Below are 118348 nucleotides of genomic sequence, written 5' to 3' on the forward strand. Positions count from 1 at the left end.
CTTTTATGTCTCACTGCACATCACTGGCTTTTTCTCTCTCTGTCAATTTTTATGTGAATACCTTCACCATCCTGTATTCATTCTTCCTGTTTCTTGCCCTCTTTTTGCAATATATTTGGGGATAATTATGTTTTTTTATTCACTTTCATTGGCTGCACTATTTGCTCTGTGAAGTTGACACAGGTGAAAGTAATTGAGGATCAAATTAAGGAATTTCTCCCTCCCGTCCTCTCTCTTTCTCCGTCTCTCTCTCTCTCTCTCTCTCTCTCTCTCTTTCTCTCTCTCTTTCTCTCTCTCTCTCTCTCTCTCTCTCTCTCTCTCTCTCTCTCTCTCTCTCTCTCTCTCTCTGAACCTGAATATTGACTGGTTTTCATCAGGCTGTCCGCTCAAGAGGAAGCATCTCACTGTAACCAGTGCCTGTAAACTGGTTCAGATTATTAATCAACCTACCAAGGTGTTTACAAACACTACAGGAACAAGATCATCCACATCTATTGATCACATTTTTACTTTTTACATTTTTACTAATACTATAGAAATTTGTTCTAAAGCTGTATCCGTACCCAATTCTGCTGTGACTCTTATGTGGATGATGTTAAAAATATTTGTTGGTCTAGTGTGATTAATAAGTAACATCCAGATGCTGCACTTGATGAATTTATGAAATTGCTGAAATTATTGATAAACATGCACCTGTTAAGAAACTGACTGTTAGACCTGTTGGAGGAATTAAAAAACTGTATTGTTGAAAGAGATGGGGCAAAAGGAGTGGCAATAAATTTGGCTGCGCATCTGACTGGCTGACCTACTGCAAATTGAGAAATGATGTGATTAAAGTCAACAAAGAGAAGAAGAAACTGTATTATGAAGCCAAGATCAATGATATAAAGAATGATCCCAAAACTATTTGATGTTGCCAATTATTTGAATGATTACTTATTTGGCAAAGTTACATTTTTCATTTTTCATTTTATTTAACCTTTATTTAAAGTGGGCAAATTTAGGTAGGAAATGCATTGTTAAAAAAAACAAATTATGAAAGAAAAGCATTTGAAAGTTGTAAAGTTAGTGTGGGAGAGGTGGAAAAATTATTGTTATCGATCAATAATGACAAACCTCCTGGCATTGACAACTAAGATGGAAAGCTACTAAGGATGGTAGCTGACCTTATAGCCAATCCTATCTGTCATCTTTAATCTGAGCCTAGAGGAAAGCCTTTGTCCTCAGGCCTGGAGGGAAGCCAAAGTCATTTCCGCTACCCAAGAGTGGTAAAGCAGCCTTTACTGGTTCAAACAGCCAACCTATCAGCTTGCTGTCAGCTCTTAGCAAACTGTTGGGGAAAAAATGGTGTTTGACCAAATACAATGCTATTTCTCTGTGAATAAATGAACAATAGACTTTCAGCATGCTTATAGAGAAAGGCACCCAACATGTACTGCACTGACACAAATGTCTGATGATTGATTGAAAGAAATTGATCACAATAATTGTTACTGTTAGATTTCAGTGCAGCCATTGACATTGTTGACCATAACCTGTTGTTGACAAAACTTGTGTTTTATGGCTTTTCAACCTCTGCCATATCGTGGACTCAGAGTTATCTATATAATAAAACTCAGAGGGTTTTCTTTAATGGAAGCTTCTCTAATATCAAACATGTAAAGTGTGGCATACCGCATGGCAGCTCTCTAGGCCCTCTACTCTTTTCTGTTTTTACCAATGACCTGCCACTGCCATTAAACAGAGCATGTGTGTCCATGTATGCTGCTGATTCAACCATGTACGCATCAGCAACCAAAGCTAATGAAGTCATTGAAACCATTAACAAAGAGTTGCAGTCTGTTTTGGAATGGGTGGCCAGTTATAAACTGGTCCTGAACATCTCTAAAACTAATAGCATTGTATTTGGTACAAATCATTCCCTATGTTCTAGACCTCTGGTAATACATGGTGTGGCTGTTGAACAGGTTGAAGAGACTAAATTACTTGTTGTTACCTTAGATTGTAAACTGTCATGGTGAAAACATATGGATTCAATGGTTGTAAAGATGGAGAGAAGTCTGTCCATAATAAATAAATGACACTAAACTCCACAAAGCAAGTCCTGCAGGCTCTAGTTTGGCCTTATCTTGATTATTGTCCAGTTGTGTGGTTGAGTGCTGCAAGGAAAGACCTAGTTAACACCTCACGGAAACAAGGTCTCTCTCCTATTTGACCTAGATAGTTTGCTTGTATGTATTGATATGTACATGTAGGCTATGTGTGCAATTTTTAAATTGGTGTAGTTACAGTTGAAGTCGGAAGTTTACATACACCTTAACCAAATACATCTAAACTCAGTTTATCACAATTCCTGACATTTAATCCAAGTAAGAATTCCCTGTTTTAGGTCAGTTAGGATCACCACTGTCACGCCCTGACCATAGAGAGCCCTTGTTTCTCTATGGTGTAGTAGGTCAGGGCGTGACTGGGGGTGTTCTAGTTTATTATTTCTATGTGGTGTTCTAGTTTATTTTTCTATGATGGTGATTTGTATGAATCCCAATTAGAGGCAGCTGGTAATCATTGTCTCAAATTGGGGATCATATTTAGGTAGCATTTTTCCCACCTGTGTTTGTGGGATATTATTTTGTGTTTTGTGCATGTGCACCACGTTGTCACGTTTCGATGTTAGTTTATTGATTTATTGTTTTGTTCTTGCTAAGTTTAGCTTTCTAATAAATATGTGGAACTCAACATCCGCTGCGCCTTGGTCCGTCTCGCCTCACGTACGTGACAACCACTTTATTTTAAGAATGTGAAATGTCAGAATAATAGTAGAGAGAATGATTTATTTCAGCTTTTATTTATTTCATCACATTCCCAGTGGGTCACAAGTGTACATAGAGTCAATTAGTATTTGGTAGCATTGCCTTAAAAATGTTTAACTTGTGTCTGTCACGCCCTGACCTTCGAGAGCCTTTTTATGTCTCTATTTGGTTTGGTCAGCTTGAGATTTGGGTGGGCATTCTATGTTCTTTATTTCTATGTTTTGTGTTTCTATGTTTTGGCCGGGTATGGTTCTCAATCAGGGACAGCTGTCTATCGTTGTCTCTGATTGGGAATCATACTTAGGCATCATGTTTTGCCACCTTAGGTTGTGGGATGTTGTTTTATGTTTGCTCTGTGTAGCCTTCAGAACGTGACGTTCGTTGTTATTTTGTTTGGTGTTCGGGTTAAATAAAGAATCACGTACCAATTTGCACCTCTTGGCCCACTTCTTCTGACGAGCGTTGCAGTGTCAAACATTTCGGGTAGCCTTCCACAAGCTTCCCACAATAAGTTGGGTGAATTTTGTCCCATTCCTCCTGACAGAGCTGATGTAACTGAGTCAGGTTTGTAGGCCTCCTTGCTCGAACATGCTTTTTCAGTTCTGCCCACAAACTTTGTGATGGCCACTCCAATACCTTGACGTTGTTGTCCTTAAGCTATTTTTCCACAACTTTGGAAGTCTGTTTGGGGTCATTGTTCATTTGGAAGACCCATTTGCAACCAAGCTTTAACTTCCTGACTGATGTCTTGAGATGTTGCTTCAATAAATCCACATAATTTTCCTTCCGCATGATGCCATCTATTTTGTGAAGTGCACCAGTCCCTCCTGCAGCAAAGCACCCCAACAACATGATGCTTCCACCCCCGTGCTTCACGGTTGGGATGGTGTTCTTTGGCTTGCAAGCCTCCCCCTTTTTCCTCCAAACATAACAATGGTCATCATGGCCAAACAGCTCTATTATTGTTTCATCAGACTAGAGGACATTTCTCCAAAAAGTATGATCTTTGTCACCATGTGACAATGTGCAGTTGCAAACCATAGCCTGGCTTTTAATAACGGTTTCGGAGCAGTGGCTTCTTCCTTGCTGAGCGGCCTTTCAGGTTATGTCGATATAGGACTCCTTTTACTGTGGATATAGATACTTTTGTACCTGTTTCCAAAAGCAACTTCGCAAGGTCCTTTGCTGTTGTTCTGGGATTGTTTTGCACTTTTCGCACCAAAGTACGTTCATCTCTAGGAGACAGAACACGTCTCCTTCCTGAGCAGTAGGACGGCTGCGTGGTCCCATGGTGTTTATACTTGCGTACTATTGTTTGTACAGATGAACGTGGTACCTTCAGGCATTTGGAAATTGCTCCCAAGGATGAACCAGACTTGTGGAGGTCTACAATTATTTTTCTGAGGTCTTGGTTAATTTTTGGGATTTTACCATGATGTCAAGCAAGGAGACACTGAGTTTGAAGGTAGGCCTTGAAATACATCCACAGGTACACCTCCAATTTATTCAAATTATGTCAATTAGCCTATCAGAAGCTTCTAAGGCCATAACATCATTTTCTGGCATTTTCCAAGCTGTTTAAAGGCACAGTCAACTTAGTGTATATAAACTTCTGACCCACTGGAATTGTGATACAGTGAATTATAAGTGAAATAATGAAAAATTGTTGGAAAAATGACTTGTGTCATGCACGAAGTAGATGTCCTAACCGACTTGCCAAAACTATAGTTTGTTAACAAGAAATTTGTGGAGTGATGGAAAAACGAGTTTTAATGACTCCAAACTATGTGTATGTAAACTTCCGATTTCTACTGTATGTCCTTGAGCTGTTCTCTGTATGTCCTTGAATATGTTTCATGTTTTGTGTGGACCCCAGGAAGAGTAGCTGCCGCTTTGGCAACAGCTAATGGGGATCCTAATAAAATACCAAAGAAATACCATACCTCTCGTAGGATAATGTTTCTGTAGCCCCTCATCACGCCTTTGAATAAAATGACCCAGATGAGACACACACACGCACACAGACACACACACACTTTTCCTGATGAGTCTGTCATATTAGCTCTTCTCACATTGGCTGGTAATGTGTGCTGATTAGGTAATTATAGAGGTCCAAACATTGGGCCAAGACACACCCGGCAGGTCACTGCAGTATGGAGGGAAATGAAACTGCAATATTATTAAATGTAATTCCTCCTTTTTCTCACTGTAAGCACTCACACACACACACACTCACACACACACTCACACACACACACACACACACACACACACACACACACACACACACACACTCACAATCTTCCTGATCAGAGACAAAGATACAAACACACGTAGTCACACACAAACCCTCTCACTGTAGTGTGTGGATGGCTGGCTGGCTGGCTGGCTGGCTGGCTGGCTGGCTGGCAGGCAGGCAGGCAGGCAGGCAGGCAGACAGACAGACAGACAGACAGACAGACAGACAGACAGACAGACAGACAGACAGACAGACAGACAGACAGACAGACAGACATGGAGCTGGAAGCACACTGGATCGATGCACATTTGTAGGATTCCTTTACCTAATTCCAGCCCAGTCAGCAGTCTCTCTGTATGTGTGTTGGCTACATGCACACACAAAGACAGTGGAGTGTGGTAGCCATACAGTGATTCTGAACCGCAGAATCCCCTGTCTAGGAACCCTCCCCCTCTCCCATTTAGGTTGCTTGATCAAAGAGTAATGGTTAGTGTTAGCGACACTACATAACTATACATGAAACTATCACCCTCCTTTCCCACTACAACACCACAATTCCCAACACAGATAGTCTATCTTGTCAAAGACCCCAGACACACCAGTCATAGAATGTTCTCTCTACTACCGCATGGCAAAAGGCTTCTCAACAGGCATTCCAACAGCTTTTACCCCCAAGCCATAAGACTCCTGAACAGGTAATCAAATGGCTACCTGGACTATTTGCATTGACCCACACCCCTCTTTTACGCTGCTGCTACTCTCTGTTTATCATATATGCATAGTCACTTTAACTATACATTCATGTACATACTACCTAAATTAGCCCGACTAATCTGTGCCCCCGCACATTGGCTACCCGGACTATCTGCATTGTGTCCTGCCACCCACCACCCGCCAACCCCTCTTTTACGCTACTGCTACTCTATGTTTATCATATATGCATAGTCACTTTAACCATACCTACATGCACATACTACCTCAATTAGCCTGACTAACCGGTGCCTGTATGTAGCCTCGCTACTATATATAGCCTCGCTACTGTTATTTTTCACTGTCTTTTTACTGTTGTTTTTGTTCCTTTACTTATCTATTGTTCACCTAATACCTATTTTTTTCTTTAAAAATGCACTGTTGGTTAGGGCCTGTAAGTAAGCATTTCACTGTTATATTTGGCGTATGGGACAAATACAATTTGATTTGATTTGATTTATCAGCTGTCATTGTGGGACACACGTCTATTCTCCTCTATCACACCAGCCCCCAGGATGCAGGTTGGTTTTAGGGGGAGGGGCAGCTGGGACACTAATTAATTATTAATCAGGCTTGACAGTGGGTGCATCTCAAATGGCAACCTAGTCCCTTTATAGTGCACTACTTTTGACCAGGGCCCATAGGGTACCATTTGGAATAGCATCAGTGGGGATGTTCCCCTCTTTATACTGCAGGCACCTGTCCTCTGCTAACCCTATACCTATTGGTTTTAATTGAATAAGACAACATACAATCTACCTGCAGTGAAGCCGCTCAACATCTACATTACATTCAGTCATCTAACAGACTCCCATCCATAGAGACCCACATGAGCAACAAGGGTCAACGCCCTGCTCAAGGGCACGTCGACAGATCTCCCACAATGTCAAAAACGGGGACCAGAACCAGCGGCCTATCAGCCACCGGCCCAAGCTCCCAAATGCCAGGCCACCAGCCCTCCAAGATCTCCCCCACAGGCCCCCCGAGGGTTGCCCCTCAACCATCTGAGACGCCACCCCCCACAGTCCCCCTCCCCCGATATTTGTTTTATCATAATAAAATAAAATAATTCCCCACCCCCAAGACCCCCCAAGCCCCTGTACCCAAACAACCAACAAAATGAACAAAATAGAAAAAAGAGAAAGACAAAGGAAAACAGAAAACAACTATGCAAAAAACAAAAGACATCAAGGCCAACTGAATATGTTTGAGTGCATGCATGGCACTATTTACATGTGTGTATGTGTGTGTGTGTCCGTGTATGTGCATGTGTGTGCGTTTGAATGAGAGTGTGTGTATATGCATGTGTACATGCGTACAAACACCTGCATGGCAACAGCCTCAGGCAAACAGGCATTAGATGTAACAACGTTGCCCCTCAGTGTCATAAAATGTGCTTTTTGTTTTGTTTTATTTTGACTTTATTTTGCTACATTTATCTTTGACCGTCATTCTGTCCACCGCCTAGCAATTCCACTCCCACTTGCCTCCAAATTCACATCCCAACCCTTAGCTTCCCTCAGCCCATCCCACCTATCTCTGCTGGCCACCCTCTTCGGATTTCTGTACAATAATTTTAGCTGAAAAGCACAAAGTCTTGAATCTTGCATCGTTTTATACATCAACTCATACACCCTGTACCATGGAATCGGTACATCAAAAATCTCTTCCCAACTATTTTGCAATCTGTATGGCACAGCTGTCAACATCCTGCTCCTCAAATGAAACTGGTATACGTTCCTATTTATGCTATTTTTGATTTATTTTAGTTTTGATCCTTCATATTGGGCAGACAGACCATTTCCCTACCTCCTCCCGCTGCCACCTGCCTCTATTTTGGGGGTAATGCTGTAATCAATTGGTTGTAATCTTGGATTGAGCAGACCTTCCCATACAATTCTGTTAATTCCATGAAAGACATAACTCTACCATTCCATTTTACAATATAATTTAAAAACAAAATACCCTTTTCCATAGATACAGGTTGTTTATCAACCAGCACATTTGAGTTCAGCCGTAATATTTGTTCTACATTTCAGGGGGATGATATTGAAATTGTAGCCAGCTCTGCAATGCTTGTTTGAAAAATAGAGATATTGAATTCATCGAAAATTATGCAAGGCAATCTGCATAAAGGCAAAACATTTAAACAGTGGATGAGCTTTTCTTAGTAATCTACTTGAGAACCATTTAGGGTTCAAGTAAAACTTTTGTATAAGCGAAGTTTATACTGTGAAGTTTAGTACTTGTACATGTAATAATCTCAACCCACCCAGTTCATATTCATTATATAGATGGGCATGCTTTGTCTTGTCAGGTTCAGCATCCCAGATATAGCTAAATATTTTTTCCTCATATGATCTGAGAAGCTCATCAGCAGGAGTAGGCAACACCATAAGTAAGTGAGTAAACTGAGATGTTAATCAGTGTAATTATTCCATAAGTAGAAAGGTATTTACCTCTCCATGGTTGCAGGATCTAGTCTATTTGTACCCGTTTTCTATTCAAATTCATTGTGGAGAGCTCGTCTATATATATATATGAATACCAAGTATTCTTCACCCTATTCAATTCTGTCTCTACCCATCAGTTTTCCTCTCTGATGGATCTCTTATTCAATCCCTCTCTATGAGACATTTCATTTTTTAATTGAGCAGACGAGACTTACATACTTAATATAGTTATGAGTGCATACATTTTTCACACTGGTCCCACAAGGGAATCAAACACACAACCCTGGCATTGCAAGTGGCATTCTCTACCAACTGAACCAAACGGGACACCATCGTGTTTTATTGATTACTCTGTTCCTCCTTGGCCGAGGTGTCTGATGGCTATGAGATTAAACTGTAGAGGTTGGCAGCATCACTGAGGGGGTGTACGTCCAGGATCAATACACAGGTTGGAACCGTTTACAAAGGGAAACAGACTAAAGCAGAATCTAATGTGTGGTTGCAGAATGCTGCAAAGTACAGCTGCTCTTGAACATGGCCTTGAGAAGTGCCCATAGAACTAAAGTGAGACACTTTAAAGGGTGTTGCAAGGACAATGCTAATTCTTCAGGTGAACGTCACACAACTTTGAACGTCACACAACTTTGCCTTTCTGAACGAAGCCTCATTCTGCTTTTTGGCTGGGCGTCACTGATGCAGGTGTTTGGAAGAGAGGGAGTTGGAGAGAGAGAATGAGGGATGGCATAGAGGGAGGGATGGGATGTCTACTCCTATGGCAAAGACATTATTGGTTCCGGCTACCTATATATTAGCCAATACTCAACCTCGTGTTGTCAGCCAGTGAAGTCAGCCAAGCCTTCTAAGTCATCCTTTCTAGTGTAATATAGATTGACGATGCTTTCGTCTTCCAGTAATTGTGTTAAATAATAATATAATGTCAGTTAGATGATGCTTTTCTCCCAAGTGACTTACAGTACAGTGAGAGCAGAAATGTTACATATACAGTACACATATAATCCCTACGGGAATTGACTCAATGACCTTGGTGTTGCTGGTGCCACAATCTTACTAACTGAACCACACATTACCTGTGCTGTTCTTCTCCTACAAGCTTATTCCCTTGCAGGAAAGCGAAAACAACATCCTATTCATGCAGACTAGTATCTTCCCACAACCTTAGCTAATTTGGTTCTGGGTGCCAAGATGATGTAAGTACCAGCTACCTAAAGCATGGATAAAAGCACCTCAACTTTCCTCAGTGAAACTGTGACCAAAGTGTTCCTTCCCATGAACTTTGAACCCTCCTGTCTGTCACAGGTATTACGCAACACATCCATCTGAGAACAAACATTTAATGACATCCCATGACACCACACGAGGGGTCAAAAGTTGTTTTAACTCAATTCTCCTCAGTCTTGTCAATTTATGCTGCAGGTAGGCCTCGGTCTGAGTCAATGGGAGATACCAGTAATGCTTTTGAGATAAAATATACTTCCTGTAACATGGTATTTGATAGTGAAATATCTTGTTGTTATACTAAAAGAGAAACCCTCATCATTTTTCCCCCCTTTGGTTACACAACAGCTGCCTGCAACATATCTATTTTACAGAAACCATATCAAATATCCATGTAGCCTATACTGATTTACATAATCTGCCAGCGCATGTGTCATCTCTGTTGATATGCTGACACTGGGATAAATATATGTATTTTACCAGGTAAGTTGACTGTGAACACATTCTTTACAGCAACGACCTGGGGAATAGTTCAAGGAGAGAGTAAGGGGGATGAATTAGCCAATTGGAAGCTCGGGATGATTAGGTGGCCATGATGGTATGAGGGCCAGATTGGGAATTTAGCCAGGACACCAGGGTTAGCACCCCTACGATAAGTGCAATGGTATCTTTAGTGACCACAAAGAGTCAGGACACCTGTTTCATGTCCCATCTGGAAAACAGCAACCTACACAGGGCAATGTCCCCAATTACTACCATGGGGCATTGGGATATTGTTTTGTAGACCAGAGGAAAGAGTGCTTCCTACTGGCCCTCCAACACCACTTCAAGCAGCATCTGGTCTCCCATCCAGGGACCAGTCTTGCTAAGCCTCAGGGGCAAGCCAGCAGTGTGATGCAGGATGGTATGCTGCTGGCACTGGTATAAGGCACTGGGATAAAGGCACTGGGATGAAGACACTGGCATAAACACTGGAATAAATGTACTGGGATAAAGGCCCTTTCCTCAGGTAAGCTATAGCCAAATTACTGAAAAATAGTATTTGTATGTAAGCCAAACCTTCTCTTCATCCTGAGTTAGTGGTAAATCGAATCATCATGGATACCAACAGGACCGAGAGACAGACAGTCCCACTCTGCCCGCGAGCCTCAGAACACTTATTGGATAGAGATGCTCCTCGCGTGCAGCAGTAGTGGAGGAGAGGGACGTGACAGCCCATCCGCTTAGATCGCTCACACACACACACACACAGACAGACACACACACACGCCCCCATCCACGCGCAATCGGTCTACTTGTTTCCCGCCGGCTGGACCTCCCGCATGCCTGAGCCAGTGCGTGGAGGCGAGACTAGCCTACTGTACCGCCAGCACTCGTGCGGCGAGGAGTTGCTTGCAGCGCAGACTAGACAGGGTACCAGTCGGGAAGGACGCCGCACGACGTGGACAAAACAGACCATCGGTCGATATATGTTCTCCCGCGTGGATGGATGGGCAGAGAGAGAAAACAACCCGAACCTGTGGTGCAGAACAGACTTTTCAGGTTACCTTCGATTCAACGCATTTTATTGGTGAGTGCAATATTGAATGACTGATATTGTTGTGGGTTTAATATTATTATAGCTAGGCTATAGATAGATAGATTTTGCATGCGCAAATCATTTAATTCAATAAATAACCAAATCCTATATAGCATAGCTATCCGATTAATACATCTGGAATCCGATTGAATGGGATCATTGAAAGGCTTTCTCTTCAAAATCCCTGTCCTTGTACCAGGACACAAATGCATAAAGGAGAGTAGAAGGGGATGTTTCCTACTGCCCTTGTAACGGTGGGGGTCTCGGGCGCTCTCTGTTTGTCCATAATATCCTATGCAGTGTGTGGGCCACGGGGTTTTGTGGTGGTGATGGTGGTGGTGGTGATGGTGGTGGTGGTGGGAGGGGGACAAGGGGAGAAATAAAGCTTTTCCGCTTTTAGGAGGACAAGTGAGTTGATCATCAAAAGCGACCAAGGTCTATTTTGGAGAGGAAAATAAAAGTACCGGCCTCATTTAACTGCGAGCAGTCTCTCAACCATCCTGTTGTCATGGTTACTGCTGAAGGAGGTTGGGAGAATATCACTACATCTAGGCTGTGCTCCTGTTCTGTGTGTGTGAATGAGATAGTTCAAGTATGTGTAGCCTATGTGAGTAGTCTGTGCTGTGTTTCGGTATTTTTATGCTATTCGAGGGCACACATTTCGTGAGTGTGGCTTTGAGGTTTGCACTGTGCTTTCAGTCCCGCAAGAGATGGATGGTTTGAAACAGGTGCCTGATAACAGTCCTCTCACCCCTGAACCATGAGCCATTGTTATCTTAATTATAGGCTTTACTCGTCTAGTCTAAATCCATTTAATAACGCTTATTGGGACGTCAATTATCATGTCCTGAAAACGTGGGCTCATTTAAATAAACGTTTGTTTTAGAGAAATATTGTTAAACGTCTCTCTCGAAGCAAGTGCTTCTTTTCTCGCAAATGATTTCAGCCTAAGAATCGAGGCGTCAGGCATCCAGACACCCCTGCACCAGCCAGCCCACAGACATAAGACGCCGCCGAACATGCGTTATTTCTTTCTTTCTCTCTCTCTCTCTCTCCCTCCCTCTCCCCACTCTCGTCTCATCCTCCTTTTTCCGTATATTTTTTTGAAAAAAAGTGAATAAGCAACAAATAAAAAAAATAGCATTGGTGTTATAACTAAGATTGATGCCAGGGAATGAATTTGATGAAGTCATTGCAAAGCGATATAATGACACAGTGCAACAAGACGTCTGACATTGATGCACTAGAAGTGACTTATCGGGGTGATTTGCGAGATGCTGATTTGCACGGTTCACTGGGCCATAGTGGATAGTAGGACGGTTAGTATTCGTCTGCGTTAAGAACCAGTGACATGTCGGTGCTGGGGAAGAAAGGCTGTCACCCAGCCAGCATAGCATAGTCTACTGCATTGTGTGTGTGTGTGTGTGTGTGTGTGTGTGTGTGTGTGTGTGTGTGTGTGTGTGTGTGTGTGTGTGTGTGTGTGTGTGTCTGTGTCTGTGTGTGTCTGTGTGTGTGTGTGTGTGTGTGTGTGTGTGTGTGTTGGCTGCAGTGCAGTGGCGTGCATATAAAGGGTTAGTAGGTCATTTGGTAGACCCAGAATGACTGCAGTATGTGATGTGGTTTTCTTACTGTGAGAGGGGAGAGATAGAGGGGGACAAGAAAGACAAAAACACACACTCATCTTAGTAGTAGTCAAAGACAAAGATTAAAGAAGGGGAAAAGAAAAGCAATAACAGATGATGAGACAGACTGACTGACAGACTGACTGACATACAGACACACTAACAGGAGTAGTTCTCAGTGGCAGTTCTCAGTGGCAGTTCTCAGTGGCAGTTGTCAGTGGCAGTTCTCAGTGGTAGTTCTCAGTGGTAGTTCTCAGTGGCAGTTCTCAGTGGCAGTTGTCAGTGGCAGTTCTCAGTGGTAGTTCTCAGTGGTAGTTCTCAGTGGTAGTTCTCAGTGGTAGTTTTCAGTGGCAGTTATCAGTGGTAGTTCTCAGTGGTAATTCTCAGTGGTAGATTTGAGTGGCAGTTCTCAGTGGTAGTTCTCAGTGGCAGTTCTCAGTGGTAGTTTTCAGTGGTAGTTCTCAGTGGCAGTTCTCAGTGGTAGTTTTCAGTGGCAGTCCTCAGTGGTAGTTCTCAGTGGCAGTTCTCAGTGGTAGTTTTCAGTGGCAGTCCTCAGTGGTAGTTCTCAGTGGTAGTTCTCAGTGGTAGTTCTCAGTGGCAGTTCTCAGCGGTAGTTCTCAGTGGCAGTTCTCAGTGGTAGTTCTCAGTGGCAGTTCTCAGTGGTAGTTCTCAGTGGCAGTTCTCAGTGGTAGTTCTCAGTGGCAGTTCTCAGTGGCAGTTCTCAGTGGTAGTTCTCAGTAATAGTTCTCAGTGGCAGTTCTCAGTGGTAGTTCTCAGTAATAGTTCTCAGTGGCAGTTCTCAGTGGTAGTTCTCAGTAATAGTTCTCAGTGGCAGTTCTCAGCGGTAGTTCTCAGTGGCAGTTCTCAGTGGTAGTTCTCAGTGGCAGTTCTCAGTGGTAGTTCTCAGTGGCAGTTCTCAGTGGTAGTTCTCAGTGGCAGTTCTCAGTGGCAGTTCTCAGTGGCAGTTCTCAGTGGTAGTTCTCAGTAATAGTTCTCAGTGGCAGTTCTCAGCAGTAGTTCTCAGTAGTGGATCTCAGTAGTAGATCTCAGTGGCAGTTCTAAGTGGTAGTTCTCAGTAAAAGTTCTCAGTGGGAGTTATCAGTAGTAGATTTCAGTAGCAGTTCTCAGTAGTAATTCTCAGTAGTAGTTCTCAGTAGCATTTCTCAGTAGTGGTTCTCAGTACTAGTTCTCAGTAGCAGTTCACAGTAGTAGTTCTCAGTAGCATTCCTCAGTACTAGTTCTTAGTACTAGTTCTCAGTAGTAGTTCTCAGTAGTAGTTCTCAGTGGTAGTTTTCAGTAGTAGTTCAAAGTAACAGTTCTCAGTAGTAGTTCTCAGTAGTAGTTCTCAGTAGTAGTTCTCAGTAGTAGTTCTCAGTAATTGTTCTCAGTAGCTGTTCTCAGTAACAGTTTTCAGTAGTAGTTCTCAGTAGCAGTTATCAGTTGTAGATCTCAGTAGTAGGTCTCAGTAGTAGATTGCAGTAGTAGTTCTTAGTAGCAGTTCTCAGTAGTAGTTCTCAGTTGTAGATCTCAGTAGTAGTTATCAGTAGTAGATTGCAGTAGTAGTTCTCAGTAGCAGCTCTCCGTAGTAGTTCTCAGTAGTAGTTCTCAGTTGTAGATCTCAGTAGTAGTTATCAGTAGTAGATTGCTGTAGTAGTTCTCTGTAGCAGTTCTCAGTAGTAGTTCTCAGTGGTAGAATTCTGTAGTTGTTATCAGTAGAAGTTCTCAGTAGCAGTTCTGAGTAGTAGTTCTCAGTAGCAGTTCTCAGTAGTAGTTCTCAGCAACAGTTCCCAGTAGCAGTTCTCAGTAGTTGTTCTCAGTAGCAGTTCTCAGTAGTAAATTTCAGTAGTAGTTCAAATTGGCAGTTCTCAGTAGCAGTTCTCAGTAGTAGATTTCAGTAGTAGTTCTCAGTAGCAGTTCTCAGTAGTAGTTCTCAGTAGCAGTTCTCAGTAGTAGTTCTCAGCAACAGTTCCCAGTAGCAGTTCTCAGTAGTTGTTCTCAGTAGCACTTCTCAGTAGTAAATTTCAGTAGCAGATCTCAGTAGCAGATCTCAGTAGCAATTCTCAGTATTAGTTCTCAGTAGCAGTTCTCAGTAGTAGTCCTCAGTACTAGTTCTTAGTACTAGTTCTCAGTAGTAGTTCTCAGTAGTAGTTCTCAGTGGTAGTTTTCAGTAGTAGTTCAAAGTAACAGTTCTCAGTAGTAGTTCTCAGTAGTAGTTCTCAGTAGTAGTTCTCAGTAGTAGTTCTCAGTAATTGTTCTCAGTAGCTGTTCTCAGTAACAGTTTTCAGTAGTAGTTCTCAGTAGCAGTTATCAGTTGTAGATCTCAGTAGTAGGTCTCAGTAGTAGATTGCAGTAGTAGTTCTTAGTAGCAGTTCTCAGTAGTAGTTCTCAGTTGTAGATCTCAGTAGTAGTTATCAGTAGTAGATTGCAGTAGTAGTTCTCAGTAGCAGCTCTCCGTAGTAGTTCTCAGTAGTAGTTCTCAGTTGTAGATCTCAGTAGTAGTTATCAGTAGTAGATTGCTGTAGTAGTTCTCTGTAGCAGTTCTCAGTAGTAGTTCTCAGTGGTAGAATTCTGTAGTTGTTATCAGTAGAAGTTCTCAGTAGCAGTTCTGAGTAGTAGTTCTCAGTAGCAGTTCTCAGTAGTAGTTCTCAGCAACAGTTCCCAGTAGCAGTTCTCAGTAGTTGTTCTCAGTAGCAGTTCTCAGTAGTAAATTTCAGTAGTAGTTCAAATTGGCAGTTCTCAGTAGCAGTTCTCAGTAGTAGATTTCAGTAGTAGTTCTCAGTAGCAGTTCTCAGTAGTAGTTCTCAGTAGCAGTTCTCAGTAGTAGTTCTCAGCAACAGTTCCCAGTAGCAGTTCTCAGTAGTTGTTCTCAGTAGCACTTCTCAGTAGTAAATTTCAGTAGCAGATCTCAGTAGCAGATCTCAGTAGCAATTCTCAGTATTAGTTCTCAGTAGCAGTTCTCAGTAGTAGTTCTCAGTAGTTGTTCTCAGAAGCCGATCTCAGTAGCAGTTCTCAGTAGCAGTTCTCAGTAGTAGTTCAAAGTAACAGTTCTCAGTAGTAGATTTCAGTTTTTGTTCTCAGTGGCAGTTCTCAGTAGCAATTCTCAGTAGTAGTTCTCGGTAGCATTTCTCAGTAGTGGTTCTCAGTACTAGTTCTCAGTAGCAGTTCACAGTAGTAGTTCTCAGTAGCATTCCTCAGTACTAGTTCTCAGTACTAGTTCTCAGTAGTAGTTCTCAGTAGCAGTTCTCAGTAACAGTTCTAATAAGCAGTTCTCAGTAGCAGTTCTCAGTAGTAGATTTCAGTAGTAGTTCTCAGTAGTACTTCTCAGTAGTAGTTCTCAGTGGCAGTTCTCAGTAACAGTTCTAATGAGCAGTTCTCAGTAGCAGTTCTCAGTAGTAGATTTCCGTAGTTGTTCTCAGTAGTAGTTCTCAGTAATAGTTCTCAGTAATTGTTCTCAGTAGCTGTTCTCAGTAGCAGTTCTCAGTGGCAGTTCTCAGTAGCAGTTCTCAGTAATTGTTCTCAGTAGCTGTTCTCAATAGCAGTTCTCAGTAGTACATTTCAGTAGTATTCAAATGGGCAGTTCTCAGTAGTAGTTCTCAGTAGCAGTTCTCAGTAGTAGTTCTCAGTAGCAGCTCTCAGTAGTAGTTCTCAGTAGCAGCTCTCAGTAGTAGTTCTCAGTAGCAGCTCTCAGTAGTAGTTCTCAGTAGTAGTTCTCAGTAGCAGCTCTCAGTAGTAGTTCTCAGTAATTGTTCTCAGTAGCAGCTCTCAGTAGCAGTTCTCAGTAGTAGTTCTCAGTAGCAGCTCTCAGTAGTAGTTCTCAGTAGCAGCTCTCAGTAGTAGTTCTCAGTAGTAGTTCTCAGTAGCAGCTCTCAGTAGTAGTTCTCAGTAGCAGCTCTCAGTAGTAGTTCTCAGTAGCAGCTCTCAGTAGTAGTTCTCAGTAGTAGTTCTCAGTAGCAGTTCTCAGTTGTAGATCTCAGTAGTAGTTCTCAGTAGTAGATTGCAGTAGTAGTTCTCAGTGGCAGATCTCAGTAGTAGTTATCAGTTGTAGATCTCAGTAGTTGTTCTCAGTAGCAGTTCTCAGTAGCAGCTCTCAGTAGTAGTTCTCAGTAGCAGCTCTCAGTAGTAGATTGCAGTAGTAGTTCTCAGTGGCAGATCTCAGTAGTTGTTCTCAGAAGCCGATCTCAGTAGCAGTTCTCAGTAGCAGTTCTCAGTATTAGTTCAAAGTAACAGTTCTCAGTACTAGTTCTCAGTAGTAGTTCTCAGTAGTTGTTCTCAGTAGCAGTTCTCAGTAGCAGTTCTCAGTAGTAAATTTCAGTAGTAGTTCTCAGTAGTAGTTCTCAGTAGTTGTTCTCAGTAGTAAATTTCAGTAGTAGTTCTCAGTAGTAAATTTCAGTAGTAGTTCAAATTGGAAGTTCTCAGTATTAGTTCTCAGTAGCAGTTCTCAGAAGCCGATCTCAGTAGCAGTTCTCAGTAGTAGTTCTCAGTAGTTGTTCTCAGAAGCCGATCTCAGTAGCAGTTCTCAGTAGCAGTTCTTAGTAGCAGTTCCCAGTAGTAGTTCAAAGTAACAGTTCTCAGTAGTAGATTTCAGTATTTGTTCTCAGTGGCAGTTCTCAGTAGTAGTTCTCAGTAGTAGTTCTCAGTAGTGGATCTCAGTAGTAGATTTCAGTAGTAGTTCTCAGTAGTAGATTTCAGTAGTAGTTCTCCATGGTGGTTCTCAGTGGTAGTTCTCAATAGCAGTTCTCAGTAGTAGTTCTCAGTAGTAGATTTCAGTAGTAGTTCTCCATGGTGGTTCTCAGTGGTAGTTCTCAATAGCAGTTCTCAGTAGTAGTTCTCAGTAGTAGATTTCAGTAGTAGCTTGCTATCTCAGTAGTACATTTGAGTAGTAGTTCTCAGTAGTAGATCTCAGCAATCTTTCTCAGTAGTAGATTTCAGTAGTAGTTCTCCATGGCGGTTCTCAGTAGCAGTTCTCATTAGTAGCTCTCAGTAGTAGTTCTCAGTGGTAGTTCTCAGTAGCAGTTCTCAGTAGTAGATTTCAGTAGTAGTTCTCCATGGTGGTTCTCAGTGGTGGTTCTCAGTGGTAGTTCTCAACAGCAGTTCTCAGTAGTAGATTTCAGTAGTAGATCTCAGTGGCAGTTCTCAGTGGTAGTTATTAAATAGCAATCGAGTTTGCTCTGTGTTTTTTGTCAAATTCTTTCCAATGTGTCAAGTAATTATCATTTTTTCTGTATGATTTGGTTGGGTCTAATTGTGTTTCTGTCCTGGCGCTCTGTTGGGTCTGTTTGTGTTTGTGAACAGAGCCTCAGGACCAGCTTGCTTCGGGGTCTCTTCTCCAGGTTCAGTTCTCTGTAGGTGATGTCTTTGTTGTGGAAGGTGTGGAAAATTGCTTGCTTTTAGGTGGTTGTAGAATTTAACGTTTTTTTTTCTGGATTTTGAAAATTTGAGGGTATCGGCCAATCAAGCTACAGCACACACACACACACACACACACACACACACACACACACACACACACACACACACACACACACACACACACACACACACACACACACACACACACACACACACACACAGTAGTAGTTCTCGGTAGTTGTCTCAGTAGTAATTATTTGTGCTATAGTGTTTCCTATAGTATTCTTTCTGCTGCATTAAACAAACCAATCATTCTTATCACTGTTGTCTCACAGATGAATGGAGCCTCGTCTTAAAGAGATCAATAAATAACCAACCAAACTTCTGTGTGTGTTTGTACTGTATGTGTTTGTGTGTGTGAGTGTGTGTGTGTGTGTGTGTGTGTACTGGATGTGTGTGTGTGTGTGTGGGTGTGTGTTCTCTGTGTGTGTGTGCGTTTGTGTGTGTGTGTTCTCTGCGTATGTGTGTGTACATGTGTGCATGTGCATCTTTGGAGTCAGTAAGTGAATTCTGATTTTGTCATCAGAACAATAGACTCTTATGCCTTATAAATGTCCCTTAATTACTATGACAGCAATACCATTTTTTAAATACAATTTAAGGGCTTTATTGGCATGGAAAACGTGTTAAGATTGTTAAAGCAAGTGAAATAGATAATAAACAAATGTGAAATAAACAATTATTAACAAAATGAACAGTAGACATTACACTCATAAAGTTCTAAAATAATAAAGACATTTCAAATGTCATATTATGTCTATTTACAGTGTTGCAATGATGTACAAATAGTCAAAGTACAAAAGGTAAAATAAATCATCATAAATATAGGTTGTGTTTACAATGGTGTTTGTTCTTCACTGGTTGCCCTTTTCTTGTGGCAACAGGTCACAAATCTTGCTGGTGTGATTGTGCACTGTGGTATTTCACCCAATAGATATGGGAGTTTATCAAAATTGGATTTGTTTTCAAAGACTTTGTGGGTCTGTGTAATCTGAGGGCAATATGTGTCTCTAATATGGTCATACATTTGGCAGGAGGTTAGGAAGTGCAGCTCAGTTTCCACCTCATTTTGTGGGCAGTGTGCATATAGCCTGTCTTCTCTGGAGAGCCAGATCTGCCTTCGGTGGCCTTTCTCAATAGCCAGGCTATGCTCACTGAGTCTGTACATAGTCAAAGAGTTCCTTCATTTTGGGTCAGTCACAGTCAGTGGTCAGGTATTCTGCCACTGTGTACTCTCTGTTTAGGACCAAATAGCATTTGAGTTTGCGCAGTTTTTTTGTAAATTCTTTCCAATGTGTCAAGTAATTATATATTTTTTAAATCATAATTTGGTTGGGTCTAATTGTGTTTCTGTCCTGGGGCTCTGTGGGGTCTGTTTGTGTTTGTGAACAGCCCCAGGACCAGCTTGCTTAGGGAGCTCTTCTCCAGGTTCAGTTCTCTGTAGGTGATGGCTTTGTTGTGGAAGGTGTGGAAAATCACTTGCTTTTAGGTGGTTGTAGAATTTAACGTCTCCTTTCTGGATTTTGATAATTAGCGGGTATCGGCCAATCAAGCTACAGCACACACACACACACACACGCACACACGCCCACACACACACCCAGTGCATAACAATGTGGTGTGGGGTATGGGCATTGGGTACAGGTGCACATCTGCCAGCTCCTCAGCAGTGGGACTCTTAGTGCTGCTCTACATAGCTGTTTTCCTGTTTGGACTCTTCGTGCTGCTATACATAGCTGTTTTCCTGTTTGGACTCTTAGTGCTGCTCTACATAGCTGTTTTCCTGTGTGTGTGTGTGTGTGTGTGTTTGTGTGCGCGTGTGTGCGCGTGCGTGCGCGTGTGTGTGTGTGTGAGAAAGAGATTACATAAGTGTTTCATTGTATGTTGATGTCTATCCATCCATGTGTTTGGATCTTTTAGTTGTCTGCATTTGAGTGTGGTGATGTGTGTGATAACATAATACTATCTACATAAATGTGTGTGACTAGGCATGTCACTCGTGTGTATGTCCTTCATGTGGCAATCATGATGTCCTTTAATTTTAGTCTCCTCTTTACTTCAGCCTGGTCGATAGGGTTGGGAGGTTCAGCCTGGTCCATAGGGTTGGGAGGTTCAGCCTGGTGCATAGGGTTGGGGAGTTCAGCCTGGTCCATAGGGTTGGGGGGTTCAGCCTGGTCCATAGGGTTGGGAGGTTCAGCCTGGTGCATAGGGTTGGGGGGTTCAGCCTGGTCCATAGGGTTGGGGGGTTCAGCCTGGTCCATAGGGTTGGGGGGTTCAGCCTGGTCCATAGGGTTGGGAGGTTCAGCCTGGTCCATAGGGTTGGAAGGTTCAGCCTGGTCCATAGGGTTGGGGGGTTCAGCCTGGTCCATAGGGTTGGGGGGTTCAGCCTGGTCCATAGGGTTGGGGGGTTCAGCCTGGTCCATAGGGTTGGGAGGTTCAGCCTGGTCCATAGGGTTGGGAGGTTCAGCCTGGTCCATAGGGTTGGGAGGTTCAGCCTGGTCCATAGGGTTGGGGGGTTCAGCCTGGTCCATAGGGTTGGGAGGTTCAGCCTGGTCCATAGGGTTGGGAGGTTCAGCCTGGTCCATAGAGTTGGGAGGTTCAGCCTGGTCCATAGGGTTGGGGGGTTCAGCCTGGTCCATAGGGTTGGGGGGTTCAGCCTGGTCCATAGGGTTGGGAGGTTCAGCCTGGTCCATAGGGTTGGGAGGTTCAGCCTGGTCCATAGGGTTGGGAGGTTCAGCCTGGTCCATAGGGTTGGGAGGTTCAGCCTGGTCCATAGAGTTGGGAGGTTCAGCCTGGTCCATAGGGTTGGGAGGTTGGAGACATAAATGTAATAAAATCATCAAATCACAACCGGCTCCAACACGTACCTCAAATCTGCTTACACCTACTAATGTAAGCCGTAGGTGATCCGCCGGTCTATTAATTAAGGCTAGGGGTCCCGCTAGCGGGACAACTTCCAGTGAAACTGGAGGGCGCCCAATTAAAATAAATAATCATAAAAATGATGGATATTAAACATTTAGGTCCATACAAGTGTCTTATATTGGTTAAAAGCTTAAATTATTGTTAATCTAACTGCACTGTCCGATTTACAGTAGGTTTTACAGCGAAAGCATGCCATGCGATTGTTTGAGGACGGCGCCCACATCAAAATATTTTTCCACCGGCACAGGTTTCATAAATTCACAAATAGCGATTAAATATTCACGTACTTTTTGAAAATCGTCCTCTGATTTGTCATCCGACGGGTCCCAGCTACAACACGTAGTGTTGTTTTGTTAGATAAAATCCTTATTTATATCCCAAACAGTCAGTTTAGTCGGCACCATCGATTTGAGTAATCCACTCATTCAACATGCAGACAAAGGAATCCGAAAAGCTACCGTTAAACTTTGTTAAAACAAGTCAAAATACATTTCTAGTTAATCCTCAGATTCCCGAATATGTCATTAAACTATAATATTTCATACGGAAATAAGTATGTTCAATAGGAAAGCAATATTAGCAGATGCGCGCATACACTGATTTCCAAGTTTGAGTCCCTGTACTAAAACTCATTATTCTTCCTAGTTTTGGAAGAAACAAGCCTGAAACCTTGAACAAAGACTACTGACACCCAGTGGAAGCCATCAGAATTGCATACTGGGAGCTATATTTAATTTTTTCCCTATACATTCCATTGGAAGAGCATGGGCTCTCAAAAAAAAAATCCATTTGGTTTTTCTTTGGATTTCCTCCTAGCATATCTATTGTGTTATGGTCTCCTACATTATTTGAACATTTCTACAAACTTCAGAGTGTTTTCTTTACAATGGTACCAATTATATGCATATCCTGGCTTCAGGGCCTGAGCAACAGGCAGTTTACTTTGGGCACGTAGGTCAGGCGGAAATGGAGAAAAATAGACCCTAGCCTGAAGTTTTAATGCTGATGAATCAGCAGACAATGTGACGTCTGCGCACAGAGACTCCGTCTTTATTAAAAACAAGAAATGGGAAGATGGAATGGCGGCTCCTCCAAAATCTACTATCATTTCAGGAAGAGTACTTTGTTCCAAAAGCCTTGTTCTCTGTACAGTAACCAATTGCGTTAACACCAAACAATAACAGGTACACTGACTGCCAAAATAAAAGTCCAAAATCACATTATTACAGTCCAATAATACATTTCCTACATTATCGTATGCTGGTGATACTACCAGCCCAATGAAACACAACCCAGACCAATGAAGAGTGAGACTCGCTGCCCAATCTCCAGCTGATATTCCAATAGGAACCAGTGCCTGATGTCCAGAAGGTTGCAGGTTTAAAGCCCCGGTGGACTTTCAGCATCTGGACCCCAGAGAAGGGCACTTAACCTGGGTGGTTTGTGATGGCCATTCAGTTGTGAAAAGAGGAGAAATAAAGCAGTGAATGAGTGATGTGAGATGTCATGTGAGATATCATGTGAGATGAGATGTGATATGTGAGATGTGATGTGAGATGTAATGTGATGTGAGCTGTGATGTGTGATGTAATGTGATGTGAGATGTAATGGGATATGTCATGTGAGATGAGATGTGAGATGAGATGTGATATGTGAGATGTGATGTGAGATGTAATGTGATGTGAGATGTAATGTGATGTGAGATGTAATGTGATATGTCATGTGAGATGTGAGATGTAATGTGATGTGAGCTGTGATGTGAGATGTGTGATGTAATGTGATGTGAGATGTAATGTGATGTGAGATGTGAGATGTAATGTGATGTGAGATGTAATGTGATGTGAGATGTAATGTGATATGTCATGTGAGATGTGAGATGTAATGTGATGTGAGCTGTGATGTGAGATGTGTGATGTAATGTGATGTGAGATGTAATGTGATGTGAGATGTGAGATGTAATGTGATATGTGATGTGAGATGTAATGTGATGTGAGATGTAATGTGATGTGAGATGTGAGATGTAATGTGATGTGAGATGTGAGATGTAATGTGATATGTGATGTGAGATGTAATGTGATGTGAGATGTAATGTGATGTGAGATGTGAGATGTAATGTGATATGTGATGTGAGATAGAGGAGCAGCTGTGTGGATTAAAGGCCTGCTGCTCTGGATAAAATATGACTCTGTAAGAGGGATCCTTTTGACATGGATCTGCAGGGGCTTTAAAATGATCTTCCTTCACTCTCTCTCTTTCACGCTCCTTCTTCTGGCCTCTTTTTCTGTTTCTTCTGGACTCATCTGGTTTAGAGGACATAGTGTTCTAGACACACGCATGTACACACCCACCCACCCACCTACACACACACACACACACACACACACACACACACACACACACACACACACACAAGTACAGGGGGGATTCTGTCCAAGGTGACCTCTATATTACAATTAAGGCTAAGAATAATGAAATGAACTGTATCAGACAGCAACCCACCCCTCCCTCCCCCTCCCTCCCATCCCCCCTCCCTTCTGTCTCTCTTTTTATTATATGCTCTTCTCTTTTTCACCTGTGCTTCCTTTCTCCCCCTCTGTCTCTTTCCCCAAGACGGTCTGTCCTCCCTGGTCCTGGATCCAGAGCTCACTGCCTCCCCCCTGGCCCCAGACGACCCCCCCCCACAACCAGGCACCATGACCCAGGAGGGGCAGGGACCACACCAGACTGAACCCACTACACCCCCAGACATCCAGGGGGTGACCCCAGCTCACCCTTCAGAGGAGTCAGGTCTGGAGGTGAAGGTGGAGGGGATAGAGGGGACCAATGAGGAGGAAGGGGAGGGAAGTGTTACGGTAGAAGGGGAAGTACACAGAGAAAGAGAAGGTGGGGAAAGTGGAAAGGGAGAGGGTGATGAGGTAGGTGAGGGAGTGGAACAAGTGATGCAGGGAGAAGGAGAGGTGCATGAAGAGAGAGAGAGTATGGCAGAGACAAGTGATGAAGAAGATGGGCTGGGGGATGAGAGGATAGATTCAGAGGATGGTCAGACAGATGGAGAACTAGAGAGAGTGGAGGAGGTGGAGAAGGAGGGGGATAACATGAACACAGAGGCCACGGATGAGGCAGAACCAGCCTGCAAGCCCAGCTGTGAGGAGGAGGAGGAAGGAGAGGAGGAGGAGGAGGACCAGGAGTTAACACCACCACCACCACCACCTGAGAACCAGGAAGAGGACCAGGACTTACCAGACCCACCGCAGTCTCTGGACATAATCAGATCAGTACAACAGACGTGAGCAGACCTTGACTAGTGTGGTCATGAGTGAATGTATAGGTCGGATCATTTATAGAACATCTGTCAACAGACTGAGATGAGTGTGTTAATGCGGAGGGTGAGTGTGTAGTTTAATATGTAGCTGTTTTATAAAAGTTGTATTCTGATGATACTCCATGTTCTCCATACAGGCTGGAGAACGGGATAAGACCTGAGAACGGAATCGAAGGGCATGAAGAGGAGGATGATGAAGAGGATGAAGATGAGGTAGAAGGATGCGGCTTAGTAGAGGTCATCCAGGAACACCTGGACACGTTCAGCTCCACCTTCGAGTGTTTCGTAGAGCTGGCGGACACAGAGGTGGAGGAAGAGGAGGAGGAGGAGGAGGAGGGGGATGGGGATGGGGATGGGAGAGGTAACCAGGACAGTTTCAGCTCTGTGTTTGAACGCATCGTGGAGCACGCTGTGGCCATAGAGAGGGAGGAAGAGGAAGATGAGGTAGAGGGGGAGGGCGAGAGGGAGAAGAACACGGTGGACAACAAGGACGGCTTTAGCTCGACGTTTGAGCGTATCGTTGAGTCTGCGCTTCTCCGCGGGGGGACGTGCTACAGTAGTCTGGACTCTCTGGATGTCCTGTCACTCACAGACGAGACAGACAGCTGCGTCAGCTTCGAGGCGCCACTCACCCCCCTTATTCAGCAGAGGTCCTTCCTTCAGAGCCCTGAGCCACTGGAGCTAGAACTAGCCACCGTCATGGAGCAGGAGGGGAGTGAGGCTGGAACCGAGGCCCAGCAAGGAGAGCCTGAGGCTGGGGAGAGTGCTGAGGGGCCTGGGCCTGGACCTGGAGGAAGCCCACTAAGGACCACCATCACCGGGACGAGGTCAGAGTTTGTACTGAGCCAGCCTGGCCGGTGGGACATCCCTAATGGGTTTCATACAGACACCCAGGGGGGAGTGGAGGGCTCTGGAGCCATACCCAACTCAATGAGGTAAGAGAGCAAGGTAGGGGCAAAGCAGTGGGAAAACATGGTAGGTTGAGTGAGTTAAGGTAAGGGTAATGGTAAGGGTAATGGCTAGGGTTAGATTTGAGCCGGGATGTGAACTTGAAGCTAAAGTTAGGGTTGTGGTTGAGGGTTAGCGTTGTGGTTGTGGCTAGGTTTAGGGTAATGGCTAGGGTTAGGGTTGAGCCAGGGTGTGGACTTGAAGCTAGGGTTAAGGCTAGGGTTATGACTAGGGTTAGGGTTAGGTTGAGTGGGTCAGTGGTAGGTTTCACAGGTTGTGTCTGGTTGTCTACCATGAAAGCAGGCTTGATTTAGGTGTATCAAAGTGCAGAACTCAGACATCATCCTAGAAAAGTCTCTGGCCTATCCACTACTAAAGCATGTCTAGTGAAGCTCACTTGGGAGTTAAAGGGACTTCAAACTACAGTGTAATGTCCTGTAATTAAGCCTCTACTGGTCCCAGCCTCATCCAGCAGGGGGCATGAGTGAGATGACCAGGCAGGCTGAGGTTCATTAGCAGAGGGGTCTGGCTGGGTGTCTCAGGGGATAGTTCTGTTCATATCGTCCTCCTCCCACTGGTTGTGTCTGGCTGGGCTTACAGGTCCAATGCTGCAGGATATGGAGGTTTATTTAGACATTAGAGTTGAGATTATGCACAGCACACTCAATTTACACAAAATACTTACACTAAATACTATACGTAATCAACTCCCAGAGAGAGCATGCTAGATCTAGTTCATATACAATGAAATACTTGAGTCTGAGTTCATGTCAAAAACCTTTCAATTTGTCAACTAGGTCCATTATCACATAGCTATGTTCTCTCATGTCTTCTAGCTCCACTCAGCCACTAGTGTAGCGTGGTAATGTGAAACACATGGGAACATGAGACCTGGACATAGGTCAGGAGCCATTCTACTATCCCCACAGGACCACAGTCTCTGGGTCTAATGTTTCAAACAGTGTCAGATTGTCAGAGATCACTGCAGTCTGCTGGGATACTGTTTAACTGTTCTGCTGATCACTTGGTGTTCCACTTCTGAATCAGTGCAGGATATCATGGAGCTAAGTGCCTCTTTCTAGAAAGTCTGACAGACAGAATTCTAAAGGCTGCTGTTGTGGTGAATTCTAGAACTGATTGCATTAGAGATCATTCTGAATTCCATTATGGATTCCAGAATGGTGGGAGAGAAAAAAATCATACATGCTCAGTGTATTTATGAGCCATAGTTCTCAAAGAGAGCATCTCTCTCTCTCTCTGTCTCTGTCTCTGTCTGTCTCTCTCTCTCTCTATCTTTCTCCCTCTCTCTCTCTCTCTCTTTCTCTCTCTCTCTCTGTCTCTCTCTCTGTCTCGCACTCTCTCTCTGTTTCTGCAGATGTTGTCGTTTAAGCGAGAGCCTGCTTCCTGCCCGCCCGCCCCTAGCTGAATGAGGCATTGTTTTGGTGGTGACATCATCGTCTTTGGCCTTCCTCTGCCCAGTGGGTGCAGAGCAAGCCCCAGTATGTGTGTTAGAGGGAGAGATTCCCAGTCTGTGTGTTAGAGGGAGAGATTCCCCGTCTGTGTGTTAGAGGGAGAGATTCCCAGTCTGTGTGTTAGAGGGAGAGATTCTTAGTCTGTGTGTTAGAGCGAGAGATTCCCAGTCTGTGTGCTAGAGGGAGGGATTTCCAGTCTGTGAGTTAGAGGGATAGATTCCCAGTCTTTGTGTTAGGGGGAGAGATTCCCAGTCTGTGTTAGAAGGAGAGATTCCCAGGCTGTATGTTAGAGGAAGAGATTCCCCGTCTGTGTGTTAGAGGAAAAGATTCCCAGTCTGTGTGTTAGAGAAAGAGATTCCCAGTCTGTGTGTTAGAGGAAGAGATTCCCAGTCTGTGTGTTAGAGGGAGAGAAAGGGGAGAACACTTTGACTTCTGCAGTTTACCGATCTGGAGTAGATACTTGTGTAGGGGAGTTACATTTGAGTGATCATATTTGGAGTCTCTTTCTGTTCTCGTGCATCTCTCACTGAGAATGTGTCGAGTAGCAGGAATGAGCTTTTTGTTTACATCATTCGTTTACATCATTCTGTGAAACAGAGTACGATGCACAATGTCTGTTCTATTTTACAGTCAGACCTTTAGTCTCCAGTGCTACCAATCCCCCCCTCTCTCTCTTTTTCCTTCCCATGTTCCTTCTCTCTCGTCTCCTCCTTCTCTCCATCTCACTTCTCCCCTCCCTTTCCCTCTCTTTCCTCCGTCTCCCCCTTATTTTCTCTACTCCTCCTTTTATCCTTAACTTCTGCCCTTCCTTCCCCCCCTCTCTGTTCCCCACCTCTCCCAAACCCAGCTGGTAGCCCCAATGCTAACATCATTATAGAGTATATTGTGGGTAACTAGTCTTTATCTCAGCTGGAAACAGCAACTGCAGAAAAGAAGAGGAGAAAAGCACTCAGCCACTCAGTCAGTCAGTTAGGAAGCCAGTCAGTTAGTCAGTCAGTCAGTCAGTTAGGAAGCCAGTCAGTTAGTCAGTCAGTCAGTTAGGAAGCCAGTCAGTTAGTCAGTCAGTCAGTCAGTTAGGAAGCCAGTCAGTTAGTCAGTCAGTCAGGTAGTTAGTAAGCCAGTCAGTCTGTCCGTCAGTTAGTCCGCCACTCAGTCAGTCAGCCACTCAGTCAGTCAGTCAGTCAGTCATCCATCCACTCAGTGAATCAGTCAGTCAGTAAGCCACTCGGTTAGCCACTCAGTCAGCCAGTCAGTCAGTTCACTGTATCAGTCGCCCTCTATGAGAGCATCAAACTGGTTCTTTCTCTACAGCAGTGGGCCAGGACAGTTGGAATTTAGCTCTAATCCATATAGCTCTATGGCTGAAATCCCCAGCCACTCTCAATCTGAACAGGAGGACACACATGTAGTCTTAGTATTACAGCTTAGAAAGCCAGCTGGTGCTACCTATACTGAACAAAAAATACACGCCCAACATGTAAAGTGTTGGTCCCATGTTTCATGAGCTGAAATAAAAGTTCCCAGAAATGTTCCATATGCACAAAAAGCTTATTTCTCTCAAATTTTGTGAACAAATGTGTTTACATCCCTGTTAGTGAGCATTTCTCATTTACCAAGATAATCCATCCACCTGACAGGTGTGGCATATCAAGAAGCTGATTAAACAGCATGATTATTACACAGGAGCACTTTGTGCTGGGGACAATAAAAGGCCACTCTAAAATGTGCAGTTTTGCCACACAACACAATACCACAGATATCTTAAGTTTTGAGGGAGCGTGCAATTTGCATGCTGAATGCAGGAATGTCAACCAGAGCTATTGCCAGATAATTGACTGTTCATTTCTCTACCATAAGCTGCCTCCAAAGTCGTTTTAAAGAATTTGGCAGCACATCCAACCGGCCTCACAACCGCAGACCCATTTTAACCACACCAGCCCAGGACCTCCACATCCGGCTTCTTCACCTGTGGGATCGTGTGAGTCCAGCCACCCAAACAGCTGATGAAACTATGGGTTTGCAAAACCATTATTCTCCACAAAATGTCCGAAACGGTCTCAGGGAAGATCATCTGTGTGCTCCTCGTCCTCACCAGGGTCTTAACTGACTAAAGTAGGCAAATGCTCACCTTCCATGGCCACTGGAGAAGTGTGCTCTTCACGGATTAATCCTGGTTTCAGCTGTACAGGGCAGATGGCAAACAGTGTGTATGGCGTTGTGTTGGTGAGTGATTTGCTGATGTCAACGTAGTGAACAGAGTGCCCCATTGTGGCGGTGGGGTAATGTTATGGACAGGCATAAGCTACGGACAACATACACAATTTAATTTTATCGATGGCAATTTGAAAGCACAGAGATACCATGACGATATCCTGAGGAACATTGACGTGCCCTCAGCCGCCGCCATCACCTCATGTTTCAGTATGATAATGCATGGCCCCGTGTCGCAAGGATCTGTACACAATTCCTGGAAGCTGAAAATGTCCTAGTTCTTCCATGGACTGCCTAATCACCAGACATGTCACTCATTGAGCATGTTTGGGATGCTCTGCATTTATGTGTACAACAGCGTGTTCCAGGTCCCACCAATATCCAGCAACTTTGCACAGCCATTGATGAGGAGAGGGACAACATTCCACAGGCCACAATCAACAGCCTGATCAACTCTATGAGAAGGAGATGTGTAACGCTGCATGAGGAAAATGGTGGTCACCCCAGATACTGACTGGTTTTCTGATCCACGCCCCTACTTTTTTTTTAAGGTGTCTGTGACCAACAGATGCATATACTGTATTCCCAGTCATTCCCATAGACTAGTGCCTAATGAATTATATTTCAATTGACTGATTTCCTTATATGAACTGTACAGTAACTCAGTAAAATCTTAGAAATTGTTGCATGTTGCATTTATATTTTTGTTCAGTGTAGATCGATCTGTTTCTGAATAACTTTACAGTAGGTATCCAGATCATTGCTGGCCGGATGACGTTTCTGCCAGACAGAGATGCTAGGCTTGTGATGGAGATGGTATGGTAACCAGTGATCATGCTGCAAGACTGGGTTACGTCCCAAATGGTACCCTATTCCTTTCATAGTGCACTACTTTTGACCAGAGCCTATGGTCCTTAGTCAAAAGTAGTGCACTATAAAGGGAATAGGGTATCATTTGGGACAGCCTGGGCCCCTCTCCCCTGTGAGCAGGATAAGGAGGATACAGAGATCTGAGGCTGTAACCAGACAAGATAAAATAACCAGCATCAGTCTCTATATCAGAGGAACTGATTGTTCTGCTTCGTGTTATATGTGCTGACCATGTTATATGTGCTGACCATGTTATGTGTGCTGACCATGTTATGTGTGCTGGCCATGTTATGTGTGCTGACCATGTTATATGTGCTGGCCATGTTATATGTGCTGGCCATGTTATGTGTGCTGGCCATGTTATATGTGCTGACCATGTTATATGTGCTGGCCATGTTATATGTGCTGGCCATGTTATGTGTGCTGGCCATGTAATATGTGCTGGCCATGTTATATGTGCTGACCATGTAATATGTGCTGACCATGTAATATGTGCTGACCATGTTATATGTGCTGACCATGTAATATGTGCTGACCATGTTATATGTGCTGACCATGTTATATGTGCTGACCATGTAATATGTGCTGACCATGTTATATGTGCAGACCATGTTATATGTGCTGACCATGTTATATGTGCTGACCATGTTATATGTGCTGACCATGTTATGTGTGCTGGCCATGTTATGTGTGCTGACCATGTTATATGTGCTGGTCATGTTATATGTGCTGACCATGTTATATGTGCTGACCATGTTATATGTGCTGGCCATGTTATATGTGCTGACCATGTAATATGTGCTGACCATGTTATATGTGCTGACCATGTTATATGTGCTGGTCATGTTATATGTGCTGACCATGTTATGTGTGCTGACCATGTTATGTGTGCTGGCCATGTTATGTGTGCTGGCCATGTTATATGTGCTGGCCATGTTATATGTGCTGACCATGTAATATGTGCTGGCCATGTTGTATGTGCTGACCATGTAATATGTGCTGGCCATGTAATATGTGCTGGCCTTGTAATATGTGCTGGTCATGTTATATGTGCTGACCATGTTATGGGTGCTGACCATGTTATATGTGCTGACCATGTTATATGTGCTGACCATGTTATATGTGCTGACCATGTTATATGTGCTGACCATGTTATATGTGCTGACCATGTTATGTGTGCTGGCCATGTTATGTGTGCTGGCCATGTAATATGTGCTGGCCTTGTAATATGTACTGGTCATGTTATATGTGCTGGTCATGTTATATGTGCTGGCCATGTTATATGTGCTGACCGTGTTATATGTGCTGACCATGTTATGTGTGCTGACCATGTTATGTGTGCTGGCCATGTTATGTGTGCTGGCCATGTAATATGTGCTGGCCTTGTAATATGTGCTGGTCATGTAATATGTGCTGACCATGTAATATGTGCTGACCATGTTATATGTGCTGACCATGTTATGTGTGCTGACCATGTTATGTGTGCTGGCCATGTTATGTGTGCTGGCCATGTTATATGTGCTGGCCATGTTATGTGTGCTGGCCATGTTATATGTGCTGACCATTTATATGTGCTGGCCATGTTATATGTGCTGGCCATGTTATGTGTGCTGGCCATGTAATATGTGCTGGCCATGTTATATGTGCTGACCATGTAATATGTGCTGACCATGTAATATGTGCTGACCATGTTATATGTGCTGACCATGTAATATGTGCTGACCATGTTATATGTGCTGACCATGTTATATGTGCTGACCATGTAATATGTGCTGACCATGTAATATGTGCTGACCATGTTATATGTGCTGACCATGTAATATGTGCTGACCATGTTATATGTGCTGACCATGTAATATGTGCTGACCATGTTATTTGTGCTGACCATGTAATATGTGCTGACCATGTTATATGTGCTGACCATGTTATATGTGCTGACCATGTTATATGTGCTGACCATGTTATATGTGCTGACCATGTTATGTGTGCTGGCCATGTTATGTGTGCTGACCATGTTATATGTGCTGGTCATGTTATATGTGCTGACCATGTTATATGTGCTGACCATGTTATATGTGCTGGCCATGTTATATGTGCTGACCATGTAATATGTGCTGACCATGTAATATGTGCTGACCATGTTATATGTGCTGACCATGTAATATGTGCTGACCATGTTATATGTGCTGACCATGTTATATGTGCTGACCATGTAATATGTGCTGACCATGTAATATGTGCTGACCATGTTATATGTGCTGACCATGTAATATGTGCTGACCATGTTATATGTGCTGACCATGTAATATGTGCTGACCATGTTATTTGTGCTGACCATGTAATATGTGCTGACCATGTTATATGTGCTGACCATGTTATATGTGCTGACCATGTTATATGTGCTGACCATGTTATATGTGCTGACCATGTTATGTGTGCTGGCCATGTTATGTGTGCTGACCATGTTATATGTGCTGGTCATGTTATATGTGCTGACCATGTTATATGTGCTGACCATGTTATATGTGCTGGCCATGTTATATGTGCTGACCATGTAATATGTGCTGACCATGTTATATGTGCTGACCATGTTATATGTGCTGGTCATGTTATATGTGCTGACCATGTTATGTGTGCTGACCATGTTATGTGTGCTGGCCATGTTATGTGTGCTGGCCATGTTATATGTGCTGGCCATGTTATATGTGCTGACCATGTAATATGTGCTGGCCATGTTATATGTGCTGACCATGTAATATGTGCTGGCCATGTAATATGTGCTGGCCTTGTAATATGTGCTGGTCATGTTATATGTGCTGACCATGTTATGGGTGCTGACCATGTTATATGTGCTGACCATGTTATATGTGCTGACCATGTTATATGTGCTGACCATGTTATATGTGCTGACCATGTTATGTGTGCTGACCATGTTATGTGTGCTGGCCATGTTATGTGTGCTGGCCATGTAATATGTGCTGGCCTTGTAATATGTGCTGGCCATGTTATATGTGCTGGTCATGTTATATGTGCTGGCCATGTTATATGTGCTGACCATGTTATATGTGCTGGCCATGTTATATGTGCTGACCATGTAATATGTGCTGACCATGTTATATGTGCTGACCATGTTATATGTGCTGGTCATGTTATATGTGCTGACCATGTTATGTGTGCTGACCATGTTATGTGTGCTGGCCATGTTATGTGTGCTGGCCATATTATATGTGCTGGCCATGTTATATGTGCTGACCATGTAATATGTGCTGGCCATGTTATATGTGCTGACCATGTAATATGTGCTGGCCATGTAATATGTGCTGGCCTTGTAATATGTGCTGGTCATGTTATATGTGCTGACCATGTTATGGGTGCTGACCATGTTATATGTGCTGACCATGTTATATGTGCTGACCATGTTATATGTGCTGGCCATGTTATATGTGCTGACCATGTAATATGTGCTGGCCATGTTATATGTGCTGACCATGTAATATGTGCTGGCCATGTAATATGTGCTGGCCTTGTAATATGTGCTGGTCATGTTATATGTGCTGACCATGTTATGGGTGCTGACCATGTTATATGTGCTGACCATGTTATATGTGCTGACCATGTTATATGTGCTGACCATGTTATGTGTGCTGACCATGTTATGTGTGCTGGCCATGTTATGTGTGCTGGCCATGTAATATGTGCTGGCCTTGTAATATGTGCTGGCCATGTTATATGTGCTGGTCATGTTATATGTGCTGGCCATGTTATATGTGCTGACCGTGTTATATGTGCTGACCATGTTATGTGTGCTGACCATGTTATGTGTGCTGGCCATGTTATGTGTGCTGGCCATGTAATATGTGCTGGCCTTGTAATATGTGCTGGTCATGTAATATGTGCTGACCATGTAAAATGTGCTGACCATTTTATATGTGCTGGCCATGTCATATGTGCTGGCCATGTTATATGTGCTGACCATGTTATGTGTGCTGGCCATGTTATATGTGCTGACCATGTTATATGTGCTGGCCATGTAAAATGTGCTGACCATGTTATATGTGCTGGCCATGTTATATGTGCTGGCCATGTTATATGTGCTGGCCATGTAATATGTGCTGGCCATTTAATATGTGCTGACCATGTAATATGTGCTGACCATGTTATATGTGCTGACCATGTTATATGTGCTGACCATGTTATATGTGCTGACCATGTTATATGTGCTGGCCATGTTATATGTGCTGGCCATATTATATGTGCTGGCCATGTAATATGTGCTGACCATGTTATATGTGCTGGCCATATTATATGTGCTGGCCATGTAAAATGTGCAGATAATCCACTCATGTTCCAGCAGCGATATGTCACAGACACACACACACAAAAAAAGACACTCACATATACACACACACACAGTTACAAACACACACACACTGCTGTTATTCGCCAGATTTATTTCCATCACCGTCTATTTTTAGCTGCCTTTGTATTTTTTGACATATCATAAATACTTTGACTGTAATTGACTGAGGACATTTAGAATGTATGTCTTTCTCCAGACCTACGTCATTGGTCCTCAAGTAGGAGAGAACCGATGTAGGCTCCCATGGAAGATTATTGTATCCAATTGTTACTGTTCCTACGGTGTTCTTCTATAGACGTTGCAGGAGCATATTTTACATTTGGAGTGAGAGCTCATAAATATGTCAGAAATGTTCAACCCAGACTTGTTTGGGTTCACGGGTGTATGATGCCTGCTAGAAAGGGGATGCTGATGTCAGTTCATGTTAGAATGTGGTGGCCATTTGAGAGGTCAGATGGCACTGGTGGATTGAATCTCTGTGTGACCCGTTTGCCTTATATAAACAATTTCTTCACTAGAATCCTTGTCAATGAATTGCATCACAATGGTGATGACAACATCCTATTTCCATCTAGCTTAGTGATCAGGGCCTATTATGGTCCTGTCACAACATGTATGTCGGAGACTCTATGTTCTAAGAGCTTTTAATGGCTGTCTATATGGTCTAGTCTAGATAATGGCTGTCTATATGGTCTAGTCTAGATAATGGCTGTCTATATGGTCTAGTCTAGATAATGGCTGTCTATATGGTCTAGTCTAGATAATGGCTGTCTTTATGGTCTAGTCTAGATAATGGCTGTCTATATGGTCTAGTCTAGATAATGGCTGTCTTTATGGCCTAGTCTAGATAATGGTCCGAGGTTCCTACCCTATATCCCCCTCTCCCCTCCTCGTCTTCTCCCTTTCTTTTTGTCTCCATGATTCCTCAAGATCAGAAGGGTTTAAAAACAGAGGGACCATGTATTGATGAGTCAGACTGGGTGATTAATATCTGCCTGTTTGTGTGTGTGTGTGTGTGTGTGTGTGTGTGTGTGTGACCGTGTGTGTGTGTGTGTGTGTGTGTGTGTGTGTGTGTGTGTGTGTGTGCGTGTGTGTGTGTGTATGTGTGAGCGTGTGTGTATGTGTGTGAGCATGTGTGTGTGTGTGTGTGTGTGTGTGTGTGTGTGTGTGTGTGCGTGTGTGTGTATGTGTGAGCGTGTGTGTATGTGTGTGAGCATGTGTGTGTGTGTGTGTGTGTGTGTGTGTGTGTGTGTGTGTGTGTGTGTGTGTGTGTGTGTGTGTGTGTGTGTGTGCGAGTGTGTGTGTCTGGGCCAGTTATCTATACCTATCACAATGCCACCCACGTCTTCTTCTGCTTTTGGAGGGTGAGTCAGAGATGGTTGGCATCGCAAAACACAACAATAGGGCCAAATAGAAGGACAACACCATAGCTGTACGATAGAACTGGACCTGCCTTTGAATATGACACATCCTTTGAATCTGACTAATATTCTGAAGAGTTACAGTGCCTTCAGAAAGTATTCATATTCCTTAACTTATTCCACATTTTGTTGTGTTACAGCCTGATTCCTAAATATATTTTTTTCTCACACAACAGCACATAACAAGGTGAAAACTTGTTTTTAGAAATGTTTGCAAATGTATTGAAAATGAAATACAGAAACATATAATTTACATAAGTATTCACACCTCTGAGTCAATACATGTTAGAATAACCTTTGGCAGTGATTACAGCTATGAGTCTTTCTGGGTAAGTCTTTCCTGAGCTGCCAGAGCCGCCTGTCAGTCAGGAGCTGCCAGAGCCGCCCGTCAGTCAGGAGCTGCCAGAGCCGCCCGTCAGTCAGGAGCTGCCAAAGCCGCCCGTCCGTCAGGAGCTGCCAGAGTCGCCCTTCACTCCGGCGCTGCCAGAGTCGCCCTTCACTCCGGCGCTGCCAGAATTGCCCTTCACTCCGGCGCTGCCAGAATTGCCCTTCACTCCGGCGCTGCCAGTCGCCCTTCACGCCGGCGCTGCCGGAGTCTCCCGCCTGTCTGACGCTGCCAGAATCTCCCATCTATTCGGGGCCCGCTGCAAGGGTCCCCAGTCCGAGGTCGGCGGCGAGGGGCACCGCTCCAAGGGCGCCACTTAAGTGGGCCAAGACTATGGTGGAGTGGGGTCCACGTCCCACGCCAGAGCCGCCACCACGGACAGATGCCCACCTAGACCCTCCCCTATGGGGTTAGGTTTAGCGGCCGGAGTCCGCACCTTTGGGGGGGGGGGGGGGTTGTTTTCTGTTTAGTGTATGTCACCTTACAGAACTGTTTCGTTTCTTCCATTCACTTTGTTATTTTGTTTTGTGTGTTCAGTGCTAATAAAGTAACATCGACACCACGCTGCATATTGGTCCGATCCTTCCTACTCCTCCTGAGACGACGAAGAGATTCGTAACACCAAGGGCTTCACTAGAATACTTGTCAGTGAATTGCATCACCATGGTAATGACAACATCCTGTTCCTTTGTACACCTGGATTGTAAAATATTTGCACATATTTATTTTTACAATTCTTCAAGCTCTGTCAATTTGGTTGTTGATTATTGCTAGACGGACATTGTCTTGCCATAGTTTTTCAAGCCAATTTAGTCAAAGCTGTAACTAGGCCACTCAGGAACATTCACTTCCGTCTTGGTAAGCAACTCCAGTTTATATTTGGCCTTGTGTTTTAGGTTATTGTCCTGCTGAAAGGTGAATTCGTCTTCCAGTGTCTGTTGGAAAGCAGACTGAACCAGGTTTCCTCTAGGATTGTGCCTGTGCTTAGCTCTATTCCGTTTATTTTTATTCTAAAAAACTCTAGTCCTTGACGATGACAAGTGTACCCATAACATGATGCAACCACCACCATGCCTGAAAATATGAAGATTGGTACTCTTTGCCCCAAACATAACGCTTTGTATTCAGGACATAGTTCATTTCTTTGCCACATTTTTAGCAGTTTTACTTTAGTGCCTTATTGCAAACAAGCATGTTTTGGAATATTTTTTATTCTGTACAGGCCTCTTTATTTTCACTCTGTCATTTAGGTTAGTATATTGTGGAGTAACTACAATGTTGTTGACCCATCCTCAGTTTTCTTCTATCACAACCATTAAACTGTCTCATGGTGAAATCCCTGAGCGGTTTCCTTCCTTTCCGACAACTGAGTTAGGAAGGACCTTGTATCTTTGTAGTGACTGGGTGTATTGATACACCATCCAAAGTGTAATTAGTAACTTTTTTTTACCCATCTAGCAATAGGCACCCTTCGTTGAGAGGCACTGGAAAATCTCCCTGGTCTTTGTGGTTGAATCTGTGTTTGAAATTCACTGCTCGACTAAGAGACCTTACAGATAATTGCATGTGTGGGGTACAGAGATGAGGCAGTCCTTCAAAAATCATGTTAAACACTATTATTGCACACAGAGTGAGTCTATGCGACTTATTATGTGACTTGTTAAGCACATTTTTACTCCTGAACTTATCTAGGCTTACCATAACAAAGGGGTTGACTCAAGACATTTCAGCTTTTCATTTTATATTAATTTGTAATCATTTCTAAAAACATAACTACACGTTCACATTATGGGGTATTGTGATGTCATTAAGGGGTATTGTGATGTCATTAAGGGGTATTGTGATGTCATTATGGGGTATTGCGTGTAGGCAGTGACACAAAGTCTCAATGTAATCCATTTTAAATTCAGGCTGTGACACAACAAAATGTAGCCTTAGGTCAAAAGAAAACAGGCTTTTCTTTGCATCACAACATAACCTATGGGAAAAGACCAGTGAGGGAGTAGCCTAATGGGCTATGTACAGACCTGCATGATCATCAAAGGGAGTGTATACTAACAAGATTTAGGAACATAATTCAGTAGATTCTGTCGCTCCGCCCCTCACATCCTTTTGAGGGAGACCTCCAAGAACCTTATTGAAAAAAAAATCTCACATCCATTCACATTATGGGGAACGGCAGTAGGCTACACACACTGTAGTTAGATCATTCTGTGCTCTTAAGCCTGGTAATAACCATGCGGGGCTTCGAGTACCGTTTGTGTAGGAAAAGACTGACGAAATCGGATTGCTTAAGCCTCTTTGGGTAAATACCGCAATCGATCGAATGCCGGATTTCACAGAACACTGCTGGATGATGTCGCGCGTTCCTTGACACTGATCCCAATCCTCGAATGCGGGAGAGAAAATGTGGAAAGAGGAATATGACGTTCATTTCGACTTTCTTCTCGATCTCCTGTGAGTCTTTTCCTCTGGTTCCCGTCACAGTAAAATTATTCTGACTTTTTTTCAGTCAGAATGAGATTGTGCGAGAGTGTTTTTAATGAGCATATTGAGCCGTTCCGGTTTGACACAGCGGTTATAAATCAACTTAACATTGATTTGCGACTATTCAGTATGAATAGTATGAAAATTATGCTACTTTAAGTATAGTTGAGATAATTTTGACAATAGCTTATTTTTCTGTATGGTTTGAACTTTGGCCAGTTTAAACGGTTTTGTAATGCTGATCAATGATCTCTGTTGATCAATGAACCATCTCTGTTGATCTTGCCACATGTTGCTCACTCTCATTGGAGACTGGCAACAAAGTTTTACGACATGCCCCTAGGAACTAACAAGTTACTTACTCTGTTAACTTTAAAAAATATATTTTTTTACAGTGACTATAATTCCAATGCTTTTATCAGTTATTGTCACTGCTGTATAGTGTTGTGCAGCATCAGTGAATGTTGTTATTTTAGAAGTGTTTGTGTTTTGAATAACAGAATGGGACCGAGGGGGCAGTAGGTTATGCATGATCCAGAGTCCTTGGTGTTAATCCCTCAAGACATCCTTGCACAGAGGATGTCAGTGAAGCCTCAGGAGATGATCTGTCACAGTTATGAAACACACACACACACACACACACACACTACTCATAAATAACACACGCACACCCATTTACTCACATAATAGGTGTTTTGGACTTTAGTCACATTAACTCATACTGGATGCGTAATTGCAAAATTGCAATATTTTGGCAATAGAGTGTGACCCCCACTTACACACCTATCCACACACACACATCCACACACACACAACCCTTATGCCCTTTACCTGACACTCCCTTGCTGGCCCAGGGGTGGATGGCACCCAACACAACTGGGAGAGAGAGATTACCATGTGAGTCACAGGCATGCAGCCTCATGCTCTAACTATACCCAGCGCCAGGGCTTGGGAACACACACACAGGCACATACAGTTTCACTATTAAACATTGGCTGACTATTCAGGACTTAAGGGAAAATCTACTCAAATGCATTTGCAGAGTTACAATGGAAGGTCCATGTGCATTTCACTTTGCTCAAGATAAAGTAGAAGAATCCACATTGAGTGGCTGTGAGTCAGGGTTGCATCCCAAATGGCACCCTATTCCCTACATAGAGCACTAGTTTCTGGCCCTGTTCAAAAGTAGTGCATTATATAGGGAATAGGGTGCCATTTGGGACTCTGTGTGTGTGTGTGTGTGTGTGTGTGTGTGTGTGTGTGTGTGTTGGGGGGGGGGGGGCTTTGCAAACGGGGGATCCCTGGATTGCTGTGACCCACGGCCTGTCATGTTGTTCATTATTCAGGACGTACCATGTTTTTTGTGAAAATACATGTGGTAAGACTTAGGCATGGTGTAATGTAGGGAGAAGGATAGGGACTGCATCTGTTAGATATAGAGGAAGACAATGTGTTACTAGAGGCAGGTTTGGGCATAATTCTATCCTTGTGGTACTCTGGCTTTTGCTGACGGCACGCTGTCTGAAGTGAGGGTTGTGGGTAATTGTGATGTAAAGACATCAAACTGAGAGGGGCTGTAATTGTGCCTGCATATACTGTAGCCTCGCAGTTAAGCGCTTTGGACAAGTAACCAAAAGGTTGCTGGTTCGAATCTCCAAGCCAACTAGTTGAATAATCTGTCAATGTGCCCTTGAGCAAGGCACCCTAATTGCTAATGTAAGTCGCTCTTGATAAGAGAGTCTGATAAATTACAAAAATGTTTAAAAAATAATGATGAATAGAATGTAAGGAGGGCAGTTATTTTGTTAATAGTTCCTTGTTTGTCTCAGGATAGATAAATAATAGTAGATCTTCCTTGTACAGAGGGAGGTATGAGTACCTATTCTAGTTTGGGGTTCCATCCTTGTGAGAGGCTTGTGTTGTGTTCTCGGCACGCTGTTGGCTGCAGTGAGGATTGTGGGTAATTGTGATGGAGGAGACATCAAGTGAGAGGGGTGGTAATTGCGCCCGTCGTCTCTCCTGTCAGGACACTGGGTTCCGCCGCCCGTCGTGACCACGGCAACCAACACATTACCGTGCCGCAGCGTATTGAATTTAGGAAGTAACGCAATTGCTCTAATCAGATTCTGCAGAAAAATGTTAATCATCTATAGAGAGAAAGTTGACGATGTCAAAGAGACACACAAAATGATAGGGACACATGGTCTGGTTGAGGCCTGTGACGTTTGTATTTAGTACTATTTCAGTAGTGATTGTTTAGGAGGTTTTATGTGTTTTGGTTAGAGTGATAGAGCTATGTAGGAATGGCTATGTTTCAGATAAGCTATATTTGTGTCTTCAGAGGATTTTTTATTATTGAATCAGGGTTATATGAGAGAAAGCAATCTTATGTTGATAGAATATCACGCATTCTTATTTATTATCGTATCTATCTGTTTATGCTTGTTTAGTGAAAAGGTTCTTGAAATTGGAGTTTATAGCTCCCAAATATCCTCACATTCTATGTTTTCATCATCCTGACTGTCAGTGATCATGCTAGGGTTATGTAGAAGACTCATATGAAGGTTGCTCACACTAGTGCACTGTTCTGTGGGGCAGGTAGGTGCTCTACTATACGCTCAATAAGGCTGTCGTGTGTGTCCTCTTCAGTGATGCCAACCTCCTCACGGACGTGCTGTCGGACTCAGAGTCGGAGCTGGGCGGCCTGGAGCAGCTGGAGAGAAGCAGCACGGAAACCCTGGCCAACGGTTGCCGTGCCGACTGCGACGCCGCCAAACGCCTGGCTAAGCGTCTGTTCTACCTGGAGGGCTTCAGACGCTGCGACGTGGCACGCCACCTGGGCAAGAAGTGGGTTTCAGGCACAAACAAAAGACCAACCAACCACACACACACACACACAAGACCAACCACACACACAAGACCAAACACACACACACACACACACACTGTCATTCAGTTCCACATTGATACACATGCATATGTCTCACAGTGTTGTATTAATATGTATTTTGTATCATCTTAAATGTCACATCTCTTTCTCTCTCTCTCTCTCTCTCTCTCTCTCTCTCTCTCTCTCTCACTCCCAATCCCCCCTTCTCTTTCCCCCTCTTTCTCCCCTCCCCCATTTAATTTCCCTCTGTCCATCCTGCAGTAACGACTTCAGCCAGCTGGTGGCGTCAGAGTACCTCAGCTTCTTTGACTTCTCTGGCCTGTCATTGGACAAGGCCCTGAGGTAAGACCAGTCAGCACTATTCTCACATTACTGTTTACAACATATTAGCCTAACACTGATTTCTCTGAGTATAGAGCTGTAGTGTGTCTCTATTTTGCAATACAGTCAACTGTCACCTCCTGGTATACAGTATGCCATGATTTGGGACTGTCTTGAATGCATGTATTAAACACAGCATGCGGATATTTAAAGTATATTAACATGTTTGTATTGGGAGTTACACTGAGTTTGCACTGAATGAATGTGCAATGTACTGTACTAATCTACTGTAGTCTTAAAATGCCATTGACGATTTCCGAACCAAAGTGAGGAAGCTTGTAAAAGGTTGTAGCCTGTAGCCTATATCACTGTGAGGACAAATACACTTTGTATTCTAGCCTGAAAACAATACTGCCTGCTCACTCGTTGTTCTTTGACCTAATTCTCAGGAACTTCCTGAAAGCCTTTCCTCTGATGGGTGAGACCCAGGAGAGGGAGAGAATCCTGGTCCACTTCTCTAAGAGGTTCTGTGTCTGCAACCCCACAGCCCTCGCCCCCGGTGGCAAGGACAGATCCAAACGGGATGATGATGATGAAGAAGATGATGGTGATGATTATAATTAGGGTGGTGGGTAGGGTGGGGATAGGGCTGTGGCGGGCATGACATTTTGTCTGCCGGTTATTGTCTTGCAAATTACTGCCGATCTCAGGGTAATTGACCGTTAATTAACATAAACATGTTTAGCATCTCCAGCAGGCCTCCACTCATACAAGCCGCTGATGCAGCATCACAATAAATCCATCATTTATTTTAGGCAGGCCGAAATAAGCATTATGATATGAAGATGTGTTTCAGTAGAACAGAATATGAGTTGGCCTACTGTATGTTATCTGGCTATAGGCTTGTTCATTTAGCTGGCTAGATACTGTATGTTATCTGGCTATAGGCTTGTTCATTTAGCTGGCTAGATACTGTATGTTATCTGGCTGTGCTCCATGTTATAGGCTATAGGCTTGTTCATTTAGCTGGCTAGATACTGTATGTTATCTGGCTATAGGCTTGTTCATTTAGCTGGCTAGATACTGTATGTTATCTGGCTATGCTCCATGCTATAGGCTATAGGCTTGTTAATTTAGCTGGCTATATACTGTATGTTATCTGGCTATAGGCTTGTTAATTTAGCTGGCTAGATACTGTATGTTATCTGGCTATAGGCTTGTTCATTTAGCTGGCTAGATACTGTATGTTATCTGGCTGTGCTCCATGCTATAGGCTCTAGGCTTGTTCATTTAGCTGGCTAGATACTGTATGTTATCTGGCTATAGGCTTGTTCATTTAGCTGGCTAGATACTGTATGTTATCTGGCTGTGCTCCATGCTATAGGCTATAGGCTTGTTCATTTAGCTGGCTAGATACTGTATGTTATCTGGCTATAGGCTTGTTCATTTGGCTGGCTAGATACTGTATGTTATCTGGCTGTGCTCCATGCTATAGACTATAGGCTTGTTCATTTGGCTGGCTAGATACTGTATGTTATCTGGCTGTGCTCCATGCTGTAGGCTATAGGCTTGTTCATTTAGCTGGCTAGATACTGTATGTTATCTGGCTATAGGCTTGTTCATTTAGCTGGCTAGATACTGTATGTTATCTGGCTATGCTCCATGCTATAGGCTATAGGCTTGTTCATTTAGCAGACAAGATATGCTTATAAGTCCGGTGCCATTATTTTATAGTAAGAAGAATATAATTGAACTTAACTGAACAAAATAGAAAGGATATTTTTCACATTCCGGAGCAAGTGTGCATATGAAGTGGCGATGTGGAGCGTAAAAGTGATCATTTGAAACAGGTCCTATACGCTAGATTGAGTTATTTGGCAACTTTAGTTGTGAATGATACAAACCTTAGAATGTCAAACATATGGTCTGCATGATGCGACTACATGCTATTGAGGATTTGAGAAAGTCACATAAAAAGGCTACGCTCTGTTCCTTGCCTCAGGCTGCACAGCTGTTCTCTCTTCAAGTGATCATATTTCACTCATCAAATCAAATGTTATTGGTTGCATACATATATTTAGCAGATGTTATCCCAGGTGAAGCAGAATGCTTGTGTTTCTAGCTCCAACAGTGCAGTTATGCGTACATTTTTTAAAATAAATACAGGCAGATCCCAAAAATAAAAAGAAAGGAATTAAGAAATATAAGAACAAGCCATGTCAGAGTCAGGAATATATAGAGTCAGTATACTGTGCATTCGGAAGTATTCAGACCCCTTGGCAATTGAATCCATTTTAGAATAAGGCTGTAATGTAACAAAATGTGGACAATGTCAAGAGGTCTGAATACTTTCCGAATGCCCTGTATTAGAGCTTATGAATACGCATAGACCGATATATGAGCCCAAGACTGGAAAAAATGCTGAATTAGAATAATGATTGTGCCGTTATACAATACATAGCTTAATAGCCTACCTACCACATACTACGCATGATAGAAAAACATTTTAAAAACATCGATTTAAGATGTCTTTGATACATAATTGGTCTAGCCTATACTCCAAAATGTGGTAGGCTATGTATTGTATAACGGCACAATCATTATTCTAATTCAGCGTTTTTTCCAGTCTTGGGCTCATATATCGGTCTATGCGTATTCATAAGCTCTAATACAGGGCATTCGAAAAGTATTCAGACCACTTGACATTGTCCACATTTTGTTACATTACAGCCTTATTCTAAAATTGATTCAATGATATTTTTTCCTCATAAATCTACACACAATACCCCATAATGATGAAGCAAAAACAGGTTTTTAGTCATTTTTGCAAATGTAAAAACAAAACATGAATTATCACATTTACATAAGTATTCAGACCCTTTACTCAGTACTTTGTTGAAGCAACTTTGGCAGCAATTACAGCCTCGAGTCTTCTTGGGAATGACACTACAAGCTTGGCACATCTGTATTTGGGGAGTTTCTTCCATTCTTCTCTGCAGATCCTCTCAAGTTGGATGGGGAGCATCTCTGCACAGCTATTTTCAGGTCTGAGACTTGTCCCGAAGCCCCTACTGTGTTGTCTTGGCTGTGTGCTTAGGGTCGTTGTGAACCTTCGCCAAGTCCAAACTTCTTCCATTTAAGAATGATGGAGGCCACTGTGTTCTTGGGGGCCTTCAATGCTGCAGACATTTTTTGGCACCCTTCCCCAGATCTGTGTCTTGACACAATCCTGTCTCGGACAATTCCTTTGACCTCATGGCTTGGTTTTTGCTCTGACATACACTGTCAACTATAGGACCTCATGTAGACAGGTTTGTGCCTTTCCAAATCATCTCCAATCAATTGAATTTATCACAGGTGGACTCCGATCAAGTTGTAAAAACATCTCAAGGATGATAAATGGAAACAGGATGCAGCTGACCTCAAATGTGAGTGTCATATCAAAGGGTCTGAATACTTATGTAAATGAGGTCTTTTGTTTTTTTTATAAATGTACAAAAAATTCTAACAACCTGTTTTTGCTTTGTCATTGTGGGATATTGTACGTAGATTGATGAGATTATATTCTTTACATACATTTTAGAATACGGCTGTAACGTAACAAAATGTGGAAAAGGGGAAGGGGTCTGAATACTTTCTGAATGCACGGTATGTGTATGGGGGTTTTTAACTAATCCTCACCTTACAAAGTGCTGCCCATTTTGTTGTGTTTGGCTTTGAAACAACGACCATGTTTTCCACTCAGTTTCAACCTGTTGTTGAACTTCCTTCTTCAAATTGATCATCACAGTGAGGTGAGTTTTTTAAAAGCATGATGATAAGTGTTTGATGTGATTTTTATTTGCGTTTGCATTGATGTCAGAGTGGTTGGAAGGACAATAGAGCTCTGAGTACCAGGCCATTAGCGACGTGGAGGTCGTTAACGAGTTGAGTACTACCAACGCATGTCCAGAGTGCATAAAAGGAGATTGACTCAACGGTCACGTGGATTATTATTATTTACATTTTTGTACCTCTTTTTTTGTGATATCCAATTGGTAGTTACAGTCTCGTCCCATCGCTGCAACTCCCCTATGGACTCGGGAGAGGCGAAGGTGGAGAGCCATGCATCCTCCAAAACACGACCCTGCCAAGCAGCACTGCTTCTTGACACACTGCTCGCTTAACCCGGAAGCCAGCCGCACCAATGTGTCGAAGGAAACACCGTACAGCTGGAGACAGAAGTCAGCGTGCATGCGCCCGGCCCGCCACAAGGAGTCGCTAGAGCGCGATGGGACAAGGAAATGCCAAACCCTCCCCTATCCCGGACAGCGCTGGGCAAATTGTGCACCGCCTCATTGGTCTCCCGGTCGCAGCCGGCTGCGATACAGCCTGGGATCGAACCCGTGTCTGTAGTGATGCCTCTAGCACTGCGATGCAGTGCCTTAGACTGCCGAGTATTGTTGAGACTTTGTCAAGTATTGTTGAGATTATTTTTTAGCCTACTGTTAAAATATGCCATTTGAGTCATCCATGACATTTAGATAACATTTAAAAACAATGTTCTCTTCTTCTTCCAACAGACGGAGCCCATACGTTAACCTGCGCCCTAATGCTGCTCAACACTGATCTACATGGACACGTATGTACAGCTCTGTTATCAAACCTACAGTCTGTGAAGATAGATGGAAATCAATGTACAGGCAGGAGCCCCCAGAAATACTCATCAATCCTATTTGACATACAGCAGATCCCTGAGGAGTAGAGCCAAAACCCTGTCTAACATGACTCACGCACCAACACAATTGACGTAGAGAAACCTACTGTCGCGTCGGCTCATTGTATTTATGTATTTTGCTTGTCTGTCTTTAAGAATAAAAATAAAGCCCCCCTTAAGGCAGGCAACACCTGTTTAGAAGTGATGTGCTACAGCAACAATAGCTTCCCTCTCTGTCTGTCTGTCTGTCTGTCTTACTCTCTCTCTCTATCTGTCTCTCTTCGACCTCTCTATTTCACTATCTCTCTGTTACCCTCCAGCTCAATCTCTCAATCTCCATCTCTGTTCTCCTCTGACCCACTTTCTGCCCTCTTTTTGTCCCGTCTTTCTGTCTCCTACTACTAAATACCACAGCACTATATACTAACTCTTATCCAGTGTTACTTTAACACACGCTCTCACAATTTAACTCTCTGTTCTTATATGTCTACTAACAGATCCTCTCATGCTTCTAACATACTCTCTCAACCTCCTTCGTTTCTTCTCTTCTCCTCTCCTCTCATTCCCTCTATTCTCCTGCGTTCTGTCTGACCTCTGTGTAACCTCTGGCTGTCCTGCTCCGTAGGTGGTAAGTGGCTTTTAGCACTAACCTCTTCTGTGTCTCTCCATGTACAGTTTATCTGTGGTCATAATGTAACCAATCAACCGCATAATGCATAGAATAGAATAGCTAATGCTCTACCTGCACACCACTGACACCTAGTGGTCATCCAGGGGAATTATTCATAGTACTGCATAACATATTCACATCGATTTGCATTTACAGTAGTGTTTCTCCTAGCCTTGTTAAGATCCACCTACTATAGAAAATACAGTAAACGTCTGAAAAGTTTGTCAATATTTACATTTACTGGTAGGTCGTAAGACTGGGAATCCCAAATCACCCCCTCGCCCCTACCAACCCACTTGGAGGGCCCTCGGTTGTCATATGTCGCTGACAAAACTCCTAGGGTGACTTCCAGAGTGGCGAGGGGATCAATAAACCCATCAACTGTTGTTTTACAAGTTATAAACCTCAGTAACAGTTAAACATTTAATTTGAGGTATAGGCAATTTCATAAGTTTGTGTCATTTCTTGAAATCAGACAAACAAATGCATGTGGTTTACAATTAGACCTGCCTCTCCATTATTTTGTATTCAATTGTGCTTAGTCCAAACAAATCATTATTTTAGATTAAATTCTGCAGACTCCAATCATATCATTATTTTAGATTAAATTCTGCAGACTTCAATCATATCATTATTTTGGATTAAATTGTGCGAACTCCAAACATATTGTGGTGCTTGTCGGGATAGCACTTCGCTCTGAAGCCTGCAGCCTTGCTGCCATGGCCGAAGTGGTTATCGGAATTAGCCCCTACACCCTCAATAATTTTCACTCCCTAAGCTTTGGGATACTTATGCATAAGGCGGAGGTGAGCAAGAATGCACAAATGGAGGGCTGAGGGTTGTGGGAAAGGGAAGGGAGTGATTTAGGATTCAGCCTTCTGTTTCATTGTCCAGAACAGCCTTCATGTGTCTCTCTTGTCCAGAACATTGGGAAGAAGATGTCTTGCCAGCAGTTCATCAGTAATCTGGATGGCCTAAACGATGGCAAGGACTTCCCTAAAGACCTGTTAAAGGTACAGTAATCAATGCTAGGTCAATATTGATGACAACACTTCAACTAGGCTCCTTACTAATGCTTTGTCTTACTAATGTAATATTTGATCAGATTCCAATGTTGGCATTACTCAGAAGTTGATCCAGTTCAATGAGACTTTTTTCTCTCACCATTTTGATTCCTTTACTTCCTGTTTAGGTGCTGTATAATTCAATAAAGAACGAGAAACTTGAATGGGCAATGTGAGTATCCCTTCTCAGGTGTGTGCGTGTGTGTCCTATGTTATTTCTGATGTCTGATGTATTGCAGTGAGGAAGAGGAGTTCAGGAAGAGTCTATCGGAGCTGGTGGAGGAGCAGTATGAGGGAGGGGGGAAGAGGGGGGTTGCCAGGGTAACGGATGGCAATAACCCTTTCATCGCCATCCCCATCCTACCCAACGCTGTCACCTATAAACATGGTGTCCTGTCCCGCAAGAGCCACGCAGACATGGACGGCAAACGCAGTGAGTATAAACTTGCGCGCGCACACACACACACACATAGATGGGCTTAGGCTAGGTTGGAAGGGAATTTCTTAACGCATAAGTCAGTTCAGTTATTGGGATTTAAACAAGTTTAGAAATAACAGTTGTCTCACTCCCTCTCCCTCTCCCTCTCTCTAGCCCCACGAGGACGACGAGGCTGGAAGAAGTTCTATGCGGTTCTAAAGGGGATGATCCTTTATCTACAGAAGGTACCAGATACCTCTCCGTTACCATAGAAACAGACTTCTACCACTGCAGTAGAATGCAGCAGTGGTAGCTCAGCTGCGTGTGTGTCACTCTCTCTCTCCCACACACACACACAAACACAGTAGTAGGAGCTCTCTGACGACGTTATATGTGTGTGTCTCCCCCTGTTGACAGGATGAGTATAAGGCTGATGCAGAGCTGTGTGAGGGGGACCTGAAGAACGCTGTGCGTATTCACCATGCGTTAGCCACCCGCGCTACAGACTACAGCAAGAGACCCAACGTCCTCAAACTAAAGACCTCTGACTGGAGAGTGTTCCTGCTGCAGGCACCGTAGGTCCTCTGATACTCTGGCCTGTAGGGGAGGCCTGTTCTCGCTCTCTGACAGGAGAGTGTCTCTGCTGCAGGCACCGTAGGTCCTCTGCTACTCTGGCCTGTAGGGGAGGCCTGTTCTCTCTCTCTGACAGGAGAGTGTCCCTGCTGCAGGCACCATAGGTCCTCTGCTACTCTGGCCTGTAGGGGAGGCCTGTTCATGGGAACCAGCTACATGTCCTCTAATGCACATTCGGTTATTTTGTCACACAATGATAACTGACTTTCATGATGTACAGAAATGTGGTGTTATTATTGGCATACTCTCTCTCATAATAATGTATGCTATTTAGCAGACGCTTTGTCCATGCATATATTTTACGTACTAGAATCGTACTAGACGTATTTTACGTCTCTAGAATCGAACACGTTATCCTGGCACTGAAAGCGCCATGATCTACCTTCTGAACACATACAGACACATAGAAATGTCTCTCTTTTTTTCTGTCTGTCTGTCTGTCTCCTTTCTTTCTTTGAAGGAGTGAAGAGGAGATGATGTCGTGGATATTCCGTATTAACCTGGTAGCAGCTCTGTTCTCCGCCCCGGCCTTCCCTGCTGCCATTGGCTCCATGAAGACGTTCTGTAGACCTCTACTGCCCTCCTCCTCTACCCGGCTAAACCAGGTGCACGCAAACACACATTATCTCACACACAACCACATATATAGCATGGTGCAACCTAAATTGATTGTGTTATGTGATTGGTTGTTACTGGTGCCTGCTGTTTGATGGGTTGCTGTGATTGGTGCAGGAGGATCAGCTGCAGTCCCACGAGGGGAAGCTGAAGCAGATGAGTGTGGAGGTGGAGGAGCACAGGAAGAACCCTCCCTCGCCTTCTCCCAAGAGCAGAGAGTGGGAGGAGTATCGAATCAAAGAGCACTACCTCATATATGAGGTGAGAAGTAGAGAGGCTACAGGTCTTTGGCCTACATCCCTTTGCATAATATGTGTAGTTTATCTTAAGGGAGAAAGGTTGCATCTCTCTTTCTCTCTCTCTGTGTAACTGTTTATATGTGCATAGGTACTGGTATATCTGAAATAGATGTGCTGTTGTTGTGTTATAGTTGTGACAGAATCACGAGATCAATGTCCTATATGCCTTTTCTCTGTGTTTTTGCCCATCATTTGTCATGAATCCTCTTTCTCTCTGTAGAGTGAGCATTGTGTAATAGCTGTGTGTTAAATGAGCCATGTGTGATATATGCATATTTCTAGTCACATCATCTTCATTCCCCTTCTCTCTCCATTGCAGAAGAGTCGGTACGAGACGTATATCAACCTGCTCCAGGCCAAGATGAGGGCAGAGACAGACGACCTGGAGAAGATAGAGGCTAGCGTGATGAGCGGGATTGGGGAGGGCCGAGGGGGGCGCGAGGGATACCTCCGGAAGACCCAGTCCTCTCCTTCCATCAGCCAGCACGATGTCAATGGCAGGGCCTCTGGACGCACTGGCCCGGGCCAGCAGAGTTGAGAGGAGAACCCCCTAAAAAATATAATGCACCCCCCCGTAACTCTGTCCTCTGAGCCAGAGGGCTCTCCCCTCCAAACGCCTGAGAACTGGACCCCCAAATCCTCCCTCCTTCCTATTTCATTGCACAGTAAAGCGGTAATAATTGTTCCAGCTATACAGTATTACTGGTGTTATTTAACCAACAGCTAATTGTCGCTGGCAGTGCTTATAAGAACACTTATAACGGAGAACATGAAGATGTGGAAAAAAGGACGAAAGAGGAGAGAGGACTTACCGGCATAAAGTGTGGAGTGTAGTTTTTTGGTTTGAGGAGGTGGATGGTGGATTTCAGGGTGGAGGGGTACAGTAGCATAGTAGTAGGGCGACAAGTAGCCTAGCAGTTAAGAGATTTGGGCCAGAATCCCGAGCAGACTAGGTGAAAAATCTGTTAATGTGCCCTAGAGCAAGGCACTTAACCCACAATTGCTCCTGTAAGTCGCTCTGCATAAGAGCATCTGCTAAATGACTAAAATGTCAAATGTACACTACCGTTCAAAAGTTTGGGGTCACTTAGAAATGTCCTTGTTTTTGAAAGAGAAGCTATTTTTTTTGTCCATTAAAATAACATCAAATTCATCAGAAATACAGTGTAGGCATTTTTAACGTTGTAAATGACTATTGTAGCTGGAAACATAATTTTTTTAATGGAATATCTACATAGGCGTATTCCAATGGCACGTTGTGTTAGCTAATCGCAGTTTAACATTTTAAAAGGCATTAGAAAACCCTTTTGCAATTATGTTAGCACAGCTGAAAACTGTTGTTCTGATTAAAGAAGCAATAAAACTGTCCGCCTTTAGACTAGTTGAGTATCTGGAGCATCAGCATTTGTGGGTTCGATTACAGGCTCAAAATGACCAGAAACAAAGACCTTTCTTTGGAAACTCGTCAGTCTATTCTTGTTCTGAGAAATGAAGGATATTCCATGCGAGAAATTGCCAAGAAACTGAAGGTCTCGTACAACGCTGTGTACTACTCCCTTCACAGAACAGCACAAACTGGCCCTAACCAGTAGAAAGAGGAGTGGGAGGCCTTGGTGCACAACTCTCAACGTCAACAGTTAAGAGTTGCAAAGAAAAATACATATCTCAGCCTGGCCAATAAAAATAAAAGATTAAGATGGGCAAAAGAACACAGACACTGGACAGAGGAAGATTGGAAAAAAGTATTATGGACAGACGAATCTAAGTTTGAGGTGTTCGGATCACAAAGAAGAACATTCGTGAGATGCAGAAAAATTGAAAAGATGCTGGAGGAGTGCTTGACGCCATCTGCCAAGCATGGTGGAGGCAATGTGATGGTCTGGGGGTGCTTTGGTGGTGGTAAAGTGGGAGATTTGTACAGGGTAAAAGCAATCTTGATGAAGGAAGACTTTCACTCCATTTTGCAACGCCATGCCATACCCTGTGGGCGGCGCTTAATTGGAGCCAATTTCCTCCTACAATAGGACAATGACCCAAAGAACAGCTCCAAACTATGCAATAATTATTTAGGGAAGAAGCAGTCAGCTGGTATTCTGTCTATAATGGAGTGGCCAGCACAGTCATTTGATTTCAACCCTATTGAGCTGTTGTGGGAGCAGCTTGACCGTATGGTACGTAAGAAGCGCCCATCAAGCCAATCCAATTTGTGGGAGGTGCTTCAGGAAGTATGGGGTGAAATCTCTTCAGATTACCTCAACAAATTGACAACTAGAATGCCAAAGCTCTGCAAGGCTGTAATTGCTGCAAATAGAGGATTCTTTGATGAAAGCAATGTTTGAAGGACACAATTATTTCATTTAAAAATATTTTTTTATAACCTTGTCAATGTCTTGACTATATTTCCTATTCATTTTGCAACTCATTTCATGTATGTTTTCACGGAAAACAATGACATTTCTAAGTGACCCCAAACCTTTGAAGTAACTCACACCTTATAGTGAGCCTTCAACAGGTTACTATGGACCATAGAGCATGGAGACTCTCCTCAGTGTATCTGAACAGGCCTATGTAACACACCTACTGTATGGAAGCCTTATGATGATGAACAACACTTACCCAGACTCTCAGAACTGTTAAGATGATCAACTCCTTGCTGTGTAGACTATTATTGATAAGTATGTATTTCTTCTTCCACTTGAACCTGAGCTTCATATATGATATCAGACTGAATGAAAGCACTGTGGCATGTTTTATAACCCTTGTTCTATGTTAATGTCTGGACACCTGTACTGCTGTTACTTTGAGTGGATACCTGTACTGCTGTTACTCTGAGTGGATACCTGTACTGCTGTTACTCTGAGTGGATACCTGTACTGCTGTTACTCTGAGTGGATACCTGTACTGCTGTTACTGAGTGGATACCTGTACTGCTGTTACTCTTGAGTGGAAGCTGAGATGGAGGACATTGACAGAGTATGAGCAGTAATGTTGGTTTGTTGAAGATTTTGATAAAGTGCTTTGAGCGTGTATGCGTGTGTGTGTGTGTGTGTGTGTGTGTGTGTGAGCGCCTGCGTACATGAGTGTGTATGTGGTTGAGGGTTGGTCAGTGGACATTGGGTTAAGGTTGAAAGGAAGCACGTCTAACATTAAAGGATCTGTGTTCTGTGTTGGAATGCTTTGATGCAGAAGAAGACGTCTCCTGAGTTGAAGCGGCTCATCTTCCTGTCATATCATCATCAGAGTGCAGATACTACAATCAAAGACTGAAAGACAAAGCAGCAGAACAGGAAGTAGAGGAAGTGGCTGAGCAGAACATAGCTGTACACGTGGTGTAGAATCATATTCATGTGAGAGACCAGAGAGAGGACACTAACCCAGCTCTGTCTCTCCAGGAAGGAACCATGGAAAGATGGAGGGAGGAAAGAGGGCTGTGGTTCTGCTGGACTACATTGTTCTAAATGGAACATTGAAACTCATCCCCCTCTCTTTCTCCTTCCCACTTCAGATGGGATAGTGTCCCTAATTCATATGTCTTTCTCGACACTAAAGCGGTACGGAATCTTTGCACGGTCAGAACAGACACAGAGGCTTTATAGATGCTGTGTTTTTGATGAGACTGGATCAGAGATCCTTAGTTCTGTTGACTGAAGTGGAATTTGGAATCAGAACTGACATTTTATACATTATGTCTTTCTTACTCTGAGGACCGACCTTGTCACTTTGGCTGTTGTGCTAACTAACCATTGTTTCCCCAGTGTTTTAGGGCAGAGCAGTGCTGTTGTAATATAGAATTGTGAGAAGGTTTTTTACTTTGCTGGTCCTGTCTTAAATAAATATTTGTTGTTGTTTTTTATTTAAACAAAGGAAGCTTGGAGACTGGAAATGTTACTGTATATTGTTATTTTGTTTGACAGTGTAAAGTGGAGGGAGTTTTTACTGGTTATTTTAGTCAGTGCTTCCTAAAGTCACCTTTCATATACAATAGAAATTGGTGTCAATGTTTTTATTATCAATAATACAGCTCTTTGTCTAGAGATATTGCCTTATGTAACGCAGATGAGAAAATAACCATGTGGAAAATGTTTAGCATAGCTAGTTCGCAATTTAGCAGGAATAAACATAGCGTCCACATCTTGGACACAATGAGCACTTGTCAAGGTACCACTTGCACCTGTAGCTATTAAATACTATGAAAGGCTGGTCATGGCTCACATCAACACCATCATCCCAGACCCACTCCAATTCACATACTGCCCGAACAGAGCCAAAGATTACACAATCTCTATTGCACTCTCCCACCTGGACAAAAGGAACACTTATGTGAGAATACTGTTCATTGACTACAGCTCAGCGTTCAACACCATAGTGCCCTCCAAGCTCATCACTAAGCTCAGGTACCTGGGACTGAACACCTCACTCTGCAAGTGGATCCTGTATTTCCTGACAGGCTGCCCCAGGTGGTAAGGGTAGGCAACAACACATCCACCACACTGATCCTCAACACAGGGGCCCCTCAGGATGTGCATGCTTAGTCCCCTTCTGTACTCCCTGTTCACCTGCACATGACTCCAACACCATCATTACGTTTGCGGACGACATTACGGTGGTAGAAGTTCTACAACTGCACCATTGAGAGCACCTTGACTGGCTGCACCACCTCTTGGTATGGCAACTGCTTGGCATCCGACTGCAAGACGCTATAGAGGGTAGTGCACACGGTCCAGTACGTCACCGGGGACGAGTTCCCTGCCATCAAGGGCTTCTTTACCAGGCAGTGTCAGAGGAAGGCCCTAAAACAGTCCAGCCATGCAAGTCAAATACTGTTCTCTCTGCTACCGCTCGGCAAGCGGTACCGATGCACCAAGTCTGGAACCAACAGGACCCTGAACAGCTTCTACCCCCAAGCCATAAGGCTGCTAAATAGTTAACCAAATAGCTACCTAGACAATCTGCATTGACTCCCTTTTGCACAAACTCTGACTCATCATATAAACTGCTGCTACTGCTTATTATCTATCATGTTGCCTAGTAATTTTACTCCAAACTATATCTACACATCTACCTCGGACACATCGACTCGGTACTGGTACTCTGTGTATATAGTCAAGTTATCATTACTCATTGTGTAATTATTCCTTGTGTTATTATTTTTCTATTTTTGTTGGGAATGGCTCGTCAGTAAGCATGTCACTGTTAGTCTACATCTGTTGTTTACGAAGCATGTGACAAATACAATTTGATTTGATTGTCTCTCAAATAGACCGCAACAGTCGTTGGTTAGCTAGCTAGTGATTTTTTGTTGTTGTTGCCATATTAGCATTGACATGACATCAGTCAAAACACCTCAAAACAAGACATGGTATTAAGAACAAGATAAAACTAGCAGAAAGAGCCACCTACGATTCCCTACATGGCAGCCTCTTGTCATTGTTGCTAGCTATCTGACCGTTCAGAGTCATAACTAAGCACGGATTCCGGCCCCATCGATGCGTGCACCTTATTTTCGTGATGTCAGCCGTCTGTTCTTGTCAATGCGACGTGAACAGTATCCATGCTTCAGCACCTTTGACAGCGCCAACTTTCCGCATCAACAACACGTCCTCAAAACGGCACAAATAGGCCTACTGCAGCGCAATGGACAGCACCAATGTCGCATATCGCCATCACCAGCACCTTGAAAAGTGCCTGACTCCTCTTCTAGCGAACTTCAGGTTTCACCAGCAGGTAGGCCTATTGGTGCCACTACCAGTACTTCTAAACGTAAGTTATTTGGACCATTATGAATTAAACAAAGTCTGTGGAACTTTTAGTCAGACACTCTGTAAAGACACAAGAGCATGAGGAATGCCTGTTTATTGCAATTAGTCATTTTCAGACGACAAAGGCTTTTCCAACATTAAATCAACAACGTACAAAACAGCACACGTTTTGCCATCAACTAAAATTTAATAAGGTAGTGAAAGTACATAAACAAAGTCATGAAGTACAGTAAGATACAAGTTATGATGATGTCAAATGTAGGATGAGCAGATTTTTCAAAGCCAAATTAAGCACCATCGTCATGTAGTCAGGAAAGGCCATAAATCAGTAAGAACTACTCTAGAATGTATGGGGAAAAAGTTAAACATGGTACATCACAGTTTTCAGACCTTTATACCAACTAAAAAATATCAATATTGGTGTAACACTACTTTATCATGCAATTTACTTTAGTAAACCTTCTGAAACACAGACAAAATATACTTCAATAAGTAGAAGAACTTGATACATCTCTGTCCAGCAATGTCACAAAGCCTGGAAAGTTATTTATACTCTCTGAATGTGAGATCCCTATCAAAAATAATATGCAGATTTTTTATTTTCTTAATATATCTAAAGTGCAAGTATTTATCCATCTTATTCAATGCTTTCTGTAAGTATAAAATACAAAAGAAAAAAAACAGCAATATGCTTTTCCTGTTTATATGTTATATTTTTCTGAAACAAGGATCATCATATACACACACACACACACACACCACAGATAAAATATTTTGAAAGGTGCAACATATCATATAGGGTTGATAAAGGGTAGTTAGACCATACGGTGACATGGGATATGTTCATTGTGCATTGACCCTCTTCCTCCCCATTGACTTTTATAGATCCTTTTCCCAATGTCTCGTCCCTGTACATAACAGTAGCCTATACAGTCTGCATACATGAAGGACTCTGCATTGGTATGTGCAAAACAGAATGTGTGCTGAGCTAGTAATGGTCAAGGTGACTGTTGGCTTCACAAACAAGATTGTGATTGGCCTTTCCCATTATTGACGTTGTCTGTGAGTGATTGGTCTGAACTTGAAGGACCAGAGAAACGTCATAGCAACAATAGAACACTGAAACTCAATTTAATGGATCTTTAAACAGCTTCATAGAATGAATGGAAGTTGAAATTGTAGTGGGAGAGATTCCAGAAGACCACACCTCTAAAGGGACTGGTAGAGGTTGTTACCATGGTCATGCAGCTGTTGTTTAGATCAAAACACACACATTCCCACCATTAAGAACTAGTACAAATAAGAAGAACAAAGCACCTCTAATAGTTAATCAATTCTAATACATCTCTCTCTGATGCAAACAGCACCACCACCACCACCACCAATGTTACACTGAACTGAACTAGACAGGCTGCTGCACAGTTACAATCAACCAACTGCAAATTTTGATTATGGGGCAAAAACACCTGGCGTCCATTTTGTGTCCCATTGATTAACTGCAATCTGAGCAACATGGCGAAATCATCAGCTCTAAACCGTGGCAGTTGGTTCTGACCCAACACTGTGTTGATCCTTTAAAATAGGCAGTGTTCTAGAATCTATTACACAGAACCATGCCACTCCGGAACCAGAACGGACCCAGTAGCACCTTGTGAACTGACAAAAAAATAATCACTTTTGTTTAATTATAATTTATTTTTTATGTGCGTTTTACAGAGCGAGGCATACAAACATAAAACGTGAGCTGAATGAGTTAGAATTATGGCCCCATTAAATCAGATCCGCTTTAGCCGACATCCACATAGCTGATACATTGACGTGTAGGAGGTGGAACCGCGTTAGAGCTGTCAAATCCACAAGTGGCTCCCGGCATCATACCTAAACCGCACATTGCTATTGGCTGCATGAAGTCGCATTAAGAGAAATCCCATGGAGTCATATTTACAAGTTCAAACACTTGAATGTGAGATGTAATCTACAGCTCAATTAAGCTGATAGAAATCCTCATTAAATGTTACATGATTTTCAATTTGAACGTCATTATTTCTATATAGCCTACACTTTCTCGTTCTGAACTTCTAACGCGAGTGGGACGGGTGTGGCTTCATGACAATGATCTCAGCTGCTCACCGATTTGACAGCTCCAACTTCGGACACCGCCAAAACATCAGCTATGCGGGTGTTTACTATCGCCAGTTAACACTTGATCTGATTGACTATAGCCTTCGTTTCTCTAGGGCTGGCCAGTAAGAGAGTTGTGAAAATGGTGTATTGAATTTCCAGGCTTAATGTCTCACATTTAAAGCCTTAATTAATTCAATCAAACATTTACTGTGTAGAAATAGCATTTGGTCTTTCACAGCGGTACTGGAGGTTTGACTGAATTCTGGCTTCAAAATGTTCTTTATATGTGTAGAGCACAACATAGAGTCAAATCCACAGTTTACCTGCTATGTAAAAGATCCCTCTGAAATTCTGGGGCAGTGTTAGGCAGTGTCATGGGTTTCTCTCCAAAAGAGGAGAGAAACCCATGAAGCTTTAATGCTAGCCTAGTAAAGGGACATTTAATAGGGGTCCTATATGGGGCCCCACATAGGGACCCATGCATCTCGAGGCCTCTTTCTTACAGTTGTAACTCTGACCGAATCTAAATGGCTGGTGGAATTATAGCAGACCTACCTACTGCTGCGCAGTCTGTCCTCAACATCACGCCAGCCGGCCTGATGGCAGTACAGTACAGTGCAGTAGGTTTAGATCTACTAAACTAATCCAAGCCACCCTGTGATGCTCTAAATCCAGCTACTGATGGTTAACCTAGCTGGCTGATTGTTAATCAACGCTTAAAGAAATCCTCTATGGCATTGTTTACTGGTGGACTGAGAGCAAGGAATGCTGGGTAACTGTCAAAATGATTCTGTCTTCACCCCAGGAAGAATGGTTGGTCACTTCATCGTCAGGGCAACCCCCTCTGTCACCACATCAATTTGTTGACATTGTGTCATTTTCATTGAACTTTTCTCCTTCTGACTTGGAATAATTTATCCCAGTAAAACTAAAAAGTTTCATGATACTACTCTATCAAATTATAAGACACTCAGAAGGGGCAGGACTGTGCTTCTAACACTGACCTGAAGATGAGGAGATAAGCTTTCTGATTTGTGGGCGGGATAAGCTATGTCACTGTAGCGATTCTGTGGAAAGAGAAACATCAGAAACTTGCCAACACTCACTGAAACACAGTGGGCTTACTGTATATGAAAGTGATGGGAAATCTCACACTAGTTTGAAACCTTTTCACTTAAATGCAGAGAAAGACTTCACATTTCTGTAACAATGCAGAATTCAGACTCATGCTTTTCAAATATCAATCACATATATATTTGCCTTTTTTTTTGTCTATACAACATACAATGCCACGATTGGCACGTACAATATTGCACACTATAAAGTAATGTCCTCACAGTCTGTCATCACCCTGTGTAGGAGGAGACTGCTGCTCTGACAACATGTGGAGAGTAACGTTGAGAAATCAAATAATGCTGTGACAAATTAGACCAGCAAGCCCGGTCTAGTTTGGATTATATTGGAGCTGTAGCACCATAGAAAGATACTGCCTTGGCCTTTTGGCCTACATCCAGAAAAACCTCACAAGGGGCTCTTAGGGCATCCATCCATCATCCATCTCATCCCCACTGACTGACTACTGTATACGTCCAGTTACATTTTACATGGTGCAAGAGGTGGACAGACACAACCCCACATCTCTGATGACTATCCATGCTCACATTAGAAGTGCTGCTGCTGTTGCTGTTCTAGGGGCCATTCTCTGCTCTCCTGCCTGTGGAGGGAGACAGGCTACAGAAAAGGGCCTCTCTGGTTTGGCTTGTTAGTGTTGACCAATAGCCATACAGCAAACAGTACAGAACTTACAAATGAAAACATACAGTGGTCGAGAGAGATATCATTAACATCGACCACAATGTGAAGCACGTAAACGAGTGGAGTGTATAAGGCACCAGGTTGTTCTGACGTCAGAGAGGATGCGCCCTCGCGGCTCAGCATGCATGTAGCCGCGCGCTGATGCGTCTTTTTCCGCGTCTCGCGCTGCCATCACCGGTTGAGAATCTGTTTTTTGTGCCCCATGCCACCCTCCCCCCGAAAAAGAAAACTCGCCCACAGAAAACGTGGGCATTTTAGGATTTAAATACAGCTGATTCACAAAATCATAATTAGTATATCTAAGTTAGCACATTTTTTATCTAACCATTGTTCCAAATTTGAATGGACATGGTGCAAAAGGGTTGATATTCAATAGTAAAGATGCTTCTATCCCGTTTAGGCCAATATCGACTCTGCTCTCATAAAATACTCCATAATGTAGGCCTATGACATGATAAAAACGCGTTTCATAACTACATTTTCGATCAAATTAAACACTATAACTTTCCCAAATGCCTTTTTAAAAGAGATTTAGGCCTACGCATATTGGCAGAAGTGTCTATTTTTTCAGTCTGTGCGTTGCATTCTGCAGTACACGTTAATAGATAGCGCTTTACTTTTTATTTCCTGCGTACCTTATATTAATAAACTACAACTGATTTCAGATATTGGTTTGGTAAAGTAATTTATCATATATATATGATGTCAAATGTTGGTTGATGTCAAATGTTGGTTTACATGGAGATCTTCGTAATTTCCAATTTACGTTTTTTTTTTTCGTTTTGCACTTTGGAAACCTTTCCGAAATAGCTTGGACGTGTGCAAAATCGGGTTGTTTGTTAGAGCAATAAACACTCTGTTCATTGTCATTTAAATCAAGTAGGAAACAGTTCATATTTTACAGTTCAAACAAGTTATTGATAGCAGCGGCTTACTGTTAAAATGGTTGGTAAGTGGGTGACATCCAGCAATGAACGACGAGACAGTAGGCTACTGCCAGTCTGACTGTGAAGGTTGTGTGTGGGGTGGTTCCCTTGGAATTCTCTCTTTATATTTTACAGTAAAGGTCTGATTATAAAGTCTGTTGTTTGTTGTTATTTATTTCTGCTCAAGCCGGTAATCCGTCAATCATCGTCCCCGTCGTCACCATGTTGGCCCTCCGGTAGGAGTTCGGAGGCCCGTTTCTCTCTACTCCGCTCCTGGATCTTTCTCATCTCCTCCGCATATTTACAGAACGTGTTGCCGAATTTGGACCACACTTTGCACGGAACAGTGATGGAGTTCCGGTAGGTAGGCTTCACCTCGCTGACCCGCATGAACACTCCGTACTTGTTAGAACCCACGTCGAAGAAAAAGCGTTTGTTGTCAACAGTCAAGGAAGTGCCCTCGGGTAGTTCTGCTGGTTCCTCGTCCACACCGTAATCATCGATGAGTTTGGCCAAGGCGTCACGGAACTCGATAAGTCCCTGCGCTGGAAGCGCGATGGTCTGGCCTTGTGCACTTCCCAATCCGGGCCCCCGATTAACGGTCTGACGGATCCTTAGGAACCGCCCCCTCTGGTTCTCTTTCAGATCCATGTAATATTTGCGATTCTCTCGCACTAGAAATTCGCTCTTGAGAGCCCGCCGGGGCTCATCCTGCACTATATCCGGGTTGCTCGGGCCCAGCTGGGCGTAATGTTCGATGAAGTCCCCGAGATAGTCACGGAACTCCACTGCCACTGACATAGAGAGAGTGAGGCGGCTCTTATTTCCCCCAGCTCCGACCTCGGCTATCTTTAGGAAGCGGCCTTTTGCATTCTGCTTCACGTCTAGGTAGAAGCGCTTATTCTGGATGTCTACTCGCTTTGACGCGAGCTCCTCCGTGTCGTGTTGCAGTCTTGCCGCGGCGCCCATCGCGCCCGGAGGCAGGGAGCCGGGGCCTGTGGCCAGCCCTCCGTGGTCACTGCCACTGTCTCTGTCCGCCATGATGCTGCCTCCTGCTTACCTTCCACCGTCTCCCTCAGCCTGCTGCAACCTCGACTGCCTGTCAACCACACCGACGATATCGCGAGAGCGCTACGCTTTAGAAAGGAAACGAAAGCAGCCTACTGTAGTTCATATTACATTCTGTTCTGAGAGGGGTGTATTCAAGATATACACGTTTGCGTCTAAACTGTGTAGCAGCTGCACATAATTCAGTAACGTTGCAACTAAATTGAAGCTCTTCACAATGTGTTATGCATCATTATAATGTCCCGCATTTGTATCTCCTATTAGTAATATGAAAGCATAATCTTGCACAGAATTGCCTATACTATACTTCCACTGGTCATCATCTGCCATGAGAGAAACGGGTGTTTTGCCTGCATCTGTAGCATCTAGCACATTCCTCGAATGAAACACTAGCCCACCCATGTGTCAAACCGAGCAGAGACAGATAATACTAGACAGATAATGTATTTTATTGATATACATCGTCTCTTGTTAATCTCTTACATTTTAACATAATACAGCTAGGTGGATAAAATGACATATAAAAGTCGAATTAACTGATAAAGGTTTATTTGTCTTTTCATGAGAGAATAGACTCATATGTTTGGAGTGTTGAAGGAGTGATTTGATTGAGAATAAAAATTGAGCTTCAAAAAGAAAAAATATTTGTATGAATAACTAAAATAATATTTAGTCTATTATGTGAACTGTAAGATGATGAGGTAGAATGAGTCACATATCCTTAGTGTGATCAGAAATCACCTTATTAATCCGTTCTCTTCCAGTGACTGATAACGACATCATTCTGACGCTGTTTCAGCGCAAATTCTCTGACCTCCAAGCAAGGACGGCTAGCTCGCGCTCTGAACGGGCGAGCGGGGGAATCTTGAATTAATTAAGTGATTGATTGATTGGGGAGGATAATGAGGGAGGGATGGCACGGTAGAGGGAGGAGAATAACTTGTGAGCCACCACTGTGAAGCTGTGTATGAGCAAGCTTTCGTCACACTGTTAAGGGTTTGAGAAGAGAACAACATATTTTAATAAAGGCATCCACCTATCCTGTACAAAGATAAGGAGTATCATTTTTGGCACATGTGGCTTCCGTATTACTTCGATGCTGGTTGGCCTAATCGATATTCTCACATGTGGCCACACGCTGAGCCACTCGGCCACCACCACACACATTATTCATTTTCTCTCGGTGCAGAAATCTCCAGCCCTGCATGAACATGCCCGCAGGACCCAGTGCCTTTCTAATAGGTGAATCCGTTGTTGGGCATCGTTCCGTGAGGGTTGCCTGTTTGGCGCTAGCTGCATCGTAACCAGTGGTTTGGTCAGATTAGACAGAAAGAGAGGTCTCCAATTTACAGGTTGTCGTGCTATAGGCTACTACTGGAACCATTGAGACATTTTCGCAGCGTTAGTCATCACACTAGCCGCAGTGTAGCCTTGTCTCTCTGAATAGCCAGCCCTCTAGTTCAGTACGCACTCTTCTAAGTGTTGGGTTTGGTTGATCCCATAATTTTAAACCGAACCGCAACCGAACCATATGCTGCTGCTATAATGGTCGTCCATGGTTCTGACTTCGGGCGGTTTCTCTGACCTGTTGTCAGTGGTCTGAGGGGTGTTGGGCCAGTGTGTTGTGCGTGCGGCTCCGGTCATTAGTGTTTGCGCAGGAAGTGGCAGCCGACGCCAGTGGCCGAGCAGGTGATGTTTGCTCACGTAAGCCGTTCGCGTTTGAGGGGTGCAAGGGACGCGGCTGGAGGGATTGCGCTGTTGCATCGCCTAACTGGATAACCAGATAACAGCTGTATTCTGTAGTCTCCGTTTTACCGAAAAGGAGTCCGATTTTTCTACACTTCTGAAGGTGGATCAAGAAGCCCGACCTTGTGTGTGTCTGTCTGTGTATTTATGCTCTTTTTTTTTCCTGTGCGCGGAATCTAACAATAATTTTCCGTTATAGAAAGGCAATGCGCCCACCCATGCGATGACATTTGTTGGAGAGAGAGGACTCACTATAGAGGCTTCATGCAGAACCTCTGGTTTCGAGTAGAGGATAATTTACTAGTCTTGGTTTGCGTTTCAGGAGAAAAAAATAGTGTTGAAGGAGAATGCAGCAACCACATTTTTAACCATGCAGAACCGGGCCGTTTCCGGTTCTTAGGCTGGTGTGTCCCCATCTGAAAGTTTATGGGGAAAGCGGCAGACACAGATGGCATGGACACTTATACAAGGTCTGCCGCTCTGCCCTGCTATCGGAGCCTATTCGCAGTCTCCCACTTCAACCCCGCTCCGTCATCCGCGCCCCTTAGCCGCCCCAGCACTGCAGCAACCGAGCCACGGCCGACGGCATGAGGCTTGATCCGGTGCATTTCTCCATGCTGGTCATCGGGGTATCCTTTGCCTGTTACGCCCCGAGTCTCAATTCCCTCCAGGACCAGGCGTATCGATCTGCCGTGGTCATCGAGGGCGAGGTGCGCTCCTCACCGGAAAACGTCTCTCGGGAGCCTTACAGTGTAAATGTCAAAGTGCTGGACGTGTGGCCCGTGAACAGCGGCGGGCTCGAGCGGGAGCAGCTCGTGACTGTCGGAGACTTCAGTTCCGAGGCCCCGTGCACCACTGTGGAGGAGAATCACAGATATATCTTTTTCATGGACCCAACAGGCGAGCCTTTAGTATTCAAGGCATCGTTTGCTCCGCTGGACGCCAGCGGAACGGACCTGAAGAAGGATGTGGAGAGCGTGTTGTGTGAGGACTGCGGTAAGTTTAGCTTTTATTGGACGCTTTAGGGCCGCACGCTAATGCCCCGGTGATATAAGGAGTCTCCGGCCTCATTGTGAGTGCTTATAGGTGATGATTGACACGGTTCAATTCTCCATGCCTGGTGACACAAACAAGACGGTGCATTTTTTTCGAGGACATAAGACCATGCATGGATGTGTGAGACAGATGTCCTAGCGGCTGTAGTACATTAGGATATAGGTAAAAGTGATGTAGAATAGGCTATACCTGGTGACGAGTGAGACGATTATCATGTATATAGCACTTTGATCTGATATGGACAATCCATCAATATGAAAATGATATACCTTCCATAGTGTGCATGTTGGTAAGATATTGGCCTGCTTGGCTATGTGGAGTCAAAAGATGGAGCATAGATGAGTGTGTGTGTGTGTGTGTGTGTGTGTGTGTGTGTGTGTGTGTGTGTGTGTGTGTGTGTGTGTGTGTGAAATATTCCATGTCTGAGAATGGGGTGGCAAGGTATTAGAGAGAGAGAAAGAGAGAGTGAGAGAAAGCGAGAGAGAGAATATGGAGTGAGTCTGACAGAATATGACACAGTTTAATTTCAAATAGCCATCAGTATTAATTCAGATGTCAGTTAGCTCTCAAACAGCATGGAGACTGACACCATATGACAGGAAATAGGGAGACCAACCAGCTAGTCCTAACCGGTCGGTGCTGTTAGATCAGGTGGTGGATATTTGGTCCCTTAGGGCCCTTCACTAAAGATCAGGGGCATCACAATGGTTCAGCACCGTGGACAGTTCATATTCTCTGACCTCTGAATAGCATCCATCCATTCTCAGTCTGTTTTATTTGTTGTCATGCATGATAAGAGTAAGACAGTGGCCTATTGCCTCTTTAAACCATCAGTTACATTATCTGCTATTCTCTGTGACAAATTCTCTGGATGTGTCCAAATATTCTGGAGAACTGAAGCTTTCTTTGTTCAGCTCATCACCTTTGGCATGATGAAACAACACCGGTATGATCAGGGCCCATATGTATCAAGCATTTTAGAGTAGGAGTGCTGATTTAAGATCAGTTTAACCTTTTATATCACAATTAATAAGATTCCATGTTCAGGAAATACCTGATCCTAGATCAGTACTCTTATTCTGAGATGCTTGACACATGCTGCCCCTGGTCTCTAGCCAAGGCTAACATTAAGATCTTCCTGACAACATTTCAGCACCATGGACAGTGTATAGTGTGCCTGACCTCTGAGTAGAATCCATGATGAGAAAATGAATAATCTTTCCTCAACTCGTTCTCAATGCCCCCATGACCACTAATCTGAAAGGCCTTGATGGGTGAAAGTGATGCAGGTGAAACTTATCCACCACTTTCACCTATCAGTGCTCATAATAGAGAGAAGACAACATGATGCTTGGAGTGTTTGTCTCTGTCACCTGTGTGTTTCTGTATGGTTGCACCATTCCCTGTCTGCAGCTGAAGTGCTATACTTGTTATTTGGTTTAGTGTCAACTCTGCTTGCTGAGAGAGGGATGACAGTATTGTAGGTAATCTGCTACTCAGATGCTGCCATCAAAGACCACAATTCCATGACTCAACAGTGACACAGACAGACTCGACTCACCACTGGAACCTCATCTATGCAAAGTCCCAGATGTACAGAGAGACGGGCTCCAGTGCTCTGACTATCTACACAAGTCTCTCTCTCTCTCTGTCCATATAGAGCAGCATTATATCTCAGCTACGGCCTCACACACACCACAGAACTGCTGCTCTGCTGCAAATGCCTCAGCATGCTGTCTTTAGCAGAGAGTTCTGGGGCTTGTATAAATGATGCACACTGACTGAGGTTTGAGTGTGTGTCCTTCTGTAAGCAGGATGTATATGTAAAACGTAGGAACGCGGGATATGAACCTGGGTCTCCCACAGGAGCAACCAACTTCTTAGACCGTTAGACCAAGAGGATATTCCCTCTTGGGTCCAAGGGCAGACACTGGTTTTGAAAATTGCAGGAGGGGCTACCTAGTCACGTGACCATGACCAACTCACGTCTGCAACATACAGATCAGTGTTACTGTCATTTGTGGTCTAGAAACATCAAACTGTTCTGCTGTGCGTTGATTACAGTTACTGTGCGTATGCACGTGCTTGGGCACATGTGTGTGTGTGTGTGTGTGTGTGTGTGTGTGTGTGTGTGTGTGTGTGTGTGTGTGTGTGTGTGTGTGTGTGTGTGTGTGTCTAGATGCCTAGAGGTTATCTGAGGTCTGCGTTGAGGTTGTGCATGTATGTGGTATAATCACTTCTATGACCTGGCTATTAGAATCCTATCAGGATTGGTGTGAACATGGTTCTCCCATCAGCCACCTGCTACCGCTACAGATGTGTGTTGTATCAGACACATTCAGGTAAGCTGTACAAGCACTGCTCCTGCTTTGAGCTTTGAGTGTGTGTGTGTGTGTGTGTGTGTGTGTGTGTGTGTGTGTGTGTGTGTGTGTGTGTGTGTGTGTGTGTGTGTGTGTGTGTGTGTGTGTGTGTGTGTGTGTGTGTGTGTGTGTGTGTGTGTGTGTGTGTGGACGTCATTCCAGACCTCCCAGTGCGTTTGTGAATAATGTAACAGCACTCATCCTTTCCTGTCCCTTAGTGCAAACTGAACCAAGTCACAAGGCTTTTTAGAAGGACCATGAGAAGAGCAGATGATTGTATTTGTAAAGGCAAGGTACCTTCGTGTCCCCCTCCTCAGCCAGGCATCCATCCATCCCATGCGCAAGGATGGTTGCCACACCCCTTTCTGACTCTGTTTCTCTGTGTTTCTCTGTCTCTCTCTCTCTCTCTCTCTCTCTCTCTCTCTGAGGAAGTATGGGAGATTATCTTTCTCTGTTTCTCTATCTCTCTTTCTCCCTCTCTCTTTTAGAATCTCTACCTCTTCACAGAAGATGTATGGAATCAATGCCTCAATCCTCTAATCAGTAGAATACTGTCTGTTATGCAGGTTTAGAGGATTTACAACCCCGCAGTGAGAAGTGTGTCTCTGAAATGAGAGGATAGAGAAATATGAAAGAGAGGGGGAGAGGTGATAGAGGGGGATGGAGGGAGCAATGAGTGAGAGGTGACAGAGAAAGTGAGGTGTGGAGGTTAGAGAGATAGTGTAAGAGAGAGAAAGAGGTAGATAGATGGAAGGAGGAGAGGTGGTCGGGGAGGGAGAGGTGGTAGCATGGCTTGCACACGACTCAGAACCCTGTCAGGAGGGGGGAAAGACGGAGCGAGAGGGGGAGAAGGGAGAGGAGGGAGAGAATAGCTTTTCCCCACCGCTCTGCCTGCAAGCGCTTCATCAACTATTAATCACTAACTCTGCTCATCCTCTCTCGGTTTTCCTCTCTCTCTTTCGCTCTCTCCCTCTCTCGTCTTCCATATCCCCCTGTTTCTACCTATCCTCCCCTCTCTCTTTCACACACATCCTCTATTCCTTCCTCTCTCTCACACACATACTATCAATCTCTTTCTCTCTCTATTTCTGTCTCCCCCTCTCTCACCTCTCCCTACCTTCCCAATATCTGACCAAATCTGTCTCCTTCTCTCTTCCTCCACTTTCCGTTCCCTCACTCCCACACTCCCTGTTCTCCTTTCTCACACAACAGACTTTCCATATTAGGAGTGAGTGAATCTTGTACAGTAGCTTATCCTCTGGACTGTAACCAGGGTTTGAGTTGTAGTGAGGTCCAGAAGATCATTTACTGCGATTCTATACAAGAACAAAACAGCAAAATCAAGCAAAAATGACCCCAGCCATTATCAACTTGGCTGCTGTAGGTTCATTCACCTCAGTCCATCTACAAACACATATCCTATTAGCTCTACAATGTTATACCCCTGAAAGGAGGGAAATATGAGAAATGATTAACACTGACATGTAGCATCAGCGACGTAACCAAAACGTGTGACATTTTTAGAACTATATTGTTTGTATGTTGATACGATTTTAATGTAGACCTATAGGGAAGATAGGTGCTGTGGACATGATCATATTGAAACACACAGTGGTTGTATTTTAATGTAGACCTATAGGGAAGATAGGTGCTGTGGACATGATCATATTGAAACATACAGTGGTTGTATTTTAATGTAGACCTATAGGGAAGATAGGTGCTGTGGACATGATCATATTGAAACACACAGTGGTTGTATTTTAATGTAGACCTATAGGGAAGATAGGTGCTGTGGACATGATCATATTGAAACACACAGTGGTTGTATTTTAATGTAGACCTATAGGGAAGATAGGTGCTGTGGACATGATCATATTGAAACACACAGTGGTTGTATTTTAATGTAGACCTATAGGGAAGATAGGTGCTGTGGACATGATCATATTGAAACATACAGTGGTTGTATTTTAATGTAGACCTATAGGGAAGATAGGTGCTGTGGACATGATCATATTGAAACATACAGTGGTTGTATTTTAATGTAGACCTATAGGGAAGATAGGTGCTGTGGACATGATCATATTGAAACATACAGTGGTTGTATTTTAATGTAGACCTATAGGGAAGATAGGTGCTGTGGACATGATCATATTGAAACATACAGTGGTTGTATTTTAATGTAGACCTATAGGGAAGATAGGTGCTGTGGACATGATCATATTGAAACATACAGTGGTTGTATTTTAATGTAGACCTATAGGGAAGATAGGTGCTGTGGACATGATCATATTGAAACATACAGTGGTTGTATTTTAATGTAGACCTATAGGGAAGATAGGTGCTGTGGACATGATCATATTGAAACATACAGTGGTTGTATTTTAATGTAGACCTATAGGGAAGATAGGTGCTGTGGACATGATCATATTGAAACATACAGTGGTTGTATTTTAATGTAGACCTATAGGGAAGATAGGTGCTGTGGACATGATCATATTGAAACATACAGTGGTTGTATTTTAATGTAGACCTATAGGGAAGATAGGTGCTGTGGACATGATCATATTGAAACATACAGTGGTTGTATTTTAATGTAGACCTATAGGGAAGATAGGTGCTGTGGACATGATCATATTGAAACATACAGTGGTTGTATTTTAATGTAGACCTATAGGGAAGATAGGTGCTGTGGACATGATCATATTGAAACATACAGTGGTTGTATTTTAATGTAGACCTATAGGGAAGATAGGTGCTGTGGACATGATCATATTGAAACATACAGTGGTTGTATTTTAATGTAGACCTATAGGGAAGATAGGTGCTGTGGACATGATCATATTGAAACATACAGTGGTTGTATTTTAATGTAGACCTATAGGGAAGATAGGTGCTGTGGACATGATCATATTGAAACATACAGTGGTTGTATTTTAATGTAGACCTATAGGGAAGATAGGTGCTGTGGACATGATCATATTGAAACATACAGTGGTTGTATTTTAATGTAGACCTATAGGGAAGATAGGTGCTGTGGACATGATCATATTGAAACATACAGTGGTTGTATTTTAATGTAGACCTATAGGGAAGATAGGTGCTGTGGACATGATCATATTGAAACATACAGTGGTTGTATTTTAATGTAGACCTATAGGGAAGGTAGACCATGTGGAGATGTTCATATTGAAACATACAGTGATTGTATTTTAATGTAGACCTATAGGGAAGATAGACCATGTGGAGATGTTCATATTGAAACATATCTTCTTTAAGTTCCTAACTTGTCTGTTAAGAATAGTCAACATTTTCTAAGTTTGGGAACAACTGTACTAACCTCTCTCTCTGCCCTTTTCCTCTCTCTCTATGTGTCCTCCTCTTCCTCTGCTTTCTCTTTCATGCACTACAGCAAGCCTCAGCCTCACCACTGAGCACCACATCATTAGCCTACTCAGTAGCCTACTCTCTGTAAAGCACAGTTATTGTGAGAACTTAGAAGCATATTTTTTGCTCCTGCTGAGGTAGGCTCCATTTAACGTTAGCATCTTACTTCATCCTTCTGGCTAAGTCATTCTAACCAGAGACCTTCAACGTTACTGAAATATACGTTTCTGCCAGGATCGAGACACCTGACTGGCTGACATAGCCTATCTATAAGCGACTATTTACCAAAAGTCATTTTTTGTTTGTTTGGGGGTTGTCTGTAGACATGGCAGGAGTCGCGTGTCAGTTTTAAAGTGGAACTGACAGCATTTCAGTAACATGAAATCACATAAAATACACCCCCAGGAAAATTCTGACATTTAAAAAAAAAAATCTGACAAAGGAGCATTTAGATACTATCATTTTCACGTTTTCATAAATTCGTAGAATGTTTGGGATTTACGTATAGTAAGGAATTTGACAAACTTCTATAGCAATGTAGAGTGGGAAAGTGGTCGTGCATTTGTACAATTAATAGAGACTGCAGTAAATAAAACCGAATAAAGACATACATTACCAGTCAAAAGTTTGGACACACCTACTCATTCCAGGGTTTTTCTTTATTTTTACTATTTTCTACATTGTAGAATAATAGTGAAGACATCAAAACTATGAAATAACACGTTCTTTTTCCATTTGTTTTGTCTGTATTGTACACACCTGGTTCCCATTACGTTTAAATTATTTCCCTATTTAACCCTCTGGAGCCATCATGGTTTTGTGCGTGTTTATTGTTGTCAGTTATTGTTGTCAGTTGTCTCGTTTATGTGATTCTGGATTTTTGTTCTCCTTGTTGGAAGATTATTTTGAGCAAAGTTACTATTATTACTCATCTCTGAGTCCTGTGCCTGTCTCCGCCTTACCCACATCACCTAGACTCTGACAGAAACACGCACCTTCAATGGAGTCAGCAGGTGCATACAACCCTCCTCTACCAATGGAGGAGCGCGTCCAGCAACACGCGACTAAGTAGCAAAGTCTCGGCACAACCATAGATCGCGTGCTGCAAACCATGTAGCGATGGGAGAGAGGGGGTTTTCCAGCAACCCCATCATCATCACCTCAGCTCCCACAACAACCCACACCGCTGTCCACCCCTCCTTCACCTGGATCCAGTGGGATTCGGCTCGCACTCCCGAGGGTATACAATGGAACGGCTGCCGGGTGCCAGGGGTTCCTACTCCAGCTGGGGCTCTATCTGGCAACCGTTCACCCAGCTCCTTCAGGACGCGAGAGTGTAAACGCCCTCATCTCCTGTCTGACTGGTAGAGCACTCGAATGGGCCAACACAGTCTGTGGAAGGGAAGGACCGACTTCGGACAATTATGAGGATTTTACCCGCCGCTTCCGGCGGTTTTCGATCATCCACCTGAAGGGAGAGCAGCGGGGGAAAGGTTGTCTCATCTCAGACAGGGTATGAGGAGCGCACAAGACTTCGCTCTGGACTGAGAAATGTCTGTTCTTCCAACAGTCCGTCTCCTTCCTAGGGTACCGCCTGTCCGCGACAGGGGTGGAGATGGAGAATGACTGCATTTCAGCAGTGCGTAATTGGCCGACTCCAACCACGGTAAAGGAGGTGCAGCGGTTTTTAGGGTTTGCCAACTGCTTTGGTCAGGTAGCGGCTCCCATTACCTCTTTGCTAAGGGGGGGACCGGAGCGACTGCAGTGGCCAGCTGGGGCGGACAGGGCTTTTGGTCACCTGAAGACTCTGTTTATCTCGGGTCCCGTGTTGGCTCATCCTGATCCCTCTTTGGCATTTATAGTAGATGTGGATGCGTCCGAGGCTGGGATAGGAGCTGTGCTGTCTCAGCGCTCCAATACGCCACCAAAGCTCCGCCCCTGTGCTTTTTTTTAGAAGAAGCCCAGCCCGTTTTGTTTTCACCCTTTCCTACAAACCAGGTTCACAGAACGCTAAGGCAGACGCACTGTCCCGGATGTATGACACAGAGGAGCGGTCCACGGATCCCACTTCCATAATTCCGGCTTCTTGCCTGGTGGCACCGGTGGTATGGGAGGTGGACACGGACATCGAGCGGGCGGGCGTTATGTACAGAGCCCACTCCCAACCAGTGTTCAGTTGGGCGTCTGCACGTTCCGCCTGATGTCCGCGATCGTTTGATCTGTTGGGCTCACACGTCACCCTCCTCTGGTCATCCTGGCATCCGTCGGACAGTGCGCTGTCTTAGTGGGAAGTACTGGTGGCCCATTTTAGCTAAGGACGTGAGGTGTTATGTTTCCTCCTGCTCGGTGTGCGCCCAGTGCAAGGCACCTAGACACCTGCCCAGAGGGAAATTACAACCCCTACCCGTTCCACAACGGCCGTGGTCACACCTATCGGTGGATTTCGTGACGGATCTTCCTCCGTCACATGGAAACACCACAATCCTGGTTGTTGTGGATCGGTTTTCTAAGTCCTGCCGTCTCCTTCCTTTGCCCGGTCTCCCTACGGCTCTACAGACTGCGGAGGCCCTGTTCACCCACGTCATCCGGCACTCCGGCGTGCCTGAGGATATAGTTTCTGATCGGGGTCCCCAGTTCACGTCTAGGTTCTGGAGGTCGTTTATGGAACGCCTGGGGGTCTCGGTCAGCATCACCTCAGGTTTTCACCCCGAGAATAACGGGCAGGTGGAGAGAGTTAACCAGGATGTGGGTAGGTTTCTGCGGTCCTATTACCAGGACCGGCCGGGGGAGTGGGCGGCTTTCATCCCCTGGGCAGAGATGGCCCAAAACTCACCCCGCCACTCCTCCACTAACCTAATAGGACCTTTTCTTTTTTTTTGTTTGTTTGAATTTTACCCCTTTTACTCCCCAATTTCGTGGTATCCAATTAGCTACTATCTTGTCTCATCGCTACAACTCCTGTACGGGCTCGGGAGAGACGAAGGTTGAAAGTCATGCATCCTCCGATACACAACCCAACCAAGCAGCACTGCTTCTTAACACAGCGCGCACTGCGCCCGGCCCGCCACAGGAGTCGCTGGTGCAGGATGAAACAAGGATATCCCTACCGGTCAAACCCTCCCTAACCCGGACGACTCTAGGCCAATTGTGCGTCGCCCCACGGACCTCCCGGTTGCGGACGGTTACGTCAGAGCCTGCGCGAACCCAGAGTCTCTGGTGGCACAGCTGGCTCTGCAGTACAGCACCCTTAACCACTGCGCCACCCAGGAGGCTACCTATCTCCTTTTCAATGTGTACTAGGTTATCAGCCGGTCCTGGCACCGGAGACTCTGGGTTCGTGCCCAGACTCTGGGTTCGCGCCCAGTTGTCTCGTTTATGTGATTCTGGATTTTCGATCTCCTTGTTGGAAGATTATTTTTGAGTAAAGTTACTATTATTACTCATCTCTGTGTCCTGCGCCTGTCTCCGCCTTACCCACATCACCTAGACTTTGACACCTTTGGTTTCCATTGGGCTGTCGATTATTTTCACAATGTCCGTTGCGTGTGAGTACCTGTGCTGTGTGTTTTGGGCTTTCATGCCCTTGTGGATTGCGTAGATGATTACGGGTCTCGTCCCGTGTGTTAATCATCGTGTGCATGTGTTACTTATTCAGTGTACTCCTCGCTCTTTTGTTTGGGTTTCAACCCTGTGTTTTTGTTACGTGTTTGTTTGGTCTTCGTCCCCGTGCCTTTACATGACACATCGTAATTTGGGATGAATAAAAAACCCTATTACACATTACTGCGCCTGTTTCCCAAATCTCTTCATACCAACTTGGCAATATTTGACATTCTTGAAAGTAGCCACCATTTGCCTTGATGACAGATTTGCACAGTCTTGGCATTCTCTCAACCAGCTTCATGAGGTAATACCCTGGAATGCACTTCAATTAACAGGTGTGCCATGTTAAAAGATAATTTGCAGAAATTCTTTCCTTCTTAATGTATTTGAGCCAATCAGTTGTGTTGTAACAAAGTAGGGTGGGTATACAGAAGATAGCCCTATTTGTTAAAAGACCAAGACCATCCATATTATGGCAAGAACAGCTCAAATAAGCAAAGATAAACAACAGTCCATCATTACTTTAAGAAATGAAGGTCAGTGAATCCGGAAAATGTCAAGAACTTTGAAAGTTTCTTCAAGTGCAGTTGCAAAAACCATCAAGCTCTATGATGAAACTTTCTCTCATGAGGACCTCCACAGGAACGGAAGACCCAGAATTACCTCTGCTGCAGAGGATACGTTCCTTAGAATAACTGCACCTCAGATTGCAGCCCAAATATGTAACAGACACATCTCAACATCAACTGTTCAGAGGTCGAATAGCTGCAAAGAAACCACTACTAAAGGACACCATTAAGAACTAGAAGCTGTCGGAACTAGAAGCACAAGCATTTCGCTAGACTCGCATTAACATCTGCTAACCATGTGTATGTGACAAATAACATTTGATTTGATTTGATTTGAGAAGAGACTTGCTTGGGCCAAGAAACGTGAGCAGTGGACATTAGACCGATGGAAATCTGTCTTTTAGTCTGATGAGTCCAAATTTGAGATTTCTGGTTCCAACCTTTGTGAGACACAGAGTAGGAGAACGTAGGTGATTTATCTCTGCATGTGTGGTTCCACCGTGAATCATGGAGCAGAAGGTGTGATGGTGTGGTGGTGCTTTGCTGGTGACACTGTCAGTGATTTGTTTAGAATTCAAAGCAGACTTAACCAGCATGGCTACCACAGCATTCTGCAGTGATACACCATCCCATCTGGTTTGTGTTTTTCAACAGGACAATGACAAAAAACACACCTCCAGGCGGTGTAAGGACTATTTGACCAAGAAGGAGAGTGATGGAGTGCTGCATCAGATGACCTGGCCTCCACAATAACCAGACCTCAACCCAATTGAGATGGTTTGGGATAAGTTGGACCCCAGAGTGAAGGAAAAGCAGCCAACACGTGCTCAGCATATGTGGGAAACCCTTCAAGACTGTTGGAAAAGCATTCCAGGTGAAGCTGGTTGAGAGAATGCCAAGTGTGTGCAAAGCAGTCATCAAGGCAAAGGGTGGCTACGTTGAATAATCTAAAATCTATTATATTTGTTTAACCCTTTTTTGGTCACTACATGATCCCATATGTGTTATTTCATAGTTTTGATGTCTTCACTATTATTCTACAATGTGGAAAATAGTAAAAATAAAGAAAAACCCTTGAATGAGTAGGTGTGTCCAAACTTTTGACTGATACTGTATATCTCGTCCAAGGCCGGAGTCTACACAGACCTGTTGCGCTATAGCCAATCAGAGCTACAGTAGGTCTTTATACAAACAAGCCACACGAGCCTGTCACCATTCACTTTGAACTGGACTGTGTGTTTACAGGCAGTTACAACAGCCCGACTTTAGATCATTAGAACTTATCCAACAAAAGCCACAAAATACACATGAATGAATTTCTGCTAATATGTAAAGAACATGGGGTCTTCTTACATTTGGGAACTTTACAGTCCTATTGATCAAACAACCATGACAATGTAGGCTCTCTCTTCCTTAGTATGCATATAAACAACAACAAGATCAACAACTAATGCTAGCCAGAGCAAGATGAACTAAAATCTAACGAAGGAACATTAGATGAACCCCCTCAAACTTTTTCAGCTAGTTAGCCGTCAACATTGATGGGGAATTGTATCTGACTAGTCCTTCTGCAACTTGCCTGTCGATACATGCTTGTCCCAACCAAGCACACAAGCTAACTGGCTAAAGTTGGCTAGCTTGCTAGCTAGCTACTTCCAGATACAAATTAAAGAACACCTCACTCTGACCATTTTACTCGCTGTAGCAGAGCTGGTTAGGCTGTTTATATGAGAGTGAATGTGCGAATGCAAGAGATATGCTAACTGGATAAAAGTTGTTAAAGTTCTTGCTAGCTAACCAAATGACACCTGCATCTTTCGCTGTGTGTTGCCACCGAAAAACTATATGAGGGGAAAAAGTCAGTCCCTCACCCACTCCTCCAATGGCATGAAATGACATCCTCCTAGCAGCTAGCTATCTAGCTAACGTTAGGCTACGTGTTTTTATGCTAGACTATTAGCCACATTATGACTGACGTGTGATCATTGCCCTTGCTAGTCTGATTATATTGATATTCCCAGCCTTAGTTACGTTCGTCTGTTTTTAAAAACTGAAACAGTGTCTTTGAAACTGAAACAGTGCATCCAGAATGGAGGCAGCAAGCAATTTACCAGGCCAGCTGTGATTTACAACCTGATAACAATAGTTTTTGGTCTACCAAGAATTATATTGGTGAATTATATTAATCATGTATTGAACTGCATCCATCTATTCTGTCAACAATGCCTTAATGTACGTCATAGAATGTTGAGTCAGTTTGAGAGAGTGGTGAATGTGCTTCTAAAAAAGCAAATCCAGGAGATGCAGGATAACATATAGTGCATTTGGAAAGTATTCAGACCCCTTGACTTTTTCACATTTTGTTACGTTACTGCCTTATTTTTAAAAATAATAATGTTTTCCGTAGTCTACACACAATACCCCATAATGACAAAGCGAAAACAGGTTTTTAGAAATGTTTGCAAATGTATTAAAAATAAAAAACAGAAATACCTTATTTACATAAGTATTCAGACCTTTGCTATGAGACTCGAAATTGAGCCCAGATGCCTCCTGTTTCCATTGATCGTCCTTGAGATGTTTCTACAACTTGATTGGATTCCACCTGTGGTAAAATCAATTGATTGGACATGATTAGGAAAGGCACACACCTGTCTATATAAGGTCCCACAGTTGACAGTGCATGTCAGAGCAGAAATCATGCCATGAGGTCGAAGGAATTGTCCATAGAGCTCTGAGACAGAATTGTGTCGAGGCACAGATCTGGGGAAGGGTACCGAAACATTTATGCAGCATTGAAGGTCCCCAAGAACCCAGTGGCCTCCATCATTCTTAAATGGAGGAAGTTTGTAACCACCAAGACTCTTCCTAGAGGTGGCAGCCTGGCCAAACTGAGCAATCGGGGGAGAAAGGCCTTGGTCAGAGTGATGACCAAGAACCCTATGGTCACTCTGACAGAGCTCCAGAGTTCCTCTGTGGAGATGGGAAAACCTTCCAGAAGGACAACTATCTCTGCAGCACTCCACCATTCAGGGCTTTATGGTAGAGTGGCCAGACGGAAGCCACTCCTTAGTAAAAGGCACATGACAGACCGCTTGGAGTTTGCCAAAAGGCCCCTACAGGACTCTCAGACCATGAGAACCAAGATTATCTGGTCTGATGAAACAAAGATTGAACTATTTGACCTGGCAGGAGGAAACCTGGCACCACCCCTACAGTGAAGCATAGTGGTGGCAGAATCATGCTGTGGGATGTTTTTCAGTGGCAGGGACTGGGAGACTAGTCAGGATTGAGGGAAAGATGAACGGAGTAAAGTACAGAGAGATCCTTGATGAAAACATGCTCCAGAGGACTCAGGACCTCAGACTGGGATGAAGGTTCACCTTTCAACAGGATAATGACCCTAAGCACACAGCCAAGACAATGCAGGAGTGGCTTCGGGACAAGTCTCTGAATGTCCTTGAGTGGCCCAGCCAGAGCCCGGACTTGAACCTGATTGAAAATCTCTGGAGAGACCTGAAAATAGCTGTGCAGCGACGCTCCCCATCCAACCTGACAGAGCTTGAGAGGATCTGCAGAGAAGAATGGGTGAAACTCCCCAAATACGGGTGTGCCAAGCTTGTAGCGTCATACCCAAGAAGACTTGAGGCTGTAATCGCTGCCAAAGGTGCTTCAACATAGTACTGAGTGAAGGGTCTGAATACTTATGTAAATGTGATATTTCAGTTTTAAATTTTTTATACATTTCTAAACATTTCAAAAGTCCTGTTTTTACTTTGTCATTATGGGGTATTGTGTGTAGATTGATGAGGGGAAAAAACAATTTCATGAATTTTAGAAAAAGGCTTTAAGGTAACAAAAATGTATGTGGAAAAAGTCAAGGGGTCTGAAAACTTTCCTAATGCACTGTAAGGAACAAACCACTGTTCATGATTCCACTCGTTCCCAAAGAGGCAGGTATGAGTCAGATAAAGAATACAAGCATTCTGAGCTTTTATCAACACTGGGAGCAATATTTAGATGTTGACCCATAATAGACTGTATTTATTGTGTACAAAATATATATTTTTATTATTATTAGGACCTCGGTGTCCTCACATGTAATTATAGCCATGCCTATCCTTGTAGGCTTGGAGTGTGTGTGTGTGTGTGTGTGTGTGTGTGTGTGTGTGTGTGTGTGTGTGTGTGTGTGTGTGTGTGTGTGTGTGTGTGTGTGTGTGTGTGTGTGTGTGTGTGTGTGTGTGTGTGTGTGTGTGTGTGTGTGTGTGTGTGTGTGTGTGTGTGTGTGTGTGTGTGTGATCCCCCTGACATGTGCTCCTCAATAATCGTGCTCTCCCCAGGCTACATTGAGCTTAGAGATTTGATTAGGTCTACATGTATACAGGAGATACCGTTGAGGTTCAAATGTCAAATGTGTGTCTAAAAGCAATGCAATGGATATATGAGACAGGGACAGACTGACATGCACTCTGGTGTCAGAGAGAGAGAGAGACAGAGAGAAAAGGAGACAGGGAGAGACTGACATGCACTCTGGTGTCAGAGAGAGAGAGAGACAGAGAGAAAAGGAGACAGGGACAGACTGACATGCACTCTGGTGTCAGAGAGAGAGAGACAAAGAGAAAAGGAGACAGGGACAGACTGACATGCACTCTGGTGTCAGAGAGAGAGAGAGAGACAGAGAGAAAAGGAGACAGGGAGAGACTGACATGCACTCTGGTGTCAGAGAGAGAGAGAGAGACAGAGAGAAAAGGAGACAGGGACAGACTGACATGCACTCTGGTGTCAGAGAGAGAGAGACAGAGAGAAAAGGAGACAGGGAGAGATTGACATGCACTCTGGTGTCAGAGAGAGAGAGACAGAGAGAAAAGGAGACAGGGAGAGAGAGAGAGACAGAGAGAAAAGGAGACAGGGAGAGAGAGAGACAAGAGAGAAACGGAGACAGGGAAAGAGAGAGAGAGAGAAAAGGAGAGAGGGAGAGAGAACATGTCGTTGAGGGATTCTGGGACACATTCCACTGGGCACAGAGGTCAGTTCAACATCTAGTTTTGATTTGATTGATTGATCAAATAACATGAATTCAAACTGAAATCAACAACAAATGTCACCATGTCATTGGATTTAGGTTAAACGTTGGGTGAAAAAAGACAAAAAGCCCTTAAGTTTGGGTTGAAAATATGTGGAAACAACATTGATTCAACCAGCGGGATTCTTCATGACATGAATCTTTCTCTCACACACACACACTCAAACACACACCCTCATTCACACACGGTTACAGGCTTCATCCACTCAGGTTTGCTCCTGTCTGTACAGAGGTTAGTTCTTTTATGTGCTCTAGATCTACAGGCCTATTCTGCCAGTGTATCATTCAAGAGCAGGACTGCAAATGCGCATCTCTCTCTCCTTCTCTTGCCTCCCTCCCTCGCTCTCCCTCTGCCTCTCTCTCCCTCTCTCTCTCCCTCGCCCTCTGGTTTCCATGGTGACAGCTTTGCACTGCAGAAATCACACCGATCTGAGACTGAGATAGAAGTGCTTCTCTCTTTCATACATGAACACACACACACAGACACACACACACACACATACACACAGATACATATGCAGAACGCAACACTCACATATGTTCACACATTCACACAAACAATCACACAGCACTGACATTCTGTTTCCCACAGGACATGTAGATTTGATGAATGTACTGTGGTATCGCCTTCACACCCCGGTCTATAGATCCCCTCCCTCCATATGTCCATGTGCTGTGTTCCTCACCATGAGTTGGCTTGGCGCTGTGACACACACCCTCCTGTTAACAGCCCTAATTGATTTGGCTTTCATATCACTCTCTGTTATTGAATCAAGCTTAGCAAAAAATCAGATCAATTCTGTTGATGCCTTTCTCTGAAGGGACAGAAGCAGAGGGGGAGAGGAGATGGGGCGGAGTGAAGGGAGGAGAGGGGAGGCAGTGTTAGCGTCAGCTGACCTTGAGAGAAGGACCCCTTGATGAAAGCCTGTGAGTGCTGGTCACATCTGATTGGCCAGTGGAGTACTGACCATGCGTGATTGGTCCAACTGTGTTCTATTCAGGCTGGGCACTGCCCCAGTGTTCTAACAGCGGAATCCTCAGATCACTCAGTGATACAGAAGGCTTGGCTCAGAAAGTTCAGCATCACACACACACAAACACGCACATACACACACACATACACACAGGTCTGGAAAATCAAGATGCATTTGTAATATGCTAGAGGTGTTAAACTTGTTGTGGCTTGCTCAGTGTCTGTGGTGTGTGTATTATGTATGGTGTCAGTGCCAGGTGTGTACGTGTGCATGTGTGTACAGTGTGTGTATGTAATATTGCCCAGATGTCTTTGATTCATTGTCAGAGAGAAGGGGAGAGGCGATAGATGTTCAGTTTAAGGAGAGGTTAGTATAGAGAGGGGATGATTATGGAGAGGTTAGTATAGAGAGGGGATGATTATGGAGAGGTTAGTATAGAGAGGGGATGATTATGGAGAGGTTAGTATAGAGAGGGGATGATTATGGAGAGGTTAGTATAGAGAGGGGATGATTATGGAGAGGTTAGTATAGAGAGGGGATGATTATGGAGAGGTTAGTATAGAGAGGGGATGATTATGGAGAGGTTAGTATAGAGAGGGGATGATTATGGAGAGGTTAGTATAGAGAGGGGATGATTATGGAGAGGTTAGTATAGAGAGGGGATGATTATGGAGAGGTTAGTATAGAGAGGGGATCATTATCAAATCAAATCAAACTTTATTTGTCACATGCGCCAAATACAACTGTAGACTTTACCGTGAAATGCTAACTAACAAGCCCTTAACCAACAGTGCAGTTCTAGAAGAGTTAAGAAAATATTTACCAAGGAGTCTAAAATAAAAAGTAATAATGAAAAAGTAACAAAATAAGAATAACAATAATGAGGTTAAATACAGGGGGCACCGGTACTGAGTCAGTGTGCGGGGGTACAGGTTAGTTGAGGTAATCTGTACATGTAGGTGGGGGTGAAGTGACTATGCATAGATAATAAACAGCAAGTCGCAGCAGTGTACAAAAGGGAGGGGGGGTCAATGTAAATAATCCGGTGACGATTTATTAATTGTTCAGCAGTCTTATGGCTCGGGGTTAGAAGCTGTTGAGGAGCCTTTTGGTCCTAGACTTGGCACTCCGGTACCGCTTTCCGTGTGGTAGCAGAGAAAACAGTCTATAACTTGGGTGACTGGAGTCTCTGACAATTTCATGGGCCTTCCTCTGACACCGCCTATTATATAGGTCCTGGATGGCAGGAAGCTTGGCCCCAGTGATGTACTGGGCTGTTCGTACTACCCTCTGTAGCTCCTTATGGTCAGATGTCGAGCAGTTGCCATACCAGGCGGTGATGCAACCGGTCAGGATGCTCTCGATGGTGCAGCTGTAGAACCTTATGTTTGGACCATGATAGTTAGGTGGTGATGTGGACACCAAAGAACTTGAAACTCTCGACCCGCTCCACTACAGCCCTGTTGACGTTAATGAGGGCCTGTTCAGACCCACTCCAATTCACATACCCCGCCTTTTCCTCTAGGTCACGATCAGCTCCTTAGTCTTGCTCACATTGAGGGAAAGGTTGTTGTCTTGGCACCACACTGCCAGTTCTCTGACCTCCTTAAAGGCCATCTCATCGTTGTCGGTGATCAGGCCTACCACTGTTGTGTCTTCAGCCAACTTAATGATGGTGTTGGAGTTGTGTTTGTCCACACAGTCGTGGATGAACAAGGAATACAGGAGGGGGCCAAGTACACACCCCTGAGGGGCCCCAGTGTTAAGAATCAGCATGGCAGACGTGTTGTTGCCTACTCTTACCATCTGGGGGCGGCCCGTCAGGAAGGCCAGGATCCAGTTGCAGAGAAAGGTGTTTAGTCCCAGAGTCCTTAGCTTAGTGATGAGCTTCGTGGGCACTATGGCTTTGAACGCTGAGCTGTAGTCAATGAACAGCATTCTCACATAGGTGTTCCTTTTGTCCAGGTGAGAAAGGTCAGTGTGGAGTGAGATTGAGATTGCGTCCTCTGTGGATCTGTTGGGGCGGTATGCGAATTGGAGTAGGTCTAGGGTGTCTGAGAGGATGCTGTTGATGTGAGCCATGACCAGCCTTTCAAAGCACTTCATGGCTACCGACGTGAGTGCCTTGGGGCGGTAATCATTTAGGCAGGTTACATTCGCTTCCTTGGGCACGGTAGTATAGAGAGAGAGGGGATCATTTTGGAGAGGGTAGTATAGAGAGAAGATCATTATGGGGAAAGGAGTATAGAGAGGGGATGATTATGGAGAGGGTAGTACAGAGAGAGAGGGAGAGAGAGAGGATCATTATGGAGAGAGCAGTATAGAGAAGGGATGATTATGGAAAGGGTAGTATAGAGAGGGAGAGGATCATTATGGAGAGGGTAGTATAGAGAGAGAGAGGATCATTATGGAGAGGGTAGTATAGAGAGAGAGAGGATCATTATGGAGAGGGTAGTATAGAGAGAGAGAGGATCATTATGGAGAGGGTAGTATAGAGAGAGAGGATCATTATGGAGAGGGTAGTATAGAGAGAGAGAAAGGATCATTATGGAGAGGGTAGTAGAGAGAGAGAGAGAGAGAGAGAGAGGATCATTATGGAGAGGGTAGTATAGAGAGAGAGAGGATCATTATGGAGAGGGTAGTATAGAGAGAGAGAGAAGATCATTATGGAGAGGGTCCTATAGAGAGAGAGAGGATCATTATGGATAGGGTAGTTTATAGACAGGAGATCATTATGGAGAGGGTAGTATAGAGACAGGAGATCATTATGGAGAGGGTAGTATAGAGAGAAAGGATCATTATAGAGAGGGTAGTATAGAGAGAGAGAGGATCGTTATGGATAGGGTAGAATTGAGAAAAGGGATCATTATGGAGTGTATAGGTTAGAGAGAGAGTGGATCATTGTAGAGAGGGTTGGTTAGAGAGAGTTGATCATAATGGAAAGGGTAGTATTAAGAGAAAGAGAGGGGATCTTTATGGAGAGGGTAGTATAGAGTGAGAGAGAATTATTATTGGGAGGGTAGTATAGAGAGAAAGGGGATCATTATGGAGAGGGTAGTTTAGAGATAGAGAGGATCATTATGGAGAGGGTAGTATAGAGAGGGATCATTATGGAGAGGGTAGTGTAGAAAGAAAGGATAATTTTGGAGAGGGTAGTATAGAGAGGGGATCATTACGGAGAGGGTATTATCGAGGGAGAGGGGATCATTATGGAGAAGGTGGTGTAGAGCGAGAGGATCAATATGGAGAGGTTAGTATAGATAGAGAGGGGATCATTATGGAGAGGGTAGTATAGAGAGAGGGGATCATTATGGAGAGGGTAGTATAGAGAGAGGGGATCATTATGGAGAGGGTAATATAGAGAGAGGGGATCATTATGGAGAGGGTAGTATTTAGAGATGGGCTCATTATGGAGAGGGTAGTATAGAGAGAGAGAGGATCATTTTGGAGAGGGTAGTATAGAGAGAGAGGATCATTATGGAGAGGGTAGTATAGAGAGAGAGAAAGGATCATTATGGAGAGGGTAGTAGAGAGAGAGAGAGAGGATCATTATGGAGAGGGTAGTATAGAGAGAGAGAGGATCATTATGGAGAGGGTAGTATAGAGAGAGAGAGAAGATCATTATGGAGAGGGTAGTATAGAGAGAGAGAGGATCATTATGGAGAGGGTAGTATAGAGAGAGAGAGGATCATTATGGAGAGGGTAGTATAGAGAGAGAGAGGATCATTATGGAGAGGGTAGTATAGAGAGAGAGGATCATTATGGAGAGGGTAGTATAGAGAGAGAGAAAGGATCATTATGGAGAGGGTAGTAGAGAGAGAGAGAGAGAGAGAGAGAGGATCATTATGGAGAGGGTAGTATAGAGAGAGAGAGGATCATTATGGAGAGGGTAGTATAGAGAGAGAGAGAAGATCATTATGGAGAGGGTCCTATAGAGAGAGAGAGGATCATTATGGATAGGGTAGTTTATAGACAGGAGATCATTATGGAGAGGGTAGTATAGAGACAGGAGATCATTATGGAGAGTGTAGTATAGAGAGAAAGGATCATTATAGAGAGGGTAGTATAGAGAGAGAGAGGATCGTTATGGATAGGGTAGAATTGAGAAAAGGGATCATTATGGAGTGTATAGGTTAGAGAGAGAGTGGATCATTGTAGAGAGGGTTGGTTAGAGAGAGTTGATCATAATGGAAAGGGTAGTATTAAGAGAAAGAGAGGGGATCTTTATGGAGAGGGTAGTATAGAGTGAGAGAGAATTATTATTGGGAGGGTAGTATAGAGAGAGAGGGGATCATTATGGAGAGGGTAGTTTAGAGATAGAGAGGATCATTATGGAGAGGGTAGTATAGAGAGGGATCATTATGGAGAGGGTAGTGTAGAAAGAAAGGATAATTTTGGAGAGGGTAGTATAGAGAGGGGATCATTACGGAGAGGGTATTATCGAGGGAGAGGGGATCATTATGGAGAAGGTGGTGTAGAGCGAGAGGATCAATATGGAGAGGTTAGTATAGATAGAGAGGGGATCATTATGGAGAGGGTAGTATAGAGAGAGGGGATCATTATGGAGAGGGTAGTATAGAGAGAGGGGGGATTATTTTGGAGAGGGTAGTATAGAGAGAGAGGGGATCATTATGGAGAGGGTAGTACAGAGAGAGAGAGATGATCATTATGGAGAGAGTAGTATAGAGAGGGGATCATTATGAAGAGGGTAGTATCGTGAGGGGTTCATTCTGTAGAGGGTTGTACAGAGAGGGGATCATTATGGAGAGGGTAGTATAGAGAGACAGAGGATCATTATGGAGAGGGTAGTATAGAAAGAAAGGATAATTTTGGAGAGGGTAGTATAGAGAGAGAGGTGATCATTATTGATAAGGTAGTATGGAGCGATATGATCGTTATGGAGAGGGTAATATATAGAGAGTGGATCATTATGGAGAGGGTATTATTGAGAGAGAAGGGATCATTATGTAGAGGGTAGTATAGAGAGACAGGATCAATATGGAGAGTGTAGTATAGCGAGAGGGGTCATTGGAGAGGGTAGGAGAGGGTCATTATGGAGAGGGTAGTATTTAGAGATGGGATCATTATGGAGAGGGTAGTATAGAGAGAGGGGATCATTATGGAGAGGGTAGTATAGAGAGACAGGATCATTATGGAGAGGGTAGTATAGAGAGACAGGATCATTATGGAGAGTGTAGTATTGAGAGAGAGGGGATCATTATGGAGAGGGTAGTATAGAGAGAGGGTCATTATGGAGAGGGTGTTATTTAGAGATGGGATCATTATGGAGAGGGTAGTATAGAGAGAGGGGATCATTATGGAGAGGGTAGTATTTAGAGATGGGCTCATTATGGAGAGGGTAGTATAGAGAGAGAGAGAGGATCATTTTGGAGAGGGTAGTATAGAGAGAGGGGATCATTATGGAGAGGGTAGTATAGAGAGAGAGAGGATCATTTTGGAGAGGGTAGTATAGAGAGAGAGGATCATTATGGAGAGGGTAGTATAGAGAGAGAGAAAGGATCATTATGGAGAGGGTAGTAGAGAGAGAGAGAGAGAGAGAGAGAGGATCATTATGGAGAGGGTAGTATAGAGAGAGAGAGGATCATTATGGAGAGGGTAGTATAGAGAGAGAGAGAAGATCATTATGGAGAGGGTAGTATAGAGAGAGAGAGGATCATTATGGAGAGGGTAGTATAGAGAGAGAGAGGATCATTATGGAGAGGGTAGTATAGAGAGAGAGAGGATCATTATGGAGAGGGTAGTATAGAGAGAGAGGATCATTATGGAGAGGGTAGTATAGAGAGAGAGAAAGGATCATTATGGAGAGGGTAGTAGAGAGAGAGAGAGAGAGAGAGAGGATCATTATGGAGAGGGTAGTATAGAGAGAGAGAGGATCATTATGGAGAGGGTAGTATAGAGAGAAAGGATCATTATAGAGAGGGTAGTATAGAGAGAGAGAGGATCATTATGGATAGGGTAGTTTATAGACAGGAGATCATTATGGAGAGGGTAGTATAGAGACAGGAGATCATTATGGAGAGGGTAGTATAGAGAGAAAGGATCATTATAGAGAGGGTAGTATAGAGAGAGAGAGGATCGTTATGGATAGGGTAGAATTGAGAAAAGGGATCATTATGGAGTGTATAGGTTAGAGAGAGAGTGGATCATTGTAGAGAGGGTTGGTTAGAGAGAGTTGATCATAATGGAAAGGGTAGTATTAAGAGAAAGAGAGGGGATCTTTATGGAGAGGGAAGTATAGAGTGAGAGAGAATTATTATTGGGAGGGTAGTATAGAGAGAGAGGGGATCATTATGGAGAGGGTAGTTTAGAGATAGAGAGGATCATTATGGAGAGGGTAGTATAGAGAGGGATCATTATGGAGAGGGTAGTGTAGAAAGAAAGGATAATTTTGGAGAGGGTAGTATAGAGAGGGGATCATTACGGAGAGGGTATTATCGAGGGAGAGGGGATCATTATGGAGAAGGTGGTGTAGAGCGAGAGGATCAATATGGAGAGGTTAGTATAGATAGAGAGGGGATCATTATGGAGAGGGTAGTATAGAGAGAGGGGATCATTATGGAGAGGGTAGTATAGAGAGAGGGGATCATTATGGAGAGGGTAATATAGAGAGAGGGGATCATTATGGAGAGGGTAGTATTTAGAGATGGGCTCATTATGGAGAGGGTAGTATAGAGAGAGAGAGGATCATTTTGGAGAGGGTAGTATAGAGAGGGGATCATTACGGAGAGGGTATTATCGAGGGAGAGGGGATCATTATGGAGAAGGTGGTGTAGAGCGAGAGGATCAATATGGAGAGGTTAGTATAGATAGAGAGGGGATCATTATGGAGAGGGTAGTATAGAGAGAGGGGATCATAATGGAGAGGGTAGTATAGAGAGAGGGGATCATTATGGAGAGGGTAATATAGAGAGAGTGGATCATTATGGAGAGGGTAGTATTTAGAGAGGGGATCATTATGGAGAGGGTAGTATAGAGAGAGAGAGGATCATTTTGGAGAGGGTAGTATAGAGAGAGGGGATCATTATGGAGAGGGTAGTATAGAGAGAGAGAGGATCATTTTGGAGAGGGTAGTATAGAAAGAGAGGATCATTATGGTGAGGGTAGTATAGAGAGAGGGGGGATTATTTTGGAGAGGGTAGTATAGAGAGAGAGGGGATCATTATGGAGAGGGTAGTACAGAGAGAGAGAGATGATCATTATGGAGAGAGTAGTATAGAGAGGGGATCATTATGAAGAGGGTAGTATTGTGAGGGGTTCATTCTGTAGAGGGTTGTACAGAGAGGGGATCATTATGGAGAGGGTAGTATAGAGAGACAGAGGATCATTATGGAGAGGGTAGTATAGAAAGAAAGGATAATTTTGGAGAGGGTAGTATAGAGAGAGAGGTGATCATTATGGATAAGGTAGTATGGAGCGATATGATCGTTATGGAGAGGGTAATATATAGAGAGTGGATCATTATGGAGAGGGTATTATTGAGAGAGAAGGGATCATTATGTAGAGGGTAGTATAGAGAGACAGGATCATTATGGACAGTGTAGTATAGAGAGAGGGTCATTATGGAGAGGGTAGTATTTAGAGATGGGATCATTATGGAGAGGGTAGTATAGAGAGAGGGGATCATTATGGAGAGGGTAGTATAGAGAGACAGGATCATTATGGAGAGGGTAGTATAGAGAGACAGGATCATTATGGAGAGTGTAGTATTGAGAGAGAGGGGATCATTATGGAGAGGGTAGAATAGAGAGAGGGTCATTGTGGAGAGGGTAGTATTTAGAGATGGGATCATTATGGAGAGGGTAGTATAGAGCGAGGGGATCATTATGGAGAGGGTAGTATTTAGAGATGGGCTCATTATGGAGAGGGTAGTATAGAGAGAGAGAGAGGATCATTTTGGAGAGGGTAGTATAGAGAGAGGGGATCATTATGGAGAGGGTAGTATAGAGAGAGAGAGAGAGGATCATTTTGGAGAGGGTAGTATAGAGAGAGAGAGGATAATTATGGAGAGGGTAGTATTGAGAGAGAGATAATCATTTGTGGAGAGGTTAGTATAGAGAGAGAGTATCATTATGGTGAGGGTAGTATAGAGAGAGGGGATCATTATGGAGAGGGTAGTATAGAGAGAGAGAGGATCATTTTGGAGAGGGTAGTATAGAGAGAGGGGATCATTATGGAGAGGGTAGTATAGAGAGACAGGATCATTATGGAGAGGGTAGTATTGAAAGAGAGGATCATTATGGATAGGGTAGTATAGAGAGGGGATCATTATGAAGAGGGTAGTATCGTGAGGGGTTCATTCTGTAGAGGGTTGTACAGAGAGGGGATCATTATGGAGAGGGTAGTATAGAGAGACAGAGGATCATTATGGAGAGGGTAGTATAGAAAGAAAGGATAATTTTGGAGAGGGTAGTATAGAGAGAGAGGTGATCATTATGGATAAGGTAGTATGGAGCGATATGATCGTTATGGAGAGGGTAATATATAGAGAGTGGATCATTATGGAGAGGGTATTATTGAGAGAGAAGGGATCATTATGTAGAGGGTAGTATAGAGAGACAGGATCATTATGGAGAGTGTAGTATAGAGAGAGGGTCATTATGGAGAGGGTAGTATTTAGAGATGGGATCATTATGGAGAGGGTAGTATAGAGAGAGTGGATCATTATGGAGAGGGTAGTATAGAGAGACAGGATCATTATGGAGAGGGTAGTATAGAGAGACAGGATCATTATGGAGAGTGTAGTATTGAGAGAGAGGGGATCATTATGGAGAGGGTAGTATAGAGAGAGGGTCATTGTGGAGAGGGTAGTATTTAGAGATGGGATCATTATGGAGAGGGTAGTATAGAGAGAGGGGATCATTATGGAGAGGGTAGTATTTAGAGATGGGCTCATTATGGAGAGGGTAGTATAGAGAGAGAGAGAGGATCATTTTGGAGAGGGTAGTATAGAGAGAGGGGATCATTATGGAGAGGGTAGTATAGAGAGAGAGAGGATCATTTTGGAGAGGGTAGTATAGAGAGAGAGAGGATAATTATGGAGAGGGTAGTATTGAGAGAGAGATAATCATTTGTGGAGAGGTTAGTATAGAGAGAGAGTATCATTATGGTGAGGGTAGTATAGAGAGAGGGGATCATTATGGAGAGGGTAGTATAGAGAGAGAGAGGATCATTTTGGAGAGGGTAGTATAGAGAGAGGGGATCATTATGGAGAGGGTAGTATAGAGAGACAGGATCATTATGGAGAGGGTAGTATTGAAAGAGAGGATCATTATGGTGAGGGTAGTATAGAGAGAGGGGGGATCATTTTGGAGAGGGTAGTATAGAGAGAGAGGGGATCATTATGGAGAGGGTAGTATAGAGAGTTAGGGGATCATTGAGGAGAGGGTAGTACAGAGAGAGAGAGATGATCATTATGGAGAGAGTAGTATAGAGAGGGGATCATTATGAAGAGGGTAGTATCGTGAGGGGTTCATTCTGGAGAGGGTTGTACAGAGAGAGAGAGATGATCATTATGGAGAGAGTAGTATAGAGAGGGGATCATTATGGAGAGGGTAGTATAGCGAGAGAGGGGATCATTGTGGAGAGAGTTGTATAGAGAGAGAGGGGATCGTTATGGAGAGGGTTGTATATATATAGAGAGAGGGGATCATTGTGAAGAGGGTTGTATAGAGTGGATCATTCTGGAGAGGGTTGTATAGAGAGAGAGGGGATCATTGCGAAGAGGTTTGTATAGAGAGTGGATCATTATGGAGAGAGATGTGCAGGCAAGATGGTGATGCAATTAGGAGGGCACTATAACAGCAGGGTTCGCTCTTGATTTTTTTCACAATTATCCAACCTTGACCTATCAATGGGCTGTGTGTGCGTATGTGTGCGTGTCTTTGTGCTTGTGCGTGTGTGTGGCTGTGTGTGTGCATGCATGTGTATCCCTGCCTGTGTGTGCATGCCTGTGTATGTGTGTGTGTGTGTGTGTGTGTGTGTGTGTGTGTGTGTGTGTGTGTGTGTGTGTGTGTGTGTGTGTGTGTGTGTGTGTGTGTGTGTGTGTGTGTGTGTGTGTGTGTGTGTGTGTGTGAGTGAGTAGGTGCGTGCATGCGTGCGTGTGTGTGTGTATGCCTGTGTGTGTGCAGCTATATAAGCACTATGTTGCTGATTTTGTTTGGATTTCCTTTGTGCTCCTCTGCTCTGGTTCATGTCAGTGTTGCAGGCTGTTATATTTTTTAAGGGGAAGAGAGCGAGGGTCTCCAGAGATTCACACTGTGCCAGTTTATGGCAGAGTGAGGTTGGAAAACAAAGAGCTCCATATCAAAGCTCTACCGCAGAGGCTATCTAGAATAGCTTTAACTCCTCAGAATTTGGCCCTCTCTTTTTTATGAGACAAAGAAATGTGAAAAGTGAAAACACTGACTTTCCAGGATTCAGTCCGGTGTTGGAGTATGATGTCACATACAATAATATTGATTTATTCTGTAACGGAGGTGGTTTGGACAGAGAATCAATTAGTAAAGGGTCAATTGCCCAGCTCACAAGGCCAACTGGAGTCAGGGTTCACCTGGGGGGCTTTCGGGTAATAAATTAAGCTCAATTACCATAGCAATCGTTCTCTCTCCACATGCACACACACACGCACACACACACACACACACACACACACACACACATATGTATGTTGAAATGATTCATAATGGGAAATAGTCCTGAGGCCTTCTTACTTTTCCCTCTATCTCTCGGCTCTGACACAAATGACTGATGATTGGCTGAAAGAAGTTGATAATAAGAAAATTGTTGTTGTTTTGTTAGACATCAAAAGCATCTTTTGACGTTATCAATCATTGTCTGCTGCTGAAATGTATGTGTTATGGCTTTACATCCTCTGCCATATTGTGGTTGGAGAGTTATCTATCTAACAGAACACGGAGGTTGTTCTTTAATGGAAGCCCTTCTAACATAAACCAGGTAGAGTTTGGCATACCTCAAGGTAGCTGTTTGAGCCCTTCATTTGTTCTATTTCTACTAATGACCAACCATTAGCATTGAGTAAAGCCTGTGTGTCTATGTACCCTGATGACTCAACATTATGCACTTCATCTACCTCAGCAATTTAAATCACTGCACACTTAAAATAGAGCTGCAGTCCGTTTTAGAATGGGTGGCAAGTAATAATCACGTCTACAATATATCAAAAACTAAAAGCATTGTGTTTGGGAATAATAATTTGGTAAACCCTAATGAATAATGTGTAAATTAAGCAAGTTCAGGTGACTAAACTGCATGGTGTAATTCTAGATCAGGGCTCTCCAACCCTGTTCCTGGAGAGCTACACTTTTCACTCCAACCACAATTGTAAGATTGAATCCAGAATCATCTTATCAACCAGCTAATTATTGGAATTAAGGTGCGCCTGATTAGGGTTGGAGTGAATACCTGCAGGACTGTAGCTCTTCAGGAACAGGGTTGCAGATTCCTGCCTTAGATAGTAAACTGACATGGTCAAACATATTGATGCAACGTTAGCTAAGATTGGGAAGAGGTTTCTCCCTGATGAAGCGCTGCTCTGCTTTCTTGACATCACAATCAACAAAACAAGCCCTACAGGCCCAAGTTTTATCACACCTGGACCACTGATATATGGTTATATGGTCAAGTGCCACAAAGAAGTACATAGACAAATGGCCCGGAACAGAGATTGACTGCATCACTACTTGTTTTTGTGAGATTTATTGACATGTTGAAAGCATCAAACTGTCTGTTCAAACAGCTAACACACAGCTCACATACCCCATGACACATGCCACCAGGGGTCTCTTCACAGTCCCCAAGTCCAGAACAGATGATGGGAAATACACAGTACTACAAAGAGCCATGACCCAAAAATATTTTGTACCTTAATTTAACCAGGCAAGTCAATTAACAAATTCTTATTTACAATGATGGCCTGCAAGAGGCAAAAGACCTCCTGTGGGACGGAGACTGGGATTAAAATGTTAAAAAATGAAACTCTGTAAAACCAAATGGACAACACAGACAGAAGACACTGGCAACAGCACAAATACAACAGCAAACAAACAGTGGATGTGTGTGTGTGTGCAGGCATGTGTGTGGCATCGGCAAGAACAGCTACCTCCGGTAAGACAAGGAGTGGCGGTCTGTGTCTATGTGTCAATAACAGCTGGTGCGCAGAATCTAACATTAAGCAAGTCTCAAGATTTTGCTCGCCTGAGGTAGAGTATCTCACGATAAGCTGTAGACCACACTATTTACCAAGAGAGTTTTCATCTATATTTTTCATAGCTGTCTATTTACCACCACAAACCGATGCTGACACTAAGACCGTACTCAACGAGCTGCATAAGGCCATAAGCAAACAACTAAATGCTCATCCAGAGGCAGAGCTCCTAGTGGCCGTGGACTTTAATGCAGGGAAACTTAAATCCGTTTTACCTCATTTCTACCAGACCACCTTTACTCCACACACAGATATGCATACCAAGCTCTCCCTCGCCCTCCATTTGGCAAATCTGACCATAATTCTATCCTCCTGATTCCTGCTTATAAGCACAAACTAAAGCAGGAAGTAACAGTGACTCTCTCAATACGGAAGTAGTCAGATGACGCAGATGCTATGCTACGCTAGTACAGACTGGAATATGTTCTGGAATTCATCCGATGGCATTGAGGATTATACCATATAAGTCACCAGCTTCATCAATAAGTGCATCTATGACGTCATCCTCACAGTGACCGTACGTAAATACCCCAACCAGAAGCCATGGATTACAGGCAACATCCGTACTGAGATAAAAGGTAGAGCTGCCGCTTTCAAGGAGCGGGACTCTAACCCGGACACTATTTCGAAATCATGCTATGTCCTCCGACGAACCATCAAACAAAAAAGGGTCAATACAGGACTGAGATTTAATCCTACTACACCGTCTCCGACGTTTGTCGGATGTGGCAGGGCCTGAACTATATCAGACTACAAAGGGAAGCCCAGCCGCAAACTGCCCAGAGACATGAGCCCACCAGATGAGCAAAATTATTTCTATGCGCGCCTCGAGGCAAGCAACACTGAAGCATGCATGAGTGCAGTAGCTGTTCCGGACGACGCTCTCCGTAGCTGATGTGAGTAAGACCTTTAAACAGGTCAACATTAACAAGGCCACAGGGCCAGGCAGATTACCAGGACGTGTACTCAGAGCATGCGCTGATCAACTTGCAAGTGTCTTCACTGACATTCTCAACCTGTCCCTGACGGAGTGTGTAAAACCTACATGTTTCAAAAGACCAACATAGTCCCTGTGCCCAAGAACACCAAGGTAACCTGCCTAAATGACTACTGCCCCAAGGCACTCACATCTGTAGCCATGAAGTGTGAATGGCTGGTCATAGCTCACATCAACAACATCATCCCAGAAACCCTAGACCCACTCCAATTCGCATACCACCCCAACAGATCCACAGATTTTATTTTTGTATTTTTTATTTCACCTTTATTTAACCAGGTAGGCAAGTTGAGAACAAGTTCTCATTTACAATTGCGACCTGGCCAAGATAAAGCAAAGCAGTTCGACACATACAACGACACAGAGTTACACATGGAGTAAAACAAACATACAGTCAATAATACAGTAATAAACAAGTCTATATACGATGTGAGCAAATGAGGTGAGAAGGGAGGTAAAGGCAAAAAAAGGCCATGGTGGCAAAGTAAATACAATATAGCAAGTAAAACACTGGAATGGTAGATTTGCAGTGGAAGAATGTGCAAAGTAGAAATAAAAATAATGGGGTGCAAAGGAGCAAAATAAATAAATAAAATAAATACAGTAGGGAAAGAGGTAGTTGTTTGGGCTAAATTATAGGTGGGCTATGTACAGGTGCAGTAATCTGTGAGCTGCTCTGACAGTTGATGCTTAAAGCTAGTGAGGGAGACAAGTGTTTCCAGTTTCAGAGATTTTTGTAGTTCGTTCCAGTCATTGGCAGCAGAGAACTGGAAGGAGAGGCGGCCAAAGAAAGAATTGGTTTTGGGGGTGACCAGAGAGATATAACTTCTGGAGCGCGTGCTACAGGTGGGTGATGCTGTGGTGACTAGCGAGCTGAGATAAGGGGGGACTTTACCTAGCAGGGTCTTGTAGATGACATGGAGCCAGTGGGTTTGGTGACGAGTATGAAGCGAGGGCCAGCCAACGAGAGCGTACAGGTCGCAATGGTGGGTAGTATATGGGGCTTTGGTGACAAAACGGATTGCACTGTGATAGACTGCATCCAATTTGTTGAGTAGGGTATTGGAGGCTATTTTGTAAATGACATCGCCGAAGTCGAGGATTGGTAGGATGGTCAGTTTTACAAGGGTATGTTTGGCAGCATGAGTGAAGGATGCTTTGTTGCGAAATAGGAAGCCAATTCTAGATTTAACTTTGGATTGGAGATGTTTGATGTGGGTCTGGAAGGAGAGTTTAAAGTCTAACCAGACACCTAGGTATTTGTAGTTGTCCACATATTATAAGTCAGAGCCGTCCAGAGTAGTGATGTTGGACAGGCGGGCAGGTGCAGGCAGCGATCGGTTGAAGAGCATGCATTTAGTTTTACTTGTATTTAAGAGCAATTGGAGGCCACGGAAGGAGAGTTGTATGGCATTGAAGCTTGCCTGGAGGTTTGTTAACACAGTGTCCAAAGAATGGCCAGAAGTATACAGAATGGTGTCGTCTGCGTAGAGGTGGATCAGAGACTCACCAGCAGGAAGAGCGACATCATTGATGTATACAGAGAAGAGAGTCGGTCCAAGAAATTAACCCTGTGGCACCCCCATAGAGACTGCCAGAGGTCCGGACAGCAGACCCTCCAATTTGACACACTGAACTCTATCAGAGAAGTAGTTGGTGAACCAGGCGAGGCAATCATTTGAGAAACCAAGGCTGTCGTGTCTGCCGATGAGGATGTGGTGATTGACAGAGTCGAAAGCCTTGGCCAGATCAATGAATACGGCTGCACAGTAATGTTTCTTATCGAGTTGCTGTGGGGGGTGCAGTGCTGTTGACCGGGGTAGGAGTAGCCAGGTGGAAAGCATGGCCAGCCGTAGAAAAATGCTTATTGAAATTCTCAATTATGGTGGATTTATCAGTGGTGACAGTGTTTCCTATCTTCAGTGCAGTGGGCAGCTGGGAGGAGGTGTTCTTATTCTCCATGGACTTTACAGTGTCCCAGAACATTTTTGAGTTAGTGTTGCAGGAAGCTAATTTCTGCTTGAAAAAGCTAGCCTTGGCTTTTCTAACTGCCTGTGTATAATGGTTTCTAGCTTCCCTGAACAGCTGCATATCACGGGGGCTGTTCGATGCTAATGCAGAACGCCATAGGATGTTTTTGTGTTGGTTAAGGGCAGTCAGGTCTGGGGAGAACCAAGGGCTATATCTGTTCCTGGTTCTAAATTTCTTGAATGGGGCATGCTTATTTAAGATGGTTAGGAAGGCATTTAAAAAAAATACCCAGGCATCCTCTACTGACGGGATGAGATCAATATCCTTCCAGGATACCCCGGCCAGGTCGATTAGAAAGGCCTGCTCGCTGAAGTGTTTCAGGGAGCGTTTGACAGTGATGAGTGGAGGTCATTTGACCGCTGACCCATTACGGATGCAGGCAATGAGGCAGTGATTGCTGAGATCTTGGTTGAAGATAGCAGAGGTGTATTTAGAGGGCAAGTTGGTTAGGATGATATCTATGAGGGTGCCCGTGTTTAAGGCTTTGGGGAGGTACCTGGTAGATGATGCAATCTCTATTGCACTCCACACTGCCCTTTCCTACCTGGACAAAAGGAACACCTACAGTGCCTTGCGAAAGTATTCGGCCCCCTTGAACTTTGCAACCTTTTGCCACATTTCAGGCTTCAAACATAGATATAAAACTGTATTTTTTTGTGAAGAATCAACAACAAGTGGGACACAATCATGAAGTGGAACGACATTTATTGAATATTTCAAACTTTTTTAACAAATCAAAAACTGAAAAATTGGGCGTGCAAAATTATTCAGCCCCCTTAAGTTAATACTTTGTAGCGGCACCTTTTGCTGCGATTACAGCTGTAAGTCGCTTGGGGTATGTCTCCATCAGTTTTGCACATCGAGAGACTGACATTTTTTCCCATTCCTCCTTGCAAAACAGCTCGAGCTCAGTGAGGTTGGATGGAGAGCATTTGTGAACAGCAGTTTTCAGTTCTTTCCACAGATTCTCGATTGGATTCAGGTCTGGACTTTGTCTTGGCCATTCTAACACCTGGATATGTTTATTTTTGAACCATTCCATTGTAGATTTTGCTTTATGTTTTGGATCATTGTCTTGTTGGAAGACAAATCTCCGTCCCAGTCTCAGGTCTTTTGCAGACTCCATCAGGTTTTCTTCCAGAATGGTCCTGTATTTGGCTCCATCCATCATCCCATCAATTTTAACCATCTTCCCTGTCCCTGCTGAAGAAAAGCAGGCCCAAACCATGATGCTGCCACCACCATGTTTGACAGTGGGGATGGTGTGTTCAGGGTGATGAGCTGTGTTGCTTTTACGCCAAACATAACGTTTTGCATTGTTGCCAAAAAGTTTAATTTTGGTTTCATCTGACCAGAGCACTTTCTTCCACATGTTTGGTGTGTCTCCCAGGTGGCTTGTGGCAAACTTTAAACTACACTTTTTATGGATATCTTTAAGAAATGGCTTTCTTCTTGCCACTCTTCCATAAAGGCCAGATTTGTGCAATATACAACTGATTGTTGTCCTATGGACAGAGTCTCCCACCTCAGCTGTAGATTTCTGCAGTTCATCCAGAGTGATCATGGGCCTCTTGGCTGCATCTCTGATCAGTCTTCTCCTTGTATGAGCTGAAAGTTTAGAGGGACGGCCAGGTCTTGGTAGATTTGCAGTGGTCTGATACTCCTTCCATTTCAATATTATCGCTTGCACAGTGCTCCTTGGGATGTTTAAAGCTTGGGAAATCTTTTTGTATCCAAATCCGGCTTTAAACTTCTTCACAACAGTATCTCGGACCTGCCTGGTGTGTTCCTTGTTCTTCATGATGCTCTCTGCGCTTTTAACGGACCTCTGAGACTATCACAGTGCAGGTGCATTTATACGGAGACTTGATTACACACAGGTGGATTGTATTTATCATCATTAGTTATTTAGGTCAACATTGGATCATTCAGAGATCCTCACTGAACTTCTGGAGAGAGTTTGCTGCACTGAAAGTAAAGGGGCTGAATAATTTTGCATGCCCAATTTTTCAGTTTTTGATTTGTTAAAAAAGTTTGAAATATCCAATAAATGTCGTTCCACTTCATGATTGTGTCCCACTTGTTGTTGATTCTTCACAAAAAAATACAGTTTTATATCTTTATGTTTGAAGCCTGAAATGTGGCAAAAGGTCGCAAAGTTCAAGGGGGCCGAATACTTTCGCAAGGCACTGTATGTGAGAATACAATTCATTGACTACAGCTCAGAATTGAACACCATAGTGCCCTCAAAGCTCATCACTAAGCTAAGAACCCTAGGACTAAACACCTCCCTCTGCAACTGGATCCTGGACTTCCTTATGGGCTGCCACCCAGGTGGTTAGGGTAGGCAACATCACATCTGCCACGCTGATCCTCAACACGCGGGAGCCTCAGGGGTGCATGCTTAGTCCCCTCCTGTACTCCCTGTTCACCCATGACTGCATGGCCAAGCATGACTCCCACACCATCATTAGGTTTGCAGACGACATAACGGTGGTAGGCCTGATCACCGACGACGATGAGACAGCCTATAGGGAGGAGGTCAGAGACCTGGCAGTGTGATGCTAGAACAACAACCTCTCCCTCAACGTAATCAAGTCAAAGGAGATGATTGTGGACTACAGGAAAAGGTGGGCCGAGCACACCCCCATTCTCATCGACAGGGATGTAGTGGACAGGTTGAGAGCTTCAAGCTCCTTGGTGTCCACATCACCAACAAACTATCATGTTCCAAACACACCAAGACAGTCGTGAAGAGGGCACAACAACGCCTATTCCTTCTCAGGAGACTGACAAGATTTGGCATGGGTCCTCAGGTCCTCAAACGTTCTACAGCTGCACCATCGAGAGCTGGTATGGCAACTGTTCGGCCTCCAAACTATTTGCATTGACCCCCCTCCTTTTTATGTTGCTGTTACTCGCTGGTTTATTATCTATCACTTTACCCCTATCTACATCTACATATTACCTCAATTACCTTGACTAACCTGTACCCCTGCACATTGACTCGGTACCGGTACCCCCTGGATACAGCCTCGTTATTGTTATTTTATTGTTACTGTTTTATTTTTTTACTTTAGTTTATTTAGTAAATATTTTCTGAACTCTTATTTTTCTTAAAACTGCAATGTTGTTTAAGGGCTTGTAAGTAAGCATTTCACGGTAATACCTGTTGTATTTGGAGCATGTGACAAATCAAATTTGATTTGTGTGTGAAGTAAAACAACATGCTTCCTTACATAAGGCAATTCAAATTAGTGACACCAGGTTACAACTAGAAACAACTACATCTCTATTTGTCCTTTGAACTCCTCAAGGTTTAGGTTGACTTGAGGGAATTCCAAGACCTAAGGGCTGAGTAATGAAATTATCTTTTCCCATGCTCGGTTCAAATTTTCGACCATAAAACAAGATTGAGATCTGAGTTTATACTGTATGCGTTTTCATTTTGAGCTAGAAGAGAGGATAAATAAAATTACACTTTTCATAAAATGGCCTTATAAATAAGAACATACCAGTGTTTGAGCCTGCATGTTGCTAGTGATGTCCACCTGATAGCACTATAGAGATCACAATGTTGAGTTAGACGTCTCTGATTGGTGACAAAAGGAAGGGCTGCATGATACACAGAGTCAAGAGCCTTAAGTGTACTGTAGAGCTTGAGACTTGCAGATAAATAGAATCAACATAGTTCAACACAAATCAGGAAAACGAATCAACTCTTTTCTGGTAGCAAAAGCGTTGTGCCGGTATTAAAAACAATGCGCAGCTTGATTTTCCTGGCAAGTTTCTCTGATGGATGGTGAAGCTCAACTTCTCAATGTCCTTCCAGGGTAGTAATTACATGGGTTTCAGAGTGTTTAGTATTGGAATATACCATGCATTTTGTTTTAGAGGAATTCAGAACAAGCTTCAAATTGTACAGATTCTGTTGAATGATGTTGAAAGCTGTTTGAGCTTTCAAAAAGTCAAAAAGTCAAACTGCTGCCACTTGAATAGAGAACAGAGTCAAACTGCTGTTACTTGAATAGAGAACAGTGTCAAACTGCTGCCCCTTGAATAGAGAACAGTGTCAAACTGCTGCCCCTTGAATAGAGAACAGTGTCAAACTGCTGCCACTTGAATAGAGAACAGTGTCAAACTGCTGCCACTTGAATAGAGAACAGTGTCAAACTGCTGCCACTTGACTAGAGAACAGTGTCAAACTGCTGCCACTTGAATAGAGAACAGAGTCAAACTGCTGCTACTTGAATAGAGAACAGAGTCAAACTGCTACTACTTGAATAGAGAACAGTGTCAAACTGCTGCCACTTGAATAGAGAACAGTGTCAAACTGCTGCCACTTGACTAGAGAACAGTGTCAAACTGCTGCTACTTGAATAGAGAACAGTGTCAAACTGCTTCTACTTGAATAGAGAACAGTGTCAAACTGCTTCTACTTGAATAGAGAACAGTGTCAAACTGCTGCTACTTGAATAGAGAACAGTGTCAAACTGCTTTTACTTGACTAGAGAACAGAGTCAAACTGCTGCTACTTGACTAGAGAACAGTGTCAAACTGCTTCTACTTGACTAGAGAACAGTGTCAAACTGCTGCTACTTGAATAGAGAACAGTGTCAAACTGCTGCAACTTGAATAGAGAACAGTGTCAAACTGCTGCCACTTGACTAGAGAACAGTGTCAAACTGCTTCTACTTGAATAGAGAACAGTGTCAAACTGCTGCCACTTGAATAGAGAACAGTGTCAAACTGCTGCCACTTGACTAGAGAACAGTGTCAAACTGCTGCTACTTGAATAGAGAACAGTGTCAAACTGCTGCCACTTGAATAGAGAACAGTGTCAAACTGCTTCTACTTGAATAGAGAACAGTGTCAAACTGCTTCTACTTGACTAGAGAACAGTGTCAAACTGCTGCTACTTGACTAGAGAACAGTGTCAAACTGCTGCTACTTGACTAGAGAACAGTGTCAAACTGCTGTTACTTGACTAGAGAACAATGTCATCTGCATACAAAATTACATCAGCTGTCTGAATATGTCTCCCAATGTTGTTGACATGAATAATAAACTACAGGGGACCTAAAATTGATTCTTGAGGCACACCCGAGCACAAACGACTTACAAACGTCTGCCTTAAGACACTGGGTTCGATCTGATAGCGAGTTCACAAACTACTCCAGATCATGACCAGTAATGCCAACACAATTCAGTCTGTGCACCAAGAAGGTGTGGTTCTCGGTGTCAAACACCTTTGACAAGTCTGTGAACACAGATATACAATGCAGCTTCCTATCCAGTGCACAGTGAATATAATTCAAAACCTTCAAAGTGGATGTTACAGTGCTATGGCTAGATCTGAACTCTTTTCCACATCAAGTAACTCAAGCGAGCAGTAAAATCAGATCTAAAAAAACAGATGAAACAACACCTCATGGCACATTGCGGACTGTGAAGAGGCACACACACACACACACACACACACACACACACACACACACACACACACACACACACACACACACATACACACACTATAATGCTATGATATTGTGGTACTGGGGTCTTTATATTGTAGATGTGTAATATTAGAGTAATAATGTAATAATGTCTTCTATGATGTATTGTGATATTTATGATGTAGGCTGTTTTTGTGTTTTGTTGTGAAGTAATTGTTTTAATCTTGTTTGGACCCCAGGAAGAGTAGCTTATGGGGATCCTAATAAATACTTTCTCCGTAACCCCTCCCACCCCCTCTCTCTCTCTCTCTCTTTGTCTCTCTCACTCTCGTCTCTCTCACTCTCTCTCTTTGTCTCTCTCTCTCTCTAGCTGTGGCCCCTAAGTTGCGGCCGATGAGGGGCCAGTCTCTAATGGAGGGGGAGAGGCTGTATCTGAAGTGTGAGGCGTCAGGGAACCCCAGCCCCTCCTTCCGATGGTATAAAGATGGCCGAGAGCTCCAGAGGGGAAAAGATGTCAAAATCAAGACCAATAAGTGAGTCTCAGAGACCAGCCAACCTCCAGTCACACATTCAAACGCATAACAAAGACTCTCCAAAATAGACACTATAGACACTGCTGTTTCTGTTTTGAACAAGCATTAATCTTGACTCAAATTAATCACATAATTTCTCTCTCTCTCTCCTTCTCTCTCTCACTCCATTTCTCTCTCTCTCTCCTTCTCTCTTCCTCTCTCATTCTCTGAAGGAAAAACTCCAAGGTCCAGATCAACCGAGCGAGGCTGGAGGATTCTGGGAACTACACGTGTGTGGTTGAGAACATGCTGGGCCAGGAGAGCACTACGAGCAGCATCAGTGTGCAGAGCCGTGAGTCCACAGACACACCATCCTCTATCTACAGTATGATGTTCTTACTATTCTATAACGTTCACAATCTTTCCACCTTCTTCATTAACTACCACATACTTTTTTTTCTTGACAACCACCATGCTCTGTTTTCTTTGAAAACCAGACATTCTCTTCCTCTCTTCTTTGGTAAAGACCAGACATTCTCTTCCTCTCTTCTTTGGTAAAGACCAGACATTCTCTTCCTCTCTTCTTTGGTAAAGACCAGACATTCTCTTCCTCTCTTCTTTGAAAACCAGACATTCTCTTCCTCTCTTCTTTGGTAAAGACCAGACATTCTCTTTCTCTCTTCCTTAGTAACCACAACATTCTTTCCCTTTCTTCCTTAGTAACCATTTATTACCCTTCTTCCATAGTTACCTCTACACTTTTCTTCTCTTTCTTAGTTACCGCCACACTCCCCCTCTTCCTTGCTGACCACTACTCTTACTCTCTCTCCTCCATAGTGACCACTACTCTTACTCTCTCTCCTCCATAGTGACCACTACTCTTACTCTCTCTTCTCCATAGTGACCACTACTCTTACTCTCTCTCCTCCATAGTGACCACTACTCTTACTCTCTCTCCTCCCTAGTGACCCCTACTCTTAATCTCTATCCTCCATAGTGACCACTACTCTTACTCTCTCTCATCCATAGTGACCACTACTCTTACTCTCTCTCCTCCATAGTGACCACTACTCTTACTCTCTCTCCTCCATAGTGACCACTACTCTTACTCTCTCTCCTCCATAGTGACCACTACTCTTACTCTCTCTCCTCCATAGTGACCCCTACTCTTACTCTCTCTCCTCCATAGTGACCACTAGTCTTACTCTCTCTCATCCATAGTGACCACTACTCTTACTCTCTTTCCTACATAGTGACCACTACTCTTACTCTCTCTCCTCCATAGTGACCACTACTCTTACTCTCTCTCCTCCATAGTGACCACTACTCTTACTTTCTCTCCTCCATAGTGACCACTACTCTTACTCTTTCTCCTCCATAGTGACCACTACTCTTACTCTCTCTCCTCCATAGTGACCCCTACTCTTACTCTCTCTCCTCCATAGTGACCACTACTCTTACTCTCTCTCCTCCATAGTGACCACTACTCTTACTCTCTTTCCTACATAGTGACCACTACTCTTACTCTCTCTCCTCCATAGTGACCACTACTCTTACTCTCTCTCCTCCATAGTGACCACTACTCTTACTTTCTCTCCTCCATAGTGACCACTACTCTTACTCTTTCTCCTCCATAGTGACCACTACTCTTACTCTCTCTCCTCCATAGTGACCACTACTCTTACTCTCTCTCCTCCATAATGACCAATACTCTTACTCTCTCTCCTCCATAGTGACCACTACTCTTACTTTCTCTCCTCCATAGTGACCACTACTCTTACTCTCTCTCCTCCATAGTGACCACTACTCTGTCTCCAGGCTCGAGTCACGCCCGGCGCTGTAACGACACAGAGAAGTCGTACTGTGTGAACGGTGGAGACTGTTATTTCATACACGGTATAAACCAACTGTCATGCAAGTAAGTGACTGGTCCTGTCCTCCTGCTGTGTCTGTCACTATGTGGCTTCAGCTGTGTGTTGTTCACCCTGTTAACCCAATCGCCAATCTCCTTCTCCAGACACGAAATGCCAAGTGTCATCACGTTCATTGTAAATGATCCTCTCAAGGATTAGTCAGGGTGCAACATCAAAGGCTTCCCTGTTGATTGTAAACTCATTCTTCTTCTTCTCCCTTCACCCCTGTTTCTCTTGCTCTCGACAAACATTCATCTTTCCTCCATCTCTGATGTGTCTTTCCATCCATCCATTTCTCCTTCTTTCTCTTGCTCTCTCTCCCTCTCTTTCCCTATCCCTCTAATATATCTCCAGCTCGTTGCACGAAGGGCTGCATGCTGTTTAACAATGTGTTAGCAAACAAAATGCAAAAGCATTCAAGAAAACAGGCAATACTAGAGATGAAAGACGTACTTTTCCCAAGTGAACAAGGCCCCACAGACAGACAGCCTAAAGTTGTTCCGTTACATACTGTGACAGACAGCCTAACAAAATATCTTGAGGTGTTTGGGTGCTTGGCTGGCTGATACCCTAACCTACACAGAACACTGTACTCTGTCAGGCTGTAGGAGGTAGACGTGTATCCAGTCATGTTGCCGGTGATTTATGGGTTGTAAATAGTGCTTCCTGATCCTGAGTTGTGTGTCTGAGTTGTGTGCAGAAGGACAGAGTTAGAGTTATGTGTGACAGAATAGAGAAACAAAGACAGAGTTAGAGTTATGTTGTGTTCTCTCTTAGCCTAGATGTCGGTCTGTTTAGAAGGATCAGCTCTGTTCTGAATGAACCAAGCAGACTAGCGCAGGCTGTGGTGTGGCACTGGCATTGTATGCTAGAGGTTAGCAGCCCTCAGACAAATCCCATTCCCTCTTTAGCATCAGAGAGAAATGAAGGAATGCCATTTTATTTCATTCAGATGAATGCTTTTTTTTAAAGAGAGATGTTTATATCTCTGTGGAGACTGTTTCCCTTTTTATTTGTCTTGTTCACAGGGCTGACAAAAAGAGGGGAAGAAAGAGAGAGGGGGGATGAGATAGAGAGATGGAGATAGTGAGAGGAAGAGAGAGAGAGAGAGGCGATGTCCTAGCATGGGCTTGCATGCTGCCTCAGTGTCTCTATTTATAACTGCATGGGAAATTGCTGAGTGGGCTCTTCTCTTCCAAGGAAGAGGTTCTTTCCTTAATTGATCCAAAATGCACAGTGAAGCTTTCTCTTTGGTACTATATGAGGGAAAAAATATATCCTGTACAGTTTTATGCATGTTATGAATATTCAGACCCTGTGAGACTAGTTCAATTGAATGCTGTTTTAGAGCATCAGGGATCAGCATATGTATGTGTTAGGGACTCACACACTGTAGTTACAGTGTAGTTACATTATAGTTACAGTACGGTAAGTGTAAAAACTTGGACATCCCATGTATACTCCAATCCCCCACCTTTCTCTCCTAGATGTCTTTGAGTCCTTCAGCAAAGGGGTGCTTCCTTGCAGACTATGCCTTTGCAGTTTTTTAAGCCCAAACTCTTTGAAAGTGCATCTTGGGAAACAAACCCTGTCAATCAGTAATGTGTAGTGGGTGTTTCTGCTGATATGATTTTAGCTCCGACTCCTCCTGTTCCACCTCCCGCAGGTCCACATCTTCCAGCCTTTCACATGTGATGATGTCATAGCGTGCAATGATGTCATAGCGTGCAATTATGTCATAGCGATGACGCCATAGTAATGATGTCATAGCAATGGCATAACGCTCTACCCTCTACCTCTGACAAATGCTATTAGGCTGTGCTCTGTTTCTAACTCCATGTTCTCTGCTCTCTTGTGTCCCTCCCTCCCTCCCTATCTTCATCTCTCCCTCCCTCCCTCCCTCCCTATCTTTATCTCCCCTTCCCTCCTCTCCTCCCTTTTTCCTCCCTCTTTCCTTCCTTCCTTCCTTCCTTCCTTCCTTCCTTCCTTCCTTCCTTCCTTCCTTCCCTCCCTCCCTCCCTCCCTCCCTCCCTCCCTCCCTCCCTCCCTCACTTTCTTTCTCCCTTCATCCAACCTTTTCCTTCCCTCCATCCCTCCCTTTCTTTCTCTCTCTCTCCCTCCCTCCCTCACTCCCTTTCTTGCTCTCTTCCTCCCTTTCTCTCTTGCTCTCTCCTTCCCTCCCACCTTCCCTCCCTTGCTCCCTCCCTCCCTCCCTCCCATTGCTCTCTCCCTCCCTCCATTTCTCTCTACCTCCCTACCTCCCTTACTCTCTCTCTCCCTCCCTCCTTTCCCTTATATGTACTTCCTCCTTCGCCTCCTCTCCCTCAAACCTCTTCCTCTTTTCCCTCCCTCCCTCTTCTCCTTCTGTGGCTTGTTTCCCCCATCAGGTGTCCAAATGACTATACAGGTGATCGCTGTCAAAAATCCGTCATGGCAGGTTTCTACAGTATGTTCATTTCCTCCTGTCTGTCTGTCTGTCTGTCTGTCTGTCTGTCTGTCTGTCTGTCTGTCTGTCTGTCTGTCTGTCTGTCTGTCTGTCTGTCTGTCTGTCTGTCTTCCTCATTGGAACGCTGCTGCATGCTCTGGAGGGCGATACCTACGTGTGTGTGTGTGTGTGTGTGTGTGTGTGTGTGTGTGTGTGTGTGTGTGTGTGTGTGTGTGTGTGTGTGTGTGTGTGTGTGTGTGTGTGTGTGTGTGTGTGTGTCTGTGTGTGTGTGTGTGTGTGTGCTTGCGTGGCTGCGTGAGTGTGTACAGTGGCTTGCGAAAGTATTCACCCCCTTGGTATTTTTCCTATTTTGTTGCCTCACAACCTGGAATTAAAATTGATTTTTGGGGGTTTGTATCATTTAATTTACACAACATGCCTAACACTTTGAAGATGCAAAATATAATATATAACAAACAAGAAATATGAAAAAAAATATAAAGAACTTGAACGTGCATAATTATTCACCCCCCCCAAGTCAATACTTTGTAGAGACACCTTTTGCAGCAATTACAGCAGCAAGTCTCTTGGGGTATGTCTCTGTAAGCTTGGCACATCTAGCCACTGGGATTTTTGCCCATTCTTCAAGGCAAAACTGCTCCAGCTCCTTCAAGTTGGATGGGTTCCGCTGGTGTATAGCAATCTTTAAGTCATACTACAGATTCTCAATTCGATTGAGGTCTGGGCTTTGACTAGGCCATTCCAAGACATTTAAATGTTTCCCCTTAAACCACTCAAGTGTTGCTTTAGCAGTATGCTTAGGGTCATTGTCCTGCTGGAAGGGGAACCTCCGTCCCAGTCTAAAATCTCTGGAAGACTGAAACAGGTTTCCCTCAAGAATTTCCCTGTATTTAGTGCCATCCATCATACCTTCTGTTCTGACCAGTTACCCAGTCTCTGCCGATGAAAAACAAAAGCATGATGCTGCCACCACCATGCTTCACTGTGGGGATGTTGTTCTCGGGGTGATAGGAGGTGTTGGGTTTGCACCAGACTTAGCGTTTTCCTTGATGGCCAAAAATGTTAGTCTCATCTGACCAGATTACCTTCTTCCATATGTTTGGGGAGTCTCCCACATGCCTTTTGGCAAACACCAAACATGTTTGCTTATTTTTTTCTTTAAGCAATGGCTTTTTCCTGGCCACTCTTCCATAAAGCCCAGCTCTGTGGAGAATACGGCTTAAAGTGGTCCTATGGACAGATACTCCAATCTCCACTTTGATCTCTTTGTTGCCTCTGATTAATGCCTTCCTTGCCTGGTTCGTGAGTTTTGGTGGGCGGCCCCTCTCTTGTCAGGTTTGTTCTGGTGCCATATTCGTTAAATTTTTTTAATAATGGATTTAATGGTGCTCCGTGGGATGTTAAAAGTTTCAGATATTTTTTTTATAACCCAACCCGAACCCAACCCAATCTGTACTTCTCCACAACTTTGTCCATGACCTGTTTGGAGAGCTCCTTGGTCTTCATGGTGCCGCTTGCTTGGTGGTGCCCCTTGCTTAGTGGTGTTGCAGACTCTGGGGCCTTTCAGAACAGGTGTATATATACTGAGATCAAGTGACAGATCATGTGACACTTAGATTGCACACAGAAGGACTTTATTTAACTAATTATGTGACTTCTGAAGGTAATTGGTTGCACCAGATCTTATTTAGGGGTTTAATAGCAAAGGGGTGAATACGTCTTTTGCTTTTTTAATTGTTTTTAAATTTGATGAAACAAGCATTTTTTTTCATTTCACTTCACCAATTTGGACTATTTTGTGTATGTCCATTACATGAAATCCAAATATTACAGGTTGTAATGCAACAAAATAGTAAAAATGCCAAGGGGATTAATATTTTTGCAAGGCACTGTATGTGCATGCCTTTGTGTCTATCCCTTCCTCTGTTGTCCATCGTGCTGGTCCTTTACACAGAGGGACTTAACCAGTAGACCCCTCATTAATGGACAGAGGTGCATGCAGAGAAACAGACAGCAGAGTTAACATATAGGTCTCTATGCATGCCCTCCTGATCATATGCTACACAGTAAGCTGCAGCAGAGATTGGATGATGATACATTGAATGGAATATACAGGGTTCACCTGATATGCAGCTTGGATGGCTTGATGCAATTCTTGATACGAAGACCGGTAGTTATCTGTGATGTTCTGACTAGATGTTAGTGAAGTAGCCAGTAGTTTTGCTGCAAATGGGCAACTGATAACCCATTGTCATAATGTTTCATCCAGAGAGCTCATCCTAAGCCAGTTCTTATATTCAAATCATTAAAATGCTTGGTTTGTTTGCCCCATCAATGTCCTGTTTACCATATTCAGGTAACTACAGTACTGGTCAAAAGTTTGGACACATCTACTCAGTAAAGGGTTTTTATTTGTTTTTACTATTTTCTACATTGTAGAAAGTAGTGAAGACATGAAACTATTAAATAACACACATGGAATCATGCAGTAAAAAAAAAGTGTTATACAAATCAAAAAATATTTTATATTTCATATTCTTCCAAGTTGCCACCCTTTGCCATGATGACAGATTTGCACACTCTTGGCATTCTCTCAACCAGCTTCATGAGGTAGTCACCTGGAATGAATTTCAATTAACAGGTGTGGCTTGTTAAAAATTAATTTGTGGAATTTCTTTCCTTCTTGATGCATTTTAGCCAATCAGTTGTGTTGTGACAAGGTAGGGGTGGTATACAGAAGATAGCCCTATTTGGTAAAAGACCAAGTTCATATTATGGCAAGAACAGCTCAAATAATCAAAGAGAAACAACAGTCCATCATTACTTTAAGACATAAAGGTCAGTCAATCCAGAAAATTTCAGTCGCAAAAAAGATCAAGCGCTATGATGAAACTGGCTCTCATCAGGACTGTCACAGGAAAGGAAGATCCAGAGTTACCTCTGCTGCAGAGGATAAGTTCATTAGAGTTACCAGACTCAAAAACTGCAGGCCAAATAAATGCTTCACAGAGTTCAAGTAACAGACACATCTCAACATCAACTGTTCAAAGGAGACTCCGTGAATCAGGCCGTCATGGTCGAATTGCTGCCAAGAAACCACTACTAAAGGACATCATTAAGAAGAAAATACTTGCTTGGGCCAAGAAACACGAGCAATGGTTATTAAACCGGTGGAAATGTGTCCTTTGGTCTGATGAGTCCAAATTTGAGATTTTTGGTTCCAACCATCATGTCTTTGTGAGACGCAGAGTAGGTGAACGGATGATCTCCGCATGTGTGGTTCCCACCGTGAAGCATGGAGGAGGAGGTGTGATGGTGTGGGGGTGCTTTGCTGGTGACACTGTCTGTGATTTATTTTGAATTCAAGGCACACTTAACCAGCATGGCTACCACAGCATTCTGCAGCGATACGCCATCCCATTTGGTTTGCGATTAGTGTGACTATCATTTGTTTTTCAACAGGACAATGACTCAACACACCACCAGGCTGTGTAAGGGCTATTTGACCAAAAAGGAAAGTGCTGCATCAGATGACCTGGCCTCCACAATCACCCGACCTCAACCCAATTGAGATGGTTTGGGATGAGTTGGACCGCAAAGGGAAGGAAAAGCTGCCAAAAAAGTGCTCAGCATATGTGGGAACTCCTTTACACTGTTGGAAAAGGCATTCCAGGTGAAGCTGGTTGAGAGAATGCCAAGAGTGTACAAAGCTGCCATCAAGGCAAAGGGTGGCTACTTTGAAGAATCTAAGAATCTAATCTCTGTTTAAATTTTTTGGGGTTACTACATGATTCCATATGTTATTTCATAGTTTTGATGTCTTCACTATTATTCTACAATGTAGAAAATAGCACAAATAAAGAAAAACCCTTGAATGAGTAGGTGTGTCCAAACGTTTGACTGGTACTGTATGTGAGTGTTTCCTTGCCACTAGTAGACCCCATAGATGAGAAGAGCACTTTGAACGGGTTTGTCATTGTTGGTTTAAGCCTAGAGAACAGCTAATGGGGACTTGGAGCACAATATGAATATACAGTTAATTGCCAAAATAAAGGAAACACCAACATAAAGTGTCTCAATAGGGAGTTGGGCCACAACAAGCCAGAATAGTTTCAATGCACCTTGGCATAGATTCTACAAGTGTCTTGTGTTGATGGTGGTGAAAAATGCTGTCTCAGGCGCCGCTCCAGAATCTCCCATAAGTCTTCAATTGGGTTGAGATCTGGTGACTGAGACGGCCATGGCGTATGGTTTACATCATTTTCATGCTCATCAAACCATTCAGTGACCACTCGTGCCCTGTGGATGGGGGCATTGTCATCCTATAGCATAGCCATGGTAGCCAAAAAAATCTTTTTTTATACATGACCCTAAGCATGATGGGATGTTAATTGCTTTATTAACTCAGGAACCACAGCTGTGGGGAAGCACCTGCTTTCAATATACTTTGTATCCCTCATTTACTCAACTGTTTCCATTATTTTGGCAGTTACCTGTACATACAGTATTGTATATATCTATATATGCATGCATAAATATGGTTAAAAAACGTCTTTAAGCTATCATTGATGGCACGATTCACATCATACCAAGTTAAGAAACACACATATCTTACTAGTGCTATTGCTCATGCTGTGCTGATAGAAAACACCTTTGTCATATTTGATCATAATAATTTCATATGAAAGGTGTCAGAGCGACAAAGTGATATAACACAAGAAACAATAGGACACAATTACAACTTGTCATTAATCTGTCGACCTACAAAGCTGTTCCCATTTCTGTGCCAACCAACATCTACAATACTGTGTTTTTACGTTGGAAAGTAACACACTGCTTTTTTCCTTTCTTTTTTCTTTGATTTTATCCACACAAAACAAAATATGTTTACCCCAGAAATGAGGTCTAGTAAATATGGCAGTAAGTGAAGTGGCTGTCTCTGTCTCTGCATGTCTCCTGCCTGCTTCCCTCTCTCTTTTATTAGTTATGCTTCTTCCTTTCCTTTTCTTTCGTTTCTGGGGTCACAGAGCCGCGGCTGTCCGCGTTGTCTGTCTGTTACTGGACGTGACACCTGCTAATCACGATTATTATGTCACCGAAAGATTCCATTCTAACCTCATGGTTTAGTATCTACTATCTATATATCTATGTTCCAATGTAGACGATCACTATCTGAAACTTTTTCTCTTTCCTTTTCATTGTGTCCAACTTTCTGCGTTGGCAGAGCATCTTGGAATTGAATTTATGGGTATGGAACAATTATTCATTTGAATGTATATTATTAATTTTAAGAGTTGCCAATATCCTCTCACAGTCACACATTACTACTATTCATCTCTCTAGAACCAATAGCTCTTCTCTGATCTGTCGATCTGTCACTCGCCCGCTAACCTACCTGGTCCAAAGACACTTGTCCCTCTTCATGCATGCTAGCCCTCTCTCTCAGTTATAGAAAACCTAGAAACTATGCTTTGTAGTACACTCCAAAATATTACTGTAGAGAGGGATTGACATGTTGATGACCGAGAGGAACATATAAGTAGAAGATATTACAATGCAGGCACAATATCTTTACCTGAGTGAGGCAAAATTAATTTTAAAATGTGTACTTTTGAGTCAGAGAGACAAACTTGACAGAAATTTGCTGATGGTTATCAGTAACACCACACCTGAGAAAATAGCCAGTGTCTCATAAGACAGCCAGCTGTGGTAGGTCTACCATGACCCAGTTGATTGGCATTGAATCAGAGGCTCCTGTAAGTGATAGTGACCTAGCTCCTTCAGTAGCAGCCAACCACCAATCCCTTCCCCTATCAGTACCCTCTTCTGTGACACACATACAATGCTTGGCTAAGGCTCTCTATACAGCACCCCTTCCCCGACCTTTAGCACTAAAACCCCCATCACCACCCCATTTTAGACCCCCCCCCCCACACACACACACACACACACACACACACACATACACACCTTCCCAGACAATCTTCCTCCACTATCTGGCCGTCGCCACCTTTCATCTTCCTTTGTCCACTCTTTCTTTCTTTCGTTCCCTCTCTCCCCATGTTCTGTTTGTTTTCCTCTGTCATTGTGACTTATCTGCTGACAATGTTCCACCACAACGAGCCTTCTGCTCATTGGTCATTTAAATGCCATCAGAACACCTGATAGGGAGGTTTTCATAAAGCTTCACCATGACAACAGAGATTCACACTAGCTACACGTTTTAACTGACAAAAAAAGATCAGAAAACCACATTTAACCTTGAAAAATAATGAGAACTCTCATGCAAAAGCTACAATATATTTCCCTTGTTAACATATGGGGGATTGTGAGTTATCTGTGTTTTATATTTGTGCATTCTCTGGTCAATTTAAAGGTGTCTATTTAGTTGGCGGTGAGTTTTATGAATATCCCCAAACCATTGTGGTGTTTTTGCTCTAAAATGCTTTTTTTCTTATGATTATCATCTGATTCCATCATACAGGCATGTGTCCTTAGACCTCTTTGACATACATTCCATAGACATTGTGGTACATTTGTGCACGTAGGGAAAGCAGAGGGGGAATCCAGACCAACCACACATTGCAACATATAGGTCTATGTAGGATGAGGCCTAGTTTCTGAGAGATTGTTTGAACTTGACATACAGTAAGCCTACAGAAGCAAACATTGCCAGTAAAAAAAAGAGTCTACTATTGTTGAACTGTTGAACTGTTACACACTTGTACATGTATGAAACAGGACAAATATAAGCACCACCCTGACTGAAACAGTCTATCTTGTGGCTAAGCCACTGTTAGCCTACGGGGTTGGTACCATCATGGTTAGTTTTTGTTTTGTCTAAGGTTAGCATTACTAAGCTGGAGGAGAAAGACGATTGGTTACTTTCAGGGAGGTTAGAGGTCAGAGGTTAGTGATGAGTATGGAGGGAAAGAGGAGGTGCTGAGTTAGCTTTTGTTTGATTATTTCCGTAGAGTAGCGCTCACACGTGTGTGTGTGTGTGTGTGTGTGTGTGTGTGTGTGTGTGTGTGTGTGTGTGTGTGTGTGTGTGTGTGTGTGTGTGTGTGTGTGTGTGTGTGTGTGTGTGTGTGTGTGTGTGTGTGTGTGTGTGTGTGTGGTTTGTTCACAGAGGCAGAGGAGCTGTACCAGCGGCGGGTGTTGACCATCACAGGCATCTGTGTGGCACTGTTGGTAGTGGGCATGGTCTGTGTGGTGGCATACTGCAAAACCAAGTACGTACTGGTACTGTACAGAGCCCACCCAGTGGGCAGCTCAACCAGTTCCTCACAGAGCCCAGGAGGCATTCACTGACTGCCAGTGATCACAGCTACAATGTCCAGTCGGAAATTAAGCTTTTAAACTTCTTAGATGAGCTTTACTAACTAATTATATATATTTTTTAAACGTGTTAATGTTTGAAGCCGGATATTTCAATGACAGACAGAACAGAATTTGTAAAATGAGTGCATTCCTGTCAAACTGTAGTTTGTATTTATATACATTTTCTGATAAACTTTTTCTGTTCTTATCTACTATCTTCCTCAATGTCTTCTAGAACAATAACACATTACACTTTTTCTTGCGTATGTCCTACAGGAAACAGAGGAAGAAGATACATGGCCACCTGAACCAGAACGTCAACCAGAACCAGTGTGTGGAGCAGCCCAACCGCATGCTGGCTAACGGTCCCAACCACCCTGGGCCAGGGCCTGAAGAGATCCCCATGGTGGACGTGAGTCACTACGGCCCCGTACACACTCAGGTTGTACAACTGATGTACAACACATTTGACACAACGGTTGTGATACAATGGTTATTTCTGTTATACTACAGAGAGTTTGTCTGCATAAAAACACATGCAGTGTCTCTACAACCACTGTGTAAACACTTTTGCGCAGACAAACCTTCCGTTGGATCACAATTGTTTTGTCAAATGCATTGTACACCAGTTGTACAAACTGAGTGTGTACAGGGCCTACAAGATACCTCAGGCTCAGACACCGAATTATTTTGATTGTAACGGGTGTTATAACATGTTCTTATCCCAGTTTGGCCGTTCAGCCTGCCGACACGGCATACGTCTAGAGCCAGGACTGTCTGCAAGCCGTGGGAGAGAGAGACAGATTGCCATATCGCCCATACCTATACAGCTCCCACAATGCATATCTCTCTCTTCCTTTCACAGTACATCTCAAAGAACGCTCCTACCACAGAGTGTAGTATTATACAGCATGGACCAGAAGAAGCTGTAAACTACGCAGGAAGCCGAATGTCCACCAGATCCCACCACTCATCTACAGTCTCCCACAACTCCAGGTGCTGTAGTGGCATACACACACATAGACACACACACATAGACACACACACACACGCACACACACACATAGACACACACACAAGCACACACACGGCAGGGCATTTCTGTGGCTCAGAAATGTCATAAAGCCCTCTCGTTACTTACTTCCATCTCTGTTTCTCTCTCTCCCCTCTCCCCGTAGACATGAGGAGCGGACGTGGAGTATAGAGAGGACAGACAGTATGAACTCAGACTGCCAGTCGGGGGCGCTCTCCTCATCAGTGGGCACCAGTAAATGCAGCAGCCCGACCTGCATGGAGGCAAGGGCACGGAGGGCCGCCTACTGGGGCTGTTCTGAGGGAGTCAGTCTGCAGTATGGAGACTCCTACGACTCTCTGAGAGACTCACCTCACAGTGACAGGTGGGATGACTAGTATGAATGTTTGCCCACGATGTGTACTTGTATAAACTACAGAATGACTACTTGTCTACTGTCTCAGTTTTGGGCCTCTGAACTAGATTTAATACAGTTTTGTGTGTGTGTGTGTCTCTGTTTCCCTCCTCCCCTCCCCACAGGTACGTGTCAGCGTTGACCACACCAGCTCGTCTGTCGCCCATTGAGTTCCACTACCCCCCACTGCCCCCCCAAGTGCCCACCTTCCAAATCACATCCCCCAACACAGGCCACGCCCTCGCCCTGCCACCTGCCGCCGCAGCCTACCAGCGGGATGACGACCAGCCCCTGCTGAGATGCCCCCAGGTGACCATGACCCTGCCGCTACACTCACTAGCGACTACACACATGGCAGAAAGCAGGCCATTTTACAACTGTGACTCATGAGTCATATTTTCCACTTCCTTGTTGTTGTAAGTAGTGTATGATGTTGTTAGTTGTAGACTAGAGTATCTTGTGTGTGACGTTCTCTGCTTCTGTCCCTGCAGGATGGACGGTTGTACCGGCAACCCCGTCGCCCTCGCCAACCCTACCTGACAGAGAGCACGGGCAGCCTTCCATCCAGCCCCTATCATCTCCCTGACGACGAGGCCTATGAGACCACGCAGGAGTACGCCTCCTCCCGTGAACCAATCAGGAGCCGCCGGCGCCCGCGTCGGAACCGCCTCAATGGACATGTCTCCCAGCGTGCAATGGGCCTACGGGACAACAGCTCTCAGAGCTTCAGCCAATCAGAGGAGGAGGAGGAGGAAGAGGAGGGGCAAGGAGAGAGCACTCCTTTCCTCAGTATGCAGAACATGAACATGGAGCCGTGCGAACGTGGGTACCGATCATCTACCGCCCCTGCCCCGACCGCCGACATACGGACTCACCGGGCGCAGGGGCGGCCAAGCACCCGCAGCAACGGACACAGTAAAAGCTCCCAGTCGCGCTCCTCCAAAAATGACAACACACCCCTTTAAGACCCGCCCGCCTTGACTACTGACCTCTAACCCCTGACCCCGACCCCCCTGTCCCACCTAAAGACAACAGTGGAGTAGAGACCTGCACCTAGGAGAAATATTTTTATTTTGTATAACAGACAGATATTCTAAATAAATGAAATATTTATTTTCATTTCAGCAAAAATTGTCTACTAGCTAACAGCAAAGACTTTTTTTATAGGGAAAAATATTTATATGTAAAGTTTTTGATTTACAGCGTTATGAGAGAAAAAAATGATTACGTGCCAATTTTTTCACAAGTTAGATAATAGAATAATATTGTGGTGCCTTTTGCTGTGTGCTGAAGCCAGAGGTCCAGTTGAGTTTTTGTAGCCTTTCTAATACAGACTCCTCATTTTATAGACCTCTTTACTTTGACTTCCTCTGTTTAGGATCTCCCTGTTTGAACTGTGATATGATTCTGGCATCATGCAATATGAATCACCCCTGTGTAACGGTGTATGTTTACATGAGTATGATCCACACGCAGTTGTTTTTTCACGGGGGACATTTATCACAGACGCAACTGGATGTGGTGTCCTGTCCTGGTACAGGAAGTGAAGCGCTAGTTTTTGATGAGTCGCTCCAACAAACTCACATCAGTCATTCATGTCATCATCCGTCCGCCTGTCATCATCTGTGTATTGTTTCAGAGGAATGCAGGTGATCCAAGGTACCTGCACAGGTGTTCAGGGTTTTTAAATGGGAATGAGTGTAGGTGACGGTTGTGGTGTGTGTGCGTGCGTGTGCATGCAGGTGTGTACGCACTCCATGATGAGTTGTAGTCTGGTCACAGCAAGGGAGACATGAGTGTCCATTCAGCTATGAGGATGTAGTCACTGTTAAACTGACATACTCAACCGGCCAATCGTCATGCTGCCAGAAGCTCCATTGCACTGTAAAACCTCCATCCATGAGCATTCATTGGCCAGGGAGCTGCCAATTCTACCAATCCAGTCAATCCAGCCTGATTCTGGCCTACATGGACTTCCCTCCCCCATTCCTATGCCAGCAGCTTAACTAAAGCCGCACTGTGTCTCAGGACTCACATCCCATCAAGAAAAAGACTCCATTTCCCAAGAACCACCATGGTCCATAGGCCAGATCCATTATGTCCCTCTTCCTTGTCTGTTTTCATCAGTGATATAGTATGGAGCTATGGAAACTCTTGAAACTTGAAAAAAAAAAGTGGGTTTTAAAAATGCCAAAATCCGCTGATATGGAGTTCATGTTGAGGCTCTTGGATGATTGTTCTATGACAGTGTAATGAGACAGGTTTGTTCTGTGATGATGATGATGATGATGATGACATTGGCTCGTAGTGATGAAGGCACTGGTTTGCTGTGTGCTGTGACAAGTGACACAGGTTAATTTTAAAGTATCTCCTACGTTGACTGACTCACTGCAGTGTGTTTGAGTCTGTTCGGTTTGTCTTTTTTTAATCATAGTCAACAGACAGTATGGTATTATCGATTATTGCATCCTTTTTTGCATTCCTATACCTTTATTATTAACACAAGTATACCTTGCTTGGTCATATTGACTGAATGATCTGATATGTGTCTGTCTCTGTCCGACCCCGCCCTCTTGCCAATGACATCATAGATTATGACATAACCTATTATCATGGGATATGTTAGATTTACACATTACAACAGCTTGTCCACTCCGCTATGGGTCACAGGCATTCCTCAGAAAGGATGCACCTCAGAAATACTATGAGATTAAATGGACAGAGAGCATCCCGCTCCTCTGCCTAAAAGAAAAAGAGCATTGTGTAAAATACATGAGTCCCCATGAGTTGGTTTTAAATGAACATTTTAATTTGCCCCTTTACCAGGAGAGTCTCACAGGAGATGCATGTATCACAAAAAAATGTTATAATAAGTACCATATAAAAAATGACAACCAACTCCTTTGATGAATTCAGAGGATTATTGTGGAATATCATTTAGAGATATACATGTTCTTTTCATGGCCCAAAGTTCTTCCTAGTTTGTCTTAGTATCACTGTATTCAATCTGGGATTTGCAATGTAGGATACTGCCAGTGACGGTAGTGTGCTTCTAGTGGTAGTTCAAATGTAAAATCCCCCCTTACCTCCTTCCCTTGCAACCAATATTTCCTACCTTCCACATTTACTCTCTCTTTCTCTCACGCACACACACACACACACGCACACACACACACACGCATGCACGCATGCACGCGCGCACACACACACACACACACACTTAAACACAACACACACCCTTCAACACGACACACACACACACACACACACACACACACACACACACACACACACACACACACACACACACACACTTAAACACAACACACACCCTTCAACACGGCACATACACACACAATGTTTGTGTTTTTACAGCAGTTGTCCTCATCTCCTTTACGCCCCCTCTCCCTCTCTTCTCCCCCTGCCCCCT

At 43.7% G+C, this 118348-nt stretch overlaps 4 protein-coding genes across 4 annotated transcripts; 2 read left to right on the forward strand and 2 right to left on the reverse strand.

The window, feature by feature from the left end:
• Positions 1-20110: 20110 nt before the first annotated feature.
• Positions 20111-20899, reverse strand: LOC139365856 (sporozoite surface protein 2-like). The gene has a single exon (XM_071102918.1). It carries the CDS (start codon positions 20897-20899, stop codon positions 20111-20113), a length of 789 nt encoding a protein of 262 aa, XP_070959019.1.
• A 3017-nt stretch (positions 20900-23916) lies between these two features.
• Positions 23917-54139, forward strand: LOC139366441 (pleckstrin and Sec7 domain containing 2). Its single transcript, XM_071103926.1, has 15 exons — positions 23917-24309; positions 24483-25280; positions 41149-41346; positions 41651-41731; positions 42160-42269; positions 46273-46331; positions 47032-47034; positions 48000-48089; positions 48269-48312; positions 48380-48573; positions 48733-48803; positions 48976-49133; positions 49652-49796; positions 49924-50067; positions 50425-54139. Exons 1-15 carry the CDS (start codon positions 23963-23965, stop codon positions 50641-50643), a joined length of 2661 nt encoding a protein of 886 aa, XP_070960027.1. The 5' UTR covers positions 23917-23962; the 3' UTR covers positions 50644-54139.
• A 1802-nt stretch (positions 54140-55941) lies between these two features.
• On the reverse strand, positions 55942-61819 carry LOC139366443 (transcriptional activator protein Pur-alpha-like). Its single transcript, XM_071103927.1, has one exon. The coding sequence runs from the start codon at positions 61768-61770 to the stop codon at positions 60928-60930; it is 843 nt and encodes a 280-aa protein (XP_070960028.1). The 5' UTR covers positions 61771-61819; the 3' UTR covers positions 55942-60927.
• A 2311-nt stretch (positions 61820-64130) lies between these two features.
• On the forward strand, positions 64131-115883 carry LOC139366045 (pro-neuregulin-2, membrane-bound isoform-like). Its single transcript, XM_071103130.1, has 12 exons — positions 64131-64539; positions 101671-101833; positions 102046-102164; positions 103610-103730; positions 106113-106171; positions 111396-111419; positions 113301-113403; positions 113768-113903; positions 114357-114487; positions 114670-114888; positions 115044-115227; positions 115410-115883. Exons 1-12 carry the CDS (start codon positions 64131-64133, stop codon positions 115881-115883), a joined length of 2142 nt encoding a protein of 713 aa, XP_070959231.1.
• Positions 115884-118348: the final 2465 nt, after the last annotated feature.

Source organism: Oncorhynchus clarkii, chromosome 14 (assembly GCF_045791955.1).
Source record: "Oncorhynchus clarkii lewisi isolate Uvic-CL-2024 chromosome 14, UVic_Ocla_1.0, whole genome shotgun sequence".
Lineage (NCBI taxonomy): Eukaryota > Metazoa > Chordata > Actinopteri > Salmoniformes > Salmonidae > Oncorhynchus > Oncorhynchus clarkii.

Bases quoted from the DNA above. Each gene is read 5' to 3' on its own strand.
- LOC139366443 (XM_071103927.1), bottom strand. From the start codon at position 61,770: ATGGCGGACAGAGACAGTGGCAGTGACCACGGAGGGCTGGCCACAGGC.
- LOC139366045 (XM_071103130.1), top strand. From the start codon at position 64,131: ATGAGGCTTGATCCGGTGCATTTCTCCATGCTGGTCATCGGGGTATCC. The intron at 64,540-101,670 runs GTAAGTTTAGCT...CTCTCTCTCTAG, and splicing joins CGTGTTGTGTGAGGACTGCG to CTGTGGCCCCTAAGTTGCGG. The intron at 115,228-115,409 runs GTGACCATGACC...CTGTCCCTGCAG, and splicing joins CCCTGCTGAGATGCCCCCAG to GATGGACGGTTGTACCGGCA.
- LOC139366441 (XM_071103926.1), top strand. From the start codon at position 23,963: ATGCAGGGAGAAGGAGAGGTGCATGAAGAGAGAGAGAGTATGGCAGAG. The intron at 25,281-41,148 runs GTAAGAGAGCAA...TGTCCTCTTCAG, and splicing joins GCCATACCCAACTCAATGAG to TGATGCCAACCTCCTCACGG. The intron at 49,797-49,923 runs GTGCACGCAAAC...TGATTGGTGCAG, and splicing joins CCTCTACCCGGCTAAACCAG to GAGGATCAGCTGCAGTCCCA.
- LOC139365856 (XM_071102918.1), bottom strand. From the start codon at position 20,899: ATGGACCAGGCTGAACCTCCCAACTCTATGGACCAGGCTGAACCTCCC.